The 122,992-nt window shown below is 40.2% G+C and overlaps 4 protein-coding genes and 3 non-coding genes across 18 annotated transcripts; 3 read left to right on the forward strand and 4 right to left on the reverse strand.

The window, feature by feature from the left end:
• Nucleotides 1-18,778: 18,778 nt before the first annotated feature.
• On the reverse strand, nucleotides 18,779-21,832 carry RPS12 (ribosomal protein S12). Of its 2 annotated transcripts, XM_033235425.1 has the most exons (6): nucleotides 21,665-21,832; nucleotides 21,498-21,548; nucleotides 21,196-21,312; nucleotides 19,781-19,883; nucleotides 19,282-19,383; nucleotides 18,779-18,863 (listed from the first exon to the last, which is right to left on the reverse strand). In XM_033235425.1, the coding sequence occupies exons 2-6, from the start codon at nucleotides 21,509-21,511 to the stop codon at nucleotides 18,801-18,803; spliced, it is 399 nt and encodes a 132-aa protein (XP_033091316.1). In that variant the 5' UTR covers nucleotides 21,512-21,548; nucleotides 21,665-21,832; the 3' UTR covers nucleotides 18,779-18,800. The 2 variants fall into 2 exon arrangements, with proteins under 2 accessions (XP_033091316.1, XP_033091318.1); XM_033235427.1 differs by lacking the exon at nucleotides 21,665-21,832 and having other exon boundaries at nucleotides 21,498-21,566.
• Nucleotides 18,995-19,125, reverse strand: LOC117098170. The gene has a single exon (XR_004443225.1). It is a non-coding gene; the product is annotated as a small nucleolar RNA SNORA33 (small nucleolar RNA).
• LOC117098177 lies at nucleotides 19,470-19,545 on the reverse strand. Its single transcript, XR_004443230.1, has one exon. It is a non-coding gene; the product is annotated as a small nucleolar RNA SNORD100 (small nucleolar RNA).
• Nucleotides 20,906-20,978, reverse strand: LOC117098158. The gene has a single exon (XR_004443214.1). It is a non-coding gene; the product is annotated as a small nucleolar RNA SNORD101 (small nucleolar RNA).
• Nucleotides 21,833-36,649: 14,817 nt separating the features above from the next.
• On the forward strand, nucleotides 36,650-68,790 carry SLC18B1 (solute carrier family 18 member B1). Of its 9 annotated transcripts, none has more exons than XM_033235417.1 (14): nucleotides 36,652-37,101; nucleotides 38,429-38,568; nucleotides 45,784-45,879; nucleotides 46,219-46,292; nucleotides 47,840-47,987; nucleotides 51,183-51,339; nucleotides 55,879-56,015; nucleotides 60,516-60,617; nucleotides 63,227-63,318; nucleotides 64,756-64,851; nucleotides 65,948-66,022; nucleotides 67,008-67,101; nucleotides 67,198-67,247; nucleotides 67,797-68,790. In XM_033235417.1, the coding sequence occupies exons 1-14, from the start codon at nucleotides 37,092-37,094 to the stop codon at nucleotides 67,876-67,878; spliced, it is 1,353 nt and encodes a 450-aa protein (XP_033091308.1). In that variant the 5' UTR covers nucleotides 36,652-37,091; the 3' UTR covers nucleotides 67,879-68,790. The 9 variants fall into 9 exon arrangements, with proteins under 9 accessions (XP_033091313.1, XP_033091311.1, XP_033091309.1 ...); XM_033235415.1 differs by having other exon boundaries at nucleotides 36,652-36,905; nucleotides 67,797-68,784; XM_033235423.1 differs by lacking the exon at nucleotides 36,652-37,101 and adding an exon at nucleotides 45,191-45,271 and having other exon boundaries at nucleotides 38,433-38,568.
• A 5,908-nt stretch (nucleotides 68,791-74,698) lies between these two features.
• Nucleotides 74,699-95,219, forward strand: VNN2 (vanin 2). Of its 3 annotated transcripts, none has more exons than XM_033235428.1 (8): nucleotides 74,699-74,770; nucleotides 80,650-80,881; nucleotides 81,006-81,136; nucleotides 82,787-82,979; nucleotides 86,122-86,410; nucleotides 87,353-87,726; nucleotides 88,937-89,107; nucleotides 94,598-95,219. In XM_033235428.1, exons 2-8 carry the CDS (start codon nucleotides 80,669-80,671, stop codon nucleotides 94,787-94,789), a joined length of 1,563 nt encoding a protein of 520 aa, XP_033091319.1. In that variant the 5' UTR covers nucleotides 74,699-74,770; nucleotides 80,650-80,668; the 3' UTR covers nucleotides 94,790-95,219. The 3 variants fall into 3 exon arrangements, with proteins under 3 accessions (XP_033091319.1, XP_033091321.1, XP_033091320.1); XM_033235430.1 differs by having other exon boundaries at nucleotides 74,752-74,770; nucleotides 80,810-80,881; XM_033235429.1 differs by lacking the exon at nucleotides 74,699-74,770 and having other exon boundaries at nucleotides 80,654-80,725; nucleotides 80,810-80,881.
• A 9,868-nt stretch (nucleotides 95,220-105,087) lies between these two features.
• LOC117097515 (vascular non-inflammatory molecule 3) lies at nucleotides 105,088-119,105 on the forward strand. Its single transcript, XM_033235431.1, has 6 exons — nucleotides 105,088-106,449; nucleotides 112,635-112,824; nucleotides 114,552-114,843; nucleotides 116,922-117,313; nucleotides 117,988-118,161; nucleotides 118,840-119,105. Exons 1-6 carry the CDS (start codon nucleotides 106,019-106,021, stop codon nucleotides 118,966-118,968), a joined length of 1,608 nt encoding a protein of 535 aa, XP_033091322.1. The 5' UTR covers nucleotides 105,088-106,018; the 3' UTR covers nucleotides 118,969-119,105.
• Nucleotides 119,106-122,992: the final 3,887 nt, after the last annotated feature.

The raw sequence follows: 122,992 nt of genomic DNA on the forward strand, positions 1-122,992 counted from the left end.
GGGGAGGAATTGGTAATGTGACTGAGAAGGAGAAGCAAATGAAGCAGGAATAAAACAGAAGGGTAGAGGATTCTAGAAGGCAAGTAAAGAAAGTCTTTCACAGAGGAAGGAGTGATCAACTGCCAAATGCCGCTGAGATGTCAAGAAAGTTAAAAGGCTGAGAATGAACCATTAAATTTAGGAACCTGGAAATAACCAGTGACACTGAGAAGCCAAGTTTCAGGGAAATGTTGACAGCAAATACCTTATTGAAGTGAGTTCAAGATCAACTGGAAGAGGAGCTAACAACGGGGAGAACAGACAACTCTTTTGAGGGGTTTTGCTATAAATAGGAATCAAGAAATGGGGACCACAGCTTAAGCGAATATAGGATCACATGCTTTGTTTATTTACTCTGTCACCCTCCTTTCACCTCAAATCTCCACCACCTTCCCCTCCCTCATCCTTTTTCTGTAATGAACTTACTTCCTTATTCCACTGAGAGAAAATAAAAACCATCAGAAAATAACATTCCCAAGTTGCTACCTCTATATCTAACCTCCTACCTACATCCTTATACAATGAGAGGAAACAAGTTGGTTTGTTTGTATGCTTTTCTGCAATAATGTTCAGCTGTGCAGTGCAGGAATGGATGAGGAGAAGTGTTGTATGAACCAGGATAGGGGTTTTATTAGGTAAGGATGATGAAGGGTGCTGGAGACAAAGAAAAATAATTTTAAAATTAAAACTGCAATTCTATTCTCTATTACTCCCGCAAGCATAACAACAGTCCTACTATCAAATCCAGGGTCCTACCAGTCCAGTAGGATGGCTCAATCTTGGCAGAGATCCCAAGATGGCAGCGACTGATATTAGCCTTAAAGTATAGAGATACACTCAAAATATGCAGCTTCCTTTGATTATTCATTCTACAACTTTCCTCTATACTTATCAAATATTTCCCTTTTCAGCACATATCATCTCTTGGAGTAATGTGTTGTCTATTCCATATGTAAAGGAGCTTTTTGTTTTATTTAATTATTCGATGGATTAATCTAAATGGTAATGGGAGACTGTTTTTTCAATCTGTACTATTCATCATCTCTGTCACCATATTCAATTATCTTGTTTCCAGAATAAAGAGCCCCCATTTTAGCTTAATCATATTTGGCAGTGCAAATAGTATTTGGGATCCCCAACACAGAAAATATGATCATAGATCATTTTAATGTCCTCATTTTAAGTACTTTTGAACAAAATATCTTATTAGCCATTGAGGAAAGCACATAAGAAGTGTGTTCCCTACCTTCGAGAAACTCTTAACCAAAGATGCAATCTATAGGCTAATTTGGGCTGTACAAACGAGGAGCTGGAGAGATAAGAAAGGGCAGGCAGAGAAGAACGAAGAGCAAGGAACAAGATTATCTGACCTCACTGCTCAAAGACCTGAATTGTAACTGAAAGAAAACACGAAGGATTCAACATCAAAGAACTTCCAAGGCTGAAGACCTAGACTTTGGAAATATTTAATGAAATATTTAGACTCGTTTTGTTTCTTAGGTGACCAAAAAAAATTCTACATAAATAAAAAATAAAACATTGTGTTAAACACTCAGTAAATAGTGTGCAAAAGTGAGTGTTCTGTTTGGGCAATTCTGTTCAGAGCAGCAACTGCTCTAAGTGGCTAAAACCAATGCGCTTAACAAGCATGCTATCTCCAGGGGCACAAAGCCACAGCTGAGACCTGAAGCCAAGAGCAAGGGTCTAAACAGACATAAACACTCATTGGACTGAACAGTTTTCTATAATCTTCCTAAATAATCTTTAGACAGGCTTCTATAGACCCCTTAGGACTGGGACCCTAATAAAGTCCATGGTCTATGAAAGCTATTTATAAAACTTTTCGGAGAAGGTTACACAAATACATTGTCTCAAGCACTGTGTAACTAAGAGTTATAACCTATTCCATAGGGAATATTCGAGTTTTAACAGATCTTAAAACTATCTTTATATAGGGTAGGGTTTTGCAAAGAAAAAGTAATCAAATTGTATTCTTTAAAAATATTATATACATTTAAATTTGCTCTGATAATTCTGTATCATAATAACAACCACTATTATTTATGTTTGAGACATTGGACAAAAGTACTTTATACATATCATCTCGTCCTCACAAAAACATTATAAGACAGGTATAATTATACCTATTTTAGAGAAAAAACATGAGGTTTATATAAGTGAAATGACTTCCCTGTTGTCTCACAATCAGTAACTGGCAAAGCAGGATTCACATTCAAGCTCCCCTGACTATAAAGGCAGTGTACGTTGACCAACCACAAAATGAGAGAGAGAAAGAGAGAGAGATACAGATATGGATACAGACACAGACATCTTAAAAGCCCTTGCATTCACCTCTCTGAGTTACCACTTTTCAAAGGCCTTAGTATAGACACCATAAGAACCTCCAGTCTGAAGAACCTCCAATCTGATGCTCAGTGGTTGGCCCTCCAAATAGACCAAGACTCTGTCAAACATCACATTTTAAAGCCCTTAGCATGTCAAAGAGGATAAAAATTAGTATCAGTGTCTTTGTTCACAATTACTTAATGAGAAGATGGAACATATTGAAAAAGAAAAGTTAAAAGTGTTTCAAGACCAGTTATGCCCTCCCCACTATTTACAGAGCCCAGGATAAACCTCTGACTGCATTATGATTAAATATCTATGGTTTTCATTTATTCAAACTAACACTCAAGTCATTATTTCTGATACAGAAGCCCTGCCAGTTGACATAAGCTGCCAAGTGGTAGACTAAATTTCAGGTTCACGTTTAGATCTCTGGTGAACCCATAAAAGCTATATTTATGTATGTGATAGACTTGGATTTTAATGGAGAAATGGTTAGCATATTAATAAAATGTTCTGCTTAGGACATACAAGCTAAACTTATACCAACATGGAAAGGTTGCTTTCTCAAAAGAGAAAAAAAAAGCAATCATAGCCTAAAGCAGATTATGTGCAGATATGAGGAAATTAAAGCTCAGACATTAGTTAAAATGAGCAACAAAAATCCATATTTTAAAAGTAGGGTTTGGCAAAATATCTCCTAAACAAGGCTCCTAAGAATACAGACTTTAAAATGAAGATGAAGGCTGGAATTCTAAGTCTCCATTCTTTGAATGGAGACAATTTTTGAATCTTTTCTTTGAATCTTTGAACAATTCTTTGAATCTTTTCTTCCTTAACCAGGGTAAAGGTCAAACATCAGCATCAAGGAAACTTCTATTTAGGCCTTCATTTTCTCTTCTTTTACTTAAAGTTAATAAAATTGTTGCTTTTCCAGGTGTTCTTCCAATAGCTGGTTAGATTTCCTGAAGGAAGCTAAGAAAGATTATTACAAATTTTTCACAAACAAAACATAAGTAAATTTATTTACAGATATATAAAAAAATTCTACAAAATATACCCAGTTTGTATATTACGGATCTGTGCTCCTTAGAAGCTGCGTCCTCAAGGAGCGGTATCAAATTAGACATGAAAAAGGAGCTGAGGCCTGGAGGCCCATGGATTTACCAATCTAATATTTTATCTCCTGCATTAACAGTTGTAAGAGATACTAACAGTTTGGATCAGGTATGTATTTTTTTGACCTGAGACCCAAGTTCCATATTATTATTAATGTATGCTTAGAAATTTGAGAAGAAATAAAGAAGATGAGTGTCTAGTGTTCTTAGAAAATTACTACTCCATAAAAAATAGAGATTAAAAATCCTGCAGCTGTAGAGCCAAGCTCTTTGGTTATGTATGCACAGCTTTCTAAATCCCATAAAAATCTCAACATCTGACCCATTTCACTTTTACAAGGGAAGGGGCTGTTACACTGGAAAATATGCGTAAAAATGTGCAGCATTCAGAGGCATTAAACAGTTTTATTTCACATTTGTTTCCTATGTACCCTACATAGGAAACATACATTCCTCTGTTCTATGTACATTGTAGCACCTGCTGCTAAATCTCTACTCTCCGTCAGCTCCCAGCCTTCTCTTTTTAGAAGGGATTAATTTGAGTGTCTTTTTGAATGGCTGAAGTAATGCTGCCATCTCCTGTTTACTGCACAGAATGTAATGAAATTCACCTCAAAAGGAATGAAAGGTAAAATTGGATAAAACTACAAACCAGAGACTGTTGGTTCTTTTGTAAACTTTCTCTAGCCATAGATTAAAAACCAATCTTATTCAAATTGACAGTGTCATAATAATATTTTAAATTTGATATGTCTTTAAATAAAAGTTATTCTAAAGAAATGTTGGTCTTTATCTAAACATTAAATTGGTACTTCACCTCATTTTTCAGAATATTGCTCTCCTCATGTTACCTACATTTCAGTCATTTATTTTTTACAACGTAAACATAAAAAAAAATTTAACTTTAAAAATAATAACCATATATATTAAGTTTTAATACTAGCTAAAATGTTCTCAGGAAATGGATTTATCACCAACAATCTCAAATTTAGAATACTCACAGAGAGTATGAGGAAGGCAAAAGTTAACCAAAACAATAGAAGTCGCTGTCTTATTTTGAAATGTTACCAAAGCAGATACAAATAATACACTAACTAAAAAAAAATAAACTTTAAAAAGACATTTTTACCTCCAACTCTTAGAATCTGAAAATATATCCACTAGGAAAGTCCATGTCTTCAAAATACATAGATTTTATTTTGCTCTTATTCTTGCTATAAATCTATTGGGCATTAATGTGATCATATTCCCCAGGTTTCTGTGAATGGGAATAGCATTCTAGTTGAGGATGAGAATCTGTGTTAAAGAGATCCTTAAGAGATGCTCTCTTTTCCAATTACAAACATCAGCATTCTGCTGACAGGGTCTCAGAAGAAGTGTACTTAACCCAGTATTATATTTAAAAGCCCAATTCCCTTTACAATCAACTATAGGTAGCAACACTCTTCATTTAAAGTTATTATACCCTCTTCTAAAAATTAATTCTTATTTGTTTATTTCATGGCAAGGCAAAGCAGCTAGCTGTAATCTTTTATAAAATATACCCTCATCATACACTTCCAGATTGGTTTTCTTCAAATCACTATTTTCTGGACAAATAGCTCCCCTTCCCTTCCCTTTTCTTTAAAGGTGTCTCCTTGGCCCTATTAATTCACCTGTGTTGCTCCCCTACTGAAGGCTTGATAAGACTCAGTGTTGTAAATCCCTCTTTCTGGAGAATTCACCATGCTGAACCACTGTTGTTGGTCTGGATAATATGGAATAAGTAGAGATCAGGAAAATATTGCACAGTTTTTGCACAGCAAAACTCAAAGTGCAGAGCATTGCAAATGAATAACTTATGGAAGACTATGTTTGTACATTTGAATGTTAGCTTTGTATAAACAGTTTTTTTCCAAATCTCTGCATGCCTCTTGTGGAAGCTACCCACCAATTTATAAAATATATTCCTTCAGGGCCAGGCATGGTGGCTCACACCTGTAATCCCAGCACTTTGGGAGGCCGAGGCGGGTGGATCACAAGGTCAGGAGATCAAGACCATCCTGGCTAACATGGTGAAACCCCATCTCTACTAAAATACAAAAAACTGGCTGGGCATGGTGGTGTGCACCTGTAGTTCCAGCTACTTGGGAGGCTGAGGCAGGGGAGTCGCTTGAACCCGGGAGGCGGAAGTTGCAGTGAGCCAAGATCATGCCACTGCACTCCAGCCTGATGACAGAGCAAGACTCTGTCTAATAATAATCCTTCTACATATATTAAATACAAACTATTCTAATATTCAACAAAATGGCAAATCCTATAATCAGTCAGTTTACACAATGTTCAAAGGTTTCTTGGGTCATGTCCTGGAACTTGGGGTTCTATCTTCTCATTTGGAAAATGAAGGAATCACACTAGACCATTTCTCAAGTCTCTTCCATCTTAAAAACTCCAGACTCGGCCAGGCACAGTGGCTCACGCCTGTAATCCCAACACTTTGGGAGACCGAGGCAGGTGGATCACCTGAGATCAGGAGTTCAAAACCAGCCTGATCAACATGGTGAAACCCCATCTTTATTAAAAATACAAAAAAAAATAAAAATAAAAATAAAATAACTGGGCATGGTGGCGCAGGCCTGCAGTCCCAGCTACTTGGGAGGCTGAGGCAGAATTGTTTGAACTCAGGAGACAGAGGTTGCAGTGAGCCAAGATTGCGACACTGAACTTCAACTTGGGTGGCAGAGTCAAACTCCGTCTCAAGAAGAAAACAAAAAACAAAAAAACCTCAGACTCCAATTCCAGTAGAATCTGCAGTGGAAAAATATTGTTACATCAGGCCTAAATTCTCTAGAGGCAAGAGAAAGTATCTTCTCCAGAAACACAGGAAAGAAAGTAGGAAGGTCATATTTTGGTCTAGTCATATAATTACTTCTAGAAAATATCAAAACCAATCATTATAATAGAGGCAAGGTGGCTGCTGACACTCAGGAAAATAACTTTTACCATAATTGTCATTAATATTTATTTACCTTCGGTGACAGTATTAAAGTAGATCACTTATGTCATTAGGAAGAATACTTTAATAGTTTGGGTTGTTTGCTTTAATTCCCTAAATTTTGCATCATTTAACAATAAGCTAACTTTGAGAAATGATCATCATAAATATATAAATATACCTTTTTGTTTTATACTAAATGGTTAGTCTTAAATAGACCCTTGTATTATGTAAGAGTCCCTCCACCATGGTAGAGACTCTCTTCAAAAGACTAAAATAAAAAATGAAGTAATTTGGGAATCACCTAAGATAACAAGATGTTATTATAAAATAAATCCCCAATATTTATTTGCGCAATTATTTAACTCTCATTATCAAGTCATTGAAATAGAAATCAAAGAATCTATAGAATTCTGGAATCACAGAACAAGGTTAAAAGGAGCTGGTTTACATGATCATCCACTCAACTCTACAGAGTTTTATTATTATTTACATATTATTTATATGTTGGGGCCAGGCGCAGTGGATCATGCCTGTAATTTCAGCACTTTGAGAGGCCAATGTGGGTGCGTCACCTGAGGTCAGGAGTTTGAGACCAGCCTGGCCAACATGGTGAAACCCTGTCTCTACTAAAAATACAAAAATTAGCTGGGCATGGTGGCTTGTGCCTGTAATCCTAGCTACTCAGAAGGCTGAGGCAGGAGAATCGCTTGAACCCGGGAGGCGGAGGCTGCAGTGGGCTGAGATCACGCCACTGCATTCCAGACTGGGTGACAGAGCAAGACTCTATCTCAAAAGAAAAAAAACAAATAAAATAATACACATACATTATTTTTTGGTTGTCTTCCAATTCAGATAAGGCAATATAAATATCATTAAATATATTGCTTTTATTAAATAGAAGTTTGCATATCTCATCCAAACTAGCTGTTAATTTTCAAATTTGAATATCTTAGTAGGAGAATAAAGTGCACAGGTAGAGGAACATTTTATTTGCTGTCTTAAAGATTTTCAGCACAAGTACAAATCCGTGAACTGACGATTAATTATAAGTTCTTTTCACTTCAATAAAATGCTATTTCAATTGAGACTTTCTGTTATCTCCAGAGAAAACAACTACTGAGTTCTATCCAATGCAATGAAAGCGGAATCAGTCGGATAATATTCAGTTTATTTACATTTATTTTCTCTTTTTTTTCTGTTTTTTGTTTTGTTTTTCAAGACAGAGTCTCTCTCTGTCACCAGGCTGGAGTGCAGTGGCGCAGTCTTGGCTCACTGCAACCTCTGCCTCCCGAGTTCAAGTGATTCTCCTGACTCAGCCTCCCAAGTAGCTGGGACTACAGGCACCTGCCACCAGACCCAGCTAATTTTTATATTTTTAGTAAAGACAGGGTTTCACCATGTTGGCCAAGATGGTCTTGATCTCTTGACCTCGTGATTCACCCACCTCGGCCTCCCAAAGTGCTGGGATTACAGGCGTGAACCATTGCGCCCAGACTATTTACATTTATTTTCAACTAACAATTGCATCAAGCTGAATTTCCAAAATAAAAAGTGAATGCTGGCATTTCGTTTTCATTTTTTAACTCAAGAAAATCACCAGCGTGGGGCAAAAAAAAATGGGAATCCTCTGTACTAAATTATAGTGACCTGAACATTTTTCTCTCCTTCTGTCTCCCTCTCTCTCCATCCCTCTCTCACTTTCTCTGTCTCTTTTTCCCATTGCCTCCTCTCCACCACCACCAAGAAATACTGCTTTTTTTTCTTTCTTTCTTTTTGTGGAGATGGAGTCTCATTCTGTCTCCCAGGCTGCAGTGCAACCTCTGCCTCTCAGTTTCAAGTGATCCTCCAGCCTCAGCCTCCTGAGTAACTGGGATTACAGGCATGCATCCTGTGCCTGGCTAATTTTTGTATTTTTAGTAGAGACAGGGTTTAATCATGCTGGCCAGGCTGGTCTTGAACTCCTAACCTCAGGTGATCTGCCCACTGCCTCAGCCTCCCAAAGTGCTGGGATTATAGGCATGAGCCACTACACCCAGCCTAATACTTCTGCTTTTAAAGTATTACCCCCATTTGCTGCAAATAAACTTTGAACATGGTCTTTAAAATTGTCTCGTACTGGGATGTATTGGATTCATTGGCCAGGCAGGTTTCTGGATCATAAAAGGTCGTGTTGTTGCCCATTACTACAACAGGAGAAACACCTTAGCAGTTTTACTGCAATATAGAAGTTTATTTGAAGACCAGTTCACTTCTTACCTGTTTTATTTTTACTGCAACCCAACACAATAGTGTCAAACCAAAGTGACTGTTAAACTTCATCTGTCCTGTATTCTATACTGAGCACTTCTAGAAGGCAGCAGTGCAACCCAAAATACTTTGAATGAGACTCACTTCACAAGACAACACAACAACAAAGGTAATATGACAACTTCGCCTTTTATGCCCTGATATGTTACTAAAAATATCTAACAGATTTATTGCGTATCATTTCCTCTTCACATACAACTCTGAATTCTGCTTTTGCACTTTAGCATCGTTCACATTATGTTACCATCTTCATTATTTTGGAGTAAACTTTTCTAGAGTCTTCACATGATAGAAATTTGGAATATAATATTTTGAAATGGATAATTTTATTTCAAAATGCAGCTTGTGAGGAAATGTAGAAAAGGTTTTAATTTATTCTTAAATTATATGTGTATAAAGAGTGGCATAACTGCATCATGTTATGATCCACGTGGGGCTAAGTACCTCCTGCAAGACATGTACCCATTTAGCAAAAACATCTGCTGACTCCCAGAATCCATCAAGTTTATCCAGCATCAAATCTACAAGAGAAGGCAGGCTTTTTAATTTGTAGCATTTTGTATGCTAATTTTTATTTTCCCCTTATGCATCTCATATTTATTTATTTTTTTAGGTGCATTTTGCTTCTTTTCACCTGGGGGCAGCACTGTGAAATATCACAGACCTTTGACTCAGTATTTCTCTAACGAGCCAACGAGGTACAAACAGGATTTTTATATCCATTTATAAATTTTAGTTGGGGGTAGTTGAGAGAAGGAAAAAGAAAGAAAAATACTACATTTGTATAAGGTTTAATTCACATCACTCGTATAATTCTGTGCTGTTGGCATATGTCTCAATAAATAAGCTTCAAAAAGAAATTATTGCAATGTAAAAATATTTTCCCTGAATTTACATGCTTTTTACTGTTCCCAGGTCTCACAATGGCTTTTAAACTTCTTTTTTCAGCTTCTTCGAGCCATGTACTCCATATTGTGATAGGATATGTTTCTATGCCCTGCTCCCTAGAGTGGAGCTGGAGAGAAAGGAAGTTGAGACAGCTTCGCTCCACACTCGACTTAAAGCAGCCCAACCTGAGAGACTTACTTTCGTTGCCAGAGGAAAAGGAACCTTAAAAAATAGAAGGTGTGGCCGGGCGCAGTGGCTCAAGCCTGTTATCCCAGCACTTTGGGAGGCCGAGACGGACGGATCACGAGGTCAGGCGATCGAGACCATCCTGGCTAACACGGTGAAACCCTCGTCTCTACTAAAAAAAATACAAAAAACTAGCTGGGTGAGGTGGTGGGCACCTGTAGTCCCAGCTACTCGGGAGGCTGAGGCAGGAGAATGGCTTAAACCCGGGAGGTGGAGCTTGCAGTGAGCTGAGATCTGGCCACTGCACTCCAGCCTGGGCAACAGAGCAAGACTGCGTCTCAAAAAAAAAAAAAAAAATAGAGGGTGAATAAAGGCTGAGGAGTTTAAGACTGAAAAGAAAGCCCACGAACAGACAAGTGAAATATCTGAGTGCCTGCCATACTACGCCCTATCCTAGGCATGGGACATAAAGGCTCAGAACATAGTTAATGCTCCCATGGAACTACGGTGTGGAGAATTTAATCTCCAGAGCATACCCCTTGCCTTGATCATCTCCAAATTACGCCCATTTTCCAGAATAGGCTTTGTCTGGAAACTTGTTCTTCAGGTAGTTCTAGCCATATTCTCAATATGGCGGAGAAAACATTGAAAATCAACGGTTTAAATTTTTATAATTTCTGATTTTTATTTCATACATATATATTGCAATTGAGCAAAATTAGTAATCTTGGAAGAAAGATAAAAAACAGCCAGTGTCCACTGGTAGTTACAGAATTCTAATTGATATCATTTATAAAACTTCATTAAACTACTTAAAATTACAACTAATTGAAATAATGTTATGTGAGTTAGAAAATGCCAATGTCCGATGAGTAGATTGCAAAAATTTTCTCCCATTCTGTAGGTTGCCTGTTCACTCTGATGGTAGTTTCTTTTGCTGTGCAGAAGCTCTTTAGTTTAATTAGATCCCATTTGTCAATTTTGGCTTTTGCTGCCGTTGCTTTTGGTGTTTTAGACATGAAGTCCTTGCCCATGCCTATGCCCTGAATGGTACTACCTAGGTTTTCTTCTAGGGTTTTTATGGTATTAGGTCTAACATTTAAGTCTCTAATCCATCTTGAATTAATCTTCGTATAAGGAGTAAGGAAAGGATCCAGTTTCAGCTTTCTACTTATGGCTAGCCAATTTTCCCAGCACCATTTATTAAATAGGGAATCCTTTCCCCATTTCTCGTTTCTCTCAGGTTTGTCAAAGATCAGATGGCTGTAGATGTGTGGTATTATTTCTGAGGACTCTGTTCTGTTCCATTGGTCTATATCTCTGTTTTGGTAACAGTACCATGCTGTTTTGGTTACTGTAGCCTTGTAGTATAGTTTGAAGTCAGGTAGCGTGACACCTCCAGCTTTGTCCTTTTGACTTAGGATTGTCATCTGACAAAGGGCTAATATCCAGAATCTACAAAGAACTCAAACAAATTTACAAGAAAAAAACAAACAACCCCATCAAAAAGTGGGCAAAGGATATGAACAGACATTTCTCAAAAGAAGACATTCATACAGCCAACAGACACATGAAAAAATGCTCATCATCACTCGCCATCAGAGAAATGCAAATCAAAACCACAATGAGATACCATCTCACACCAGTTAGAATGGCAATCATTAAAAAGTCAGGAAACAACAGGTGTTGGCGAGGATGTAGTGAAATAGGAACATTTTTACACTGTTGGTGGGATTGTAAACTAGTTCAACCATTATGGAAAACAGTATGGCAATTCCTCAAGGATCTAGAACTAGATGTACCATATGACCCAGCCATCCCACTACTGGGTATATACCCAAAGGATTATAAATCATGCTGCTATAAAGACACATGCACACGTATGTTTATTGCGGCACTATTCACAATAGCAAAGACTTGGAATCAACCCAAATGTCCATCTGTGACAGACTGGATTAAGAAAATGTGGCACATATACACCATGGAATACTATGCAGCCATAAAAAAGGCTGAGTTTGTATCCTTTGTAGGGACATGGATGCAGCTGGAAACCATCATTCTTAGCAAACTATCATAAGAACAGAAAACCAAACACTGCATGTTCTCACTCATAGGTGGGAACTGAACAATGACATCATTTGGACTCAGGAAGGGGAACATCACACACGGGGGCCTATCATGGGGAGCGGGGAGGGATTGCATTGGGAGTTATACCTGATATAAATGACGAATTGATGGGTGCTGACGAGTTGATGGGTGCAGCACACCAACATGGCACAAGTATACATATGTAACAAACCTGCACGTTATGCACATGTACCCTAGAACTTAAAGTATAATAAAAAAAAAAAAAGAAAATGCCAATGTCCTTTAGTATTTAAAAAGTTTAAATGTAAATGATCTAAGAGCAAGGCTAATTTGGTATTATTATTGTTATTGGAAGCTTTTATTAAACTCAATCCAAATGATGGGTAACAATTTGTAAAAAGCAAATCAATGCAACCAGAAATAGTAAACTAAGCTCAACAATATCCTATAATCTCTATTCCTACAAATAGAATTCTCAAAATCTTCAGAGAATGGGATAAGAATCTTTTCCTAGGGTGAACCTGCTATAGTCCCTGCTTCTTACCTTGTCTTCCTGTTTTTCACTGACCTGTCCCTCAGCTGGCGTCAGTTTCTTGCTGTCTTCTGTTGGCTAGGCATGAATTCATTCATTTTAAGCAGTTTTGTTTTTACAACTGAAAGTATAGACAAGTATAAATTCACTTGATTCACAAAACATAAATTTTTAAAGATTATTATACTAAAGCCGGGTGTGGTGGCTCACGCCTGTAATCCCAGCACTTTGGGAGGCAGAGGTGGGCAGATCACAAGGTCAGGAGATCAAGACCATCCTGGATAACACGGTGAAACCCCATCTCTACTAAAAAAAATAATAATAATAATAATACAAAAAAATTAGCCGGGCGTGGTGGCAGGCGCCTGTAGTACCAGCAACTCCGGAGGCTGAGGCAGGAGAAAGGTGTGAACCCGGGAGGCGGAGCTTGCAGTGAGCCGAGATGGTGCCACTGCACTCCAGCCTGGGTGACAGAGCAAGACTCCATCTCCAAAAAAAAAAAAAAAAAAAAAGATTATTATATTAATGGCACTCAAATTAACCCCCAAGAATGTACTGTATCATTATTTCATTTATTTAATTTACAATGTTTTCTTGGCACTTGACCTTCTTTCTCAGTGCCCACTTGGGTTTCTTCCAAGTAAACTTTCCTTTAAAAAATAAAAATAAATAAAAATAAATATTTTACTTCAAAAGCAATATATGTCGATTAGACGAAAAAAAAACAAGCAAATGAAAAACTTTCCTAGAAACATTAACACCTTGATGTATATCGTTCCAACCTGTCTTCTCTGCCAGCCTGTACCTTTACATTCTTTTATTTTTATTTTTTTTATTTTTTTGAGACTGAGTCTTGCTCTGTTGCCCCAGGCTGGAGTGCAGTGATGCGATCTTGGCTCACTGCAACCTCTGCCTCCTGGGTTCAAGAGATTCTCCCACCTCAGCCTCCCAAGTAGCTGGGATTACAGGCGCCTGCCACCGTGCCTGGCTAATTTTTGTATTTTTGGTAGAGACAGGGTGTCACCATGTTGGCCAGGCTGGTCTCGAACTCCTGACCTCAGGTGATCTGCGCCCACCTTGGCCTCCCAAAGTGTTAGGATTGCAGGCGTGAGCCACCACACTCTGCCCCTTTATATTCTATGTTATTTTAGTATTTCCTTTTTTTTTAAGAAAATGCTATCCTATTGTACGTTTAACTACTTTTCAAAAAATGAATATTAACAAATGCCCTTCATATCCCACTATGTAAACATACATTTTATTCAATTATTCTCCATTATCAACACAAAGTATTGTAGCTCTGTGATGAATATACTTATAGCTATGCCTATTCTTTTATTTGAAATTGGCCTAATAAATGTTTTCTAAACTAAAGCATTCTGAATTGATGCTTTACAATTTTTTCTCTCCCTGGCCGGGCACAGTGGCTCACACCTGTAATCCCAGCACTTTGGGAGGCCGAGGCAGGCAGATCACGAGGTCAGGAGTTTGAGACCAGCCTGGCCAATATGGTGAAATCCCGTCTCTACTAAAAATACAAAAATTAGCCGGGCAGGGTGGCGCGCGCCTCTAGTCCCAGTTACTCGGGAAGCTGAAGCAGAAGAATCACTTGAACCCGGGAGGCAGAGGCTATAGTGAGCCGAGATTGTGCCACTGCACTCCAACCTGGGCAACAGAGCAAGACTCCATCTTAAAAAAACAAAAAACAAAATAAACAAAAACAAAATATTTTTTCTTTCCCTTTATCATCAAAAAGTGAAAGGCAAATAGAACCTCACTGATTGATAGGGCCTCAGGAGGATCACCAGGGTCTCTATCTTCACAATCTTTGTCGTTCATTTTGCTTAATTCATATTTAAAAAAACAAACTCAAACGAGATAGAAAAACACAACAAAAAGACACTTCTGTCTCTTCTCTGGCACATTTCCTTCCAAAAACTAAGGTACTGTGGAAGCCAAATTAACAGTGTGGTGATGAAGACCGTCACTGAACATTTAGCCGGTGAAAAAAAAAGAAGAAGAAGAAAGGAAGAAGAAAGAGGAGGGGGTGGAAAAGGAGATCAAAAATACTCTGCAGGAATATTTCACCAAGTAGGGAAGAGCTTAGAAAACTGCCCATCAACATAGAGGAAGAATCCTTAGAAGAGTCATCCTCCACCCTGATTTGTAAGCCTTCCCAAGCAAAAGCCAGATTTGAATACAATTTATCAATAGACTAAGATTACGATCTGTAAACTCTGGGATAAAAGCTGGCTGAAACATCTCACTTATGATAAAGCAATTTGAATTGAGATGTACTGTTATACTTGAAGTGTCAAACCATGTTTTCAAAAAAGAACTCATGATTTATTTTTGCCTGGGATGGCCTGGTCCCAATCCTGAACATTCTGCTGTGTCAATACTTCTATATCCCAAGCCACCAATAGGGAGTCAGACTGGTGCCCTGAGTGAGTCTTGTGGCCTCTCCCCAGATCACCTTCTTAACCACGCCATCTCTTTTACTCTTGCTGGGACTTACTGCTGAAGTTGTTCTAGCACATGGATTGACCTTTCTGAAAATGCCTGGCTTGGGAAGACAATGCTGTCCCCTTCTCTACCATCAGCCTGTCCCATCCTTGTCCTGGAGTGGTGATGGCTGTGACCTTATTCCCTGACCAGTCTCTTCCTTCTCAGTGGCTCTCAGGAGTACTTGTGCTTAACATAGTCCTTGAGCACAACTCTTTAAATAACAAACTCATTTAAAAAAAAGAAATTCAACTTTGGGAGGCCGAGACGGGCGGATCACGAGGTCAGGAGATCAAGACCATCCTAGCTAACACGGTGAAACCCCATCTCTACTAAAAAATACAAAAAAAACTAGCCGGGCGAGGTGGCGGGCGTCTGTAGTCCCAGCTACTCGGGAAGCTGAGGCAGGAGAATGGCGTAAACCCAGGAGGCGGAGCTTGCAGTGAACTGAGATCAGGCCACTGCACTCCAGCCTGGGCGACAGAGCGAGACTCCATCTCAAAAAAAAAAAAAAAAAAAAAGAAATTCAAACTCCATTAAGGGCTAGATTAATCCTCAGTTAAGATTAGTAGATGTTTCCACACTTTCCTAGGGCTTATAAGCCCTGTCTGTGTAATGCTTCTGTTGCCTCAACAATCCAGTAAAAGACTGACAATACTTGTTTATAATAGCAGTCTAATACAGGCTTTTTACAATCTTTGTTCTTTTTTTTTTTTTTTTTGAGATGGAGTCTCGCCCTGTTGCCCAGGCTGGAGTGCAATGACACGATCTTGGCTCACCGCAACCTCCACCTGCCGAGGTTCAAATGATTCCCCTACATCAGCCTCCCGTGTAGCTGGGATTACAGGTACCTGCCACCACGCCCAGCTATTTTTCGTATTTTTAGTAGAGACGGGGTTTCACCCTGTTGGCCAGGCTGGTCTCAAACTCCTGACCTTGTGATGAGCCTGTCTCAGCCTCCCAAAGTGCTGGGATTAAGGCATGAGCCACTGCACCCCACCTTTCATTCATTTTTTAAAGCATTTAAAGTGATTTATCAGAAATACATAGAATACACTTTAATAAAATCAGAATGAAGCAAAAATAAAAATAAATAGAAAGAAAATGGAGTTTTTCATTTGGAGGCTCTCACAGCCAAAGTACACAGGGACTCACAAGTCTCATTGTCCATAGGTGCAAGAAAACATCAAGTGCTTGGCTCAAACAGCTCTCCTTTTGGGTTCATGAGGGATGTCCTCAACAAGATTCTGAGCACACACAGCAACTGGTTTCATAAAACTATTTTCCCACATAAAACAATGAACACATCTGCTTCTGTACTGGCACTTTTGCTTTAATGGGCTCCCCAGTGATCCCATATAAGCTACACAGGCAAATCACACTCTGAAGCTGACATTACATTTGCATTGAGTTTTGAAGAATGAGTAGGAGATATCCAGATGGAGAAAAGTAGAGGTACTTCAAATAAACCAAAGTTATGAAGAGAAGGGCATGATCACTTTTCAATAACTACAACTCAGAAGTCTGGATGAGTAACGGAATGGAGTGACTCATGTCTTGAAAATCATCTGGATGAGACTGACAGTAGTAAGACCTTTACAGCGCAGGTAGGAGTTGAGGATGCCAAGGCCTTTGGCATGGGAAGGTGGTAGGTAGTAACAAGTGATAATGAATGCAGTCTGGTACATACCACATGGTCAGCTTTCTTTCCCTCTAACAAAAACATGTTAGTGATGATAAAGTTCACTTCAAGGCATGCAAAATTTGAAGAGTAAGTGGGTGTTCCTGGGGAAATTGTCTGAGAGTGGATCCAAGAAAACAAAATAGACTTGGGAAACAGGGGAAGCTGTGGGAGTGGGAGAATGTCCCAGGAAGGCTGCAGAGTGGCAAACTGATGCTCACCTGAACTCTGGAAACTATTACAATTGAAAGCACAGGCAGAAGAGAAAGAACTGAAATGTAACGGTCAAAATGCCAACAGCACTTAAAACAAAATGCTGGAGGTCAGGAAATGGCTGTGATTGAGCCACTGCATTTGACCAGACTGCTGGGAAGCACACGAGCAGTCTCCGGTGAGGACAACAGCCAGAAAACAGACAAAAGTCTGAGGATGGAGAAGTTTCAATGACTTGGAGGAGCAAACACAGAGCAACAATAAAGGAAAATGCAGAGTTAAGGTTAGATTTTAGGCCAGGTATGGCGGCTCATACCTGTAATCTCAGCACTTTGAGAGGCCAATCCAACACCTGAGATCAGGAGTTATAGACTAGCCTGGCCAACATAGTGAAACCCTGTCTCTACTAAAAATACAAAAATTAGCTGGGCATGGTGGCACGCACCTGTAATCCCAGCTACTCTGGAGGCACAGGTTGCAATGAGCCAAGATTACGCCACTGCACTCCAGCCTGGGTGACATAGGGAGACTCTGTTTCAAGAAAAACAAAACAAAAAAAAACCTTGGGATTAACATTCCTTCTGACTTTGGTGTTTTGCAGCTGAGGTGACAGTAGACATGGAAATACAACAACAAATAATCTGAGCCCGGACAATGTGGTGAAACCCCATCTCTACCAAAATAACCACACATGTAAGACACTTCACCTGCTTTCCATTCCAATTGAACATATGTAACAGCCCAAACAGTGCCATATATGCAACAGGCACTCAAAAATGTCAACAAAGATTGGTGATACATGGAAACTAGAATTCAAAGTGGACTTTTCTCAGAAAAGTTGACAATTTCAATATTAACACATATTTCCTGGTTACTCACACTTCAGAGAGTCTCGTAGCTCCTTGCTTTCCATGAGGCCACTCAATGTCACCACCATGCTAAGGTCAACCAGCTTTAGCTGTAACTACCAAACCAACCAGTATGGGAGACCCTACTCTGATTCCCAATTAAGGCCTTCAGCCTGTTAATGTGTAAGATTCAAAGAAAAACGTTGGTATAAAGTTTTCAAAACCAAGATTGAGAAAGTACATGGCCTCACATTCTTTTAACAGTACATTTATCCAAGTTTGAAATACACCAAACACCAGCCATGGCTTCTTTCACTGTGGAGATTCCTAGGGACTGAGGTGCATTCAAGCCGCTCTCGCTACTGCACAAAACAGAGGCCAGGCATGGTGGCTCATACTTGTAATCCCAGCACTTTGGGAGGCCAAAACTGGTGGATCACCTGCGGTTCGAGACCATCCTGGCCAGTATGGTGAAACCCCATCTCTACTAAAAAATACAAAAAATTGCCAGGCACCTACAGTCCCAACTGCTTGGGAGACTGAGGCACGATAATCACTTGAACCCATAAGAGGTTGCAGTGAGCCAATATTACACCACTGCACTCCAGCCTAGGCACCAAGAATGAAACTCCACCTCAAAAAGTCAAAGGAATGTCCACAAGCATTCCTGGACATCACAGATATGTCCTACAGGCAAGATTTGATCCTGGTCCAACTGTGTACTTTCTACTAACCTGCCCAGTATGTCTACTCATTGTCCTTTCATAGACTTTAATCTATTAAAAACACACAGCCTCTCTCCAGATTCTAGACTAGTCTAGGGAGGGATAAATGCCCATAGCTAAGTAACCCTGGCCATCACCAATACTGCATGGCAGACATCTCTTTGCTAGGGCTGTCCAGGTTTGAATCGCCCCATGATGCAGTCATTGGTTGGGGAGAAGACTTTGAGAGCACATTTCCAGTTCATCTGTAGTAATCACTTTGCATTTTACTTTGCTAACGGGGACCTTATTTTACTGCCCCAAATAAAAAGCCAGACATGAAGAATGTGAGCCAAAGATTTATTTATTCATTTCTTGCATTTGAAGTACTCTTCGATAACATCCTTGGCCTGAGACTCCTTTCCATAGTCCTTAAAAAAAAAAAAAATCACATGCCATTTCTTGGTAACATTTAGGAATTTCACCAAGTTATTATCATCAACTACAGTGGAGCTTCAACAATCAGCTATGTCTTATAAAAATGTTTCTCATCAGTAAGATTTGTTATAGCCACTTTCAGGGACCTTAACGACTTCAATGTCCTTAAGGCTCGTAACATGGCTTTACTATTGCCAGTTTTTAAAGTATGTCTGCACAAACACAATCAGGTAATGCAAATTCATTGGCTGGCTTGTAAATTACAGCTTTTATTTTTTTCCTGAAATGCAGAAAATGCTTTAAACCTGTTGAATCAGTTTTTTCCTTTTTTAAGATCCTCAACTTAATTTCAATACAAGGTGTTATGATTACCCAGCACAACCTTCATCCCTAAAATAAATGGTGACTTACCTTAACTACTACACAACTGCAACCAACCACTTTACGGGGTTTCCCCTCTCTGTCAATTTTACAGAGGCCTACCCATTCTCCTAGTTTCTTGTTGTCATCAACCTATTGGGAGAAAATTAAACAAAAAAATAAATAAATCACATTAATAGACATTAACACTACCAAAAATAAATTCAACCCAAAAGGTGGCCGTAGTCAGAAGGGTGACATGGCAGTTTCCTCACGGCAGTTCAGTAGAGGGAGCCAGTTGTCATCATGTACAGCACAAAGATCACCTACAAGCCTACTAATCTTTGTCGTATACCAACGTCAAAATTAGCATTCAATTCTGCAGGTATAAAATGCTTCTACCTACAATCATCTTTAAAATGGCCGACAATATCAGGTGCGCGTAATGTTTACACCTGCACAAAATGAAGAGCTTGAGACTTCACAAAATTTACCCTGGTATACAACCATCACTGAACATTAGTCCCAACACAATCCTTAGCAGCCTTACCTTAATTAGGTTGATCTGGTGTTCAGCACAAAGGGCCTCCACCAACTTGACATACATAGGCTCATCACAGTTGGATGCAAGCACACAAAGATGGGCTTGGCGCCTGAAATTCAAATTACAATGAAAATGAAGCTAAAACTCAGATCCAAATCCATCATTCTTGCATTTTAGGAGTGTCATCCTTGCACTAACACTTGCAAAACATAAGCAGCAAATCTATTCAACACATAAATGTGTACAAAATTGCCTGAGTCTGAAGAACCTGCTAGGGAGCATATACATCTTCAATTAACCTACAACTGGTCTTCAGTAAAACCTCCTTCCCTGACACACTGAATTGGTATAAAGGCATTTTTAAAACTTGTGGCCAAATCCCAACCATAATGGCTTTCTTGTAAGCCAGCTTCATATATCTTAAGAAACATGTGAAAGGCCGGGCGCTGAGGCTCACTTCCATAATCTCAGCACTTTGGGAACACAAGGGGGGCAGATCACCTGAGGTCAGGAGTTCCAGACCAGCCAGAGACCAACATGGCGAAACCCCATTTCTACCGAAAGTACAAAAACTAGCTGGGCATGGTGGCGTGTGCCTGTAATTCCAATAATTGCTTCAACCTGGTAGGTAGAGGTTGCAATAAGATCGCGCCACCGCACTCCAGCCTGGGCCACAGAGCGAGACTCTGTCTCAAAAAAAAGAAAAAAAGCTGTGGCATTAATGGAACAGTTATGAAATGCCTTGCAATACTGCCGAAGTAGAAATAATACAGAAGATTCATATTAGAACCTGCTAAATACATTAAACAATAATGCCGTTTCCGTCGGATAGCACCAAAACGAACTGAACTTGTCCTGTAAAACCTTAAAACTGCATTTAAATTCAGCTCAAGAGTAGATTGTCAACGCAACCACCATAAAAAACACATTACTGATACATTCAAAATACATTAACCAATCTCCCAAATTCAAATAAATCAGATATTCCTACACCTAGGACCAAATGCTTCTGAAACCTGAGTTTGAAATTCCATTAATGTAATGCTTGTTTTGCAAACTGCCAAACGTAATGTGGCTCTCCATCTCATCTCTCCGCCTAAGTATAAAACTGACTGGCCCCACAATCTACAGGTTTGTCAGACTCTTACATTTCACTCATAAAAGGAGTGAAGGGGTATCCGACAATTTAAGTCATCATTCAAACACTGTAGTTTTGAGTGCTTATCCCCATTCCAACAGCAACCCACACATTTTAAGTGGGCTTTATAGATCTAAGTTCTGATACCTTTTCCTAGGTTTCCTGTAGGACGGATGCCATTCAGAACTTTTGCGCTAACACCATGAACTCCACGCCTTCTTCCCTTGGGTGGCAGTTTTGTTCCGGTTGCAAGAACCCACAGTATTGAGACTGATACACGTACTTGTCTAAGGCTTTGGCAGCTTCGCGAATTCCACGTGCTAGGCCATCGTGGATGAGGGCGGTCTTCAGCACCTCTTGTAAAGCAGTATTAACGTCCATTACACCTCCAGCAGCAATGCTGAAACACATCAGAACCATCAGTTAAAATCCTCATACCACGTAAGGACTTGCACTCAGAAAAGGCCTAAGTGTACAAGAGACGCGCTTACGGCGACCCGTTTGTCCTAGTGCTGCTCCGCCAGCTCTAGGCCCACGCCTCAGCCGAACCCCAACCCCAACTCCAAACCCGGCCCCAGAGCTCACCCTTCCTCGGCCATGGCGGTGGGTTACGGGTGAAGCGGAATCTTGAACGCACTGAAAAACAAAAGCATTGACCTGCTAGAGAACCAGATACTCGTAACCAATTCCTGTAAAAACACAACGAGCCACGAATCACAACCAATACACCCCTGCCACCTCGCTAAACTTACCCCAAGCCTCCGCCTCCGCGCGACTCCGCGGCGGCAGGGAAAGAGGCCTCATCAGCCCACATGACGGTATTTAAGGGTTTTTCAGGCCCCCTGTGCGCATGTGCACTCCCACCCTCGAAAGAGGTGGCTCCCGCGGTGCCGGGCCTGGGGACTTTCTGTTTCCGGATTTAGGCGGTTCTGAGGCAAGAGTACTGCTAGTTTTCTGTCTCTGCCAGGCCAGTCCTTGGCGAGTGCAACAGGCACTACGTGGGCAGCTTCGCATTGTCCTTCTTTGAGGGGGCGTGGCCCACCGAGGCCCAGGGAACTCATTCTACGGAGCGCGACAGGAGACAAACAAGTAGGTCCGCGTGGTCTTTAAGGCAGCTGGAGCCTTGTATCCCGCCGAGCGCCAGTTTTAACCCTTTCCACACCACGTTCTACTTTCCCCTCTCTTCCACAAGACCGTCTTCCCAGGCAGCGCATTTTGTTCCTTCGCTCCTAAGTCACCCTGAGAGACCCCCATGATTGTGTCGTTGTGGGTGTGATCCTCATCTTTGTCTTCATGAAACGAGAGCCAACACGCTTTCACTATTTCAGGCTGGAGTGCAATGGCGCGATCTCGGCTCACTGCAGCCTCCGGCTCCCAGTTTCAAGCGATTCTTCTGCCTCAGCCTCCCGAGTAGCCAGGATTACAGGCGCCTGCCACCACACCTGGCTAATTTTTTGTATTTTTAGTAAAGACGGGATTTCGCCATGTCGGCCAGGCTGGTCTCGAACTCCTGACCTCAGGTGATCCTCCCGCCTCGGCCTCCCAAAGTGCTGGGATTACAGGCGTGAGCCACTGCCCCCGGCTGCTTTCACTATTTCTAAGCACTTTCCCTGCGGTGTGTTGGTAAAGGGAGACCCTGCAGCCAGGGGGTCAATTCTAGTTTCTAAATATAGGGGGAGTCTTCTGAACGAAGTTTGTTTTGCTTTGTTTGGTTTTTAAGGATGGATTGTGCTCCGAATACACAGTCCTGCGCAAATCAGAATTCCTCAGGTGCATTTTCAACACCTACAGTGTATCTGACGCAGGGCCAGGACTATAGACATGAAATATCCAGTCTTTGAGGAATCCATTTTCTTACGGGAAGCAACATTTTAAATTTGGAAGTGATTGACCATTCCCCAATCCCCACTTCCAAAGCAAACGCACGAAACACTACTGAATATGATCAATACTGCCTTTGTGTTTAATTTCCTCTCCTGAGTAGTCAGCCGCCAATCCAGTGCGCAATTATTAGGCGCTTGGCACGTGCCAGCGCTGTGAATCCAGTGAACAGATACTGTTAGACTGGTGAGTGCAGCGAAAAAAACAAAACTGGATAACGCGGTAAGAGCGCCAGGGAGTTCACCAGAACAGAGACCTGCTGTAATGTTAATAAACTGAGAGTTCAGTTTTAGATTTTCCGCTGGTTTCAGTTTCATTTTTAAAGCGTTCAAGCTGCTTCTCTGTCAGTAACTCATGCAAATGTTTATTGAGCTTTTGATTTAAAAAAAGAAAACGCGGAATTTATAAAAATAAGGATTCATTCCTGCTACCCTGGTTTGTTTGTGTTGGGATTAACATTTGAGACAAAGATCAGAATACCTCAGGGCCACAGAGGAGATAAAAGTGACAGGGGGTTAGGGAGTGGGCGGATGGTGTGGAAAGGTAAGAAGAGGACCTCAGGCTTCTGGCAGCAAAACAAAAACTAAGGGATTCCAAATCGGCGAGCATGGAAGGAGAGGACAGGGTATTCTAAATGGATGAAAGGGTAGGGGCAAAGGCATGAAGGCCTTCTTGCCTTTTTTGGAGGTTATAGTTAACACGTTTGTATTTTTTAAGGAGAATGTGGCAAATAATCTTTCAGCATATTTCTCATTATCTAAAGATAGTAAAGTTAATATGCTAAGCATATTAGATTCCTTCCCCAAAAAAGTTTTTAAGGAAGAAGCAGGGAATTTGGGAAACCTAAGTGTGAAAACAATCACTGGCAAACAGCATATTTATGTGGGGGGAAATGATCAAGTGCCTTGTTAGCTAAGGCAGTTGTTCCCAGTACCAACCAACTCAGACTTGGTGTCTATCTTTTAGCAGCTGCTAATCTGTTCTGTTGACTCAGACATCGTGGATCTCTGCTTTAATATTTCACTGCACTAAATGTCCTTTCACACAAACCTCCCTCCTTAGACCTGGAGCTACATTTTTTTTTTAAGTCCTACTTATAAAACCAGCTCTAACCCCCAAAATGAAGTCAAAGGGCACACTGGTGATACAGGGGTTCTTTAATATAGATTTTCCTAGTTCACTTGTGGTTTTTTTTTTCTTTTTTTTTTTTTTTTTTTTTTTTTTTGAGAAGGAATTTTGTTCTTGTCACCCAGGCTGGAGTGCAGTGGCGCGATCTTGGCTCACTGCAACCTCTGACTCCCGGGTTCAAGCGATTCTCCTGCCTCAGCCTCCCGAGTAGCTGGAATTCCAGGCACCCACTGCTATGCCTGGCTAAGTTTTGTATTTTTAGTACAAACGGGGGTTTCACCATGTTGGCCGGGCTAGTCTTGAACTCCTCACCTTGGTTGATCCGCCCACCTTGGCCTTCCAAAGTGCGGGGATTACAGGTGTGAGTCACTGCGCCCAACCTCCTAGTTCACATTTTTAAGGTTACCTCCTCTCAATTTCTGAGACTGATAAAGGTGGGAGACTACATAGAGGTTAGTGACTGGTCACTCTTATACCAGCAGAGTATAACACATCATGTGCACAAATATGAATCTGACACACATATGAAAAGTAAATGTATTCTAAGGTTTGTTTTCGGAACAATACTGATAGTAAAAGGTAACTTGTTTCACTTTTTCTATATGCCAGGTAAGGTGCTAAATTCTTTTCAGGCATTTTTCCCCTTTATTGTTATAGAGACTGTGCGCTGTATCTGGTAGTGACGGTATTAGCCCACTTTAACAGGTCAGGAAGCCAAGGTTTAGGTAGTTGCCCAAGATCACACAGCTAATAAATGTGGAAGCTGGTATTTAAGCTCAGTGGACTTCAAAGCCTGTGATCCTAACCCTTCAGTCATTTGATTGATTGCCAGAATGTGGAAAGGAGATTGCCGAGAATTCAAGAATTACTCTTTACATCTCTGGTTTGGCAATAGTAAAATTGGTTCAATCCCGCTGTGCTAAAAACTGTATAGATGGAGGAAGGGAATATTGCTGTCAGGCAGAAACATTTGCATTTGGATTTCTGAATTATCTAAGTGTAGATGTGTAGTTTACTAGGGCTGCCATAACAAAGTACCACAGGCCAGGCGCGGTGGCTCAAGCCTGTAATCCCAGCACTTTGGGAGGCCGAGACGGGCGGATCACGAGGTCAGGAGATCAAGACCATCCTGGCCAAAACGGTGAAACCCCGTCTCTACTAAAAAAATACAAAACCTAGCCAGGCGAGGTGGCGGGCGCCTGTAGTCCCAGCTACTCGGGAGGCTGAGGCGGGAGAATGGCGTGAATCCAGGAGGCGGAGCTTGCAGTGAGCTGAGATCCAGCCACTGCACTCCAGCCTGGGCGACAGAGCGAGACTCTGTCTCAAAAAAAAAAAAAAGTGCCACAAACTGGGTGGCTTAACCAACAGAAATCTCTTATCTCATAGTCCTGAAGGCTGGAAGTCTGAAGTCAAGGTGTTGGGTGAGTTAGTTCCTTATGAGAGTGTGAGGAAGAATCCATTTCACACCTCTTTCCTAGCTTCTGGAGGTTTGTTGGCAATCTTGGTGTTCCTTGACTTGTGTTAGCATAACTCCAATCTTTGCATGATGTTCTTCCTGTGTGCATGTCTGAGTTTGCTTCCGAATGTTTCCTTTTTATAAGAATATCAGCCATATTGGATTAGGGGCCCACCTGCTCCAGTATGACCTCGTCTTAACTGATTACATCTCCAACAAACCTATTCCAAATCAGGTCTTATTCTGAAGTAGAAGGTGTTAGGATTGCAACATGTGAATTTTGAGGGAACACAGTTCAACTCATAACAGATGACAAAGAAGGAGGAGATATAGAATGATCAAATGAAAGAAAGCATTTTTGAAATGAACTGCAAAAAAACTTACTTGGAAGACCAGAGCTGGAGAGAAAAACCGGGCTGAGACATAATCATGATTTTATATCATGGAGTGGTCAGGAGGACCCAACTGTACAGGGTTAAAATTCCAGCTTACTTTGTGACCTTCGGCAAGCTATTTTCTTTCTGAGCTAGTAAAATGGTGGTAATGCTATAATATTTCTGTGAGGATTAAATGAGATAGGCATTTAAAGTGTTTACCACTATGCCTGTAAAGTAATTTACCTTATAAAGAACTTAACATGAAAATACATGGAAAAGTTCTTAAATATTACCTTTATCCTGTCCTAAACCATCCAGCACTTAGTACAGTGAATTGCATATTGGAGGCTAAACACATGTGTACTGAATGAATTCACTGAGTGAAAGAAGATTAAAGAAACCTCTTGGGGCCGGGTGCTCTGGCTCAGCCTGTAATCCCAGCACTTTGGGAGGTTGAGGCGGGCGGGTCACGGGGTAAGGAGTTTGAGACCAGTCTGGCCAACATGGTGAAACCCAGTCTCTACTAAAAATACAAAAATTAGCTGGGTGTGGTGGTGGGCGCCTGTAATCCCAGCTACTCAGGAGGCTGAGGCAGGAGAATCGCTTGAACCCGGGAGGCGGAGGTTGCAGTGAGCCGAGATCACGCCATTGCACTCCAGCCTGGGCCACAGAGCAAAACTCCATCTCAAAAAAAATAAACAAAATTTTAAAAAGCCTCTTGGGTAGATGTCATACTTAAAGGAAAGCCATGTTGAGGACTACCGTAATAAATTAGCATCTGTTGTGAGTTAGTTGGAAGCTTTGAGCATCCCAGGAAATCACTTTTAATTTGAAAACTTCAAGTGTCCCTACCTTTGGAGTAGAGAGTAGAAACTAAATACGATGGATGAGTGATAAGAAATAGGAGAAAAAATTTAAAAATACTATACTGCTGCAACTCAGGAACATATAGGCTTAACTCTCATTTATTATACCATGTAGTTTTAAACATACTGAAGAAAAATTAGTCATAGCTGAAGAAAGAGTTGAATAGAATCCCATTACATCAAAGGAAGAATTAAAGGAAAAAGAGAAGTAGCAAAGAGAGAAAAAAACCAGAAAATAAGAAAGCAGATGGATTAGCAAGAGTGGAATAGACCAATAAAGGCTGTCGGTAGTAGCTTGTAAAGTTAACATGTTTATTAAGTGAAAACAAGGTTGTAGGGGAGAATGGGGTTAGATGATTGTATACCTAAGTATGAAGCCTGTGCCAATAGCTTATATTTTTGGAGGGTTTTGTGTAATTATCATCTAAGTTTTCACAAGTCTCAGTAAGAATGTATCTTCACCTGGTTTTTTTGTAGTTTTTATCTGGTGGCTTTTTTTCTTTCTTTCTTTCTTTAGAGACAGGATCTTGCTATGTTGCACAGGCCAATATTGAACTCCACTGTGCCCAAGCATCCACTTCTGTTTTTTTTTTTTTTTTGCTACCAGATGTTACCCAGAACCCTTGGGTACTGTAACACACTACAGGGCTGACTTAGAGTTCATGGAAACTAAACAAACATACTATGGAATATAATTAGAGATAATACTTTATAAGTATTATCCTGTGTAGCTGGGATTACAGGCGTCTGCCACCAAACCTGGCTGATTTTTATAAATAAACTAATTATAAACCAACTACAGTTTTTTTTTTTTTTTTTTTGAGATGGAGCCTCACTTTTTCATCCAGGCTGGAGTGTAGTGGCACGATCTTGGCTCACTGCAACTTCCGCCTCCCGGGTTCAAGCAATTCTCCTGCCTCAGACTCCCGGTAGCTGGGATTACAGGCACCTGCCACCACACCTGGGTAATTTTTGTATTTTTAGTAGAGATAGGGTTTCACCACGTTGGCCAGGCTGGTCTCAAACTCCTGACCTCAGGTGATCCACCCGAATCAGCCTCCCAAAGTGTTGGGATTACAGGCATGAGCCACCGCACCTGGCCACTACACAGTAATTTATAAATGAAATAAAGAGTAGTGGCGGGTAGAGCAAAGCTTAAATTAACATTAAATTGATTCTCTTAGGATACAAAGAGAGTTTGTGTGGGTGAGACTCCAGCCCTCTCTGCTGCTTTCTCTGCTGTTATCTGTGCAACATTTCTTTTGAAAATGGGTCCTGATGCTCTAAAATGTATTTGATGCCTGCACTTCTTATTAGGGAATCATTAGAATGAAGCCAGTACCACTCCTATCCTTATAACTGAAACTACATTAAAAAAAAAAAAAAGTCCTATTTTTATAACTGGTTCTAACGCTACAAATGAATGTGAAGGGCAGACTGGTGATTCAAGGACTCGTTGATGTAGATTCTCCTCTCTACCATTTTCTGACTCTGTAGCCTTGGTCAAGAGACTTCTAATCTCTGGATCTCAGGTACTTCATCTGCAAAATGAAGTAGGCGATTATACGAGATACCCTTAAGCACTTTTTCGGTTTCAGTATTCTACATCATTATTTTCAAACAATTTTCACTGTTAGTAAATGTTGAACATCTATGCTGTCTGCTATATTAGTTTTCTGATTTCACTTGACTTTATCCACATGACTATGAGCTGTAGTTAATGCCCGCTTCCCTCCTATGTCTCCAACTTACAGATGATGTCTTTATTTGTAAATAACAGCTATTGCTTTTTAAATATTAGAACAAGTAAGCATGTTCATTGTAGAAGATTTGAATAATACTGTGTCAGTGATAATTCTTTGCAAGCAGCAGAATGAGCTGTGGCCAACATTTAAAAAATGAATTTGTTGAAAATGTACTGGATGGCTCAGAGAATAGAACAGTTTGTTTGAGCAGCCAGGTCTAGGGAATAGTAAGAATAAAACGGTTTGTTTGAGCAGTCAGGTCTAGGGAATGGTAGGAATGGAATAGTTTCAGGGGTCTTGGTTATAGGACCTCATCAATAGTCTCTTCAGGTAGTGCTTTACAAAATGACTATCTATCTGAGGATTTTTCACCCAATCCATCACAGATTATTTGTTTAATAAAATACAACAAATATTAATTAGTAGGAGGTTCTGCAAGACTATCCTTCTTGCGGATAACTAATGTAACTCTGAAAATGTAACAAAATAAAAAATAACTACCTGAAGACACTGGAGAGTGACCAAAAGCAGACAGAATTTGGGGATAGATGTGGGGACCAACACTGAGAGGAAGGAATGACACTGGCTTATTTTCCATTTTTATGAGTGTTAGCATGAGGACACCCTTAGTCAGTGCTACATGGAACAACTAATAGTTGTAATGGAAACAGTTGTAAACAACTCAGTTGTAATGCCTTAAAAACCAGAGAACAGAGTTGTATTAGGGTTCTCTAGAAGGACAGAACTAATGGAATATATATATTTATATATATAACATATATAACATATATTATAATATATTATATGTTATATATTATATTTTATGTTGTATGTATATACATATATGTATACATACGTATATATGTGTACGTATATATGTATACATATATACGTATATATACATATATGTATATAACATACAACATAAAATATAATGTATATATTTTGTATATACATGTATATTTTTTGAGACAGAGTTTTGCTCTGTTGCCCAGATTGGAGTGCAATGGCATGATCTCAGCTCACTGCAACTTCTGCCTCCTGGGTTCAAGCGATTCTCCTGCTTCAGCGTCCTGGGTAGCTGGGATTACAGGCATGCACCACCATGCCTGGCTAATTTTTATATTTTTAGTAGAGACGGGGTTTCACCATGTTGGCCAGGCTGCTCTCAAACTTCTGACCTCAGGTGATCCACCCACCTCAGCCTCCCAAAGTGCTGGGATTACAGGCATGAGCCACTGCACCCGAACCATATGTATAAGGGGAGTTTATTAAGTATTAACTCACACAATCACAATGTCCCACAATAGGCCATCTGCAGGCTGACGAGCAAGGAGAACCAGTCTGAGTTCCAAAACTGAAGAACTTTGAGTCCAATGTTCAAGGGCAGGAAGCATCCAGCATGGAAGAAAGATACAGGCTGAGAGGCTAGGCCAGTTTCTCTTTTCACATTTTCTACCTGCTTATATTCTAGCCAGACTGGCAGCTGATTAGATGATGCCCACCCACCCAGATTAATGGTGGGTCTGCCTTTCCCAGCCCACTGACTCAAATGTTAATCTCCTTTGGCAGCACCCTCACAGACACACCCAGGATCAATACTTTGTATCCTTCAATACAATCAAGTTGACACTCAGTATTAACCATCACAAGAGTTTAGAATAACCATGGCACTGGACATTGAAGAAAGTGAGGAAATCCTAGAAAGGAAAGAGCCAGAGAGGGGAAAACCAGAATTTTCCATGTATACTCTGCCTCAATCTCTGGCTGAACCCCGAACTACACATACATAGAGTAGCACGGTGGCTTATGCCTGTAATCCCAGCACTTTCGGAAGCTGAGGCAGGTGGATCATAAGGTCAGGAGTTCAACTTAGTTAAATTTGGTTGACCAAGTTGAACTCCTGACTAACTTGGTTAAACTCCATCTCTACTAAAAATACAAGATTAGTTGGGCATGGTGGAGCATTCCTGTAATCTCAGCTACTCAGGAGGCTGAGACAGCAGAAGCGCTTACAACCTGGAAGGCAGAGGTTGCAGTGAGCTGAGGTCACGCCACTGCACTCCAGCCTGGGCAACAAGAGCGATACTCCATCTCAAAGAAAAAAAAAGAGAGAGAGAGAAAGAAAGAAAATAATGTTCAAAACCTTCCCAAATTTGGTGATACACATAAATTCAGATTCAAGAAGCTCAGTGAACCGCAAGAAGAATAAATACACACACGTATACACACCTAGGCATATCATAAGTGAGATATTAAAACTCAAAGATAAAATTACAGTAGCATTTAGGGGGAACAAAGATGTATTACATACAGGAAACCAATAATACAAAATTCCACTAATTTCTCTCAAAAGATAGGAGCCAAATGATAACAGAATCACATCTTGAAAGGGCTGAAAGACAACTTTCTACCCATATTTCTATATTCAATGAAAGGCCCTTCCAGAACAAAGACAAAATTATGACATTCAGAGCTAAACAAAAACTAACAGAACTAATCACCAAAAGACTCATACTTGAAGAAATGTTACAGAAAGTTACTCGTGTTGAAGAAAAATGATACCAGATGGAAAATTTAGATGTTCCAGAAGGAATGAAGATCACTGAAAATGGTAAATATGTGAGTAAAGTTCAGAATATTTTTCTTTTTGATTAAACAGTACATATGGCTAAAGTAAAAATTATAATATTGCATGATGAACTTTGTGTCTTCATAGATATAATGTGTATGACAACTAAGAATGAAGGATGAACGGAGAAGAGGTGGCTGCTGGGTAAGGCCATCTGTATGAGTCTTAACAATCTGCAAGGTTCTTACATTTTACATGAAGTGCTACAATATTAGCTCTAAGTGGACCAGGAGAGTTAAGAATGTGTGTATTGTAATCCCTAAGCAACGACTAAAAATAGTTGAATTATAGCTAAAATGATAACATATAAATTGCAATGGAATTTCAAAATCTTTTTTTCCCAAAAAAGCCAAAATAAGGTTAAAAAAAGAGAAACAAATGAATAAAAAAAGATGGGAAGATATAAAACAAATAGTAAAATGGTAGACATAAACCCAATCCCATCAATACTTACCTTATATGTAAGTAGACTATCTTCTCAAATTAATACATGTTAATACTGGAGAAGGGGAAGTTTTTGACTTGTTTTATGAGTGCAGAATTACTTACTACCAAAGCCTGACAAAAGAAAATAAAAAGAAATTACAGATCAACATTACTCATAAGCGTATACAAAAAAATCTTTAACAAAATATTAGCAAATTTATGCAGCAATATATAAAAAAGAGAACACATCTTGACCAAGCAAGATTTATCTCAAGAATGCAAGGTTAACATTAGACAATTGATCAGTGTAATTTATTATATTAACAGAATAAAGAAGAAAAGTCATGTACAATAGACGCAGAAGTACTATTTGATAAAATTTAACACAAATTCATTTTAAAATTTCTCAACACATTAGGAATAGAAGGTAGCATCCTTAATCTTCTGAAAGGCACATGTGAAAAATCTACAGCTAACTTCATACTTAAAAGTGGAAGACCAAGTGTTTTTCCTGTGAGATTGGGAACAAAGTGAGGCTCTCATTCCCACCACATTTATTCACCATTTTACTGGGCATCCTACTCAGTGCAATAAAATAAGTGAAAGAAACAAAAGCGTACATTTCAAAAAGGAAGAAGTAAAACTCTATTCATAGATGGCATAATTGTTTATGTAGAAAATCTAATAGAATCTATATAACAATGACTAGAACTAAGGAGGGAATTTAGCAAGATTGCAGGATACCATATTCATACAAAAGTTCATTTACTTTTATATATAATCAACAAATTGTTGGAAATTTGAATGTAAAAATACCATTTTTAGTAGCTTCTAAAACTAAGGTATTTTGGAATAAATTTAACATGAGGCATATAATACCTACACCGTGAAAAATGTGAAAATGTTGTGAAAGAAATATCTTTATAATTGGAGAGATATACTGTGTTCATGGATTAAAAGCTTAATAGTGATTCAATATCAGTTCTCCCCAAATTGATACATGGAGTCAAAAAAATACCAGTAAGAATTCCACCAGGTTGTTTGGAGAATATGAGAGCTAACTGTGATATTTCTCTAGAAATTCAAAGTAACCAAAATATTCAAACCACTCTTGAAAAAGAAGAACGTAGTTGGACACTTTTTACTGCCTGACTTCAAACACATCGGGTCTTGATATGCAGTGGAAGCAAGTGAGTGGAAGAAGCCAGCACCACCTAAAATCTCTTCTGGTGAGAATGGCAGCATTCTTGAGGAGTGGGGATGGTATTCTAACTACAGTGTCTTATACCTGGCTCCAGTGGTATTGGCGGCATGTGCTGGAGATGTACGTCCAGCAGGGTTGCAGTGCCATGCTTACTGGACCACTTAGGTGGTGTGACTTTAGGCACTTAGCCTCTAAGTGGTATGCGTGATCCTCCTGATGATACTATGTGTTACCTAATAATCAATGATAAATTCATTTTCTGCTTAAATTAGCCAACGTTGCTTTTTTAAATTAGCAACAGGGAACCCTGACTGATAGAAGTGCTAGGAAGAAAAATAGAAAGGTGAAAGGACAAAGGATGACTGGGGCTGTATTTGGATAAGGGGATAACAATGAATTTCTTAGCCGGGCGAGATGGCTCATGCCTGTAATCCCAGCACTTTGGGAGGCTGAGGCAGGCGGATCACTGGAGGTCGAGAGTTCAAGACCAGGCTGGCCAACATGGAGAACCCCCGTCTCTATTAAAAATACAAAATTAGCCGGACATGGTGGCGCATGCCTGTAATCTCAACTACTCGGGAAGCTGAGGCAGGAGAACCACTTGAACCCAGGAGGCAGAGGTTGAGGTAAGCCAAGATGGCGCCATTGCGCTCCAGTCTGGGCAACAAGAGTGAAACTCCATCTCAAAGAAAAACAAAAACGAATGAATTTCTTGGTCAGGTGTGGAGGCTCACGGCAGTAATCAGTAATCCCAGCACTTTGGGGAACCAGGGCAGATGGATTGCCTGAGTCCAGGAGTTTGACACCAACCTGGGCAACATGGTGAAACCTCGTCTCTATTATTAAATAAATAAATAATAAAAAAGACTGAATTTCTCTGAGGAGGTGGCATTTAACAAAGACCATATTACTCCATTTTAGTTTGTAAAGAAAAAAATACTCTATATGTGTATATATGTGTATGAATAGATAATTGTGGTAGGCTGATAATGGATTCCAAAGTTACATCCACATCCTAATCCCTGGAGCCTATAAATGTTACCTTATGTGAAAAAAAGGGTCTGTGCAGATGTGATTAAATTGGAGAACTTGAGATGAAGAGATCATCTAGGTGGGCCCTAAATTCATTCAAAATATCCTTACAAGAGACTGGCAAACAAAGATTACACACAGAACAGAAGAGGCACAGTGATCACAGAAACAGAGATTAGGGTGATGCGACACAAAGTGCCAATAGTCACTAGAAGCTTCAAGGGGCAAGAAACAGACTCTTCCCTAGAGCCTCTAGAGGGAACATGATCCTGCTGACACCTGATTTTGGCTCAGTGAAACTGATGTTGAACTTCTGGCTTCCAGGACCTTGTTTTAAGCTACCAAATTTGTGGTGATTGGTACAGCAGCCTCAGAAAACTAACACAGTAATATATTTGATTATAAAACTGATGAGCTGAAGGGAGAATGACAGGTAGAGATTAGAGGAAGAGAGGAGGATAGGGATATGAATAGCCTTGATGTAAATTAAAAATAGATGGACACACAAGAACATAAAGAACCAGATTTGCATTAAACATGCAAGAATGATTGCAAATGGGGAGAGGAATGAGAATGGAGATACAAGGAACTAGATGGCAACAGAAACGAAACATTCAGTTAGCAAGATTCGGTTGACAAAAATTCAGATGGCAAGGTACAGTTAGGGATACTTCCTATAAGATGGAGGGAAAAAAAAAAAAAGTAACTAGCCAGGCGCGGTGGCACATGCCTGTAGTCCCACCTACTCAGGAGGCTGAGGTGGGAGGATCAGTTGAGCCCAGGAGGTTGAGGCTGCAGTGAGCCATGATAGTATCATGGTAGTGGTAGCTTGGGCAACAGAGTGAGACCCTGTCTAAAAAAAAAAAAAAAAAGAGAGAGAGAAGAAAAAGAGAAATAAGTAAGAAGACCAGTTTGGGTGACCCAACATCCACATAAAGCACAGTCTAGAAAGAAAATAAAAGAGGAAATGTAATCATCAAATAAATCATTCAAGAAAATTTCCCTCTACAGATGTTAGATTGAAGAGAAAGCATAGAGTTAAATGAGATTGGAGAAGCTGTCAGGGGTTAGATCATAAAGATTTCATAAGGCTACTTTAGGGAACCTTTGCTAGAATGGAACTTTTCTTTTCTCTTTTCTTTTCTTTTCTTTTCTTTTTTCTTTTCTTTTCTTTTCTTTTCTTATTTTCTAACAGGGTCTTGCTCTGTTGCCAGGCTGGAGTGCAGTGGTGCGATCTCGGCTCACTGCAACCTCCACCTCCTGGTTCAAGTGATTCCACTGCCTCAGCCTCCTGAGTACCTGGGACTACAGGCGAGCACCACCACGCTGGCTAATTTTTTGTATTTTAGTAGAGATGGGGTTTCACCATGTTGGCCAGGATGGTCTCGATCTCCTGCCTGACCTTGTGATCCGCCCACCTGGGCCTCCCAAAGTGCTGGGATTACAGATATGAATCACCGCGCCCAGCCTAGAGTGGAACTTTCTGTTCAGAGTGGTTCTCCAGGTTCTCCTTCACAACTCGCCCACTGGGGAATTTTTACATAACCTTCAAGAATCAAGGTAACATTACTTCCTCAGGAAGTCATCCAGGACTCATTTGCCAAAGTAAATGGTTCTTGCAATATGTTTGTATACAACCGATTGCATTATAGTAGATTATTAATGAGTGTGAATTTCATCTGCTAGAAGGTGTGCTACTTGAGGGCGGAGTCTGGATGGGGCTCATTCACCTTTAAATTCATAATGCCTGGCACAAAGTGGTAATTCAGTCTTCTGTTTTGGTTTGGCTTCAAATCAAGAATTTCCCAGTCCTTAAACATTTATTTATTTATTTATTTATTTATTTATTTATTTATTTATTTATTTATTTAAGGAGTTTCACTTTTTCACCCAGGCTGGATTGAAGTGGCGCAGTAATTACAAATTTACTATCCACCACCCCACGTATTGGAATCAACCTTGTACAGTGGATCTGAGGCAGATTCTCAGTCGATAAAGCCACCCTCACACAATTCTTTCGGATCTTGCCTCACTGTAACCTCTGCCTCAAACGATTCTCCTGCCTCATCCTCCTGAGAAGCTGGGATTACAGGTGCCCGCCACCACGCCCAGCTATTTTTTTTTTTTTTTTGTAGTTTTAGTACAGACGGAGTTTCACCATGTTGACCAGGCTGGTCTAGAACTCCTGACCTCAGGTGATCTGCTCACCTTGGCCTCCCAAAGTGCTGGGATTACAGGCATGAGCCACCGCGCCCAGCCAGTCCTCAAGATTTAACACTTCCCAAATAGTAAAAAAGGTGAAAATAAGTGAAACCTATTTTTTGTGCAAGAAAACTGTGAGTGTGAGAGTAAGGTAGTAGCCATCATGTTCATGTGCTAGCTACTAACACACTTTATCGCCAATGCTTACAGCCACCCTACAAGATAAACATTATAATCTCAGTTGTACAGATAAACTGACTTTGTCGTCCAAAGTTACATACAGCCTGTAAGTGCTCTGACTTGAAACCCTGGCACCTGCCTCCAGAGGTCGCACTCCTAGCCACGTCACCATGCTTCCTAAATATTCATTAGTATTCTTGCAAATATTTTCGACTACAGGTGCTTCATATTGGTTAATTCATTTCCAGTTCAATAGTGTCTGGCTTCAATAATTACGAACACTACCGCATTTACCCACTGTGAAAAATAATTCACTCTTTCAAAGGTCCTGTATAAACCTAATTTTCTAATTCACTTTGGTGTATTTCAGTTGACCTACTCCCTACCTTTTCTGTTTCTACATAAGCTTCCTTTCTTTCGTTTCGTAGGAATAAATTGAACTTATTTTAAGATAGAGGGGGTACAACTGTATGGAATATAGACTCATCTTTTTTCACTCTCTCTCTCTCACAGAATAAAAAAGGACACCATGATATAGCAGCTGAGGTGGTGGATTAAGATAATGGGGGGGGCAAAAAAAAAAAAAAAAAGGAGCCTTGCTTCACCCGTGCCCCGCCCCTGGCCGCCTCCCGGGAACTCAAGAGTCCTAGAAGGCTTTGCGGAGCTCCGGGCTGGGCGGATCGCTGCCCACAGGGAGTCGGGAATGCCAGGTTCCAGCTGAGCAGCGGTCTCCGGCCGGAGTGCCAGTGGCTCCTTGGAGGTCGAGTCCAAGGACGTGGCTTGAACCCGGGAGGTGGGGCGCCGGAGTCCACGCACCGGGGATGGACGCGCCGGGTGATCTGGAGGGCCCACGCGCACCAGGAGGTGACCGTGAATTGCTTGGCCGGGAGCCCGGAGCCCAGCGGCGGCTTCGGGCCTGTCTCTTTAGCAACGATTGAATTGCTTTTAGCTTGATTCGTTTCGAGAGATTGGAAAAGGCTGGGGCCTGATCGTGGGGTTCGGGCCAGCGTTTCTTTTCTCTCTGGACGGGGCAAAGTTCCAGGACTGGATATGTGTCACGGTATCTAATGACTTTCTAACCTATGCCTCTGCTTTTAAGTACTGTGTGTTTACCGCATTCAAATAAGTATGCCATTAGGCAAATGTAAAACGTTACCTTTCAAGTACACAGTGTTGTTGCCTTTGTTTTTAGCTTTCATTTCCCTTTCTCATCTACTACATTTTACAAAGATTCATAAGACCTCCTCATATTGCACAGATTTTTTTTTTTTTTTTCCTTCTGGACTACAATGGCAACCTCTGACAAATAGAGCAAAGCAAATATATTTTTCTTAAGTTTTTCCTGAAAACAGTTTAATTTATAAATGGCTGATGGATTTGCTTGGATATTTGGAACTCTGAGTAATTGATTTAGTGTTTTTAAATGACAATTTAGCCCTGGAAATAAGTGTTAAATTAGCTGATGCAAAAGACTAGTAATTAGGGTAAGAAAAGTATTGATTTGCGAATTTTGAGACTTGTCTATCCAGAAGCATACCATTGTAAATATTAATTCACCAGCTGAATGATTTCGCTTGTTTTCTCCTACTTACACTTCATTTGACTTCAATATTGCCTTAGAAATCTTTGTGGGTTTTTTGTTTGTTGGTTGGTTGGTTTTTTGATACAGAGTCTCCCTCTGTCGCCCAGGCTGGAGTGCTGTAGCGCGATCTCCGCTCACTGCAACCTCGGCCTCCCGGGTTCACGCCATACTCCTGCCTGAGCTTCCCGAGTAGCTGGGACTACAGGCGCCCGCCACCACGCCCAGCTAATTTTTCTGTATTTTTAGTATAGACGGGGTTTCACCGTGTTAGCCAGGATGGTCTCTATTTCCTGACCTCATGATCCACCTGCCTCAGCCTCCCAAAGTGCTGGGATTACAGGCGTGAGCCACTGCGCCGGGCCAGAAATCTTAATAAGTTAACATTACATGCTTGAAACATTGAGTTCATGTAGCATATGATTCAAGTAACTTGAGAAAATAAAGACATTATGCTTCAGACAGCATCACCCTTTGGAGATCACCCTGCCACCTCATCTTTCTTGAAGGGTTATTAAAGACCAGAGAAACATGCTTTAAAGTGAAGGCGAAACAAATCAGATAGCTTGATGATTTCTGCATTTAAATTCTAGTAGAGAATAGTATGTAAATGAAAGCAGTATGTTTTCAAAACTGCAGTAATGTACAAGGATTGTGTTCCGTTTGATCAAATGTACTATATTCAAAATAGCCCTAAGCTCAGCAAATGATATCTTCAGAGTGCAACATATGTGCACAGAAATCACATTTGTGTACTTTGATCAGTAGTCTCAATTATATGCCTAATTGCTGCATGTTTGCATTCAAGGTGATGATCCTGCAGGAGGTGCAGGAGAGACTCCCAGGTGGCTTTCGAGAGAACAGGTTTTTGTACAGATATCGACAGCTTCCTTGAACTTAGGTTCCATGATGTGCTATTCTATACTTGGACCCTTTTTCCCCAAGGAGGTAAGACATTTTTAAATCCTTAGTGTGGGGAAAAGAAAGAGATCAGACTGTTACTGTGTCTATATAGAAAGAAGTAGATATAAGAGACTCCATTTTGTTCTGTATTTGAGATGCTGTTAATCTGTGACCCTACCCCCAACCTTGTCCTTGCAAGAGACATGTGCTGTGGTGACTCCAGGTTTAACGGATTTTGGGCTGTGCAGGGTGTGCTTTGTTAAATAAGTGCCTGAAGGCAGTATGCTTGTGAAAAGTCATCACCATTCTCTTAATCTCAAGTACCCAGGGACACGTACACTGCCAAAGGTCGCAGGGACCTCTGCCTAGGAAAGCTAGGTATTGTCCAAGGTTTCTCCCCATGTGATAGTCTGAAATATGGCCTCGTGGGAAGGGAAAGACCTGATCGTCCCCCACCCTGACACCCGTGAAGGGTCTGTGCTGAGGAGGACTGGTATAAGAGGAAAGAAGGCCTCTTGGCAGTTGAGATAGAGGAAAGCATCTGTCTCCTGCCCGTCCCTGGGCAATGGAACATCTCGGTATAAAACCCCATTGTATGTTCTGTTTACTGAGAAAGGAGAAAACTGCCTTAGGGCTGAAGGTGGGACGTGCTGGTGGCAATACTGCTTTTTATGCACTAAAAAGGTTTATGGAGATGTTTGCATATGCACATCAAGGCACAGCACTTTTCCTTAAACTTATTCATGTCACAGAGCTCTTTATTCATATGTCTTACTGCTGACCTTCTCCCTATGATGATCCTATTATCCTGCCACTTCCCTTTTTCTAAGATGGTAAAGATAATGATCAATAAATACTGAGGGAACTCAGAGACCCGTGCCGGTGTGGGTCCTCTGTATGCTGAGCGCTGGTCCCCTGGGCCCACTTCTTTCTCTGTACTTTGTCTCTATGTCTCATTTCTTTTCTCAAGTCTCTCGTTTCACCTAATGAGAAGCACCCTCAGGTGTGGAGGGGCAGACCACCCCTTCACTTAGGAGCTCTGTTTTTTTTTTTTAAGCCATTTGAATTATTTTATTTTATAGTATATAAAATGTAAAAATCTGCATATAGGACAGATGGTGTATAGAACTCCAGCCAATAGAGTACTTTTTATAGAATGCTTGATACCAGGAAAAAAAAATCCAGTCAGAAAGAACATCTTCTTGGGAGGTAATTCACCTAAAAGTAGTTGATCTTCTGAGAATTATTTTGCTTACCCTATAGTCTGATTGATCTTTATTTGGTTTCTGCAACTGAAAAAAAGGAGTGCACTGAGTAACTGAGATTCAAATGTTACTGCAATAGGTCTGTGTTAAAACAGTAACTATTTTCTTGAGGTTTTATTCACATTTTAGAATTAGGATTTGATTCCTGCCCCCACTTCCTTTTTTTTTTTTTTCCTTTTGAGACAGGGTTTCACTCTTGTTGCCCAGGCTGGAGTGCAATGTTGCGATCTCAGCTCACTGCAACCTCTCCCTCCCGGGTTCAAGTGATTCTTCTGCCTCAGCCTCCCGAGAAGTTGGGATTACCGGCGCCTACCACCACATCTGGGTAATTTTTGTAGTTTTAGTAGAGATGGGGTTTCGCCATATTGGGCAGGCTGGCCTCAATCTCCTGACCTCAGGTGATCTGCTCACCTTGGCCTCCCAAAGTGCTGGGGTAACAGGTGTGAGCCACCATGCCCAGCCCCTGCCCCACTCCATATTCCCTCTTTTAACTTGAATTTCTTATGGACTCTAGCAGCAATGTTTATGCAAGGGCGGAATTCTGATTAATAGGACCTGTTCCTTCTAGGCATAGCCTTGTATATGGTGTTAGGATTTATTGACACAGATTCAACAGGATATAGTATGAAATGAATATGACTGGCTTGGAGTGTAGACAATATAACCATGTGTTTTATTTTGTTCTTTTTGCCAGATCCTTGGCTCACAGTGCAGTGGCAGCTTCTTAGTCCTCCAGCTGCCTTTAAAACATGTAGTCCTTTGTTCTGTGTGATACAAAAGAAGATAAAGTGGCTTCTCTGCTAAAGGAACAATATTGCCATGTACCCATACAGTGCTCTCTGGCTTTTAGTACACAATACCCCTCATTTATCCATTTGATCCCTGCAACAACCTCATACAGAATCTTGAGAATCTCAGCATGTTGCAAATGAAGAAACAGTCTCAGAAGTTGTGAGTTGCCCAATTCAGTTCCATTAAGTAGAGGTTTAATGAGTTCCTTCTCTAGAGCAGGCAAAGCATGGGATGTGTTAGGGTAGAATAAAAAAATCAGGGAAATGGTTCTCTCTTGTCCACCCATTGGGAGTGAAAAAATATGGGGGAAAAAAGGTTCCAATGATTTGGATATCCCTTAAGAAAAGGATTTTTCAGAATGTTCTAAGACTGTTTTTTTTTTTTTTTTCTGTTTTTACATTATCATTTTCTTCTGGCTTTCCTCTATCCATACTAATGTTATAAGACCCTAGAAAGAAGAATGGTTAATTCTATCATACATGGAATGGGGATAGGAGAAGAAAGGGCGGTACTGAAAGGAACTCTCAGGATAAATTTAAGTTGGGGCTTTTTTTTTTTTTTTTTTTGAGACAGGGTTTCACTCTGTCACTGAGGCTGGAAGTGCAGTGGCATGATCAGGGTTCACTGCTGCCTCAACCTTCCAGGATCAAGAGATCCTTTTGCCTCAGCCCCATGAGGAGCTGAGGCACAGGCATGTGCCACCACGCCTAGCTATTTTTTTTCTATTTTTAGTAGAGATGGGGTTTCACCATGTTGCCCAGGCTGACCTTGAACTCCTGAGCTCAAGCGATCTGCCCACCACGGCCTCTCAAAATGCTGGGATTACAGGTGTGAGCCACTGCACCTGGCCTAAGGTGGGTCCTAAGACATTTAATTCTTAGAGTGAACAACAGAGATGGAGGTGTTCTAGGTATAGTCACAGGAATTGCAGAGTGAATGGCATGTTCCTGGGGAACAGCAGACAGCTTCTTGATGTGGCTTGAGCCTGGGGTGAAGTGAGGTCTAATAGGAGACAGTGGATCTGAGGAGGCAGGCTGGAGATAGAAAGAAGGGCACTTGTCAAGGACTTAGTCAGTGGGCAGTCATCAGAGGTGTTTGAGCAAGACAAAGCAGTCTGGCCAGACTTGGGATTTGTGAATAATAGTAATAATAATGCTAGGCACAGTGGCTCACACCTGTAATCCCAGCACTTTGGGAGGCCGAGGCGGGAGGATCACCTGAGGTCAAGAGTTCAAGACCAGCCTGGCCAACATGATGAAACCGTGTCTGTACTAAAAATACAAAAATTAGCCAGGCATGGTGGCACATGCCTGTAGTTCCAGCTGCTCGGTAGACTGAGGCAGGAGAATCGCTTGAACCCAAGAGGCTGAGGTTGCAGTGAGCCGAGATTGCACCACTGCACTCCAGTCTGGTGACAGTGTGACTCTGTCTCAAAAAAAATTTAAAAAAAAATAGTAAGAGCCTGTGGAATTGAGATGGAGAAGAATTGGAGTGAGTGAATCAACCAGTGGGAAGGGCATTTCCTAGCTCAGCTGGAACTCAGTGAGTGCAACTAACGTTAGTTTCCTCTAAGTGAATAGGGACAAAGGAAAACCAGGGTATGGGTGTGTGCTTTTTAAGTTTTTGACTGAGTGTTTTGCCTATAGAAAATGTTGACTAAGGAAAAAAATCAAGCTTTTAAAGAATTAAAGTTCATTTTATTCAGGAGTCTTACTGAGGACTACAGGCTGAGTATTTCAGTTCCTAGTTCATATACAGGTGATACAGGTGGTGGAGATTCAGTACGTGCAAGGTCACATCAAAGTTTAGGTGTAAGAATATATCTGGTTATAGATTACGAATGTACCTTTGGTAACAGTTTATAAAAGCATAATCACAACCCTGTTAGATGTTATCTTATGTGTAGGAAAAGGCAAGGCTGGGGCATTTATCATTTAAGGAATGTAATAGCTCAGGCAAGAGATGTGGGGGGCCATGTGCTCTATCCTGCTCTGTCTTCAACTCATCCCTCCCAAGAGCTGCATGTTGTCACAGAGTCAGGGGTTTTGTGACATTAGGCTGGCAAGCAGAAGTGAGCAAAATGTGGCTTCTTACATTTGCTACTTTGTCTCGCCTTGCAGAGGGAAGGCAGAAAGAAAGGAGACAGAGGCAGGAGAGAGAACATTGTAATTTTAAAAGCTGTAAATATGAAGAGCAGGCTTTGACTTTTCATTTCTGATTAAAATCTTATGGTTAACAAATGCATTGGTGAAGCCTCATCCTTCCTCCTGCATGTTCTGCCGTCTTTCTTATTAGCTAAACTAAAAAGGAAAGGAAAAACAGTGCCTTTCTTAAATTCTGGTGTGGGATTCCTACTTCTATTCATCATTTTTCTTGCCATCCTCATCCTTGGTCAGAGAACCAGAAATTGCTTATTTATTAATTGTTTATTTTTTGAGACAGAGCCTCGCTCTGTCATGCCCAGGCTGGAGTGCAGTGGCATGATCTCGGCTCACTGCAACCTCTGCCTCCCGGGTTCAAGTGATTCTCCCACCTCAGTCTCCCAAGTAACTGGGATTACAGGTGCATGTCACCACACCCAGCTAGTTGTTTTGTATTTTTTAGTAGAGATGGGGTTTCATCATATTGGCCAGGCTGGTCTTGAACTCCTGACCTCAGGTGATCCGCCCTCCTTGGCCTCCTAAAGTGCTGGAATTAAAAGCACGAGCCACTGTGCCCGGCCTAGAAATTGCTTTTAATAGCTGTTTTTGCTTTCCTAATGTGAAGCAGGATCCGTGTTCCAAAAATGGCACGTGGCTGCTGCCGTAGCATGTGGTTCTAGCACATCCTGTGTCAGCGTTCCATTTCCACAGTGAATATGGGAACATGCACACGATGGAAACTGTAATGGCTTACGACCTTGTAACCTTTGCAAGTCCCTCTCCTCATCTATAAATGAGGCCAGCTAAAAATACATCCCTTATTTAATTGTTGTTAGATACCATGTAAAATGGCACTTAATAGAGATCCTGGCTCATAATGAGGGTCTAGTAAGTATTAATTGCTATAGGCATTATATATTTTCTGCTAGATTGTAAATTAAGTACTTATTGGAACTATTAAGCATTGATAATGTAACTTGACTAATGAATGTTTGTCTTTCTTTTCTTCCTTTCCTTTCCTTTCCTTTCCTTTCCTTTCCTTTCTTTTCCTTTCCCTTTCCCTTTCCCTTTCCCTTTCCTTTCCTTTCTTTTTTTTTGAGGCAGAGTCTCGCTCTGTCACCCAGACTGGAGTACAGTGGCACAATCTCGGCTCACTGCAACCTCTGACTCCTGGGTTCAAGCAATTCTCCTTCCTCAGTCTCCTGAGTAGCTGGGATTACAGACACGTGCTACCACACCTGACTAATTTTTGTATTTTTAGTAGAGACGGGGTTTTGCCATGCTGGCCAGGCTGGTCTCGAACTCCTGACCTCAAGTGATCCTCCCACCTCGGCCTGCCAAAGTGCTGGGATTACAGGTGTGAGCCACTGTGCATGGCATGAATATTTTTCTTATGCCTTAATTGACTCCTTTCACAACATTTTCTTTTTGAGGAACCTGACCTGTGTGTAGTAGAAATGTAGACCTCATGTTCCAGTCGACACACAGCATAACCATTTGTTACAGTGCCATTAAAGGTATTTTAATGAACTCTCTCTTGTATCCACACAGTTATTTCCTGTGGTTATTAGTACATGGAAAGGGAATAGCTAGTTATGAAGCCCAAGAATTATGGACTTAAATCTTTCCCAAGCCATTACTGTGGAGCTGTGGGCCCATCCTCTCTGCCTTCACGCACCACCAAGTGCTTAGGGACATTTCTGAGGACTTTTCTTAGAGTAAGAGGGAGGCCCTTCCTCAAATTTAGCTTAGAACAACAGAGTTCACTTCTCTGGCTTCCTGTGGTATGACGCTATGAGAAATGTATGCTTTATTTAAAGAGGCACAGTCTGACATGGAAAAAAACATCCTTGAAAAAGACAAAGATTGAATGATGATAGTATCTTTACATGGGAAGGGATGGAGAAAATTTTTATCGTAAATTATAGTTAGAGAGAAAAGGTAAAGAAAGGCAATCATGGTTGTAGAGAATGGATGTTGAAGAGCGCAAAAGTGTGTGTGCATGTGTGCATTTCTGTATTAATTATAGAGTTATTTGCAAAAATCCAAAGCTCTGCTGAAAGGATGGATCTAAACTGGACTCTTCTGACCATAAATATTCACTGCTGGTACAATGTCTTATATATACAAGATGGTCAATATATGACAGTTCAGGCTTTCCCTTTGTAGTATGCCAAGTGGCCAGTCCTATCTTAAAGAAATTAAACTTGTATTTTGATTCCTTAAACTTCTATAGCTAGAATCTGATTTAAGGATCTGCCATAGTTCTAGGACTTGACAAAGTTTTTTAAACTTTCTATTTTTATATGTGAATGTAGTTGTGTATCACAGTGGCAGTATTTGAAGTTCAAAAGAAGTAGATTTAGAATAAATATTACCTGTAGCAAATCTTAGGAGCTCACTGATAGAATAGGCTATAAACATTAGTAACTGTAATTGATGGATGATAAACTACCTTGGCTGTTTCAGGAGAATGTAGAATGTCAGGAGAGCATCTCTCACCTGTGTTGTTGATGACAGGAAGGAAAACTGTCTTCTCCAAACTGTCAGGTAATTGGTATTACTGTCAGAAACAGAGACCTAGACTGATTGGGCCTTGGTCTGACCCATGTGCCAACTCATGGAACTTCCTATTCTTGAGTTTGAAGACTGGCCAGTGTTTTTTGTTTGTTTCCTATAATTAAATGTGATACCCAAAAGGAAGTGTGTCTAAATCAGCTGTTTCCTCGGTCCTGTGACTATGCAATACAGCCCAAATTTCCTTAACCAAGGCATTTTTTTGTGTTTGTTTATACACTCTAATTCTGACTTTTGCCAGCTAAAGCTAACAATTCTTTATAGGTATGGTGAATTATTTTCATTTAAGAGACTATGGTTTACTGTCTAAACTATTACTGGTTTCCCTTCCTTCCCCACCCCATTTATTTTAAAAGAATAATCTTTTTGAAACTGATATACAGATAAAGTTCACAAGAAGATGATGCTCTGATCTATTATTCCCATTTTTCCATATTGATGCTAATTTTTCTTTGAAACTTTGTTTCCATTTCTGTTGCTTAAAGGCTGAAAAGAAGGGAACCAGCAATACGATTATTGGTATGATCTTTGGATGTTTTGCTTTGTTCGAGTTGCTGGCATGCTTGGTATTTGGAAACTATGTAAGTATAAAGTTCATATGCACATCTTAATTTTTAAAAAGTATATGATGAATTATTTTAGTTTGCTAGTCTAGAATTTGCATCGATACCAAAATAACCATGGTTATAATTTTATAAATTGTGCCACTATTGACAGTTCCCTCCTCAGATTTGATTGATTTTCAACTCTTTCCATGTTTTTAAGCAATGAGTACTGTCACTATATTAAAGAATTATTATAATACATTAACTGTACATGTCTTAACCCATCCTATATTTTCCAATACAGTGGATTTGTTTCTATCAGTATAGACTTTCAGAAGTCATAAATTTACCACTCTTCTTTGACATTTATTATAGCTTGTACATATTGGAGCAAAATTTATGTTTGTAGCAGGAACGTTTGTCTCAGGAGGCGTTACAATTCTCTTTGGGTAAGTCATTTTCTGATTATATTTGGGAGCTTGAACAGATTTCATAATCTATCTTCTGTTTAAATTGTTAAAGGTTCTTTAAGTCAATGGTTCCATTATTGTCTGTCAAACGCATAGCATGTGACTAATGGCAGAAGTTGAGTAAGTAGAGAACAGGGATAGATGGCATTGATTTTAAGGAAACAGGCCTCTGGGGGATCTCTTGATGCTTGCTACTGAACCTATTCATTAGGACTCCTGTGACTGTGAGTGACAGAAACTTAACTCACTTTTCTGAGTTACGGAAACGTACTAGCTTTAGTAAAAAAGTGAATTTCTTTAATAAAGTGTCAACTCAAAAAATATCAGAATACAGATTTGAAACGATGTCATGAGACATTTTTCCTCTTGTGATTTGAACAAGCTCTCCCCTTTAGGTGGCAAGGTGACCCCTAGCAGTTTCAGTAGAAAGTGCCAGTTGCCTAGTAGTTCCTATTAGAGTCACAGAATGAAGCCCCACTGACCTGACCTTTGCTAATGTCTGTAGCCAGGGGGAAAGAATATTCTGCTTGACCAAGCCAGGTCACATGCTCAGTTCAGAGCATGGAATAGAATGGTTTCCCCCATTGCTACTTCCCGAAAAAGGAAAAACGAGTGCCAGTGAAAAAACAGATGTGAAAGTTCTTAAGCTTAGAGTTCTTAAACCAGCAGCGTAGTGCCAAATAATATGGAAGAGCTTATATAGTACATGGGAACACAGAGGAATAACAGTATAGTAAGATTATAATGAAGTAAACTCAAGAAAACTGTTAAATGAAATGGGGTTAAAAAATTTTTGGAAGGGTCTTTTTTTTCTTTCTTTATTCCTTTTTTTTTTTTTTTTTTTGGTTTGAGTCCTACTATGGGAGAGATCTGAAACTGAGTTCTTTCTTCTATATGGGTCTTGTCAGTGATTCTACATGTTATTCTTCTTTTTCTTTTTTTTTTTTTTTTTGAGATGGTGTCTTGCCCTGTTGCCCAGGCTGGAGTGCAGTGGAACGATCTCGGCCCACTGCAACCTGTGCCTCCCAGGTTCAAGTGACTCTCCTGCCTCAACCTTCCAAGAAGCTGGGATTACAGGTGCTTGCCACCATGCCCAGTTAATTTTTGTATTTTTTAGTAGAGATGGGATTTCGCCATGTTGTCCAGGCTGGTCTCCAGCTCCTGACCTCGGGGCATATGCCTGCCTCGGCCACCCACAGTGCTGGAATTATAGACATAAGTCACCACACCAATTCTACATATTCTAGAAAGGTTTATTTAGTACTATCATCTGGGGGACAAGTTGTATCGCAGAAAAGGGCAACTAAGCTGTTGTTATGACTCGAATTGTTACCAAAAAAGAAAAAGGATAATTTCCTCCTACTGAAAAGACAACAACGCAACTCTTTTTAAAAAAATTATATTCTAAAGTGATTTATTCTAATAACTATGGGTGAGGTACTACTCTTTTTAGTGAGTACATACAGTTAAAAAGGAAAAAAATAAAAACCAGCTTGGCATTTGAGAATTGTCTTATTCCTTTTTAGTGTATTGGACCGAGTTCCAGATGGACCAGTATTTATTGCTATGTGTTTTCTAGTGAGAATAATGGATGCAGTTAGCTTTGCTGCAGCAATGACTGCGTCCTCTTCTATCCTGGCAAAGGCTTTTCCAAATAACGTGGCTACAGTATTGGTATGTATTTTATAAGTATTTCCCACTTTCCTTTGAGTGTAGGCCAAAATATTTGCCCTTCCAAGTTAAAGCTGGCATCCATTCTTCTATACTTGCATTTCTGTACTCTCTGTATTATTGTTCTGTATTATTGTTGCCTTTCACCCCGAGTTGGACTAGCAGCAAGCCTGTCAATAAATGTAACACTGATGTTACTTAGGTGCTCTTCCTGGTTTTAGAATTCCCTGAATGGGCAGTTTGACAGGTAAATGTGGTCCAAATCAGTCATTCTTTTTACCACTTAAAAAAAAAATGTCCTTGGTAGTTTTTTTTGCTGTCTCCCTGTAGCCTAGATTGTGGTTGAGCTGCCTGAAGCATTCCTCTGCCTTAGAAAAGAGTTATCCCTAGTGGCAAAATAATAATTCATACTAAAGTCCTTCCTCCACTTTCCCCAGATTTATGCAAGGGATCTTAGAAATCATCTCAAAGTCCTTAAGTGCTTCTGCACTGTCTATCTGAGGATGCTTTTGCATTTTGACATAAAAATCCAAATCCTGGTGGCATCATATTGACATGTGTTTTTGTATACTGCTTAGATGCTTATAGAATTGGTATTAGTGACATATCAGATTCCCATCCCGTCCATAGGCAGCTGCCTCTCTGACCCCCAAGAAGTCTTTTCTATTATAGCTCTCTCTCTCTCTGGGCCCATGCACTTCTGAAAGACTCATATCAGTCTGTATGGTGCCCTTATAGCGTTTAATTGTTCTCTTAGACTTCAGAATCTAATCAGCTTAGTAACAAGGACTCCCTTATTTACTCATTTAATACTGTAGTTTGAAAATTTTCACTATCAGGTGAACCCTTTGCTGTGTAAATACTTATTCCCACTTTTTGTTAAGCATTTATGTATATAGCTGGATAGGTTTATGTTAGATTCTGTTGCCATTTGGCAGGTACACCATTTACATTTCCAGAAAATACATTTCTCTGGAAAGGGAGGAAAAAAAATACATTTTTCTGAGAAAGGGCTCAGAAGAACACTAGTCTGTTAATACGCCCTATAAGATAAGGGTTTATGGCTAAGCAGGTTTGGAGAGTGCTGTCTGCTGCCTCTAACTTAGAGATGCCTAGTTCACATTAATGTCTTCAGACCTTGAAAATCCTGGAGTAGGATTACTTTATTAAATGTTCTACAATGCACTTTAACTGTGGAACCACTTTTTTCTATCTTTTCTTTCTTTCTTTCCTTCCTGCCTGCTTGCTTCCTTTCCTTTCCTTTCCTTTCCTTTCCTTTCCTTTCCTTTCCTTTCCTTTCCTTTCCTTTCCTTTCCTTTCCTTTCCTTTCCTTCCTTTCCTTTCCTTTCTTTCTTTTCTTTTCTTTCTGTCTCTCTCTCTCTCTCTCTCTCTTTCTTTCTTCTTCTTTCTTTTTCTGAGACAGGGTCTTACTGAGTTGCCCAGGCTGGTCTTCAATTCCTGGCCTCAAGCAATCCTACCACTTTGGCCTTCCAAGGTGGCTGGGATTATGAGTGTGAGCCACCACGCCTGGCTGGAACTATTTTTTCAAAAACACAAGACTTGTTGATCTCTTAAAGAACTGCTATTCTGTGGAACACTCTGGAAAGTGCTACCTAATAAATTCCTATGATAATGATAATAGTCCATTGGATCTTCTGATCAGTAAGAGACACCAGTGTTGCTATACCAAGTTTCTGTATAAAATTGCAGCCAACAGCTAACACACTAACATGGTAATTGATCTGGATGGCCTTATTGTGATTAAGGAATTTCAATTTCTTTTGGAAGTGTTGAAAGTTATTAATGGAATACATTTTTGTGCTCTATAAGGTCTGAGGATATAAGGCTACAAGCCACAGATCTCTGTTTAAGGTCCCTAAAAACTAGATTGATTTAAAATGTTGCAATATCTATAGTGGTAAACTCTTTTTTTCCATGGCATTGTTTTGTTTAACTTTAAACAAAATAATTTTATATTGTACAAAATTCAAAAGTTACAGAAGAGAACATAGAATATAGTAAATATATTTCTACATATAACTGTTGCTCAGCCTTTGTATACACACCAGTTGTGCGGGTGCCCAGCCCTCCATCCCCTTAGGGAAGGCAACAGATATTGTAGGTTTGTTCCAGAGAAATTTCACATCATATATGTGTGTACACACTGACACACACACACACACACACTGAGAGAGAGAAAGAGCGCAAGCGAGAGAGCATGATTTCCCTTCCCCTTTTTTCTTTTTTTTTTTTCACTTGGGCAGGACCATTGCAGTATCCCTCTTTTTTCTTAACACAAATGGTAGCATACCATAAGTACCATTCAGCACCTCACTGGTTACACCAACAATGAAATCATCTTGAAGATCTTCCTGTATCTACATATAAGGAGCTTTCTTACTCTTTGCTTTTCTTGCTGGCTGTATAGTATTTCACTGTGTGGATATAACCTGGTTTACTTACATCATTGATGAATATTTAGATTATTTTCATCTTTTGCTATTGCAAAACTCTGCTATAGTGCATAAGCTTGTATACATACCATGTCACATCTGCATGTCTATACTTGTAAGTTAATTTATTACAAGTGGAATTCTGGGTCATGAGATATGTGCCTTAATTTGTCAAATTGCCAGATTGCCTACTGGTGTTCACTTGCTAGCATAGAGCATTCGATAGGAAATAGGTGAAAATTGGTGTCTTGTGGTTTAAATTTACTCATTTCATTTCTTTTAAAAAGTGAGGGTGAACTTCTAAAAGATCTTTGTATTCCACTCTATGTGTCAACAGTTTATTTATAGCATTTGCCCATTTTTCTTTTCCTCATTGTAGCTCTCATGATGTATTTAGGGAATTAGTTCTTTGCCATTTTTTTCTCTGTTCTTCATTTATCTTTTGATTTTTCTAATGCATAGTTTTCATATTTTCACATAATCAGATTTGTCCATCTTTTTTATCTTCTGGTGTTTTATGTCACAATTACAATACCTTCCCTATGATAACAATTTTTTAAATACTCCCATATTTTATTTTTCTAATATTTTTATTATTTCAATATGTGCATTTAAATTTTGAATCCATCTTGGGAGTGTGTGTATGTAAATTATGAAGAAGACAGAATTTCTTTTTTTTAGATAGTACCTTGTTAATTCTTCAAATGAAATATTTAAACTGATTTTTTCTTTTTCTCATTTTAAGGGAAGTCTTGAGACTTTTTCTGGACTGGGGCTAATACTAGGTCCTCCTGTAGGTGGCTTTTTATATCAATCCTTTGGCTATGAAGTGCCCTTTATTGTTCTGGGATGCATCATTTTGCTGATGGTACCACTGAATATGTATATTTTACCCAATTATGGTAAGTCCACACTTATGACTCATTTTAAGAACCTTAAATATATGTTTATACCTTTGTAAGAGACCAGTTTACCAGATATTGTTTTATTTTATTTAATCAAAAGTGGCTTTTAAAAATAACTGATTATTTTTTCAGTAATGCAGGCAATTAGTTTATATGAATTTCTGTAAATTAAAAATTCTTTCCAACCTTTAGAGCTAGCAAATATTTAATTTCTGATCATAAACCATTACCATATGCTATGTCCATGAGAGATTTTCTTGGACTGAACTAAATATCAAAGCCAGAAGTTTCTGTGGGCCACACATAGCCCAGTCTTCCTAGAAGGCTATAAGCTAAGAGAATAATGCCCATCCTTCTTTCCCAGTGGTTCTTGCAGCTGTCTTCACAGAGTAGCTCAGATACAAGGCTGTAGATTCAGGTGTTCTCTTTTAATAGTGCTTTTGAAAAATTATAAACTGGGCCGGACACAGTGGCTCATGCCTGTAATCACAGTGCTTTGGGATGCCAAGGCTGGTAGATCACTTGAGGCCAGGAGTTCGAGACCAGCCTGGCCAACATGGTGAAACTCTGTGTCTACTAAAAATACAAAAATTAGCTGGGTGTGGTGGTGCACACCTGTAGTCCAAGCTACTCGGGAGGCTAAGGCATGAGAATCGTTTGAACCCAGGAGGCAGAGGTTGCAGTGAGCCAAGATTGTGCCACTGCATTCCAGCCTGGGTGACAGAGCGAGACTGTGATCGCCCCCCCAAAAAAAATTATAAACTGGTATTTTAAAAAAATCTCTAGGATTGATAATATTAAGGCTGTAAATATAGATTTAAGTATTCCCAATTAGTACTACTTTTAAAGATTGTTATTATTTGGTCAGGTACAGTGGCTCATGCCTGCAATCCCAGCACTTTGGGAGGCTGAGGCAGGTAGATCACCTGAGGTCAGGAGTTCAAGACCAGCCTGGCCAACCTGGTGAAACCCCGTCTCTACTAAAAATACAAAAATTAGCCAGGCATGGTGGTGCATGCCTGTAATTCCCGCAACTCAGGAGGCTGAGACAGGAGAATTGCTTGAACCCAAGAGGCGGAGGTTGCAGTGAGCCGCGATCACGCCACTGCACTCCAGCCTGGGCGGGAGAGTGAGACTCTGTCTCAAAAAAAAAAAAAAAAAAAATTGTTATTATTTTAGAAGAGTTTATAGATAGATGCTAGAAAATCAAATAAATTTTAAAAATTACTAATATTGGCAGAATTTTTTATTTTATAAGTTCTGCCCATTTCTTTACCACCTTTTAGACCCATAGACAATGTGGCTTTAGCATTGGGTGGCTAAGAATCATTCATTATATCTGCTCACCAGGTCCCCTCTCCTGTACTGCTCTAAAAAGAAAAATACTTCTAAAATAGAATCATGGACGTGTCAATTATCTTACTAAAATCTTTAAATCTAGTAAGTTTAAGAGATCTATTGTACATCATGGCGACTATAGTTAATAGTAACATGTTGTACACTTGAAAATTGTCAATAGTAGATTTTAAGTGTTCTCGCCATTAAAAAAAAGTATGTGAGGCAAAGCATGTTAATTAGCTTCATTTAGTTATTCCACAATGTATACATATATCAAAATATAATGTTTTATACTATAGAGACAATTTTTACTTGTTATTTTTTAAAATAAAAAAATCCTTAAATCCATGAAATGTGAATGTTATCCTGAAAGCCATTGGGAGTTATTGTTAGATTTTTTTTTTTTTGAAACGGAGTCTGTCACCCCGGCTGGAGTGTAGTAGTGTAATCTTGGCTCACTTCAAGCTCTGCCTCCCGGGATCGAGGAAATCTCATGCTTCAGCCTCTCAAGTAGCTGGGAGTACAGGTACATGCCACCACACCTGGGTAATTTTTGTATTTTTAGTAGAGACAGGGTTTCACCATCTTGGCCAGTCTAATCTCGAACTCCTGACTTCAAGTGATCCTCCCATCTTGGTTTCTCAAAGTGCTGGGATTACAGATGTGAGCCACTGTGCCTGGCCTATTGTTAGATTTAAGTAGAGGAGTCATATGATCTGGAATATCTTTCTTCTACTCTACCTAACCCTTACTTATCCTGCAAAACTTGATTTTATTACCTTTTTGGGGGCGGAGGGGTTTCTTTTTTTTGTTTGTTTTTTTGAGACAGTCTTGCTTTGTCACTCAGGCTGGAATATAGTGGCGCAATCTTGGCTCATTTCAACCTTCGCTTCCCAGGTTCAAGCAGTTCTCCTGCCTCAGCCTCCAGAGTAGCTGGGATTACAGGCCTGTGCCACCATACCTGGCTAATTTTTATATTTTTAATAGAGACAGGGTTTCACCATGTTGGCCAGGCTGGTCTCAAACTCTTGACCTCATGATATACCCACTTCGTCCCCCCGAAGCGCTGGGATTACAGGCGTGAGCCAGTGTGCCCGGCCCTTTTCTGGGGAGTTTTTCTAAACTTTCTTGATCACTGGACTAGATTTGGTGTAGGTAGTGCCATAGTGCTCAGCATTTTTCCTGCCCCCTCACACTTGAGGACAACCCTATTCCCCATCTCTAACAGTAACTTCCTGTGGCAGGTTTTGTCAGCCAGGGAGTCATGTCCCTTCAAGCAAGTACCCCAAGTTTTCATTACTTGGTCTTCAACAGCTTAATTATACTAATTATGTTTCATTTTCATGGATGTTTTAACATATTCTCACTATGACAACTCCTTTTCTCACCCTGGATTTTAGGAACAGGGACTATTATGCAATAATGATTTATTTTTTATCATAAATACATGATACTTCTTACTTTCACAATAAATGTAACCAATTAAAATTGGAATCTTTCATAATTTTTATTTTAAAAGTGACTAATATCCTTAGTATATACAATTCAAAAATCACACCAACTTGTCTCCCTGCTGGCAATACCTCACTGAGCCACACAGTGGTGTTTCTCCTCTTTCTAAGTCCAACTACATCCTGTAGTTTCTGTAGTTGAGCGTCAAGGATGTGCTCAGATTTATTTCACCATTGAATACTTGGTTCATAATTAAGAAACTAACACTGGTCAGGCACGGTGGCTCATGCCTGTAATCTCAGCACTTTGGAAGGCCAACGTGGATGAGTCCCGCGGTCAGGAGTTCGAGACCAGCCTGACCAACATGGTGAAACCCTGTCTCTACTGAAAATACAAAAATTAGCCAGGCGTATTGCGTGCACCTGTAATACCAGCTACTCGGGAGGCTGAGGCAGGAGAATTGCTTGAATCCAGGAGGCGGAGGTTGCAGTGAGCTGAGATCGCGTCACTGTACTCCAGCCTGGGTGACAGAGTGAGACTCTGTCTCAAAAAAAAAAAAAATACAAACAAAAAAACAGAAAACAAAAACAAACAAACAAACACTAACACCAAGGTTTCACTTTATCTCTTATATCCTGAAAAAATCTAAGGATAACACTTAAAATAGTTGAACCACACTTCATGATGTTTTTGTACTTTGCTCCATATTTGGTCGTGATTCAACAAGTATTTATGGAATAATGAACTGTGCAGGATATTGTGGGAGAAATGGGGATAAATGAAGGCTGTCATGGCTGTCAAAGGAGATCACTTTAGGCCAAAAATTTGCGACCAGTCTGGGCAACATAGGGAGACCCCATCTCTAAAAAATTTTTAAATTAGCTGGTTGAGGTAGTGCACACCTGTAGTCCCAGCTACTTGGGAAGCTGAGGCAGGAGGATCACTTGAGTGCAGAGTTGGAGGCTGCAGTGAACTATAATAACACCACTGCACTCCAGCCTGGGTGACAGAGCAATCTCTTAAAAAAAAAAAAAAAAGCTTTCATGTCTGATATGTCGCTTTCATGTCACTCCATCTCTTAAAAAAAAAAAATAGCTTTCATGTCTGATATGATTTTTTTGCTATATCCCCACCCAAATCTTGCCTTGAATTGTAATAATCCCCACATGTCAAAGGTGGGGCCAGGTGGAAGTAATTAAATCATGGGCGTGGTTTCCCCCATACTGTTCTTATGGTGGTGAATAAGTCTCACAAGATCTGATATTTTTATAAATGGGAGTTCCACTGCACAAGCTCTCTTGCCTGCAGCCATGTAAGATGTCCCTTTACTCTTCCTTCGTCTTCCACCATGATTGTGAGGCTTCCCCAGCCATGTGGAACTTTGAGTTTATTAAACCTCTTTCCTTTATAAATTACCCAGTCTCAGGTATGTCTTTATTAGCAGCGTGAGAACAGATTAATACAATGTCTAAACCTGATATTATCTCTGGCCAGGATGAGTATAATCGTTACAACTCTGATTCCAGTTGATTCTTTCTAATTTGGGAAATTGTTTTTGATAAATTGAATGTGGCCTCTAGGTTTGAATAATTTATATGCAAGTGCAGATTGTGTACAATTTTAGGCAAACTCAGAAGTTGAGTTGTGTTCATTACCAGATAAAGATGGTCTTACCAGTTTTCCAAATGAGTTAAAATTAAGATATTTTAATTGCTTTGTTTTTTTTTTTTTCTTTTTTCCCCAAAGAGTCTGATCCAGGTGAACACTCATTCTGGAAACTGATTGCTTTACCCAAAGTTGGCCTTCTAGCCTTAGTCATCAACTCACTCAGTTCGTGTTTTGGCTTCCTTGATCCTACTCTGTCTCTCTTTGTTTTGGAGAAGGTAAGTTGCCTGATTGCTGAAGAGTGCTGCATTGTAGCAGGTGGATGTAACTGCTTGTTCTTGGGCCCTGCTCTGTGGAAAGACCCTTGCGTGGCTGGGAGAAGGAGGCAGAATGGACACTACACACCAAGGTAGCCTGTCCGTCTCTGCTGTGCCTGTGAACTAGGGATCTGATTCAGTAAAAATGAAAGAAGTCTTTCACCAAGTGGCCAAAACATTAGTTTCCTTCTTTCCAAGACCTTGCTCATGTCATTGTAGGTCTAGCTTGGGCATCATCCATGCTGCTTAACAAGGATACTTTTCCTCTGTTTGTTTGAATTGCAGTGAGACATTAGGGGTACACAGTAGCTCATTTGATGTAAGATGTGCTTCTTCTGTAACAGATCCCCCCTGGGTCCACTGACTTTTTAGGCTACTTCATATAATCAGATGACTATGGACTGTGTTATTCTAGGATTTGAGAAAGGAACCAAGTATCCCTAGAATTAAAAAATAAAATGTTGAATTCAAAAAGTTTGAAGTCATCGAAATTTGTTCTTAGATATTTTTGAAAAAAATATTATTACTGATACAGTGAAGTCCATTACAAGGTGTGGTAGTGAAAGAGACCAAATGAAATCTACAGGCAGGCAGCCCGGGCGGCGCCTTGAGCCTAGTTAGAAGTTGACCCTACAGGCAGGCAGCCCGGGCGGCGCCTTGAGCCTAGTTAGAAGTTGACCCTACAGGCAGGCAGCCCGGGCGGCGCCTTGAGCCTAGTTAAAAGTTGATGCCGGACCTAACCGATAATGTTATCTATAGATTTCAGATGTTGTATAGACAAGCAATGTGAAAGTCCCTGTCTTGTTCTTTTTCTGTTCTAATTACTAGTGCTTGCCATATATCTCTCAACTTCCTGAGCCCAGTATAAACATATCCCACCATATGTCTCCCCTCCATATATCCCTCAACTTCCTGGGCTCATCCCACCATATGTCTCCCTACCATATATCTTTCAATTCAAAGACTACCATATATCTCAACTTTAGAAGGACACCACCTGGAAAATCCCCGATAAGAACACAGCCGTTTGTGAGAGCACGGGAACCAATAAAAAAAACTGCTAAATGTATAAACTTAAAATGTTAACCAATTGTAATGCTGTAACCTAGAGAATTCCCTCGTTCCTCTGCAACTTTACAAGTCCTGTTTACATTAGGCTATAAAAGGCAAGCGCACGCATTGTTCAGGGCCCTCCTGTATGTTGTGGAACGGAGGGACCAAGTTCGAACTTGCATTAAAGATCCTTGCCGCTTGGCTTTGACTCTGGACTCTGGTGGTCTTTTTCGGGGAACTAACGGTCTGGGCATAACAGTAGTTAATTACACTGGACAATTAATATGTGTTGATAAAAGGCAAAAATGACTAACTTTAGCCCATAATGACTTTGAGGTACTAGATTTAAAATAGCACAGAAACTTAAGTTTCAATATACTTTCTAATATCAATAAAGTGCTAATATGGTCATTTCAAATGCTTTCTGAACATTTACTGATCATAGAATATAAAGATTAAAATTAATTTTTCTTATAATTTTACACTACCCCTTGAAATCACTGAAGACAGTTTGGGGAACTTAACAGGTAAACTTGGAGACTGTTATTTTAGTGCCTGGTCCAAGATTTAGACAGTAATATAATATTGCCTTTAGCCAGTGAGTACCATAAGTTACCCAATGTCAGGCCTCTGAGCCCAAGCTAAGCCATCATAACCCCTGTGACCTGCATGTATACATCCAGATGACCTGGAGCAACTGAAGAACCACAAAAGATGACATTTTACCATTGTGATTTGTTCCGGCCCCACCCCAACTGGTCAATCGACCTTGTGACATTCCTCCCCTGGGCAATGAGTTTTATGATCTCCCCACCCTGCACCTTGTGACCTCCGCCCCTGCCCGTAAGAGATAACCACTTTTAACTTTAATTTTCCACTAGCTACCCAAATCCTATCAAACTGTCCCACCTGTCTCACTTTGCTGACCCCTTTTTCAGACTCAGTCCGCCTGCACCCAGGTGATTAAAAAGCTTTATTGCTCTAATCCATCTTGAATTAATTTTCGTATAAGGGGTAAGGAAAGGATCCAGTTTCAGCTTTCTACTTGTGGCTAGCCAATTTTCCCAGCACCATTTATTAAATAGGGAATCCTTTCCCCATTTCTTGTTTTTGTCATGTTTGTCAAAGATCAGATGGCTGTAGATGTGTGGTATTATTTCTGAGGACTCTGTTCTGTTCCACTGGTCTATTTCTCTGTTGTGGTACCAGTACCATGCTGTTTTGGTTACTGTAGCCTTGTAGTATAGTTTGAAGTCAGGTAGCGTGACGCCTCCAGCTTTGTCCTTTTGACCTAGGATTGTCTTGGCAATGCGGGCTCTTTTTTGGTTCCATATGAACTTTAAAGCAGTTTTTTCCAATTCTGTGAAGAAAGTCATTGGTAGCTTGATGGGGATGGCATTGAATCTATAAATAACCTTGGGCAGTATGGCCATTTTCACGATATTGATTCTTCCTATCCATGAGCATGGTATGTTCTTCCATTTGTTTGTGTCCTCTTTTATTTCACTGAGCAGTGGTTTGTAGTTCTCCTTGAAGAGGTCCTTTACATCCCTTGTAAGCTGGATTCCTAGGTATTTTATTCTCTTTGAAGCAATTGTGAATGGAAGTTCATTCCTGACTTGGCTCTCTGCTTGTCTGTTACTGGTGTATAAGAATGCTTGTGATTTTTGCACATTAATTTTGTATCCTGAGACTTTGCTGAAGTTGCTTATCAGCTTAAGGAGATTTTGGGCTGAGACGATGACACATGCACACGTATGTTTATTGCGGCACTATTCACAATAGCAAAGACTTGGAATCAACCCAAATGTCCATCTGTGACAGACTGGATTAAGAAAATGTGGCACATATACACCATGGAATACTATGCAGCCATCAAAAAGGATGAGTTTGCGTCCTTTGTAGGGACATGGATGCAGCTGGAAACCATCATTCTTAGCAAACTATCACAAGAAGAGAAAACCAAACACCGCATGTTCTCACTCATAGGTAGGAACTGAACAATGAGATCACTTGGACTCGGGAAGGGGAACATCACACACTGGGGCCTATCATGGGGAGGGGGGAGGAGGGAGGGATTGCATTGGGGAGTTATACATGATATAAACGTTATGCACATGTACCCTAGAACTTAAAGTATAATAAAAAATAAAAAAATAAAAAATAAAAAATAAATAAATAAATAAATAAATAAATAAATAAATTAAAAAAAAAAAAAAAGCTTTATTGCTGACACAAAGCCTGTTTGGCGGTCTCTTCACATGGACACGTGTGACACCCATAAGAAAAATGTTTTGTGATTATACTGACACAGTCCATTTAGATCGTCAACAACCTGTATTTTTCAGCTGTTTTTCTGTGCTTTTAAGAAGTTGTGTCTAAACAACGAAAAAAATCTATAACTAATCTCTGGGATATCCAAGTTGTTTGTGTATATCTTATAAGAAATCTTTTTTGTTGTTGTTTCTCAAGAAAATGTAATTTATTTTAAAAAGATGAGGAAGACAGGAGGTTTCCTCATAGATAACTACAATCAACCCATTTGTGGTATGGGAGGTAGTACAGGCCCTTCTTGTTTCTGGCTGATGATGGACTATATCAGAACTTTTTTTTGCTTTTGAGACAGAGTCTTGCTATGTCACCCAGGCTGGAGTATAGTGGCATGATCTCGGCTCACCATAGCCTCTGCCTCCCAGATTCAAGCGATTCTCCTGCCTCAGCCTCCTGAGTAGCTGGGATTACAGGCATGCGCCACCACAGCAGGCTAATTTTTGTATTTTTTAGTAGAGATGGGATTTCATCATGTTGGCCAGGCTTGTCTCAAACTCCTGACCTGAAGTGACCCACCTGCCTCACTCTCCCTAAATGCTGGGATTAACAGGCATGCGCCACCACACCCAGTTTTACATCAGACATTGACTCCCTCAGGGCTATTGGTGGTGCCTCATCACTGCTGCCCCCTTTTTAGGTTGAAGTGCTGCAGCCCATCCCATTACCCAACTCCAACCTAAGAAATCTTTAGAAATTTATTTTCCTCTTTTTCTGAATCAGAAACCCTATGGTTGGAATCCAAAAATCTCTTTTAGCAGGTTCTCCAGGTAATTTTTATGCACATTGAAGTTTGCAAAACATTAGTTTACATATAAAAATGCTCTGAGTTATGGAAGCAAAATAAGTTTAATGCCAAAGGCTACAAAGAAAAAATCTACTCTTCTGACTTCTGGTTAGGTTGTCCTCCCATAGAGAAAAAGTAACGCATTTTCAAAGGTAAGATGAAAATTAGGACAATGCAGAATATTATTAGTAGACTCATGGTAATAAGAGCTAAAGAAATGGTAGAAGGAAAAGAGGGATGTTTACTTAAAAATGACTTAATTATGTAACTTTAATATAGGATTTCTTTTACAGTTTAATTTACCAGCTGGATATGTGGGACTAGTATTCCTGGGTCTGGCACTGTCCTATGCCATCTCTTCACCACTATTTGGTCTCCTAAGTGATAAAATGCCAGTACGTACACTTAATTTATATTTGAGTCACTTTTGCATGTTTAGAGCAGTGGTTTTCCAATTGTTCCTTTGGAACTCTAGGGGTGCACTGGTTAGACTTGATATATTCAATTGGACTAGGGACAGGTTGCAGTATCTTCTGTCATCCTAAGGGTCAGCTATCACACTAAACCAATTCACTTTAAATTGCTTCACCTGGGAAAAGAGGCCGAGTCTGATGCTTAAAAAAAAAAAAAAAAAAAAAAAAAAAAAAAAGGGCCGGGCGCGGTGGCTCAAGCCTGTAATCCCAGCACTTTGGGAGGCCGAGACGGGTGGATCACGAGGTCAGGAGATCGAGACCATCCTGGCTAACACGGTGAAACCCCGTCTCTACTAAAAATACAAAAAACTAGCCGGGCGAGGTGGCGGGCGCCTGTAGTCCCAGCTACTCCGGAGGCTGAGGCAGGAGAATGGCGTGAACCCGGGAGGCGGAGCTTGCAGTGAGCTGAGATCCGGCCACTGCACTCCAGCCTGGGCGACAGAGCAAGACTCCGTCTCCAAAAAAAAAAAAAAAAAAATTGGATTAGACTTTCTTTTTCTAATTTCTTCCCCCAACATTGTCATCCAGACTGGAAGGCAGTGGCGCGATCATAGCTTACTGCAGCCTTGAACTCTTGGTCTCAAGTGATCCTCCTGCATCAGCCTCCTAGGTAGCTGGGATTATAGGCATGTGCCACCACATCCGGCTCCTAGATTAGACTCTCTAAAGGAAAAAACTCTTTTGATGTAAAAAAAATGGATTGATCTTAATAAATAGGGCAAAGTCCTAGAGGCTATTACAGACTTGATCAAACTGAGAGATTTCTTCTTTAGGAGGAGATAATTTAGATTTTCTGTGTGAGTGAAAAAATTGACCACATAAACATGCACTGGTTATCTCATAGCCTTTCTGTTTAAAAAAAAAAAAAACCCCTTCTGTTCTCTTTCAACCAGGTTTAAACCATTCGTACAGATGATGAGAGCACAGAATTAGTACTGCTAGTCAAATCTTAAACTTCTGTGGTTTTAGGGCTTATATTTTGCATTTCCCTTCATTTCATTTGCATATTTATTTATCAAGAACTGATTTACTTGCAGATTACTTAGTAACCCAGATGTCAAAAAGCAAGTATCTTAAACAGTGTTTGGAGCTTGGTTTTCAGACATAATCTTACATAACTGAGCGGATATGGTACCCCTGTAATTTTTGTCCTGATTCAAGTAGTTTAGAAGGGATAGTTTTACTGGATACAATCTTAGTCCATTCAGGGTACTGTAATGAAATACCATAAACTGAGAGGATTTATAAACAATAGAAATTTATTTCTCACAATTGGGGAGACCAAAATGTCCAAGATTAAGGCACTGGTAGATCTGAGGTCTGATGAGGGCCTGTTGCCTGGCACACAGATTGTCATCTTTCACTGTAACCTCACCATGATGGAACAGGCAAGGTAGCTCTCTGTGGCCTCTTGTATAGGGATACGAATCCTATTCATGAAGGCTGCACCTTCATTACCTAATCACCTCCCAAAGGCTCACCTCCAGATACCATCACATTGGGTGTTAAGATTTAATGTATAAATTTTGGGGGGATATAAGCATTCAGTCTCTAGCAGGTAATTTTTTAATGATGTGATTTTTCTAGGTATTGTAACTATTAATACCTGGTGGGGGTTTTTTTTTGTAGTCACTGTTTTTTTTTTTGACAGAATCTTGCTCTGTTGCCCAGGATGGAGTACAGTGGTATGATCTTGGCTCACTGCAACCTCTGCCTCCCAGGTTCAAGCAATTCTCCTGCCTCAGCCTCCTGAGTAGCTGGGATTACAGACGTCTACCACCACGCCTGGCTAATTTTCGTGCTTTTTTTAGTAGAGACTGGGTTTTACCATGTTGGCTAGGCTGGTCTCAAACTTGTGAGCTCAAGCAATCTTCTGACATCGGCCTCCCAGACTGTTGGGATTATAGGTGTGAGCCATTGCGCCTGGCTGGTCATTGCATTTTATAGTTAGTTTTTTTGTTGTTATATTTGTAATAGTTCCTCATGTGCAAAATCTGATTTGCAATACACTCCCCTGCTAAGATATCTTTGTCCTTTGTTCACTTTCTGTCTTGTTATATATCGTCCTTGCTTGAGAGTTTATCGTCTCCTTATTTTCCCACTGCTGTAATCCCAGCACTTTGGGAGGTCAAGGCAGGTGGATCACGAGGTCAGGAGATTGAGACCATCCTGGCTAACATGGTAAAACCCCGTCTCTACTAAAAAAACACAAAAAAATTAGCCAAGTGTGGTGGCGGGCACCTGTAGTCCCAGCTACCCGGGAGGCTGAGTCAGGAGAATGTCGTGAACCCGGGATCGCACCACTGCACTCCAGCCTGGGTGACAAAGCGAGACTCCGTCTCAAAAGCATAAAAAATAAAATAAATAATAAATAAATAATAAATAAGTAAATAAATGTAAAGTTTTGTTTTCTTCATTGTATTGGGGTTTTTGAATATCATGATTTGTGTTTTTTACTAATGTTTTATATTGTTTGATTATGGAGGGTCTTTGGCTCTAAGACTCATTTTGACTCTCTTTCTCCTTACCAGCCTCTAAGGAAATGGCTTCTGGTGTTTGGCAACTTAATCACGGCTGGGTGCTACATACTCTTAGGGCCTGTCCCAGTCTTGCATATTAAAAGGTAGTTTTTTTTCTTCTTCTGTATGTTTGGCTAAATAACATTAGGAATTATTTCAAAAAATTTTGTTTTAACACTGATACAGTTTAGTATTTGGAATATTAATATTTAAATAATTAACTTTAGTACTCTATTGAATTGTTAGGCTGACAATATTTTACCCTACTAGAAGCTAGCAGTGGGAGAAGCAGAAAAAAATGCATAAAATCTGTCTCAAATGACAAAAATGCGTATTCTCCTTCTGTATTTCAATTGTACATACTTGTTTATACTTTCTTTTTAAAACAGAATTTGTTGCTACTTACCTTTACTTGATAGTTCTTAGAATATATTTTTGTTTTTTTCTATTCTTTTTCCTTAAGGCAGGGACCAAATCTGTTTTTGTTTCTGTATCATCCTTAGCATGTAGTAGCTGCCTATTAAACCTTGCTTAATGTAATTTAGTTGCTAAAATAAACTGAACTTCTTAGACCTTTTCAGGTACTTCTGGGATAAAACATAGTAACATGGAAAGGAAGGGATTTCAGAGTCCTTCAGACTTGAGTTTACGTTTTGGCTTTGCCATGTACTAGTAAGCAAACCACTTAACTTCCAAGAGCCTCAGTTTTCTCATCTACAAAAAGGAGCTAATAATAGTACTTACATCACAAGGATTAAATCTGGTAACATATATTAAGTAACTGGCACAGTCTCCTCATATGGAACAAATGTGTTTCCTGACTCTTCTTTTACCTCTTTCCTTCTATGCCATTTTTAAATTAATTGAAGTTCAAAGCCAAGTGATTGGAAGAACAGTATTAGTACTGAAATTTTCACCAATTTTTTTTTTTTTTTTTTTTTTTTGGGACGGAGTCTAGCTCTGTCGCCCAGGCTGGAGTGCAGTGGCCGGATCTCAGCTCACTGCAAGCTCCGCCTCCCGGGTTCATGCCATTCTCCTGCCTCAGCCTCCCGAGTAGCTGGGACTACAGGCGCCTGCCACCTCGCCCGGCTAGTTTTTTGTATTTTTAGTAGAGACGGGGTTTCACCGTGTTAGCCAGGATGGTCTCGATCTCCTGACCTCGTGATCCGCCCGTCTCGGCCTCCCAAAGTGCTGGGATTACAGGCTTGAGCCACCACGCCCGGCCAATTTTCACCAATTTTGAAGGGATTTTGTCTGGTGAGAAGAAGCCAGGTTGGCTCCAGACATGTGATATATATAACCAAAGGACCAAAAAGATGGAGATATCAGGATGAATTCCCCCCAGACCCCACAAAAACTGTAAGGAGCTAAAAGGCACTCTCACTGAAGGAAATGGATTAGATGGGAATGGGAATGAGACTAGGCACATAATCAGTGAAAATAACGTATCTGGGATCCTCACTTCCTTAGCATTAAGCTTTGTGTTTCTTAAAATGCTAATGTTTTGCTTTGTATTTGTTTTCTCCAAAACCCTTTTGCAGTCAGCTTTGGCTGCTGGTGCTGATATTAGTTGTAAATGGCATCTCTGCCGGAATGAGTATAATTCCAACTTTCCCGGAAATTCTCAGTTGTGCACAGTAAGTTACTTCCATTGCTTGAAGAGCTGTATTGTGAATAAGTAGTAAGTATCACAGGCTTTCTTGAATTTCTCAGTTTTGCAACATGTTGGATATTTTTGCCCCAATGTCAAATCTTCATGATTTTGTAGCATATGATACCATGATATAAATAGTAATAATACACTAATAGAAATGATCATATACATTAATAGCTAAAATGGGTTGTGGACAGATATCTGGCTTGATGTATGCCTCAGTATGTATGTAATTATGAAAAGCTAAAGCAAAATAGATAGGTCTCAGCATTGTTCCTCTTTCTTTCATGGAGGAGGTCCATGAGAGAGCCTAGAGTGACCAGCATGTGTCACCTGGTCATCATTCTTTTGTTTAATAGGTGTGATGATGAAGAGCACTAAGTACTATGGCTGTGCTGGGTCAGTTCAATAGTTCTCATGGGAATAAGGAGCTATCTCTGTTTTTTTAAAGTTGTCTTTGTTCTCTTTCCATCTTCATCTCATTTTAAGAATTTCTTAATTGTATATTTTTATAAGTATTTAATGCAAACAAGCCATGCTTCTTAATATCATATATATGTAGAAGAATTATTTCTAGAAAACCATGGACTAAATGTAACTATGAAAATTCTTGCCGGGCGCGGTGGCTCAAGCCTGTAATCCCAGCACTTTGGGAGGCCGAGACGGGCGGATCACGAGGTCAGGAGTTCGAGACCATCCTGGCTAACACAGTGAAACCTCGTCTCTACTAAAAAATACAAAAAAACTAGCGGGCGAGGTGGCTGGCGCCTGTTGTCCCAGCTACTTGGGAGGCTGAGGCAGGAGAATGGCATAAACCCGGGAGGCGGAGCTTGCAGTGAGCTGAGATCTGGCCACTGCACTCCAGCTCGGGCGACAGAGCAAGACTCCGTCTCAAAAAAAAAAAAAAAAAACGAAAATTCTTTTAAATTAGATTTGCTTTTTATCTCAGAAGTGGAGTGTTCTTGCTGTTGGTTTTTTCCAGATTATCCTTGGTTTATCTTAATTGATCTATCATACAATTTTTTCTTTCACACAGGTTTTCCTTTTAATAATGGATACACTCATGTCTCTTTTTGCAGTGAAAATGGGTTTGAAGAAGAATTAAGTACATTGGGACTTGTATCAGGTCTTTTCAGTGCAATGTGGTCAATTGGGTGAGTAGTCATTTAATTTCTTTCTTTTTTTTGAGATGGAGCTTCACTCTCGTCACCCAGGCTGGAGTGCAATGGTACAATTTTGGCTCACTGCAACCTCCACCTCCCAGGTTCAAGAGATTCTTCTGACTCAGCATCCTGAGTAGCTCAGATTACTGGTGCCCGCCACCACATCTGGCTAATTTTTGTATTTTTAGTAGAGACAGGGTTTCAACATGTTGGCCAGGCTGGTCTTGAACTCCTGACCTCAGGTGATCTGCCTGCCTTGGCCTCCCAAAGTGCTGGGATTACAGGCATGAGCCACTGTGCCCAGCATCATTTAATTTCATTCATACTTGCAAGATGGAAAATATTAATACTGTCCCTATTTTAGTTGATGAAGAAATTGAAACACTGAGAGATCAGATGAGTTTCTCAAAGACAAACAGTTCCTCTAGGGGAAAGCCAGAGTTCTAATCCATACCCTCTCACTCAACAATCAATGCCTATACCAACAGTTTAATACTTAGTCAAAATGGTTTCATATACTTTATCTTATTTAAGTGATATTTATGAGTTCCTTTAATAGAAACATGTCTCTAATTTTTACAGTTTATTCATTCATTCATTTGTTTATTTTTACCTTCTACCAGAAGGGTAACTATGCTAACCAATGTAATATATTGTTTTGAATTGAGTTATATTAGTTGCAATTACTGAGAATAGAATAATATAAAGAATTTTTTAAACCTGTTTCATCTTTTTTATTTTTATGTAAGCCATCTACTTTTCAGAAGCAGTAATAATTTCACAATTGTTAAAAAATTTTGAATGTCATTATCAGGTAGAATTATTTTCTTTTACTGAATGCTGTGTCCAGGAATTAGTTTTTTCGTTGGTACTTATCTTCCAATTTTATGAATACTTACAGTTGAAGGATCATGTATTTTTTTATGAAGTAATTATTTATTTTTTGCACTATTGAATACTTTCTTTCTATTGTTAGTGCTTTCTTAGGACCAACGCTGGGTGGATTTCTGTATGAGAAAATTGGTTTTGAATGGGCAGCCGCTATACAAGGTTTATGGGCTCTGATAAGTGTGAGTAATCAGTCTTTTATTTTCATTTTCCTTATATTTGTGGAAAAACCTGACTTGGAAAATTCACATTAATCAGTACTTTTAATTGTGTTTAAGGGATTAGCCATGGGCTTGTTTTATCTACTGGAGTATTCAAGGAGAAGAAGGTATGGTCAATTTGGGGGCTTTTTTCTCTCTTTAAAAGTTAGCCAGTGCAAGTGGAAAATAAATAACATTTTACGTTTATTCTTTCAGTCCGTGGATTTCTAGGCACTCTGAGGCTCATCAGTTGGTAGATACTCTTTTAATTTTTATTTTTTGAGATGGTGACTTGCTCTGTCACCCAGACTGGCATGCAGTGGCACAATCTCAGCTCACTGCAACCTCTGCCTCCTGGGTTCAAGCGATTCTCCTGCCTCAGCCTCCCACGTAGCTGAGATTACAGGTGTGGGCCACCATGCCCTGTTAATTTTTGTATTTTTAGTAGAGACAGGATTTCACCATGTTGGCCAGGCTGGTCTCAAACTCCTGACCTCAAGTGATCTGCCCACCTTGGCCTCCCTAGGATTACAGGCGTCAGCCACCGCGCCCAGGCAGTAGATACTTTTTAAAAAAGATAGTTGGATGGAGATACAGGTACTGGTTTTTTGTTTGTTTGTTTGTTTGTTTTTAAGATGAGAAATATTGATATTCATCTCTTCTTTCCTTCAATGTAGGTCTAACTCTCAAAACATCCTCAGCACGGAAGAGGAACGAACTACTCTCTTGCCTAATGAAACCTTGCCTAATGAAACCTAGTCTGATGGATCCTGGATTGATACAAAGTTGAGAAATGAATGCTTCTGGCCTTAAACATCACTGTAGGAAGGGTTTTTAAAATTTTACGCACAAAACTCCATGGACCCCATGCCAGCGTCTTGGAAGTGTCAATGTGTTTTTGGATGATCTTGTATTGGGTTGTACTTACTGTGATACTGAAAAGCAGTCCTGCTGAACTAGCTATATTTGAAATATTAAGTATGAAAGGGGTAATTAAAAACAAGCAAAACAAAACAAAACAAAACTTAGTTTTTAAGTGACCAAACTTGTCCTTGAAGATGTTGTTATTAACTTGAGTTCGTTCTCATTTCCTCTGTTTATTTTTTATTCTGAGTACACTAATTCTGTGAATGTACTTTTTTATGAACAGGGAAATAAATGAACTAATTTGATATGCTCTAAATGTATAAAGGTGCTTCAAAATATATAGAAACATTACTATGAAATCAGTTTTTAAAATATATACTTTCTGTTTGTCCTGAGGTTTTTCAGTCTTGTTCAAAAGGTCTAAGAATTCTTGCCTGCCATACAGAAACTCTCTAGCACTCCCTGGCTTTAAGCTTTTCTAAAAATTCTGTTTGTGTGAAAAGTACAAGAATAACAATACTTACAACTTCCATTATTGTAACTTACGTTCACTTATGATCTGGATTTATAAACATTACTTGGTATAATATTGTTCATTTCCTTTAATGTCTCTGTTTTTTGGTTCTGCCATCTGTCTTGTTTTTGTTTTTATCCATATTCTTGGTAGATGTATTTCATCCCTAGAGCAGGTCAGCCTCCTTCCCCTAATACAAATGCTTGTTTTGTTAGGGAAGGGCTTCCTCCAACTTCGTGTGAAATCCATGATGTTGTTGAAGTGAATAAATGTCTACTGTGTAACTCTCATGCTTCTTGACCTATTTTCATGGTGTAGTAGCCACACTTACAGTAATTTTTTAAAGGAAGAAATGGTTTTATGTATTCATTCAAAAATATCTTTTGAATGTCTTCTCTGGGCTGACACTGTGCCAGATGCTAGGGATTTGGCTGTGATCAAGATAAACACAATTTCTGCTTTTATGTAACTTATACTGGTGGAAGAGACAAACAACAAGTAAATATCAGACTCTCCAGTTATCTTACAGAAATGCTAAGATGGAAAAAAAAATGGTGATGTGATTAGTTGGCTGGGGTTGTTTAGATGTGAGTGCCTAATTTGAAAAAGTCCATGGAAGTGCAACCTTTGAGTTGAGATCTGAAGGAGGATAATGTAGCCAGCATTCATTCATTCTGACAGAGGACAGTCCGTAGTATGTGCACAAGGGCTTGACATGGTCAAAGATGTGGCTCAGTCTGCTGGCTGGAGTCTAGTAAACTGGAGGTGATGCCAGAATCTGATTCTGTCTGCATGTGGACAGTGAGTGGGGATAGGGATGGTAAATGGGAATGGAGGGGGAACCTTGGAAGATTTGAGAGACAATAATGGTTTAGACCAGGGAGTTGGTGATGGAGAGAAAAGGCTCTATCTGGGAGTGGAACCAACAGAACGTGCTGATGTGGAGGGAGGAGAGAGGAATCTAGGAGGACTCCTAGGTTTTGGCTTGCGGGTGTGGGTGGATGGTGGTGACTCAGTGAATCGGGGAAGAAGAGGAGCAAAATGGATCCTGAAGTGGCAAAAGTTCAAGCCGCCATGGTTTGTCATTGCACACCACCGAAACCAAAAATATGGAAAAGGAAGAAAATACCAAGGGTTGGAGAGGATGGCTTTGGAAGACTGCCTGGTATTGAGTGTCAAGACTGGATGTACATCTGTCTTGTGATCTCTTCATTTCCCTGTCCCCTCAAGCCTTTCACTCTTGAACCTGCAGAGGGTGATCCAATGTGAGGAGGACAAATGGCCTGCAGTTCCCTTCCCAGAGCAGTGCCAGGACAGAATGTGATCCTGGCCCCCTGCACCGGCTCTCTGGGGAGAGAACTTCCTTCATTCCCATTCCCAATGTGCTGCTCTCAATACTTCCTTTGGATAGCATTGTATTTAAAGATGCTATGTACAAAACCCAATTTACCCCTTTTTCATTTTGAAATTTTGCAAGTATTAAGATAAGTGGGCTGGGAGCAGTGGCTCACGCCTGTAATCCCAGCACTTTGGGAGGGCAAGGTGGATGGATCACGAGGTCAAGATATCGAGACCATCCTGGTGAAACCCCATCTCTACTAAAAATACAAAAGTTAGCTGGGAATGGTAGTGCATGCCTGTTGTCCCAGCTACTTGGGAGGCTGAGGCAGGAGAATTGCTTGAACCCAGGAGGCAGAGGTTGCAGTGAACCGAGATCACACCACTCCACTCCAGCCTGGTGACAGAGCAAGACTCCGTCTTAAAAAGAGAAAAAAAAAAAAAAGATAAGCGACAGAAAAGTTTCAAAATACGAGAAAAGACAGAGGAAAGAACACTTTGAACAAGGAAACCAAAAGGCAGGTCAAAACTATCAGAGGAAATCTCTGTGTATGTGTTTATATTTTTATATATTTATAGTCTTCTAAATGCAATGAGACTGAGTAGCTTAAAAGAACCTTTTTAATAACGAGAATATTTTATATAACCAAATGTGGAATATGTTAGTAATAAAAGATATCTTTTATGTTAAGATCATATTGCAAACTATACATTATAATATGATATGTAAATCAATCCAAAGGAAAACTATAAAGGATAAATACAAATCACAGATCTTTTTTAAAAATTAAACTTTAACAATTTTGAGATAATTGTTAATTCATGTGCAGTTGTAAGAAATAATAGAAAAATATCATGAGTATTCTTTCCCCGGTTTTCACCAATGGTAACATCTTGCAGAACTATAGTACAATAGCACAACCAGGATACAGAACACTCCCATTGCCGTTTTCTTCATGTTGCCTTTTTGTAGCCACATCCACTTCCCTCCCATCTTCACTTCTGGCAGCCCCTAATCTCTTCTCCATTTCTATCATCTGGTCATTTTAAGAAACGTATAAATTAAATCATATTGTATGAAACTTTTTGGATTGACTTTTTTCAGTCAGCATAATGCCCTTGATTCTATTGGCATTGTTGCATGTATCAATAGTTCAGTTCTTTAAACTGCTGAGTGGTATTCCATTGGGTGGCTATATGACACAATGGAATACTACTTTATTTGTTACAAATAAAGCTGCTATGAACATTTAGAAACAGATTTTTTTTTTTTTTTTTTTCCAGGAACTAGGGTAGAGGGTGGGGTACCAAGCATAAGACTTCATTTCTCACCGGGCGTGGTGGCTCACGCCTGTAATCCCAGCATTTTGGGAGGGTGTGGTGGTCAGATCATGAGATCAGGAGATCGAGACCATCCTGGCTACCACGACGAAGCCCTGTCTCTACTAAAAATACAAACATTAGCCAGGCGTGGTAGAGGGTACCTGTAGTCCCAGCTACTTGGGAGGCTGAGGCAGGAGCATGGCGTGAAGCCGGGAGGCGGAGGTAGCAGTGAGCCGAGATCGCGCCACTGCACTCCAGCCTGGGCAATAGCGAGAGATTCTGTCTCAAAAAAAAAAAAAAAGACTTCATTTCCCTGGAATAAATGCCCAGCAATACAACTGCTGGGTTGCGTGATAACTGCATGATTAGTTTGTTTGTTTTCAACTAATTTATTTTAGATAAGAAACTTGATTTTGACAATAAATATTAAATATCATACATTAATTAAATATCTGACTGGGCCTGGTGGCTCATGCCTGTAATTCCAGCACTTTGGGAGGCCGAGGTGGGCGGATCACCTGAGGTCAGGAGTTCAGGAACAGCCTGGCAAACATGGTGAAGCTCCGTCTCTACAAAAAATACAAAAATTAGCTGGGCATGGTGGCACACACCTGTAATCCCAGCTACTCAGGAGGCTGAGGTGAGAGAGTCACTTGAACCTGGGAGAAGGAGGTTCCAGTGAGCCGGAGATCACGCCACTGCACTCCAGCATGGGCAACAGAGCAAGACTCTGTCTCAAAAAAAAATAAAATAAAATAATCCTATTTATTTATTTTTTAATGATCAAGATTTAAATATGTCACAGATACCTTCTCTAACCTAGCTGGAAAAGACGTAGGTAATAAATTCTTATATAGGCAATTAATTTTCATTAAGTGCAATTAATAATTGAGAAATATCTCTACACATTCTTATCAGAAGGAAATTATCCACAGGGTAGTCCCATGATACTCACCTTTTCTTTGGTATCACTGTCACATGACCCTGTTTTATGAAACAAACCCACAAGAGGGGGAGGCTCAGACACAACATATTTACATGGAGAAGCTAAAATGTTATTTAAAGTATTAACAAAGGAAACTAAAGTCTGCACAGCCAGTCTTCGTTAAGAGCAGCTTGCAACTCCTAAATATTTGCACTAGTTTCTTTCAGAAAACCTACAGCCAAACTTCTAACCCCAGCTTACTTATAGTTGAGTATTATAAGGGACCACCTAGGAAAACATGATGTCATAACAAATTTTGACTTGTAGTTCAGTGCAATTTTCTCATCAGTACTAAAACAATTCAGAGTGTATTTCATGTCGACAAAAGGTCAACAATAGCACACCAGACACAAAAAGCAGTATATCATATCATTTGTAAGTTTTTATCAGTCAAGACAAAAATTGAATACCAAACCAGGCAAGTAACATTATTGTAAATTTAAAAAATGACAGCCATGAAATCAGTTGTTGCATAAATACAGGTAGGTTTCTTTTTTTTCTTTTAAGAGAATTAAAACCAGTGTAGATAAATCTTTTGTTTGAGAATAGTACTAATACCTTTTCTGCTCCGTATATTTTCAGAACTTTTAGCTACGCTTATTTCTTCTATTGTTTTCTGTTCTATCGTCATATTTATTGGTTGGCTTTTGTCTCTTTCGTTTTACTTATCTGATAAAAATGCGAATGGCTTGGTTGTTCGTGTCTTGGTTGTTAGTGAGGTGGGTCCAGCCTGTACTTCTGGAACACGGTTTAGTGAGGGAGACAGGGATGTAAATTAGGAAGTAGGTAATCATATGCAGTAAGAGAACTATGGCATTGAATTGTATGCTTGCTACTGCATCTTCTGAAAAAAACAGTATTATTGTGGTAAAGCAACATTATTAGTTGGAAAGAACTGCATGGGAAAGAAGGATCTGCCCACAGCTTCTTCATTCATATAACTGAAAATTAAGAATTTATCTTAATAATAAATTTATTAAATTTATCTTTAATATCTTAAATTATCTTAATTTATCTTAAGATCTGCCCACAACTTCTTCATTCCTATAGCTGTAGGAATTTCTCGTAACATAGCACTGAAAACTTTGGCGAGATGATTCAGAAGAGTGAGAATTTCCAATTTGATATTGTTCATGAATTGACCTTTCCATATAAACAAACTCCATTCAGTAGAACTGTGGCATAAGACTCACATTTTGGGGTGTTTAAAAAATGTAGACAGATGCCAGACTTCCATTATTCTGTTTTTGCATGTAGTCACTGTGGTTAATGGTTTAGCTTACAAGAAACTGAAGAAATAACTCATAAAGAATTTCTTCCCCTACTGGGACCTCTAAATTCCTGTCCTGTCAGGCACCCCCAGAGGAAGGATAAGGAGGGTAAAGGAGGTGCTATGATCTTGCCCTGCCTCTCTGCCTGGCTGCCACCCAGAGAGGGAAAGGAGTGGAGCCATGATTCACTTTTCAGGGAGCTGCTAAGCTGTTTTCTAGAGTGGCTATACCATCCTACATTCCCAACAGCAACATGTGAGTAATCCAGTTACACAGCAGGTTGTTTAGCATGTTTTTTAAAAAATAGAATGGTGCATGAAATAGGTGGAGTGAAAGCTTTTGATCAGAAAGAGAATCTATGGTACGATTGGAGGGAATGCCATCAAGATTAGCAAGTAGAAACAGAATTTAAGTTCATAATTTTAGGAGAAACCATTCAGATCAGGTTGACCTGGAAGAGAGGAAACTTGAAACACTTTGTGGAGACAGACAGAACAATGCAAAAATAAAGAAGTAGATGCATTGACATTCTTTTAACAAGACAGTAACCACGGAGAGGCGGGTATGTCAGCCACATCTGGGTCAAAGCTGCCTTGGGCATGGCCCTTGTAATTGGGCCTCCATCTTCTAGGAATGAAGCAATAGTAATAACAGCAAAATTATTCAGCACATATCACCATTTTGCAGATGGGGAAACTGAGGCACAGAGAGGGCACAAAACTTGCTCATACTCACATAGTTAGGCAGTAGCTCAGTCCCAGCCATTCTGGCCCCAGAGTCCATGTCCATGTTAATTATTATCAGATGCCACCATGACCCTTATAACTTACAGTGAGAAAAAAACTCACTATAACTAGATGCAGGATAATACACAATTTAGTTCTCTCTAATTTGAAGGACAGTCTAGAGTGGGATCTGCATTACAGTAAAAGAATAATGTGCTAAAGAGAAAGACTATGCCACGAATATAAGAGTCAACTTAGGCTTTATAGGCTAGAGAATCTCCTGATTCTATAGCTGTGGTTCTTCTGCTGAGCTTGGTTCAGTAGAAATTGTGTCAATGCTCTTGGCCTGTGTCATCTGGCCCATACAGCTCCTTGAAAGAAAAGCTCAGGAATCAGAATTGCCAGGCTAGAATAAAATAGACACTCCTTCTCCTGGCATCTGACTGAAGATGCAGCATCCTTGAACCAGCGACTGCTGGGACTCCTCTCTGTCATCTCAGAGGGTACAGCCCACCCAGAAAGTGAAACCAAAACAGGAAGTTACCAGGGGTGACTGGAGGATCAGGGGCCTTGGAAAGGAAAGCAGTCGAGGTCCACAGGAGTGGAAGGCTCTCCCTTGACTAAAGCTGTAAGTAGTTATCTTGGGTTGCAAACATTGTTTTTCTTTGCTTCCTTGCTCACTTGAAAATAAACAAGTGGCATTATTGGTGAATTGCTGTGACATTCTCATATTGCTCAATAAAACATAAACTTTTCTATTTTTAGTCTATCTTCTTATTTTTTTCATGTCTGAGATTTCCATGTTATTTTCGTACCATACCCTTTCAAACGTATGTCTCTCCAACTACCTACATAAATCAACGAGTGACTTGGATCCAGTTCCTGTGGATTTATTTCCGTGGTGACAGTCATCCCGACTTTACCAAAAGTTTTTAATTCAATCAAGAGAATTTTTAATTTTTTAAAAGGACCTGCTGGTGAATGCAAGAAACTTTTGGCAGAGTTAATAGACTGGCATAGTGGGTAGAACTATGATATTAATATTGTTAATATTTTATTTTAAGGAAGCAGGAGCTGTCGGAAGGTAGGGGAGGATGTTACTAACTCAAAGGGACTTCTGCAACTTCAGCCCTAAGTTTCTGAGAGAGGAAAACAGACGTGTTGGTTGAACCATGTGCAATTACTTTTGCTAGGTCGAAAACAGTGATGATTGGCAATTTCATGTGGCACAAGCATTTCCATCTAGTAGTGCTTTCAGAGAATCCAAGGCTGTGATATATCATTACCCTCTCAGATTTTCTCTTGGTTTCAGCGGTGTTCGTTAGCTATCTGAAGCACTGAACACCCACCCAACTCTAAAACTGGAGGATTACCTCATCTGAATGAGACCTGGCTCCCAAAGATGGTTAAAGTGCAAGCTAGTTCTTGTTTGGACGAACAGAGGCAAGATGGTGCACTTCCGGGTTCTTCATCCCCCCCCCCCCCCCCCCCCCCCCAGCTTTTCCCGCTCGCGGGAAAATGCAGCTGGCGACCCGGGAAGGTGCAGACCAACTAGGTATGCGCCAGGTGATGTCAATCCGAAGAGATCAAGATTTACCTGGTCGCACCTGCGGAACGCCTCCTGACACGCCTGTGCCCCGCCTGTTGCCCTGCCACTCCTAGAAAAGCCGCTCTGGAGGGGCGCTACGGGCGGCCTTCCTCAGTCCTCCACTCCTGTCGGGATGTCAGGACTGCAGGAACTCCGTCCGAGAGCCCCACCGGGGGACTCTGTCGGCCTTCTTTGCCGGAGGCCGACAGACCTCTTCCCCACACCTTAGGTGACCAAAATAAACTTGCAGTTTTGCTCCTACACTTGCCTACTCGGTGGTTCTTTTGTGCCCGCTCTGGTGGTCTTAGAAAAACAAATCAGTTCTCTTCAAGCCAACCTTTCCTTTTACAGGGGCTGACTCAGTCTCGCTAAAGTCATATGCAATACTCTAATGGTGTAGGGACAGAAACTTTTTTCTTTGCCATTAAGTACTTTTTTTGGATACAGTATTGTACTTTTTTTGGTATACAATATTAAGAGAAACAGTTTTAACATTGGAGCCTGGCTTTTCTGTCTATTGTTGCTTCTTATTCTTATTTTGACATATCACCCTTGCTGCCTATGAGAATGTCATTGATAATGATACATGCTATTTCCCACTCTTTGTTTCTCAGTTCACTTGTCATTTTGCATCCAGGAGAAGGGATAGAACAGTAAGTCCAGCAGCCAGTGTCAGAGCCTGGAGCAGCTCCTCTCCTTCCTGGGGCTGAGTTCCTTGGTTTTCTTGTTTCGCCTTTGCTACCCCACTGCGGTTCTTCTACCACACTGGGTTTAGCATGAATCAGGAGTTGATGCAGGTACCCTGTCAACCCCATTTCATTCCAGTAGTTCTTCAGCAGGGTCATCCAAATAGACTAGAATTTTAATTGAACAACAGTAGTTCTGTGGGTCTAACAATGAAATAATATTAAGCAGTCAGGATATTATATTACTAAATAGTCACTCACTTTTGTTAATTATTGTCATCTGCATCATAGTCTTACAAAGGACTTTCATACATCTTTAGGAGATAGAGCAGGTATGATTACCTAAATGTTTAGATGAGAGATAGAGGTCCAAAGAAGTGGTGCAAAGTGGAAACTACACCTCTATATTTACTCTTGAGAAAGTGGGAAAAAAATGAGGTTTTTAAAATTACAGACTTAAAACTTAGCCCAATTGAATATCATTCTAACAGATGATCAGATTCACAATTAGAAACAAATATTTGAGCTATTACTGTTTTTCATTTACTTGTTCGTTCTTTATTTTTGAGACAGAGTCTCACTCTGTCGCCCAGGCTGGAGTGCAATGGCGCAATCTCGACTCACTGCAACCTCCGCCTCCTGGGTTCAAGCAATTCTCTCGCCTCAGCCTCCCGAGTAGCTGGGATTACAGGCATCTGCCACCATGCCCAGCTAGGTTTTACATTTTTAGTAGAGACTGGGTTTCACCATATCAGACAGGCTGGACTCGAAACTCCTGACCTCAAATGATTGGCCCGCCTCGGCCTCCCAAAGTGCTGGGATTACAGCCATGAGCCACTGCGCCCACCCAGTTACTGTTTTTTATAATGACTCTTTGACCAAATCATTTTTAATTGATTTTAACTTTTTACCCTTTTAGCTAAGTTCGTTAATCACAAAATGACAAATTAGGAAGCAGGCTCTTTTAGCAGCAAATTACAATTAATCAATGTTTCCTGTGGCAAAAATAACCTTACTTTAACTTATAACTCAGTTAAAGTAAAAATATTAAGCCTTGTCTGATCAATCATCTTTATGAAGAGTCAACTCTTGAAATTGTATGTCCTGGATTTGGTTTTTTACTTCTGAAGATTTAAAACAATATCAATGACCTCTATGACAAATGTTTTCTTTACATCTCAGGGATTTTCCTATATTTAAATTGCTCCTTAACTTACTAACTTCTGATTCTTTTTTGCAATTACCTTTGTTACTCAGATTCTCAGATTCTATGAGACAATTTTTAGATGCTGCAAATAAAAAAACAAAGGAGGGAATTTGGTCATCTTGATTTTATATCAGAAGTGATTTTCCCTTTCCCTGTTAGCCAAACAAACAAATAAACAAAAAAACAAAACTCTAATCAACATCATTTCTACCTTTTACAACCAAGGACAGAGAAAAACATCCAGATTTGGGAACATAATAACAGATATGATTGTCCCCACTTCTACTGCCAAAATTTTAAAACTGTTAACTCCTTCTCATCAGCTTACCTGACTACTTCCAAGCAAAAGAGACAAGGAAGTATTACTAATTGGTGATACCAGATCAATGAAGGTAGGTCATGGCCAAAATTGTACTTATGGAGATGGAAGAGCTTTGTTGTTTTTATTAGGCATCAACTGCATCAGAAATTTCTTTAGCACATAGCACATTTGCCTATCGTCTTCCTAAGGTGATCATTTTGAATTAGGTTCTTTAAAAAACATGAGTGGCTGGCTGCGGTGGCTCACACCTGTAATCTCAGCACTTTTGGAAGCCAAAGTGGGTGGATTGCTTGAGCCCAGGAGTTTGAAACAAGCCTGGGCAACATGGTAAAACTCCCTCCCTACAAAAAATAACAAAAATTCGTTTGACATGTTGGTGCATACCTGGCGTTCCAGCTACTAGGAAGGCTGAGGTGGACTCACTTGAGTCCAGGAGGTGGAGGCTGAAGTGAACCATGATCACACCACTGCACTCCAGCCTGAGCAACAGAGCAAGACTCTGTCTCAAAACAAAAAAAACAAAAACCAAAAAATAACCTCAAAGGCACGAGTGTTCAGACACTCAGTTGCAGACATTAAAACAGAGCATAGACACGTGTGCTGTTTTGGGTATAAAGGAAAAACTCTGGAATCAGGAATGAGAAGCGGCACATCCTGCTCTGTCACTCTAGCTCTCTATGCCTCAGATTGCTATCCTGTAATAAGTGGGCATTTGGGTTACATGATTTCTAAACTCTAACGGCACTCATCATCTATTATATATCAGTCACCTATGCTAATTTACTAATTATATATACACTATGTCGTATGGTTGTATACTAAGTCTGCTATATAATCTGCTAAAAATTCATAAAAACATCTATCCCTTTGCATTTTCCACAAAAGGGCTTAACCATTTTTCCTGAAATTATTTTTAGTTTTCTGCTCTATAGAGATAAGAAAAGTTATTCCTTTAATAGAAACTTCTATTCAAAGCAGAAAATATGAGCAGATCTTATTTATAGCCCCTAGGTTCCATTCTTAACAAAGAATTTACCTCAGTATGAAGTGAAGCACAGAATAAACTTTGTTTATTTGTACCTACTCTTCTATGCTGTCTAAAAGTATTTCTGTGACTTTTACCAAAGGACTGGATAAACATAAAACAAACCCTTTATCTGGTAGGATTGGGCCTGGGGAAGGGAGAATACTGATGTCCTAAGAAGGCATCCAAGATCACATGCTATATTTGTTGTTAAGGTTTTTTTCTGGAGCACAATGGTGTGATCTCAGCTCACTGCAACCTCCGCCTCCCGGGTTCCAGCGATTCTCCTGCCTCAGCCTCCCAAGTAGCTGGGATTACAGGCGCCCACCACCACGTCCGGCTACTTTCTGTGTTTTTAGTAGAGATGGGGTTTCACTATGTTGGCCAGGCTGGTCTTGAACTCCTGACCTCAGGTGATCTCCCTGCCTCGGCCTCCCAAAGTGCTGAGATTACAGGCGTAAGCCACCGCATCTGACCTGTTAGCATTGTTTTTAAACTCATTGTTGTTATTTGCTGCTAACAAAAATGAAAGTTACATCTTCTCTTTATTACAACTCAGATGATCTTTATCACCAGTCCTGGACACTTCCCCTTCCTTGGCATCTTCCTCCAAAGCAGGGGGTGGGGAGGGAGGAAGAAGAAGGAGGAAGAGGAGGAAGAGGAGGAGGAGGAGGGGGAGGAGGGGGAGGAGGGGGAGGGAAGGGTGAAAGAGAGAAAGAAGTAAAGAAGTAGAGTCTCCTGAGGTCTGGGGCCCCTGAGCAGAGATTCCTCCTCTGGCCTAGGTGCCTGAGGGTATTGGTGCTATAGGCACTAACTATACAGCAATGAACAAACCAGACACAAAATTCTGCTTTTCTGGAGCACAGGTTTTCAGTCCTTAACAGCAATAAGTAAGTCAGAGTGTAGATTTGGGTAAATTTTGTTCTCAATATTGTTCTGTGATACATTTTCTTAGTAGTTAGTATTTAATTTTTTTCCCCTCATCTAAAAATAAACATGATGTTAGTGACTCAACAGAACCAAAAATTGTTGTCAATTTTAAAATTTAATAAATGAGATATCTGCTGTGATGTGATTTTTTTACATGAGAGTTAATTTAGTTATGAGTTTCTACTAATGAAAGCTGGAATTGTTCTATATTTGAATTCGGGTGTCTTTTGGAAATTCAACGTTAAATCTTAATAGTACATGCTGTTCAATCCCTGTAATACTTTCTGATTGTCTTAAATGAACTGCAATTTTTCTTTCTTTAAAAGTGGTCAGACATATTGTGTTCTTTAAGATTATAAAATAGGCCAGGTGCGGTGGCTCACGCCTGTAATCCCAGCACTCTGGGAGGCCGAGATGGATGTACCACAAGGTCAGGAGTTTGACCAACCTGGCCAATATGGGGAAGCCCCATCTCTACTAAAAATACAAAAATTAGCTGGGTGTGGTGGTGTGCGCCTATAGTCCTAGCTGCTCGGGAGACTGAGGAAGGACAATCGCTTGTGGGAGGCGGAGGTTGCAGTGAGCTGAGATCACTCCAGTACACTCCAGCCTAGGTGACAGAGCAAACTCTGCCTCAAAAAAAAAAAAAAAAAAAAGATGATAGAGTAAAAGGCCAGTAACTGGCAGCCACATGTTATGCAAACATTCTTTCCTCTGTAAAGACTATGTGAATGTTATTTTTACTTTCAGAAATCACTAAACCTTGGCCATGGTCACTTCCTCTTTTCCAACCTCTGTGGCAGTTTTTGCCCTAATAACCCTGCAGGTTGGTACTCAGGACAATTTTATAGCTGCAGTGTATGAACATGCTGTCATTTTGCCAAATAAAACAAAAACACCCGTTTCTCAGGAGGATGCCTTGAATCTCATGAACAAGAATATAGACATTCTGGAGAGAGCGATCAAGCAGGCAGCCGAGCAGGTATTCTCTTATTTCTCCTAATCATAATGTGTACGAGGGGCACGGGAACTGGTGGAAGATGAGAGGGTTGAATTGTCTGTGTTGTACATGGAAAAATCATTTTTATTTCACTTGTTTTGAACAGGGTGCTCGAATCATTGTGACTCCAGAAGATGCACTTTATGGATGGGAATTTACCAGGGAAACTGTTTTCCCTTATCTGGAGGATATCCCAGACCCTCAGGTGAACTGGATTCCTTGTCAAGATTCCCACAGGTATTTTAACTATCTTAGTCTTTTGTACAAAAGTAACTCTCTAAAACGTACATGTTCACCAAAGCAAAATGATTGCTCTTGAATTATCATATATGTGGTATATGTTATGGTTATATTTATCTCAATATTTATCAGATTTTAAAATCTTAGATACTATTGAACAATCGTTTGTGATTAAAAATCTTTATTAAATTTTGAAAAATATGTAAATAGCGTATTACTGCAAGAAAAACTAAGGGAAGGGGATCTCATAGATACAAGTAGCAACTGAATTTCTGAAGTAGACAGTGGATTGTGTTAGGAATTCATTCCAAGGCCTCTGCTGAGGGGACACCCTTTCAGTGTCATAGAGTCTCTCCATCCCAGAGTTGCTTCCTAGGCAGAAAGATTTCACCATGTATTTTCAAGTGAATCATAAGATCTTATGCTTTGAAACTGTGTTTTCCTAGGCTCACAAAGCTAATTTTCCTGGGAAATGGTTATCTAGAAACCTTCCAATATATATTAAAAATCTAAGTCCTACTGTCATCCTGGAGGTTGCATAGACAAGTCTGGCATGAAAAGACAAAATTATATCTGGAGATAGAAGATCAGACGTCAGCATATAGATGGTTTTAAACACCGTGATGAGTTCCCCTGTGGAAATGAGTTAGCAAAGAGTATAGGTATGAGGCTTGAGCCTTAGGAAATTCCAGTGTTTAGACTCGGGAGAAAAGGAGGAACCAGCAGAAGAGTCGAAGAAGAGCAACCAATAAACAGGAAAATGAGAGGGTGGGTCCAATAAAGTGAGGTGTTTCCAGAAAGATGTGTAATTAACTGTGCCAACTGCTGTTGAAAAGTCAAGATGAGATCAGGTAAAATGTGGGGGTCACTGGTGGCATTAGTAAGAGTTTGGGTGATAGAGATAAAAGTTGGAGTGCTCTAAAAGAGCATGGGAGAGGAGGAACTGGCAACGGCAAGAGGGACTGATCTTTTGAGGAGTTTTGCTTTAAGAGAGAGCTGAGGATTAAAGCAATATTTGGAAAGGCATGTTTGGAATGGTTAAAAGGGGTTTTAATTTTATTTTTTAAAGATGGGAGGTACTGGCAGGGTGTGGTGGCTCAAGCCTGTAATCCCAGCACTTTGGGAGGCCGAGACGGGCAGATCACAAGGTCAGGAGTTCGAGACCATCCTGGCTAACACGGTGAAACCCCGTCTCTACTAAAAAATACAAAAAGCTAGCCAGGCGAGGTGGCTGGTGCCTGTAGTCCCAGCTACTCGGGAGGCTGAGGCAGGAGAATGGCGTAAACCCGGGAGGCGGAGCTTGCAGTGAGCTGAGATCCGGCCACTGCACTCCAGCCTGGGCGACAGAGCGAGACTCCGTCTCAAAAAAAAAAAGATGGGAGGCACTAGAGGATATTCATGCTGGTGGGGTGTTTCAGTAGAGAGGAGACCCTTGATGAGGCAGGAATTTCTGGAGCAACAGATATGGTGTGGGAAGTATTCATCAAGTGTAAGTCATCGTCTGTGGCTTTTAAAGTATGATTTTTTATGCGTAGTTTTTGTACTGACTTAAGTTCCACTGAAGTGGTTACAGTTGCTATTGTCTCTGTATGAAGTGACTAAAATACTTTTTAAAAATTGAAATGTCTTAATTATAATTTGGTTTAGATTTGGTCGCACACCAGTGCAAGCAAGACTCAGCTGCCTGGCCAAGAACAACTCTATCTATGTCTTGGCAAATTTGGGGGACAAAAAGCCATGTAATTCCCGTCACTCCACATGTCCTCCCAATGGCTACTTTCAATACAATACCAATGTGGTGTATAATACAGAAGGAAAACTCGTGGCACGTTACCATAAGGTAAGAGAGAGGGGCGGATGTGTAAAACGGAGCGTGTCGTGAGTGGTCAATGCTGGGTTTAGGAGTTTGACTCTCATTCCCTGTATGATACAATATTACTAAAGGCTTTTTGTTTTGTTTGTTTTGGTTTGGTTTAGAAAGTGAGCAATAAAGAAAATTACACTTTGGGCCAGGCGTGGTGGCTTATGCCTGTAAGCCCAGCACTTTGGGAAGCTTGAGGCAGGTGGATCTCTTGAGGCCAGGAATTTGAGACCAGCCTGGTCAACATAGTGAAACCCCGTCTCTACTAAAAAATACAAAAATTAGCTGGGCATGATGGCACATGCCTATAGTCCCAGTTATGTGGCAGGCTAAAGCAGGAAACTTGCTTGAACCCAGGAGGCAGAGGCTGCAGTGAGCTGAGATTGCATCACTGCACTCCAGCCTGGGTGGCAGAGGGAGACTTTCAAAAAAATAAAAAAGGAAAAAAGAAAAAAGAAAATGACACATTGGAAAAAACTACTCTGGAAAATCATGTAGACAGAGAGCTGTTAAAAAAAAAAAAGTGTCATAATGGTCCAGGATTGAGATAAACTTTTTGCACATATAAAACAAATACTAAGGTGGCTATAATCTGGGCACGATTTCAATAATTTTATTATTTTTTTTAGAGACAGGATCTCACTGTTGCCCACGCTGGAGTGCAGTGGAGCCATCACGGCTCACTGTTAACCTCAAACTCCTGGGCTCTAGTGATCCTCCTGCCTCAGTCTCCCGAGTAGCTGAGATTAAAGGCATGTGCCGCCATGCTAATTTTTAAATATTTTTTGGAGACAGGGTCTCACTACATTGCCCAGGCTTTCCTTGAACTCCTCACCTCAAGCAGTCCTGCCACCTTGGCCTCCCAAAATGCTGAGATTAGAGGTATAAACCACCGAGCACAACCATAATCTAAATACTATTTAATATTGAAATGGCATAAAGATGTTTCAACATTGTATGACTCAACTTCGTGTAAGTTAATTTGCTATCAAATCACAAAATACCCTATTTTCTACACCAGCTAATTTAATTACCATTTTATAGATTTAAGCTCAAACCATAAATGTTTACTTTAAACTCTGAATTGAAAAAAAGAATAAAATAACCTTTAAGTCATAATTTGATACTAAACTAGGTAGGGAGAGAAGGTTGGCCTTTTGAATGGATATGTGTGATGTACAGGCAGTGTGAATGTCCCTTCTCCACTCCCAGATGTTTTCTAAGCATCTTCAATTGTAGCCTCAGAATCCTTGGAGTGGAGAAATTATCTCCTGACAGTCTCAGTTAACATATAAATATTAATTAAGAGGAGCGATGTTAAACCAATGGTTTTCAAATTATTTTGATCGTGGATCCCCATTGGAAAAAATTGTTAAGTCCTCAATATATGTATTCTTGTGTGTGTATTTATAAAGTACAACAATTTCAAAATGCTTTCTTCATCATTTTGTGGATTTTGACAACTTCTTTTCATATATATTGCTGCACTTCACTTTCTTCTTAAAATATGTCTCATAGTAAAAATAGAAATGTCACTGCTTCCATTTTCTTGCTTGGGAGATTGTTTGCATTGTTTGTGTTATCTTTCAATGCAGTTTCTTTGCAGTAATCATTCAAAGCTATTCTTCCATTCTGTAACGTGCAGGATGGCACAGTGCACTGAATGTGGACAAACTAGCAAAGAACCTACAGTCACCCTGTCTAAGTTGAGAGGCTCTCACTGTTCCATGAGGGTAACTCATAGGGACTGTTTGTAACCTATGACCTCTGACATATGTGAACCTAATCAGAATACCTTTGTCAATCAATTCTTTTTTTTTTTTTTTTTTGAGGCAGAGTCCGGCTCTGTCGCTCAGGCTGGAGTGCAGTGGCACGATCTCAGCTCACTGCAGCCTCTGACTCCCAGATTCAACCCATTCTCCTGCCTCAGCCTCCTGAGTAGCTGGGATTACAGGTGCACACCACCACACCCGGCTAATTTTTGGATTTTTTAGTAGAGATGGGGTTTCACCATGTTGGCCAGGCTGGTCTTGAGCTCCTGGGCTCAAGTGATCCGCCTGCCTTGGCCTCCCAAAGTGCTGGGATTACAGGCATGAGCCACCTCGCCTGGCCTGTCAATTCTTAAAATAATAGTAAAGTTCAATTTCTTTTCTATTTTTTAGATATAAAATAAATTTAGAGAGGTTTTAATAGTCTCTTTCTGAACCCTCAGCATTTCCTACATTGCAGACCATTTTATTAACTGTTGACCCCAATTATTATATTAGACTAAATTTTTTTTTAGTTTACTTGGAAGGAATCAGGGAAATTAAATACATTTCTTTTCTATGGTAATTTTGAAAGGTGGGTAAGAGTCACTGAGATTACTTTGGATGGGACACTAGAGAGAGAGAGATGGCATCTTTAACCTGACTCAACGATATTTATTATGCATCTATCAATATTACATTTCTAGGTACCAAGGATTCAAAGAAGAATAACGCATGTCTTTTAACTTTTAAGAAGCTTATAGGGCCGGGCATGGGCGTGGTGGCTCATGCCTGTAATCTCAGCACTTTAGGAGGCCCAGGCGGGCAGATCATGAGGTCAGGAGATCAAGATCATCCTGGCTGACACGGTGAAACCCCGTCTCCACTAAAAATACAAAAAAATTAGCCGGGCATGGTGGCATGTGCCTGTAATCCCAGCTACTTGGGAGGCTGAGGCAGGAGAATCGCTTGAACCCAGGAGATGGAGGTTGCAGTGAGCCGAAATCATGCCACAGTACTCCATCCTGGGTGATAGAGTGAAACTCCGTCTCAGAAAAATAAAACAAAATAAAATAAAATAAAAAGAAGCTTATATACTTTGGGGTTTATGGGGAGGTATTTTGCTCTTAACTGAGAGAGAAGGACAGAGAGAGAAAGGAGAGAGAGGAAATGAGAGAGATGCTATAGATATAAGTTACATATTCCTCCACATTTTCCTTAGGAATTTCCTTCCAATTGCCAGATTTATCCACTTCCTAGGAGATTCCCTGCAGTTGACCATAGCCAAATCTATTACCAACTTGGAGGGTTTTTATGAGTCATCTCTTCAATAAACAAGGCTTTACTAGTTTTCTCCTATCCATTTGTTGTAGTACCACCTGTACTCTGAGCATCAGTTTGATGTCCCTGAAAAGCCGGAGTTGGTGACTTTCAACACCACATTTGGAAGGTTTGGCATTTTCACGTGCTTTGATATATTCTTCTATGAACCCGCTGTTACCCTGGTGAAAGATTTCCATGTGGACACCATACTGTTTCCCACAGCCTGGATGAATGTTTTGCCCCTTTTGACAGCTATTGAATTCCATTCAGCTTGGGCAATGGGAATGGGAGTTAATCTTCTTGCGGCCAATATACACCATGTCAGCTTAAATATGACAGGTAATTCATGACCAGGTTAGGTTTCATCTTATATTTTTAAGTGCAGAGAAATGAATGCCTCAGATATGACCTGTATTAATTTTTTGCTTCTTTGTCGGAACTCCTTACCGTGTTTGTCATTGTTTCACAACAGAAGAAAAAAGCTAGCAGTTGACTATAAGCTCTGGTTATACTAAGACCTTTATGTGTATTATTCATTTAATTATCACAATAATTACATGAGATAGATAGTGTCATCCCAATATTGCAGATGAGAAAATTGAGATACAGAGAGTGCAAGTAATTTGCCAAACGCTACCCAGCTTCTACTTTCCTCAGTGGCCATGGAAGCCTCGGTATCTTTCCCTTTGCCTCCTCATAGGGCTGCACGGCATATCCTTATGACATGGCTGCTGTCTTCCTGTAGAGCAATTAAAGAGAGGAGACAAGAGAGAAAAGGGAGGAAGCCATACTGCTGTTTATGACTAGTTACCCACCATCACTTCTGCCATGTTCTGTTCAATGGAAGTGAGTCACTAAGTCCAGCCCACATTCAAGGGGAAAGGAATTAGATCCTCCCACCGGAAAGAAGAGTGTTAAGGAATTTTTGGATATATTTGAAAACCACCACAATGAGGAACAGGGGAGAATTTGTATTCCCTTTCCCCACCTTTCAGGAACTCCTGACTACAAAGATTTTTGTAGTTGGTTTAATTTTCCATAATGCTAATAAATAATGCGATTATATTTAAGGTTTAATTGAAACGAGACCAAGGAATATTTGTTTTAATCTCTTCCAATGGAGAATAGAAGTAGTTAGGTGTTCAGTGTGATTAGAAGTATGCATGCTCTCTCATTGTGACTAATATGGCGGCGTGATCACATGCTCAGTTCTGATGGGGAAATTGGCGGTACTGGTTTTGTGTGTGTGTTGTGTTTAGAAGACCTGTCTTTCATTCACAGGAAGTGGTATTTACGCACCAAACGGTTCCAAAGTGTATCATTATGACATGAAGACAGAGTTGGGAAAACTCCTCCTTTCGGAGGTGGATTCACACCCCCTATCCTCGCTTGCACACCCAACAGCTGTGAATTGGAGTGCCTATGCCACCACTATCAAACCATTTCCAGTACAGAAAAACACTTTCAAGGGATTTATTTCCCGGGACGGGTTCAACTTCACGGAACTTTTTGAAAATGCAGGAAATCTTACAGTCTGTCAAAAGGAGCTTTGCTGTCATTTAAGCTACAGAATGTTACAAAAAGAAGAGAATGAAGTGTACGTTCTAGGAGCTTTTGCAGGATTGCATGGCCGAAGGAGAAGAGAGTACTGGCAGGTAATCAGTTCAAATGAAAGGGAGTTAAAGTGAAAGGTAAATTCCAGGTCAACTTTTTATATTTGTTCCAGAAAACCAGGTGCTTTTCCTTGGCTTGACTCCATGCATTGATGACAACACACACAACACACACACACACACACACGTGCATTTATACACATACATACACTGGGATAAAATATTTGCAATGGGAATTAAGTATAATCTTATTGCTTGCTTTAAGCATATTTAAAAAATTATTAACCAAACCGTGATGACTTTCTATTTGACTAATAAACCAGCCTATTTTGGTGAACATCAAGAAGACTTCCTTAACTGGGCTTGCCAACATATCTGAATTATGAACAGTCTTGTTTTCACTTGCAAAACTAACAGTAAATAGGAATACTACTTTTATCTTAGTTTCTCTTCTAATCAGGTGTCCTAGTTTTTGTACAGCTTTTTTTTTTTTTTTTTTTGAGACAGAGTCTCACTCTGTCGCCAGGCTGGAGTGCAGTAACATGATCTCGGCTTACTGCAACCTCTGCCTTCCAGGTTCAAGCGATTCTCTTGCCTCAGACTCCCGAGTAGCTGGGACTACAGGCATTTGCCACCACACCTGGATCTATTTTTAGTAGAGACGGGATTTCACCATGTTGGCCAGGTTGGTCTCGAACTCCTCACCTCTGGTAATCCGACTGCCTTGGCCTCCCAAAGTGCTGGGATAACATGTGTGAACCACCACATCTGGCCTTGTATTGCTTTCAAACGACAAATTTTAAAGATGAAAACGTTTTATAGAATGTTGGCTCTGAATTTGTATTTTCCTATTATACTCCGTGCCCACTGCCTTCTTGTAAAGAAAAGTATTGGAAAGAGAGGTGATTCAAGGGTGGAAAAAATTTAATATCCTTTCAGCTTCAGTACTATTGTTACCCAAAGACTTCCACTTCATTGAGCTCAGTGCCATCATCTGACATAACAAATTAATGGTTTAACTCTAATTCTAAACTGACTTCTTTCTCTTAATCCACTTGTTATCTAGGAAGTAGGTTGATTCTCAAATCACTTGCCATTTTTAATAAAGTAGTTAATTATAAGAAACATGATCCAAATCCCTTTTCAGAGAAAGATAATGTTTGCTTCGCGTGGTTAAAAACTAAGGCAACATTTCTGGTACAAGTAACTTTGATGTAAGGCATTGTGTTTTATCTGCGTTTGTTCCACATAGGTTTGCACAATGCTGAAGTGCAAAACTACTAATTTGACAACTTGTGGACGGCCAGTAGAAACTGCTTCTACAAGATTTGAAATGTTCTCCCTCAGTGGCACATTTGGAACAAAGTATGTTTTTCCTGAAGTGCTACTTACCGAAATTCATCTGTCACCTGGAAAATTTGAGGTAAGAGGACTTTTATAAGAGTATTTTCATTGTATATGTTCTCTGAAGTCAAGTAAAACAAGCTATAGCCACTCTGCCAGTTAACTTCTGCTGTGTAACAAATTTCCTGAAAACCATTTCTTTAGCCCTGATTCTGTGGGTTGGCAATTTGAACTTGGTGTAGCTCGGCTGTTTTTCTGGTCTGAGATAGGCTCAGTTGATGCTGGCTGGGCTCATTATGTCTGCCATTGGCTAGTGGGTTGACTAGGACTGATCAGTTTGCGATTGCCTTGTCCTGGACAGCTGGGATTATTAAGGCCATCTCTCCCTGTGGTCTCTCATCTTTCATGTTAGCTTAATGAGTCCAGAAGCATCAAGAGAAAAAAAACACAATGGGCAAGTTCTTTGCAAGTCTCTGCTTGCACCGTGTTTGCAAATGTTGCATCAACACAGGAAGTTACATGAGCAATGTTGATTCAAGTGGTAGGGAAATAAAGGACTCAGACCTCTCAATGGGAAGAGCTATAAAATCATATGGCAAAAGGACATGGGTCAAGGAGGGGAAAATATTGTGATCATTTTTTCAATTTATAACAACTAATTATAAAATGATGACACTTCATTGGAAGAACATAATAAAGAACATACCTAGAACTGTGAGTTTGAGATACCGTTCACTGAAGAATGTTTATTTATAGCTTTTTAATTTCCTTTTGTTACATGTGAAGACAAACAGAAAATCAGATCTTTATTTCACATTTTTTTTTTGAAACAGGGTCTTCCTCTGTCACCCAGGTTAGAGTGCAGTGGCATGATCATAGCTCACTGAAGCCTCAGACTCCTGGGTTGAGGCAATCCTCCTGCCTCAGCCTCCTGAGTAGCTAAGACTTAAAGGCATGCACCACTGCATCTAGCATTTGTTCACAAATTATAGTGACTGTAGCTAATTAATTCACAAATTAAACTGTCTTCAAATAAGAATTATGACTTTGCAGGCTGGTATCTGTTAATATACAACACTTGCTCACACTCACATATACGCATATATACACATACTCCAGTGGTTTGAATATTAATGTCTTCTCTGAATTGTGGTAAACAGTGGCAGGGTTTCAGTAACTAGGGTGAAATCATTGCATGGCCTATAAAATAGGGTCCAAGTTAATTCCATCAAGACATCAAGTATCAAAGTCTTTAAAATTGCAGATTGCTTATGGTCTTGTATCTGTATCTGCTGTGTTATCAGAGTGGAATATATCATACTTACAAAAATACTTAATTCTGTGAAACCAACAATTTAACATATGGTATAGCCTTAAGGCTATAAAATCCAAAGATCAGGAATCCTTTGCTGCCATAGAACCTGTTTAGGTAGAATCTCATGAGCAAGTTGAGGCTAGAATAAAAGCTGAAGTGCCAACTACAGAAAATCATGATTAGATCTACAGCAAGGAATCTGGGGCTAAAATCCAGTAGCTAAAAGGTGGCTGGACAGACATAAATGTCTATCTGTGGTCACTTCAAGGAAATGAGAGAGGTAAATCAGGGTCACCAAGGTAAACTTAGGAGGACATAGGGTCTAGCCATATTGATGCATTATATCCTGTAAGCCTGAACATGTAAACTGAGCACACAATCTAATTTTCTGGTACTACTTTGACACTTTTTCCATGTCTTGTACTCACAGAAATCTTTCTCTTTGAGGAATTGTCCCAAAGTAGGACTGAACATTCACCTGATAAAACCACTTCATCCATGGGAGAAGGACAAGAAATGCTAGAGTTTTCCAAATTAGATTTTAAAGATCCAAAGCCAGAAATATGATTTCACTCTTATTCTGAACCACATAAGTGTTTGAAGGTGGATGGTGATAGTGCATGAGGAGTTGGAGAACATAAATAATGTATTCCATAGCTACTTCCTTTCTTTCTTTTAAAAATTTCATCCCAAATGGCTTCTGGAAGTTAAGAAGAGTTAGAGAATGATACAAGAGAATATACATTTAAGTGCTTAACTCCATAGTTTTTGTACATCTCAACTCTTAAAAAAAGTAATTTTATTATTTTTAATTATTATTATTATTATTATTTGAGATGGAGTCTTGCTGTGTCGCTCAGGCTGGAGTGCAGTGATGCATTCTCGGCTCACTGCAGCCTCTGCCTCCCGGGTTCAAGCGATTCTCCTGCCTCAGTCTCATAAGTAGCTGGGACTACAGGTGCATGCCACCACGCCCAGCTAATTTTTGTATTTTTAGTGGAGATGGGGTTTCACTGCATTGGCCAGGCTGGTCTCAAACTCCTTACCTCGAGTGATCTGCCACCTCAACCTCCCAAAGTTCTGGAATTACAGGCATGCTCAGCCTTGTTTTTAATTTTTTGGGTACATAGTAGGTGTATATATTTATGTGTTACAGGAGATATTTAGATACAGACATGCAATGTGTAATAATTACATCAGGGTAAGTGTGGTATCAGTAGGTACTTTTAATGATTCTGTGAACTTGTCATGCTGTATCCCATCTCTGGCTCCTCCTTGAATGGAAGAAAGGAGGGAAGGGGGGCATAGCACCTACCGTTTAAATTGGGCACCTATAATCATCATTTGGATCTTGTCTCACCTGCTCCAGCCCATTTGCAGAAGAAGGAAATTAGATATAGATTGTATTACACCAAAAAAGAGATGAAAGAGGCATGTGACAGCTGGCAGGGAGGGTCTTTGGAATTGCAGTCCCTTGGAGGGAGCATCATGGTGAGGGTGAGGCAGGTCTTTATTTTACAAGTGTAGATTCTCTGTGGCATGACTTTCACTGAAGTTCATCAGGTTCTAAGGAACAGATACTAATCAAACTTGCAAGATAGATAAGCGAGAACACCAACTTGTTATTTAAAAAAATAGGTTCCCTTAGCTGGGAACAATGAACTGTATGTCAATGAGACTCTTCATTGGCAAATATCCTCAAAAGTACAAATGATAGATTCGTTTGTTTTGTGAGCGCAGAATTAAAACAAAAGGAGTTGGGCATTCTTGGAAAAGATTTCCAAGAAGCCACGGAAGCCTGAGGCAATGTGTTTCTCCTCTTTAGGATTGGTGATCTAAAGACCATGTAGGATCAAGGTGCCTACTTTTCTCAAAAAGAGCCAGAAAGTCCAATAACCCATTCTTGTTTTTTTTGTTTGTTTGTTTTGTTTTTTTTTTTTGAGACGGAGTCTAGCTCTGTCGCCCAGGCTGGAGTGCAGTGGCCGGATCTCAGTTCACTGCAAGCTCTGCCTCCCGGATTTACACCATTCTCCTGCCTCAGCCTCCGAGTAGTTGGGACTACAGGCGCCCGCCACCTCACCCGGCTAGATTTTTTAGTAGAGACGGGGTTTCACCATGTTAGCCAGGATGGTCTCGATCTCCTGACCTTGTGATCCGTCCATGTCGGCCTCCCAAATTGCTGGGATTACAGGCTTGAGCCACCGCGCCCGGCCATTCTTGTTTTTTTTTTAGTGCTTTTTTTCTCTAGAGTCCTTGAAGGGCATGGCCCTTCTGTGAATATGTTGTTTTTAGAGAGAGCAGTCTTAATATTGAAGATGGCAAGTGTTTTACATCAGTTATGCTCATTATGGCTTCTTGAGTAGTTTCTCAGTTCTGTTGATGGATGCACACTCTCTCCGTAAATATTTACACATTATCTTAGAGGATCACTATGGCAGAGATTTCAACACACTTATTGCATATCCTCAACCCCCACCACCACTTTAGTTTTATGTAAAAAGGGTGGTGTTACTGACCATGCCCACAAATGTGGAAACATCTTGCTTTAGCACCTTAAGCAACTCTGGTGTATTATCAGAAACACTGGCAAAGTCCGTTCTCTGTAACTAACTAGTTAGATAACCTTGGGAAAGTCACTTAACCCCTGAATTTCCTACTCATAGAAGAGAATATTTTCCTCACTGGTTTGGTGAGGATCAAATATGATAATGCATGTGAAGGCACTTTGTGAACCGTAAAGCACAATCATTATCTTCTAGAATATTTAGTCATTTTCTTCTTCCAGTTATAAAGCATCTATTTTCCCAATTTTCAATTTTTTCTCCACTCCAACCAATTTCCCAATTTTCAATTTCTTCTCCATTCCAACTCCATTTCCGCAACTAATGGGTTCATTTTCTTTTATTCTTTTCTGTTTATTGACTGTCTATTCATGTTTCCTTCTATTCTTGTTCAATTGCTTTGTACACATTCTTCTCTTACGAAGACTCCACTGTGGCTTCAGGCTAGATCTAGTCATTCATGCCTTTCACAATCTGATCTCCACCTTCCTCTGACCATATTCCTTCTTCTCTTCTTCACTAATCTTCAGCTCTAGCCAGTGGTGTGATGTAACTTTTAACAATTCCTTCCCTGAGGTAGAAAACAAAAAACCCTGATTTATGGAATTTGCCAGTTTTCATTGTGTCAATATTCCCACCATGATCAGCTTCAAGAATGGATCTGTTGGCAGAGCTTGATAGCTCACGCCTGTAATCCCAGCACTTTGGGAGGCCGAGTTGGGAGGATCATTTGAGGCCAGGAGTTGGAGACCAGCCTGGTTAACATGGTGAAGACTTGTCTCTACTAAAAATACAAAAATTAGCTGGACTTGGTGGCACACCCCTGTAATCCCAGCTACCGGGGAGGCTGAGGCAGGAGAATCACTTGAACTCAGGAGGTGGAGCTTGCAGTGAGCCAAGATCGTGCCGCTGCACTCCAGCCTGGGTGACAGAGCAAGACTCCATCTCAAAAAAGGCGGGGAGCGGGGGAAAGTAGCTGTGTTTAACAGCCAGCTGTCAAATTTCTTGGAACTTTAACAATCTGTTCTCATGAGCCTGTGCACCACTAGCTCTAGCACACCACTGGTTCTAAACAATCTAGAATGAGAACTCACATTGCCTTGACCTGTCACATACACTTTTGTCTCAGAATGAGCCTTTGCTGATTCAATGTCCACTCCCCACAATGTCTTCACCATACAGCCCTAGAAAGAGATTCCTAACAGCTTGGGTTTCTGGCAGCTTGTGTCCCACTCTGTGTAATAGACCAGTTCAGTTTTTTCTTCTCAGACCTCCTAAGCACTTACCTGTTTTCTTCTCTGATATACTGATAAACTGACTTCTCTCTTTATGTTTAGAATCCACTCCATTTCACCATTAGCTCTTAAGCTTCTTGAGGGAAGGATGTGATGTATACCTCTCTGGTTCCTGATTGTCTTGCACATAATCGAACTCAATGAATTGCTGCTGCTGATTTTGACTTGCCATTAACGGTTACATTTGATTGTTGAAACTAAAATCTTGGGCCGTCTTGAATTGCTTTAATCTTCATTATATAGTAAATGGCTGTCCCCTGCCTGGCCTACTTGCTGCATCCTCCTCAATCAGGAATGACTTGACTATATATTATATCTAGGATGGCTTCAAAATGATTACTTTGCTTTTAACTTGTATGTTAAGAAAGCTGACTGTACTTTTCCCACCTTTTCTTTAGGTGCTGAAAGATGGGCGTTTGGTAAACAAGAATGGATCATCTGGGCCTATACTAACAGTATCCCTCTTTGGGAGGTGGTACACAAAGGACTCATTTTATAGCTCAAGTGGGACCAGCAATTCAGCAATAACTTACCTGCTAATATTCATATTATTAATGATCTTAGCTTTGCAAAATATTGTAATGGTATAGGGCATCTCTATCACTCAGTTTCTGCATCATATACTTGGCTAAATGTGCTTATCAGCTTCCCAAGTTTACTAAGAAATTTTAAAGTGCTATTTCAGTAGTATAGACCAGTGAGTCCTAAATATTTTTTCTCATCAAAAATTCTTTTTTAAGTTTTATGATAATGTTGTCCACTTTTTTGGCTACTCTGAAATGTTGCAGTGTGGAACAATGGAAAGAGCCTGGGTGTTTGGGTCAGATAAATGAAGATCAAACCGCAGTTCCAGCCTCATTTGCTTGAGACTTTGTGTGGGTTTGTATGTATGGGAGGGTGCAGAGTGAGGAGTTTCAGGGCCACGGCAAACATAGCTGTGCCCTTGAAGAGAATAGTAATGATGGGAATTTAGAGGTTTATGGCTGAATTCTCTTTGACATTAAAGACAATTTGAATTCACCTAGTTTTCTGTGCTAATGTTTATCAGGAGATTTACTTTCCAATCAAGAGGCAACATTGACATTTATTTCTACAGTGAATGTAGCTTTGAGTGCTAGAAGAATTGACGGCTATTCCAAGTTCATATCAAAGGAGACCTGACCCAGGGCACTCATAGCCCCAGATGTCCCCGCTTAAGGCTATGGCATAATTTAACAGGCAGAAATCTCATAACAAAGACCATGACAGTTAAAAGTTACACTATTTTCAGCATTCGGTTAACTTTTTACAAAATACATATATTCCATGCTACTTGAAGTATAATAGTATATTTGTTATTGGTCATTTAATTCAGATACTCTTAAAATTAAATACATGATTTTGAATTTTCAGATTTATTTTCTGATTTTTATGTCCCAAAGTATTTTTAAGTTCAATACTTTTACATTAAAAGATCACAATTGAAGCATTTATCTTTTGTTTTTACATATTGTCATAAACCCACATATGGATTTGATTTTAATATTCTACCAAAATACACTAGAAAAGTAAGATTCCTTTTATAATCTAGTGGTTACTATTAAGAGAAGGGATATGGAAGTTAAGCCACACTTTGTATTTAATTTTGAGAAGAGCATACATATTCCCTATGTTCAGCACTGGGACATCAAAGATGGTAATTTTAAAGCTGTAATGAATGTGCATTTGTGTATATAGCCCAAATCATACAATCATAAAAGTTTTATGTTCTTTTTTCTTTTCTTTTCTTTTCTTTTTAAGACAGAATCTCGCTCTGTCACCCAGGCTGGAGTGCAATGGCGGGAGTTCAGCTCACTGCAACCTCCGCCACCTGGGTTCAGGAGATTCTCCTGCCTCAGCCTCCCAAGTAGCTGGAATTACAGGCACCCACGAACCTGCCTAGCTAATTTTTGTATTTTTAGTAGAGATGGGGTTTTGTCATGTTGGCCAGGCTGGTCTCGATCTTCTGACCTCAGGTGATCCACCCACCTTGGCCTCCCGATGTGCTGGGATGACAGGCATGAGCCACTACGCCTGGCTTTTTTTTTCTTTTCATGAAGTATGGGACATTTAAGATTTGCCAAGTTTTGCTTGAAGAAGATAGATGTTGTGCAGTGGTTTTGCAGCATGTATTTTGGCTCTTGGGCAATGATGTTTCACTTGCAGAAGTTTAGATGTTGATTGAAAATCAACAGCTGACCTTAAACCAACTGGTTTGAGTAAGATACAAGCAAGGAGCTCCTTTCACAGAAAGGGGCAGTTCTGATCCAAGCTTGGAGCTGTCAGCTGTACCTCAGTTTGTTAAAAACAAAAACAAAAACAAAAAACAAAAGCACCAAGTGCCAAGGAAATTAAAGAGCCCTTAATGCTCTACTGCAAAATTGCACATTTTAGCCCATCTCCGCAGTGGTTTCTCACATACATTTTATTTTACCAGACAACCCAAGCACAGTTTCATTTGGCCTTAATGCTTCTTTGATAACTATCTTTCATCCCATGTTAAAATTTCATGTTCGTTCTTGAGTCCCTTGTGGTTCTGCAGATAATAAACAAAGCTCTTATTTTCTGCTATTTTCTTTCATTAGGTTTTTTTCCTGAAATGTTCTCTTACAACTTCCTGGTTACAGCGCCCTGTATTACAAAGTCACAGGCTCAGCAGCCACCTTCTCTCAGGGCTCACTACCTAGCCTTCTTTCATTCATTCAGGAAGCATTAATCACCTACTATATCCCAAGCACTAAGTACTGAGACTTAGCTAAGTCAAAGGAGAAAAATAACGAGAGTGAACTGACTAATTTCAATTTACCTGTCTTCAAGAATTCTGTGACATCTTATTTTGTTTGAATATGGATTGAACAACCCTGCTGAAAGCTTTGATCAGTTATGTTATAAACCTTTGCTTCCTTGTTACTTTGCATTTTGCATTTCAGAAGTGAATTAAAAAAATACTGCACATCTACAACCATCTGATCTTCGACAAACTGGACAAAAAGAAGCAATGGGGAAAGGATTCCCTATTTAATAAATGGTCTGGGAAAACTGGCTAGCCACATGCAGACAATGGAAACTGGACCCCTTCTTTATACCTTATACAAAAATTAACTGAAGATGGATTAACAACTTAGATGTAAAACCCAAAACTATAAAAACCCTAGAATAAAATCTAGACAATACCATTCAGAACATAGGCACGAACAAAGATTTCATGACAAAAACACCAAAAGCAATTGCAACAAAAGCAAAAATTGACAAATGAGATCTAATTAAACTGAAGAGCTTCTGCACAGCAAAGAAGCTATCATCAGAGTGAACAGACAAACCATGGAATGGAAGAAAATTTTTGCAATCTATCCTTCTGACAAAGGTTCAATATCCAGAATCTACAAGGAACTTAAACAAAAATTTTGCAATCAGACTGGGCGCGGTGGCTCATGTCTGTAATCCCAGCACTTGGGGAGGTCGAGACAGGTGGATCCTGAGGTCAGGAGATCGAGACCATTCTGGGTAACGTAGTGAAATCCTGTTTCTACAAAAAAAAAAAAAAAAAAAAAAAAAATTAGCTGGATGTGGTGGCGCATGCCTGTAATCCCAGTTACTCGAGAGGCTGAGGCAGGAGAATAGCTTGAACCCAGCAGGCAGAGGTGGCAGTGAGCTGAGATTGCATCACTGTACTCCAGCCTGGCAACAAAGCTAGACTCCATCTCAAAAAAAAAAAAAAAAAAAAAATTTGCAATCTATCCATCTGACAAATGTCCAATATCCGGAATCTACAAGGAACATTTTATTCCACAAGAAAAAAAAAACGAACAACCCCATTAAAAAGTGGGCAAAGGGCATGAACAGACACTTCTTGAAAGAAGATATTTATGCAACTAACGATCATATAAAATAAAACTCAGCCGGGCGTGGTGGCTCACACCTGTAATCCCAGCACTTTGGGAGGCTGAGGTGGGTAGATTACTTGAGGTCAGGAGTTCAAGACCAGCCTGGCCAACATGGTGAAACCCTATCTCTATTAAAAGTACAAAAATGAGCTGGGTGTGGTGGTGGGAACCTGTAGTTCCAACTGCTTGGGAGGCTGAGGTGGGTGGATCTCTTGAACCCAGGAGGCAGAGGTTGCAATGAGCTTAGATCCTGCCACTACACTCCAGGTTGGGCAACAGAGTGAGACTCTTTCTCAAAAAGAGAAAAAATGCATATTCCAAGTTATTTAAACATTTTATTTCTGCAGATGTTTCTGACACACAGATCGTTTTGCATAACAATCACCCACAGACCCACAGCCCAGCTTATGCAATAAGACAATATGAATAGAGCAGAAGCCTCTGTGTCCCAGCCCCAGCATGTCTCTTCTTGTTCCCATCCCCTTACCCCTGAGGAACTCCCTCTCCTAAGATAGTGATAGATTATTCCCATGACTTCTATATACATACACAATCCCACTTAGTACAATTTTGCATCTTTTTCAGATGTGTATTCTATATATGGTAAATTATTCACATTTTGCATATTTCTTATTTTTATACTCAACATCGTGAGCTTAGCCCATGTAAAAGAGCATTGCTCTATTTCATCCATTTTCACTGCTTTATGGTGCACTGTTTTCACTGCTTCATGGTGCACAGTTATACGGATATACAGATTACTAAGTTATTATCTCTCAGCTCCAAACCCACTCTTTCTTTTTAATTTTTTTTTTTTTTTTTGAGATGGAGTCTCGCTATGTCGCCCAGACTGAAGTGCAGTGGCGCCATCTCGGCTCACTACAAGCTCCGCCTCCCGGGTTCACGCCATTCTCCTGCCTCAGTCTCCCCAGTAGCTGGGACTACAGGTGCCCGCCACTACGCCCGACTAATTTTTTGTATTTTTTTTTCAGTAGAGACGGGGTTTCACTGTGTTAGCCAGGATGGTCTTGATCTCCTGACCTCCTGATCCGCCCGCCTCGGCCTCCCAAAGTGCTGGGATTACAGGCGTGAGCCACCGCGCCCGGCCCAAACCCACTCTTTCATATTCTTTTTTTGTGATTCTGTGACTAAGCAAATACTTCTCTTTCGTTGGCTGCTCCCTGCTAAGTTTTGCCAGTAGGAGGTACTAGAGGGACACTTACGTTGGAAGAGGAAAGGGACTTGTCCTGTTAGCTGACCTATCGGTGTCTTCCCAACCACGGTATTGTACCTGGCAGCAGTGGTTTGTTCTAGCAGCCGTTGTTTCTAGGTTTTTTTCCCCACACTGTCAGAACCAGCATTATTGCCTTTCTTCAAAAATACCAGCACCAGCCAGTACTGAGGTCCAGCTCCATGGGGGTCCTATGAGGATCTGATTCATCAGCACCAGCTGGAAAGCACCCTCTTCTCCCACTCCTGAGCCTCAACTCCACAGGCTCCTCCAGCCACTTTCCAGCTTCTAACACTCTCTTCTTCTGTCTGTTCACACACTAGGAGTGGTAGCTGCTTCCCGTAGTTACCATCTCAGAGTTACCCCAGTGTTCATTTTTTGCCCTTCATTCATCAAATACCTGTTGGGTCAGATCTTTATATTAAATTTTCTTAAAATAATTGGGATGGTTTCTGTTTTCTGGTTGCATCTTGCCTGGTTCAACAGATAAAGTATTATTCATTTGTCCATTCTGCCGTTGATGAATATGGTGAGTATGGCCAGGCCTGCTGCATGGAAACTGTGGGTAAACCAGATGATGTGCTAACATACAAAATGTGGTTGCATTCAGCCATGATGCAGTGGTAGACCCAGGCATGTGATCATGGCCCCTCAACCAGCCATCAGTAGGCAGGTAGCATGCCTATTTTGGGCTTTCTCTAACATGCAGTGGTGACGTGTAGTGATGTGAACTGACATGGACTTTCTTTGACCTGGCATCTTCACTGTAAGAAAGTTACTGAAGCCATGATCTTTGGCTATGTCTCTGTGAAAACGCAGGTTTGGTGTCAGTATATGTCCTTTATCTCAAATATATAATGTACTTTGTGGTGCTTATGTGATTTCTCAGTAATAAGCTGAACGCAGAACCATAAAGCAATGTTAGCTGACTCTGCATCATCATGTTGAAGAACTTTGTACCTGGACTTTTGTTGCATGGTCAAGTTTAACACATACTTAAGTTTTCTACTTTTTTAGTTGTTTGTTTACTACAATTATTATTAGTATTATTTTCTGTTATAACTAAAACTTCTCTGAGCATCCTTGTACATGTCTTCTTGTGCATCTTAAAATGTCAAATGGATTTTTGGATGCCTACTTTAGGTCAGGCAAGTCCTGTGCTGAATGGTGATAAATAAAACAAACATTCTATTTCTGAAAGATCTCAGTCTAGAAGAAGAGATAAAGCATCACTACCACCATCATCATTACCACTCATTATCATAGCAATTAAATAATGAGCATTTAGAATATGTCTCACACTGTGCTAAGCATTTTCAAGGATCTCATTTAATACATATAATAAAAGTCATAGAATATGATAGTGCTGTGATCAATACAAGGACCAGAAATGGATCAATTCTACCTTGGAAGACCAGAAAAATGTCACAGACAAATAGAATAAGATAATCAGGGCATCTAAGATAGAGTTAGTCATGCATGCAAAGACATGGAAGTATGCTTCAGGCAGTGTTTAATGTATTAGGGAGGAAGAGGATGCAAGGAGGAAGGATAAGGACAGACAATGTAAAAAATAAGACTGGAGAGATAGTCCAGAGCCAGATTATTGAAACACAAATGAAGTCTGGACTTTGTCTAGAAGCTGAGAGAAAGACACATTGAAGAGTTTTAGAGTCAAGTAGCCATGAGGGACTAAACAGTTTAAAAACTAGATAAATTTGATGGTTGTTTGAAGGACGGAGTGGAGGAGGAAGTTCTAAAGGCAAAGTGGCCAGGAAGGAGCCAACTGCAGCAGTCCCCTAAGGGTAGTGGAGTCAGTACGGGGACATACTTGAGGAACAACAAAGAAGTCAATGCAACTGGAGCTGAGTGAACATGGGAAAAGTAGTGGGAATTGTTAGAAGTGACAGCTTATAGTGGTTCTTTTAGGCATTGTAGGAACTTGGCCTTTTACTCTGAGTAAAGCTGAATGCCATTGATAATTTTGTTTGTTTGTTTGTTTGAGACAGAGTTTCACTCTTGTTGCCCAGGCTGGAGCGCAATGTTGTGATCTCGGCTCACTGCAACCTCTGACTCCCAGGTTCAAGTGATTCTCCTGCCTCAGCCTCCCACGTAGCTGGGATTATAGATGCATGCCACTATGCTCAGCTAATTTTGTATTTTTAGTAGAGATGGGGTTTCTCTATTTTGGTCAGGCTGGTCTCAAACTCCTGACCTCAGGCGATCCGCCCGCCTTGGCTTCCCAAAGTGCTGGGATTACAGGTGTGAGTCACTGTGCCCAGGCCATTGATAGGTTTTGAGCAGAGGAATGACATGATTAGTCTTACATTTTAATAGAATGGCTCTGATTGTTTTTGTGCAAAAGTAGAAGTAGTGGTACAAAAACCAGGTGAGAGGGTTTGAGAATAATGCAGACTAGTGATAATGATGGCTTGGACTACAGTTGCTATAGTAAAAGACTACTTGCTTGAACGTGTGTAGACTGAGAGAGATAGATGGCTGGCAGAAGTAAGGATGACTCCATGGGTTTTGACCTGAACAAAAGGGAGATGAGAGAAGTCATTAATTGAGATCTGAAAGACTACTGGTCAAAGAGCATCAGGAGGAGAAAATCGGGAGCTCAGTTTTGTTCATGTTGATCAGATAAGCCTTCATACATCCAAGTGGAGATTTTGAGTAGACTGTTACTAGACATAAGAGTCTAGAGTTCTCAAGAGAGGTTTGAGATAGATATATAAATCTGTGAGTCACTAATATTAAATATATAGATGGTATTTAAACAGATGAAATGGATGTAATCACCTAGGAAGTGAGTGTAGATTGGAACAGAAGACTTCCAAAGGTTGGGGCCCCAGGGTGCACCAATATTGCCAAGTCAGGGATCATGAGTAGAAACCAGAAAAAAAAAAGTCCAAAGAAACAAAACAAAGTAAACAAATACAAAAGCCAAGAAGAAAGAAAGAGGAAAACCAAAAGAATATGAAGAAGAAAGCACATTAAGAATGGGATAATGGCAACTGTGTCAAATCCTACCAAGACGTCAAGTGAGATGAGACTGAGAACTGACCATCGAAATTAGTAATAGGGAGATTAAGGGCAACTGGACAAGGCAATGAAGTCATGGGGGTAAAATCCTGTTGGGAGGACAGGAATTGAGGCAAGAAGTACACGCCATGGTGGAAAGGAGTTTTGTTGTAAAATAAAGCTGAGAAATGGGGCAGGACCTGGAAGGGGATGTCAGATCAAGAGGGTTTTTTTTTTTTTTTTTTTTTAGGTAGAAAATATTACCAGATAGTTATAGAATATATAATAGGATACTTGTGTTTTCTTTATTGTATCCAATAGAGAAAGAAAAATTGGTGATAAACAGTAACGGGGCTGGGCACGGTGGTTCATGCCTCTAATCCCAGCTCTTTGGGAGGCCAAGGTGGGTGGATCACTTGAGGTCAGGAGTTCGAGAATAGCCTGGCTAATATGGCGAAACCCTGTATCTACTGAAAATACAAAAATCAGCCAGGCATGGTGATGTGCACCTGTAAGTCCAGCTACTCAGGAGACTGAGGGAGGAGAATTGCTTGAACCTGGGAGATGGAGGTTGCAGTGAGCCAAGACTGCGCCCCTGCACTCCAGCCTGGGTGATGGAGCAAGTTTCCATCTCAAAAAAAAAAAAAAAAAACCTAGCACGGTGGTTCATGCGTATAATCCCAGCACTTTGAGAGGCTGAGGTGAGCAGATCACTTGAGATCAGGAGTTTGAGACCACCCTGGCCAACATGGTAAAACTCCGTCTCTGCTAAAAATACAAAAATTAGCCAGGTGTGGGGACGAGTGCCTGTAGTCCCAGCTACTTGGGAGACTGAGGCAGGAGAATCTTTTGAACCTGGGAGGTGGAGGTTGCAGTGAGCCAAGACTGCACCATTACACTAGAGCCTGGGTGACAGAGTGAGATCCTGTGTCCAAAACAAACGAACAAAAAAGTAAGAGGGCCTAACTTCTAGAGCAATGTCCTTGGGATCCAGTGCTCAAGGATGGGGGGTAGACTTAAATAGGGTCAAGAGCAGTCATTTATAGTAAGGATGGTGGGAGGCAGTATTTACAGGTCCAGATGGCTGGCAGGTGGGTTGATACCTGGTGGGAGCTTGTGGAAGGGAGCTCTTCTGAGCTGAATAAATAGGCCTGAAGTTCAAAACAGAAGTTTGAGCTGAAGATAGAGACACAGTCATTATCCTTTCATTAGAAGATAGTTGAAGTTATGAAGTAGAAAAAAACCTGGGGCCAGGTGAGAGGGTAGAGTAAGGGATTGAAAAACAGTGAATAACAATGTGGCTACTGGCCATAAGTGCATTCAGAGTTTAGAGAAGGGAATAGCAACAAGACTGGGGAGGCAATGGATTTGAGCTCGAAAGGCAGGATTTGGTCAGAATTATTCCAGGATCAGAGCAACAGTCATCATGTTATAAGAAGAGTACTTTTAGCTAAGAACACAAAATATAAAATGGAACCAAGAGAAAGAAAGCTCTTACTCTCTGCTTTGATTCAGCATATGCATGGGAATTATCTTAATTAATGATAGCAATGGTCAAGGGAACGCTAATGGATTACAGTATTGAGGGCTAGGGTCGGAGGAGTGGGATCAGAGAGGCTGATGGAGAGCCTGAAAGAGGAATTCTTGTTCATGGGGTCAGGATCTTGATAAGGAGAATGGAGAGGAGGTTTTACAATGAATGTTAGAAATAAAGATTTGGGGAAAGCCAATACACTCTTAGAGATGTTATTTCAGCACCTCTTGCCTCCTTTAAAATGTGTCCCTTACATATTTAAAAGAAGAATTATATTTACTGTAATACAAAACTTCTGACTCTAAACTTCTTAATCCTTCAATAATGCCAGACTGTCATAAGGATTAAATAAAATATGTAACTCAAGTTTCTATTGATTTCAACATAATAAAAAGCTGGTACATTTCCTGGAACTAGGGACTGGGAGAATGAAGGGGAACTCCTATTTGTTTCCTTTTGATTCTATTCAGAAATTCAGGTGAACCAAGAAAAGAGTTAGAATTTCAACTTGAAATATGAAAATTGTTTTCTTCTGATACCAGTTCAATCCATCTGTCTTACATGGTTTCCTTCTTCTCCTCAGAAATTTATTTTGAAAAGAATTTATGTCTGATGTCTGATGAAAATAATTTATGTCAGACATAGATTCAGAATTTAGGGCTGAATTTATGTTCACATGTCCTTATGCCCTGAAATGGTATCAGGGCATAAGGTCATATGGAAACACCATGGGGTACCTGGGAGCAGAAATATTTGGATAATGGAAAAGTTTATTGAAATCAAGGAACTTTGAATTATAGAACCAAACCAAACCCAATAGACACAAATCTCCATAACTTACAAGTTTCCTTAGATCTTAGAAAGAATTTCAAGAGGGAGAAGCAGTGTTAATTGTTCTAGAATCAGAGGTTTAAACTTTTAAAAAATTTCTACATTTTAAATTAACTCATATTCAAACAAGGGGATTCAATCCAAAATTAGGTGAGGGAATTGAATTTAACTAATCAAAAAGCATTTACAGAGCTTAGCACAGTATAAAATTCTATAAAGCAGCAGAGAATTATAATGTGACCTTGCCCTTAAGGGACTTATAAGGATGATATGTTTAAAAAATAAAAGAATTGAGAGAGAACTTAACACTTTTTGAATTATTGATTAGTCTTCAAATGGAAGCAAGTTTAAACCGTAGAACACAGGTGAAGTAAATTGCATCTCAATAACAAGAAAGAATGTTCTTAAAATTGGCAATGTTCAAAGGCGGAATAGACTGGTCCATCAGGTAGTAGATTCCTTCATTCAACATTCATTCATATATTGACCTTTCACCATCTGTCACACATGTACCAGGGTGATGAGGTTCAACAGTGAGCAGGACACTTCCCTTACCCTCTAGGGGCCACATCCCAGGATACACCATCTCTATCTAGATGTTTATTGGACATGGATGTTCTGAAAGAAAACATCAAGTTTCTTTTTAATCTCTTTAAGAAGACAAAACATGCATATACAATATTAAGTATTGGTATAATATTTAAATTAAAGGTCAAGACAACAGTAAGGAGTGAGAGACATTCAGCAGCACAGAAAAAAATGCTATAGGAGTTCAGAAATATCACTTAGGACTCGGGTGGATTTGGGAGTACTCTAGGGGAGTTGCAACTTAGACAGATGGAGAAAAAGGGCCTTTCAAATGGAAATGGCCATATAAATATGTAAGCAGAGTGCTTAACAAATTGTTGCTATGATGACTACCTTCTGGAACAGTCCAGTATTGGCCCTTTTAATAGAAATATTGGCTTACCAGGGAAACCTTTTTTTATTAAAAACAAAGACTTCAACTGCCAGTGTGTTTTGGACTGGGGTGAATTCATCTGGTTGGCTCACTCTTTTAGTGTTGAGTTCACTCTGAACAATGTCAACAACTGCACTGTACACTTGAGTCAATCCGATTGTGTCCTGGCTCTCATTTTTCTTGCACAACATCTTTTCTCAATGCTGTGTTGTGTAATGTATGTATAAGAAAATATAAACAGCCAATTGCCGGAAGAGATTTAACATTAAGCTTTTCCAGTGAAACAAAATGTTTAAGAATCTGAGTTTGTTTTTCAAAGATCACTAAATTTTAGTTATGATTAGATCATATTTTCCAAAATGTGTGGCAGTTGTTGCCCTCCTTGCCCTGAGTGTTGGTGCATTGGACACTTTTATTGCTGCAGTATATGAGCATACAGTGATATTACCAAACAGAACAGAAACCCCTGTTTCAAAAGAAGAAGGTTTGCTCCCGATGAACAAGAACATAGATGTTTTGGAGAAAGCAGTTAAGCTGGCAGCGAAGCAGGTATTATCCTTTTATACTTGTAAAGGAGACTTGCAGTTTGATTTTGGAATTCATGAGAAACTTTTTTGCCCCACTTGTTTTGAGCAGGGTGCACATATCATTGTGACCCCAGAAGATGGAATCTATGGTTGGGTCTTCACCAGGGAGAGCATTTACCCCTCTTTGGAGGATATACCAGACCCTGGAGTGAACTGGATTCCGTGTAGAGACCCCTGGAGGTGATGTCATATAATTAATTTCTAAACAAAAAATTGTGATGTTGTAAAACATCAACAGTAAATTCACTGAATTTGACTGGTACTTGTGTTGATAAATAGTCAATCTGTGGCATAGGATGTAGATGCTCCCTTTTTTTTTCTGTAATTTCAACTTTTATTTTAGATTGAAGGAGTACATGTGCAGGTTTGTTACATGGGCGAATTGCATGACGCTGAGGATTGGGGTACAATGATCGTGCCACCCAGCAATAGGAAGGTTTTCAGTCCTTGCCTTCCTCCCTCTGCCCCCCTCTATTAGTTCCCAGTGTCTATTGTTTCCATCTTTACGCTCATAAGTTCCCAATGCTTAGCTCCCACTTATAAGTGATAACATGCAGTATTTGGTTTTCTGTTTCTGTGTTAACTCGCTGAGGATAATGTCCTTTGTTGCTGCAGAAGACATGATTTTGTTCTTTCTTGGGCACCTAGGTTAATTCCATATCTTTGCTGTTGTGAAAAGTGCTGCGATCAACATACAACTGCATCAGTCTTTTTGGTAGAATGATTTCCTTTCCTTTGGGCATATACCTAGTAATGGGATTGTGAGTCAAATGGCTGCTGTGTTTTAAGTTCTCTGAGAAATCTCCAAACTGCTTTCCACAATAGCTGAACTAATTTACATTTCCACCATCAGTGTATAAGCATTCCCTTTTCTCCATAGCATCTTTTATTATTTGACTTTTTGTTAATAGTCATTCTGTCTGGCGTGAGAGATATCTCATTGTAGTTTTGCTTGGCATTTCTCTGATGATAAGTGTTGAGTGTTTGTTCATGTGTTTGTTAGCCGCTTGTATGTCCTTTTTTGAGAAGTGTCTGTTCATGTCTTTTGCCCACTTTTCAATCAAGTTATTTGTTTTGTTTTTGCTTATTAAGTTCCTTATGGATTCTGGATATTAGACCTTTTTGTTAGATGCCTAGTTTGCAAATGTTTTCTCCCATTCTGTAGGCTGTCTACTTACTCTGTTGGTAGTTGGCTTTTGCTGTACAGAGCTCTTTAGTTAAATTAGGTCCTACGTGTCAATTTTTGTTTTTGCTGCAATTGCTTTTGAGGACTTAGTCATAAATTATTTTCCAAGATTGATGTCCAGAATGGTGTTTCTTAGATTTTCTTCTAGGATTCTTTTTTTTTTTTTTTTTTGAGACGGAGTCTCACTCTGTCGCCCGGGCTAGAGTGCAGTGGCCGGATCTCAGCTTACTGCAAGCTCCGCCTCCTGGGTTCACGTCATTCTCCTGCCTCAGCCTCCTGAGTAGCTGGGACTACAGGCGCCCGCCACCTCGCCCGGGCTAGTTTTTCGTATTTTTTAGTAGCGATGGGGTTTCACAGTGTTAGCCAGGATGGTCTCGATCTCCTGACCTCATGATCCGCCCGTCTCGGCCTCCCAACGTGCTGGGATTACAGGCTTGAGCCACCGCGCCCGGCCTCTTCTAGGATTCTTATAGTTTGAGGTCATAAATTTAAATCTTTCTTCCATTTTGAGTTAATTTTTGTATATGGTGAAAGATAGGGGTCCAGTTTCAATCTTCTGCATATGGCTAGCCAGATATTCCAGCACCTTTTGTTGAATAAGGAGTCCTTTCCCCATGCTTATTTTTGTGAACTTTGTTTGAGCTACAGAGGGTTGGAGGTATGCAGCTTTGTTTCTAGGTTCTCTATTCTGTTCTATGGTCTGTGTGTCTGTTTTTCTAACAGTACCATGTTGTTTTGGTTACTGTAGCCTTGGGTAATGTGATACCTCAGGCTTTGTTCTATTTGCTTTCCAGCACTTTGGGAGGCTGAGGTGAGCGGATCACTTGAGATCAGGAGTTCGAGACCAGCCTGGACAACATGGTAAAACCCCATCTCTACTAAAACACAAAAATTAGCTGGGTGTGGTGGTGTTTGCCTGTAATCCCAGCTACTCGGGAGGCTGAGGCAGGAGAATTGCTTGAATGACCGAGTGAGACTCTGTCTCAAAAAAAACAAAAAAACAAAAAAAAAACCAGAAAAGAAATAGTGTTGAATCTGCAGATACTGCTTATGTTTCATAATGTATATCATCTGGCATATCTCCTATTTGGTAAGTGACTTGAGATACTGATGACTGGTTGCTTATTTGTTGCAATTGTCTTTCAAGAACAGTAGGTGTGAGGCCGGGTGCGGTGCCTCCTGACTGTAATCCCAGCACTTTGGGAGGCTGAGATGGGCGGATCACGAGGTCGGGAGATCGAGACCATCCTGGCTAACACGGTGAAACCCTGTCTCTACTAAAAATACAAAAACATTAGCTGGGCGTAGTGGCAGGCGCCTGTAGTCCCAGCTACTCAGGAGGCTGAGGCAGGAGAATAGTGTGAACCTGGGAGGCAGAGGCAGGAGAATGGCGTGAACCCAGGAGGCAGAACTTGCAGTGAGCCGAGATCGTGCCGCTGCGCTACAGCCTGGGCAACGGAGTGAGACTCCATCTCCAAAAAAAAAAAAAAAAAAAAGAAAAGTGGCTGTGACCAGGCGTGGTGGCTCAAAGCTGTAATCCCATCACTGTGGGAAGCCAAAGCAGGAGGATTGCTTGAAGCCGGAACTTTGAGATCAGCCTGCGCAGCAAAACCAGATCCTGTATCTGCAAATAAAAATAAAAATTAAAAAATCACCCAGGTGTGGTGGCGCACACCTATAATCCCAGCTACTCAAGAGGCTGAGGCAGGAGGATCACTGGAACCCAGGAGTTTGAGGCTGCAGTGAGCTATGATTGCATCACTGCACTCCAGCCTGGGTGACAGTAAGACTTTGTCTTAAAACAAATAGTAGGTGTAGGCCAGGTGCAGTGGCTCATGCCTGTAACCCCAGCACTTTGGGAAGTGGAGTCGGGCAAATCACCTGAGGCCAGGAGTTCAAGACCAGCCTGGCCAACATAGGGAAACCCCGTCTCTACTAAAAAATATAAACATTAGCCGGGTGTGGTTGTGCATGCCTATAATCCCAGCTACTTGGGAGGCTGAGGCAGGAGAATTGCTTGAACCCAGGAGGCAGAGGTTGCAGTGAGCTGAGATCACGCCACTGCACTCCAGCCTGGGTGACAGAACGAGACTCAGTCTCAAGAAAAACCATATATATATGTATATATAGTAGGTATACACACAATTGTTACAGTAAATGTATTTAACTGGGTTTGAACAAAGTGAAAGAGTTATAACAGCTAGAACTTGTGTCCCAAATATAAGTAAGTTGGTTCATCCACGGACACCTGCCTTCTTCATAGGAAGAGTAAAAAGATGAATGAGCCTGTTTCCAAAGAGCTTTGCTATCACTATCATTTACAATGCAATCAATATGGCAAATGGAAATTGCACAGGACTTGAAAAAGGAAGCCCTGCTTCTGGGACCACATTTTACGACCACCTAGCTGAGTAATGTAAGCGTATAACCTAAATGCCTAACATTTCTGTTTCTTTATCTGTAAAACAGGGATAATAGAGTCCTTGTCTTAATTCTCTTACAGAGTAGGCAAGAGTAATGAAGTAATACACATGGAATTTGTACATTGTAATGCACTCTCCAATGCTAGCTGTTACTATTCCCTTTTTTTAGCAGAAAGGACTGAATCTGAACTTCTTTATGTTCTTGTCCTTTGAGAGACTTTAGTAATTATTAGTAGATGTAATTTAGGCATAACTTTCTTACAGAAAATATGCATAATTAATATGATATTTATGAAATAGATTGTTTTAGTTGTATTAATTGTTTAAAACAGATTAAGATTATTTCTTTAAATGGAAAAATTGATGGGTTAAGAAGTCATTTAACTTGCCAATTTTAAATTTGCATGCACCTGTTTAGAAGTACATCTATTGTGCAAAAAGAGAAACTTCTTTGATAATTTTACCTATGTAAAATTAATTGAAAAGTCATGCTTCATGGTACAACATTCAGGCTCAGCTATGTGAGTCAAGCCTCACTCTGGGATTTTTACCTTTGGAAAAATATTCTCTAAACATTGCATGCTCTGTGTTTACAGAAACCATGTCACTATGACTCAACATCTACTTGCTTATGAGGCGTTTCCCAGAACAGGAAGGAATGAATCATTATTTGCTGCAATTCATGAGACTTACACTAAAATGTACTGTATTTGACTGGGCTAATGAAACCGACTTTTCCAGGGGAAAGATACCCATAAATCTGATCATTAGCTATAGATAAATTATTTTAACTTGGGAAAGTAAGTGACTGATAACATTTCAACATTATGAACTCTTACACCTACTTATTCAAATGACAACCTTTCAGTTTTGTGTGACAAAAAGGAGAAATCCAATATTTAATATAATGATAGTATCAGAAAAGAAAGTCAGTTTTCTCCCTAGTGATATTTATCCCTAAAGAGGATAATGGAGAGTCATGCGGTCATCCTTGCGTGTTTAAATATTTAGAATGCTGACATGTCAAAGAGTTCCATGGGCTTTTTTCATGAGTAACTAGTGGGAAATATTAAATAACCCAAATTATTTAGTCAAGAAAAGAAAAATTAAACAAAGGACATGATAAACTTATTAAAGGTCTTAATGAATGTGAATATTAGTAGTATTTCTGTTTTTTTTTAGAAGAAAATAAAATGAAAAGGTCTAAACCAGTAGGCCATTAATGTGTCCTTTTTATTCAAAGGTTAGTTTAACCTCAATTGCAGAAGTGCTGTGAGATCACAGAGAGACATGGAATGGCCTCTAATCATACAGACCATAATAGCAATTTTCATTTACTGAGCACTCACTTGGTTCCAAGAACTGTACCTGGTGTACTATACACATTATTGCATTCAATTTATGCAGTTGGCATTACTATTTGCATTGCAAATATGTGAAAAAAGGAAGGCTTATGATCTCATAATTGGTCATTAGATTGGCTGTAATTAAAACAGCCATGTCCTTTAAGCTGTGCTAACGGAATGGACTCTAAGGGCTTAGATGCACCATATTATAATAAGATTTTAGTGACTAGCAAATCCATTTATTTGACAGAGTGAGCTGGTTGCTAAACCTTTTTTATTGTATTTTCTGCTGAAATCTGCCTCTCTTTAACTTCCTTTCATTGTTTTCGTGCACCCTATGCTATGTTCACACATATGACCCATCTCCTATAAATTAAGCCTTCCAAATATTTGAAGCCAGCTATCACCATGCCACATTCCTTTCTTATATCAAGGATAAATATCTTTAATATGGATGGACTTGGTAAAACAATTTCATGTCTGTACTTATCTCAGGATTTCTCATGTGGATCCACTAAGGCAGAAAGGAAGCTATTATTTTACATTTGACAGATGAGGAAACTGAGCCAGCACAGTGAATTGCTTTTTACTTTTTATTTTAATTTTTAACATTTCCACTACTTAATGCTATAATTGTTTTCTGTAGAAGACAATCTCGAGGGTACAAACTATTTACTGTCACCTGGCATTTCTGTTTCCAACCACATCTCGTATCAGCAAACTTGTACAAATTATGGCTTGGATTATAGAAAAGGTCCTCTCCATTTGCAGAGTCTGCTAAATTTCAAGCGCTTCATTTATCTTCCTGGGAGCACTTCATAAGAGAATGTGCTGCTTCTTTTCATCCTCCTCTTCCTCTTCCATCTTTTCTTTCCTTCAGTCTTGTACTGTAATCTGGAGTTTGGCATAGTAAATTAGGTTAGCTTTCAGGAAGATAAACACTATGTCACATGAGAGTTTTAAAATATTTTCTGGGCCGGGCGCGGTGGCTCAAGCCTGTAATCCCAGCACTTTGGGAGGCCGAGACGGGCGGATCACGAGGTCAGGAGATCGAGACCATCCTGGCTAACATGGTGAAACCCCGTCTCTACTAAAAAATACAAAAAAAAAAAAACTAGCCGGGCGACATGGCGGGCGCCTGTAGTCCCAGCTGCTTGGGAGGCTGAGGCAGGAGAATGGCGTAAACCCAGGAGGCGGAGCTTGCAGTGAGCTGAGACCCGGCCACTGCACTCCAGCCTGGGCGGCAGAGCAAGACTCCGTCTCAAAAAAAAAAAAAAAAAAAAAAAATATTTTCTGTTGTTTCTTGACCTAGAGCTGTTGTGTTATGGGTAATGGGCAAATAAAGTATCACTTTGGTATTTCAGAAACCACTAAAATATAGTAAGTTTGAGGAAATGTCTATTGAATTAGATTTGGCAACACACCAGTGCGACAAAGACTCAGCTGCCTGGCCAAGGACAACTCTATCTATGTTGTGGCTAATACTGGGGACATGAAGCCATGCAATGCCAGTGACCCTCAGTGTCCCCCTGATGGCCGTTACCAATACACTGATGTGGTGTTTGATTCTCAGGGAAAACTGGTGGCACGCTACCGTAAGGTGAGAATCACTTGTGCCTTAGCTCAACTTGTTACTTCTTTTGTGTGCTTGTGGTATGTATGTGTGTCTGTTTGTTGAATGCTGGGAAGAGAACTGTTATAGATGTATCTTATAATTATTACATCATAGTTGAAAAGGAGATTTAATTCAGTTCCATATAGGGGTTCTTGGTTTGCATTTATCATTAAACAGAATATGGTAAAGTATTTAAATGGATGTGACAGTAACCACACAAAGCTTTTAATGTTCTCTGAAAAGAAGTAAAATTTCTGTTTCATTTATGATTTAATATCAGGTTCATTTTTTAGCCCAATTTGTTAGCATTTCATACTAAGCTACCGTATATTCCATTAAGACTTTTTTGATTGCGATGAAAACAAAACCTCAACTGAAAATGGCTTTAACAATACGGACAATTTCTTGCTTGTGCACCTGTAAAAATTGTATCATAGAAAGGATCGGTCTCATTTCAGTGCAGTCTGACACTCAGAGGCTCCAAAGTTATCATCCACCCCTCTAGCTCTCCTAGCCCTTTGTTATAGCTTCTTTCTCGGGGCAACTCTCCTTTTAGAAGCCACATTGCTGGAGCAACACGCAGTTCACATCTTTATCAACAAAATCTACAGGAAGGGTGTATTTCTCCCTCCTAGAACCCTGCAAAGGCCTTATCACTCCTTGATTCAATTAGGTGACATGCCTTTCCTGAGCCAACCACCAAAGGATGAAGGATAGACTGCCACATGGAAGAAGAATGGAGGAGCAAGAGGCCTCCAGGGACCACAGAGATGGGAAGTAGCTCTCCCCAGAGCACATGCATGCACACAACAGGCCAAACAAAAACCTGAGCAAAACATATGCTGTACTCCTGAGCCCAGGTTAAGTGGAGTTTTGGAAAAAGAATCAGGCTGAAAAATAAAATAAAATTACTAATGGCTTACTAATTAATAATATGTAACAATTGCATTGTCTAAATTAATTTTCAATGGACTTCACTTCACTTCTATAAACCTGGCTGTATCATTGGGACACATGACAAAGTTTATTTTATTAACATGGTAGTGCTGTTGAAATTTAAAGAATACAGTGGAAAACAATCTGAGAAGTGTAGGATTCAAGATTTCAACCTGTGATTTTAAGATAGAAATTTTCACATTTTAAATATCGTTTGTACATGTACATTGGTTGTAAAAAAGATAAAGTTTTTTGATTAACGTCACAGTAAGAAAATTTATAGATGGTGGTATAGTGGGCATGATTTTTACAAATGTATGGGTAACAGTTTTATTTTGTTATTGTTGTTGCTGTTGTTAGAAATGGAATCTTGCCTTGTTGCACAGGCTGGAGTGCAGTGGCACGATCTCGGCTCACTGCAACCTCCGCCTCACGGATTCAGGGGCTCCTCCAGCCTCAGCCTCCGAGTAACTGGGATTATAGGCGCATGCCCTCATGCCTGGCTAAATTTTTTTGACATTTGTAGTATAGACAGGGTTTCACCACATTGGCCAGGCTGGTCTCGAACTCCTGACCTCAAGTGATCCACCCACCTCAGCCTCCTAAAGTGCTGGGATTACAGGCGTAAGCCACCACACCTGGCCTATGTGTAACAGTTTTAAACCTGCAAATCAACATACATGGGAGGAAAGATTTAATGGGGAAAGACTTAATTGATCACATCTATTTGGCAGTTTTCTTATTAATTTTCTTCTTCTTTGTTTTTTTATTAACAGTACAATCTTTTTGCACCTGAAATTCAATTCGATTTCTCCAAGGATTCAGAACTTGTGACTTTTGACACTCCCTTTGGGAAGTTTGGCATTTTTACTTGCTTTGACATTTTTTCTCATGACCCAGCTGTTGTGGTGGTGGATGAGTTTCAAGTTGACAGCATTCTCTACCCCACAGCATGGTACAACACGCTGCCCCTCCTCTCAGCTGTTCCCTTCCATTCAGCATGGGCCAAGGCCATGGGAGTCAATCTACTTGCTGCAAATACCCACAACACCAGCGTGCATATGACAGGTAACACAGGTGGGCATGTGCCAAGTGGGAGTGACAGTCTTAAAAAGCCTTCATTGATTTTCAAGCCACAAACTTTTGTTTAATAACTTTATTACCAATTTTAAGATCACAAAATTAATAACAGCATTTGTTTCTACTTAAGGAAACTTCATTGTCCTTGTGAATAAAGGAGGCAAACATTATTATCTCAATTTTACTTGAAAGGAAATTGGAGCTGGAGGAAGTCACATAAAAAAATCAAAGCCAGTTCTAAGAAACTTCCTAGCCAATGTGCATTAGTAATATCGAAATAAATCTTGTTGTTTAAAGTAAACAGATAACCTACAGAGCAGAAGAAAATATTTGCAAACTATGCATTCCATAGAGATCTAATATGCAGAATCCATAAGGAACTTAAACAAATCAACAAACAAAAAACAAACTATCCCATTAAAAAACGGACAAAGGACATGAACAGACACTTCTCAAAAGACGACATACACGTGGCCAGCAAGCATGTAAAAATGCTCAGCATCACTAATCATTAGAGAAATGCAAATCAAAACCACAATGAGATATCACCTCACTCCAGTCAGAATGGCTATGATTAAAAAAATAAAAGACGGCCGGGCGCGGTGGCTCAAGCCTGTAATCCCAGCACTTTGGGAGGCCGAGACGGGCGGATCACGAGGTCAGGAGATCGAGACCACCCTGGCTAACACTGTGAAACCCCGTCTCTACTAAAAAAATACAAAAAATTAGCCGGGCGAGATGGCGGGCGCCTGTAGTCCCAGCTACTCGGGAGGCTGAGGCGAGAGAATGGCGTAAACCCGGGAGGCGGAGCTTGCAGTGAGCTGAGATCCGGCCACTGCACTCCAGCCTGGGCGACAGAGCGAGACTCCGTCTCAAAAAAAAAAAAAAAATTAAAAAAAAAAAAAAAAGACAAACAGATGCTGGCGAGGTTGTGAAGAAAAGGGAACGCTTGTACACTGCTGGTGAAAATGTAAATTAGTTCAGCCACAGTGTAAAGCAGTTTGGAGATTTCTCAGACAACTTAAAACAGAACTGCCATTCGACCCAGCAATCCCATTAATAGGTATATACCTAAAGGAATATAAAACATTCTACCATAAAGACACATGTACTTGTATGTTAATTGCAGCACTTTTTGCAATAGCAATAACATGGAATCAACCTAGGTGCTCATCAACAGTGAAGTGGATAAGGAAAATGTGATACATATACACCATGGAATACTACATAGCCATAAAAAAGAATGAAATAATGTTCTATGCAACAAGATGGATGCAACTGGAGGTCATTATTCTCAGCGAGTTAACACAGGAACAGAAAATCAAATACCACATGTTCTCACTTAAGAGCTGAAGTTAAACATTGAGTACACATGAACACAAACAGGGAAACAATAGGCACCAGGGCTTAGTTGAGGGTGGAGGGTAGGAGGAGGGTGATGATTGAAAGACTACCTATTGGATATTATGCTCACTACCTGGGTGACAAAATCATTTGCACACCAAACCCCAGCAACATGCAATTTACCCATGTAACAAACCTTCACACATTTCTCTTCTATACCTAAAATGAAAATTGGAAGAAAAAAATACAAATAAATAAAAATATTTCAAGCATTAAAAAAAAAAACTTGTTGAAGTGATAAAAATCACTTTTGACTTAATCAGGTTTTTAGAGTTTCTCGTTTATAATGTCCATGTTCAAAGTAATGCAGGCTTCCTTCTTAACTGCTTTGTTATTTGTTGAATAACAAATCCCAAACACAAATAAACTAAATCGTCAGTGGAGAGCTAAAATTATTCTTCACATTGGGGGATTTTCTAGTTTGTTGCTAAGTTAGCTTAAAACTATGCCTTCCACGTCAAATGATAATTTCAGTGCAAGTAGTACCTTATGGAGGACACAGAGTCAAACTGGAACTTCGGCCAATGTAACAACTAACTCCTTATCTATCTTAAAAATATGCTTTAATAACTTTGTATTTAATTCCACATGGGAATATTCTATTAGTTGGTTACCATAACAAATCTGAAACCAATGTTTGTGTTTCTTTATGTTGCTTGTAGGGAGTGGAATCTACACCCCAGAAGCAGTCAAGGTGTACCACTATGACATGGAAACAGAGAGTGGTCAGCTGTTGCTATCAGAACTGAAGTCTCAGCCTTGCCGTGAGCCCACCTACCCTGCAGCTGTTGACTGGCATGCGTATGCCAGCAGTGTCAAACCGTTTTCCTCTGAGCAGTCAGATTTTCCGCGGATGATTTATTTTGATGAGTTTACGTTCACTGAGCTTAAGAGAAATATAGGAAATTACACAGTTTGCCAGAAAGATCTGTGTTGTCACTTAACTTACAAGATGTCTAAGAAGCGAGCAGATGAGGTCTATGCTTTAGGTGCTTTCGATGGACTGCGCACAGTAGAAGGCCAATATTACTTACAGCTAGAAATGCTTAAATATGTTAGAGTGGTCTTATTATTAGTTTTTATTCTAGGTCTTCATTGCCTTTCTTTGAAAATTGGGCTGGATTTAGCTAATTTTATAATTAGTAATGTTATCACTGAATTTTGTCCCCAGAACACATTATTTGTTCAGTCTTAGCAAGAACAGAATTAGTTCTTTTAGTTGCAAGGTAAAAACATAAAGCAAATTGATTAGTTATGAGCAGGCCAGGTTCAGGTTTCAAAAGCTGTAACTTCTGTGTGTTCTCTTTTTCCATCAGTTTACTTTAGAACAGTGTTTTTCGAAGTGTCTTCAACTAAATTCAGAGAAAGAAGGATAATTTACATCATAACCCAGTGTAGCCAAGTAGACGTGTGACTGAATAAAAAAAAAAGATATTTAATTGAAGTAGTTTATGAAATAATTTAAAATAGGATTATAAATATCTATTATTATGTGCAATGACTCTGATTTTTAAAATTCTAGTCTATTCTATCTGACTTCAGTATAAAAAGTGCTAATCCTGACCCACTAAATTGATTTTAGGATTCACTAATAAGTTGTTACCTGCAGTTTGAAAAATACTTCTTATGAGGCCATTTAAATATTTCCTTATAGTTTGAAATTGCATTATTTAGCTGAGAAACTATTTGCAAGGTTTCTGACTCCTTCTCTTTTTTTTTCTTCCATAGATGTGCACATTACTGAAGTGTCAAACCACTGACCTGGAAACGTGTGGAGAAGCTGTGGGGTCAGCTTTTACCAAGTTTGAGGACTTCTCTCTCAGTGGCACATTCAGAACGCATTATGTTTTCCCACAGATCATTCTAAGTGGGAGTCAGCTTGCCCCTGAAAGACATTATGAGGTAGGAGGTGCGCAGGATGATGAATTCCTTTGAGCAGAGTAGATGGGTAGAGCAGCATAAAGAAAATCTTTGAAATAATGAGAATATAGCAATACCGTGGTTCACATTCTACAATAAACACTTTAAAGACGTGGGAACTATGATATGGAATACAAGTTGTGGTTTTAGATTGCCATTAGGCTGTGATGGAGAATCTGGGGTTCATTTTTTTAACAAAAATGTGATGTCGATATTCAAGGCAACAGTAAATTCACAGAGAAGCTAAAACAAAAATATTGATTGCTGATAATGGCAATAATGTTGTCATTTGCATGGTGTAGAAGGTGCAAATTAAATACATTAAATAATGCATCTACAACTTCTTTTCTGGGTATGCTATTTTGAGAAGTTGTTATAATTATACTAATAACTAATATTTTGTATAGTGTTTCATGAGTTTGAAGAACGTATTTTTTATACATGATCTTATTTGACCACCTGTGCAACAAATTTGTTTGCTGTACTTTCAAGCAAAGCCCCTCTACTTTCAGACTTGAAACATGAACCTGGGTCTTCCAACACAAATCCTGTGTGATTTTTACCATTCTACACTGCTTTAGGAGTGATCTTGCCAGAGAAGGGATCTAGGTTGTAACCTAAACTCTGCACTGAAGTTAATCCTTTGTTTTCTTTGACCAGATTTCAAGAGATGGACGCTTGAGGAGCCGAAATGGAGCCCCTTTGCCTGTCTTAGTTATGGCCCTGTATGGAAGAGTGCTTGAGAAGGACCCTCCACGCTTAGGGCAGGGACCCGGGAAGTTCCAGTGATCTCCTTTAGCAGGGCCTTTTTAGGATCAGCCTGGCTAAGGGAGGAAGAAAAAAGAGATCCGTTAGTGTCTGTTTAGAAGAGATGTCATAAACTTACAGAAACAAATAGAATAAACTTAAGCAGATTTGAAAAGCAACAAGTGTGTGTGCAAATTTCACATTTTACGTATTTGGTACAGCACAGGTTCATTTGTAGGAGCTGCATTCATCCTTCATGTATGTGAGTTTAAGTATACGTAAGTATATATATGTATAGTGGAGCATATATTTAAATGGGAAGAGGGCCTAGAAAAATCCTTTTGCAGTAACTGCACTAAGGTATGCAAGTGTTGTTTTCATTGTAAGACGATTAATTGTGTGTGTTGATTTGACTGGGCTGTGAGATACCCAGACAGCTGGTTAACCATTGTTTCCGGGTGTGTCTGTGACGGTGCCTCAAGGAAGAGAACAGCATTTGAACTGGTAAACTGAGAAAAGCAGACAGTCCTCCCCAATGTGGATAGGGATCATGCAGTCCCTTGAGGGCCTGAAGAGAGAAACAAGAAGGAAGAGGTTTGAATTCCTTTTCTGCCAGACTACCTGAGCTGGATAGAGATCTTCTCCTGCCTTCATGTGCTCCTGGTTCTCAGGCCTTCAGGCCTGGATTGGAATTGACACCATCAACGCTCCAGCTCTCAGGCCTTCGAACGACGCCCCTGGCTTTCCTGCATCTCCAGCTTGCAAAGGCAGACCAGACGGTGGGATTTCTCAGCCTTCATCACTGTCTGAGCCAATACCTTATCGTAAATCTCTTTCTCTCTCTCTCCTGTTGGTTCTGTTTCTCTGGAGAACCCTGACTAATACACTTCATTTGTAAATAACAGGATGAACTTTGAATATGCAGAGGGTATTTGATTCTAGCCAATTAAGATACAGGAAGTTAAAGAATAAGGACATCTTTTAAAGTTACTATGAACAACTTTTTAGCTAGTATTGTCCCTTTAGTCATGACTTATTTGACTCTTGCATTCTATTTATATGGAAAATGGATACTTAAAATGGATTTTGTTTTTTTTTTGAGACGGAGTCTCACTCTGTTGCCCAGGCTGGAGTGCATGCAGTGGCACGATCTCGGCTCACTGCAACCTCCAACTCCCTGTGTAGGGAAAAGAAAGAGAGATCAGACTGTTACTGTGTCTGTGTAGAAAAGGAAGACATAAGAAACTTCATTTGATTTGTCCCCTGAACAATTGTTTTGCCTTGAGATGCTGTTAATCTGTAACTTTAGCCCCAACCTTGTGCTCACAGAAACGTATGTTATATGAAATCAAGATTTAAGGGATCTAGGGCTGTGCAGGATGTGCCTTGTTAATAATATCTTTACAGGCAGTGTGCAGGGCAAAAGTCATTGCCATTCTCCATTCTCGATTAACCAGGGGCACAATGCACTATGGAGAGCCGCAGGGACCTCTGCCTGGGAAAGCCGGATATTGTCCAAGGTTTCTCCCCGCTGAGATAGCCTGAGATATGGCCTCGTGGGATGGAAAAGACCTGACCGTCCCCCAGCCGGGCACCCGTGAAGGGTCTGTGCTGAGGAGGATTAGTAGAAGAGGAAGGCCTCTTATAGTTGAGATAAGAGAAAGGCCTCTGTCTCCTGCATGCCCCTGGGGATGGAATGTCTTCGGTATAAAACCTGATTGTACATTTGTTCTATTCTGAGATAGGAGAAAACCACCCTGTGGCTGGAGGCGAGACATGCTGGTGGCAAGGCTGCTCTGTTACTCTTTGTTACACTCTGGCCTACGTGCACATCCAGGCATAGTACCTTCCCTTGAACTGATTTGTGATACAGATTCCTTTGCTCATATGTTTTCTTGCTGACCTTCTCCCCACTATCACCCTGTTCTCCTGCCGCATTCCCCTTGCTGAGACAGTGAAAATAGTAATCAATAAATACTGGAGGAACTCAGAGATCGGTACTGGTGCGGGTCCTCCGTATGCTGAGCGCTAGTCTCCTGGGCCCACTGTTCTTTCTCTATACTTTATCTCTGTGTCTTTTTTCTTTTCTCAGTCTCTTGTCCCACCTGACAGGAAATATCCACAGGTGTGGAGGGACTGGCCCCCTTCATCCCTGGTTCAAGTGATTCTCCTGCCTCAGCCTCCCAACTAGCTGGGACTTCAGGCACACGCCTCCACACCCAGCTAATTTTTTATATTTTTGGTATAGACAGAGTTTCATCATGTTGACCAGGCTGGTCTTGATCTCCTGACCTCAAGTGATTTGCTGTCCTTGGCCTCCCAAAGTGCTGAGATTACAGGTGTGAGCCACAGGGCCAGCTAAAACGGAAATTAAAAAAAAAATAAATTATGTCAGCCAGGTGTGGTGGCTCACACCTGTAATCCCAGCACTTTGGGAAGCTGAGGTGGACAGATCACCTGAGGTCAGGAGTTTGAGACCAGCCTGGCTGACATGGAAAAACCCCGTCTCTACTAAAAATACAAAAATTAGCTCATCGTGGTGGTGCGTGCCTGTGATCCCAGCTACTCGGGAGGCTGAGACGGGAGAATCACTTGAATCTGGGAGGCAGAGGTTGCAGTGAGCTGAGACCACATCATTGCAGTCCAGCCTGGGGCAAGAAAAGCAAAACTCCTTCTCAGTAAATAAATAATAAAATAAAATAAATTATGTCATTCAGATCACATCTCATTTCCTTCTGAAATTATTCTGTTCTAAAATCTACCCAATCTTTGTTGAGCCCCTCTCAGTGCTCAGGCGTTTATTGCAGGCTGTGCCAGGCTGGGAGCTTCCTAGACAGGACCACCGTGTCACCTTTTCCCCAGATACCTCTGGCCCACTGTCCTGGCTCTCTTAGTCATTTTTCTGGTTGGTCACTGATTAACTCTGGAAAGAGACATACTGAAGAAGAGCTGGGTTCTCTGGGTTATGTAGGAAACACCTTTTATGTCCACAGAATGTTTGACAAATGCATTCCTGAACTCTTCCTAAGTGTTTATTTCTACCTGCTGTAATTCAGTCCAGGACCAGGAAGTCAGAGATATTCTGGGCAGCAGAAAACGCACTCGGCTTCCCCCTCCCATCTTTCTTTGATTCTCCCTTCAGGGACTATCGCTCTCAGATCTTAGGTTTGTGCCCCAGATTCCTCTGTGTGCAGGAGGTGGGCATCTTCTCTCTTTATTGCCTCATATTGGTTCCTTCTAGACTTCTTTCTTCTCTTTCCTAAACCAGTTGTCTGGAGGCTGCATAATGCACTCTGGTTGCCCCAATTTCCTCAGCACCTCTCACCTCATGCATTTTTATGTAAGCTGATTCCTGCCCCCCTCTCTTTATTAAAAGGAACTTTAAAATCCAATCTCGGGGCAGGCTACCGTAACTCACACCTGTAATCTCAGCACTTTGGAAGGCCAAGGCAGGCAGATGGCTTGAGCCAAGGAGTTTGAGACCAGCCTGGACAATATGGCAAGACCCTGTCTCTACAAACAATAACAACAACAACAACAAATTAGCTGAGTATGCTGGTTTGTCCCTATGGTGCCAGCTACTGGAGAGACTGGGGTGGGAGGATCACTTGAGCCCAGGAGGTAGAGGCTGCAGTGAGCCAAGATTGTACCACTGCACTCCAGCCTAGGCAACAGAGTGACACCTTGTCTAAAAAAAAAAAAAAGTCAAATCTCGTGGTCGGTTTTTAGCTCTTACTAAGCCTATACTTCTTGGAGTAATTTTACCCCCCACATTTTAATACCTTTTGCTTTTTATTTTCTTTGATCTTTTTGTCTCTTCTCCCTCCCCCAACCACACTTATTTTGTTTGTCATTGATAAAAAGGATGCACTCTGCTAGACTCAGCTCTCACATCTGTATCTTCCTCATCTAAAATCTTTCTATGGAGAGTGAAGCCACTCTTATGGCTTTACTTAATATTTCTGATACAGCAGAGTATAACTCACTGGTAAGCAAACAATTTTTTTCTTTCATGAGAGCAAGTTCAAGCCACATCATCATGTTTATAGGCTGCATTAACAATGCA

The sequence above is a fragment of the Trachypithecus francoisi genome, unplaced genomic scaffold (assembly GCF_009764315.1).
Source record: "Trachypithecus francoisi isolate TF-2019V2 unplaced genomic scaffold, Tfra_2.0 Lachesis_group15, whole genome shotgun sequence".
Lineage (NCBI taxonomy): Eukaryota > Metazoa > Chordata > Mammalia > Primates > Cercopithecidae > Trachypithecus > Trachypithecus francoisi.

What these genes read in the sequence shown, in the direction of transcription:
- RPS12 (XM_033235425.1), bottom strand. An exon ending in GCTGCCAAAGCCTTAGACAA is followed by an intron (nt 19,884 to 21,195) that starts GTACGTGTATCA and finishes TTTGAATTTCAG; the next exon opens with GCGCCAAGCCCATCTTTGTG. An exon ending in GCAGTTGTGTAGTAGTTAAG is followed by an intron (nt 18,864 to 19,281) that starts GTAAGTCACCAT and finishes TTTTTTTTTAAG; the next exon opens with GACTATGGAAAGGAGTCTCA.
- SLC18B1 (XM_033235415.1), top strand. Translation starts at nt 36,863, where the DNA reads ATGGACGCGCCGGGTGATCTGGAGGGCCCACGCGCACCAGGAG. An exon ending in GCTTGGTATTTGGAAACTAT is followed by an intron (nt 45,880 to 46,218) that starts GTAAGTATAAAG and finishes CATTTATTATAG; the next exon opens with CTTGTACATATTGGAGCAAA. An exon ending in GTATATTTTACCCAATTATG is followed by an intron (nt 51,340 to 55,878) that starts GTAAGTCCACAC and finishes TTTTCCCCAAAG; the next exon opens with AGTCTGATCCAGGTGAACAC.
- VNN2 (XM_033235428.1), top strand. Translation starts at nt 80,669, where the DNA reads ATGGTCACTTCCTCTTTTCCAACCTCTGTGGCAGTTTTTGCCCTAATA. An exon ending in TGTCAGCTTAAATATGACAG is followed by an intron (nt 86,411 to 87,352) that starts GTAATTCATGAC and finishes TTTCATTCACAG; the next exon opens with GAAGTGGTATTTACGCACCA. An exon ending in TGTCACCTGGAAAATTTGAG is followed by an intron (nt 89,108 to 94,597) that starts GTAAGAGGACTT and finishes CCTTTTCTTTAG; the next exon opens with GTGCTGAAAGATGGGCGTTT.
- LOC117097515 (XM_033235431.1), top strand. Translation starts at nt 106,019, where the DNA reads ATGATTAGATCATATTTTCCAAAATGTGTGGCAGTTGTTGCCCTCCTT. An exon ending in AGCTAGAAATGCTTAAATAT is followed by an intron (nt 117,314 to 117,987) that starts GTTAGAGTGGTC and finishes TTTCTTCCATAG; the next exon opens with ATGTGCACATTACTGAAGTG. An exon ending in CCCCTGAAAGACATTATGAG is followed by an intron (nt 118,162 to 118,839) that starts GTAGGAGGTGCG and finishes TTCTTTGACCAG; the next exon opens with ATTTCAAGAGATGGACGCTT.